The sequence below is a fragment of the Barbus barbus genome (assembly GCF_936440315.1).
Source record: "Barbus barbus genome assembly, chromosome: 15".
In the NCBI taxonomy this organism is placed as follows: Eukaryota; Metazoa; Chordata; class Actinopteri; order Cypriniformes; family Cyprinidae; genus Barbus; species Barbus barbus.
In genome coordinates, this window is record NC_136743.1 from 960001 (window position 1) to 1082500 (window position 122500).

At 37.3% G+C, this 122500-nt stretch overlaps 4 protein-coding genes across 7 annotated transcripts in view; all 4 read left to right on the forward strand.

The window, feature by feature from the left end:
- Positions 1-11664: 11664 nt before the first annotated feature.
- On the forward strand, positions 11665-12789 carry tmem200cb (transmembrane protein 200C-b; the record flags this gene model as incomplete). The annotated part of the gene is made up of 1 exon (XM_079434722.1): positions 11665-12789. The coding sequence occupies one exon, from the start codon at positions 11665-11667 to the stop codon at positions 12787-12789; it is 1125 nt and encodes a 374-aa protein (XP_079290848.1).
- A 6596-nt stretch (positions 12790-19385) lies between these two features.
- Positions 19386-74152, forward strand: LOC306881001 (band 4.1-like protein 3). 4 transcript variants are annotated; one of them, XM_079434803.1, is made up of 22 exons: positions 19389-20045; positions 38032-38144; positions 40561-40734; positions 44777-44881; positions 44970-45012; positions 45095-45170; positions 46132-46350; positions 47832-47919; positions 53090-53242; positions 54491-54588; positions 55818-55981; positions 56324-56493; positions 61297-61362; positions 61741-61896; positions 63255-63326; positions 66063-66308; positions 67158-68195; positions 69388-69462; positions 69853-69951; positions 71682-71762; positions 72368-72487; positions 73487-74152. In XM_079434803.1, the coding sequence occupies exons 2-22, from the start codon at positions 38043-38045 to the stop codon at positions 73490-73492; spliced, it is 3351 nt and encodes a 1116-aa protein (XP_079290929.1). In that variant the 5' UTR covers positions 19389-20045; positions 38032-38042; the 3' UTR covers positions 73493-74152. The 4 variants fall into 4 exon arrangements, with proteins under 4 accessions (XP_079290927.1, XP_079290929.1, XP_079290928.1 ...); XM_079434802.1 differs by lacking the exon at positions 19389-20045 and adding an exon at positions 29294-29353; XM_079434801.1 differs by having other exon boundaries at positions 19386-19509; positions 38053-38144; positions 66063-68195.
- On the forward strand, positions 57768-60335 carry LOC306881017 (uncharacterized protein). The gene is made up of 2 exons (XM_079434844.1): positions 57768-60193; positions 60300-60335. The coding sequence occupies exon 1, from the start codon at positions 57795-57797 to the stop codon at positions 58683-58685; it is 891 nt and encodes a 296-aa protein (XP_079290970.1). The 5' UTR covers positions 57768-57794; the 3' UTR covers positions 58686-60193; positions 60300-60335.
- Positions 74153-98169: 24017 nt separating the features above from the next.
- Positions 98170-122500, forward strand: part of LOC306880917 (protein APCDD1) — a gene marked incomplete at its 3' end in the record, with an annotated part of 33575 nt that continues 9244 nt past the window's right edge. Inside the window, exons 1-3 of the mRNA XM_079434723.1 lie at positions 98170-98299; positions 116943-117084; positions 119337-119814. Coding sequence (XP_079290849.1) covers positions 98206-98299; positions 116943-117084; positions 119337-119814 — 714 coding nt within the window. The 5' untranslated portion in view covers positions 98170-98205. The remainder of the gene's footprint in view (positions 98300-116942; positions 117085-119336; positions 119815-122500) is intronic.

Genomic DNA, 122500 nt, shown 5'->3' on the forward strand with positions numbered 1-122500 from the left:
TGTGGTGTCCCCACAAGGAAAAATAAATGATTAAAAATAGTAAATGATGTTTATCTGAAAGTATAAGAATGCAAACAGGTTTTCTGTAAGGCGTAGGGTTAGGGTTAGGGGATAGAAAATATTGTTTGGTCAGAATAAAAGTAATAAAAGTCTATGGAAAGACCCCACAATTCACAGAAACAAATGTGTGTGTGTGTGTGTGTGTGTATCTAGAAACTCTAAATATAGTCTTCACACAGATGCAGAACAGGTAAATAATTAAGAGTAGCTAAACTCTATTTAAATCTGTTGAATTGATGGAAGCGCAGCTCTGGATGCAGGAGATGATGATGATGATGATCATGCTGTGCTGAGGTTTGCCAGATATGACAGCTGCTCAGATTCACACTGAGACGAAGGAGCATGGATCCAGACTGATGATGGGAGACACTGAAGAGCTGAGAGACGCATGATCCTCATGAGACACACGCATCAGAGTTAAACTCACACTGAACGGCTCTGTCTGATTAGATGTTACATGTATTTCATATTAGAAATGTTTTTATATTAAGGAAAGATTTCTCCTTTTCATTTACATTTACATGTAGTTGATGTACTAGCATAACTAAAACTAAACTAAAAATTAATAAAAACTATAATAAAAATGACACAAGCACACAACAAAATAACTAAAACCTTAACTAAAATCATAATGAAAACATACAATCTAAAAAAATTACAACAACTCAAAATTCAAACAATTAATAAAAACTGTATAGACATTAAAAACAAAAACTAATAAAAATTACTAAATTACTAAAACTTTAACTAAAATCGTAATGAAAACATACAATCTAAAAATAAAAAATGGACATTAAAAAATTAATAATAAAATTATCAAAATAAAACTAACTTTAAAAATGTTATCTAACATTAAAACAAAAATATAAAATATAAAAATAAAACTCATAAAATTAACAAAAATTATACAGACATTAAAAAACTAATAAAAAAGACAAAAACACCCAACAAACAAACAAAAACTAAACTAAATGGAAAACATAAAAATAATAATTGATTAAAACAATTAATTAATAGTATCTCAGTGATACTAAAATAATGAGTCTTCATTTGTTTACTCCCACATTGCTCTAAGAGATATTAAATATATGTAACTATTTCATTAATTAATTACTTATCTTTCTTGCTTTCTTTCCTCCCTTTCTTCTGTAGGTCTTTTTTATATATATAAAATACATTTATTTATTTGCTTACTTTTCTTTCTTTCCTTCTATAGATCTTTTTTTTTTATAAAATAGATGTTTGTATTTATTTTCCAGTGCAGCAAAATCAAAAACACACACAGTAAGAATTGTGAAATGAAGGTTAAATGAATCATAATATTGAGTTTTAAACCCATTTGAGACTCTTCAAACACAAATCACTCATTATTTCAATATTCAGATGATCTTCAGCTGGGTTTTTCTGTAAACTGATGTATCAGTGCTGTGAATGACTGTCATGGATCTTCTGCTCTCCACACCGCTCATCCATCATCACAGACACAAATCCACAGAAATATAACATGCTTGTTCTGTCATTAATGCTGCGTCACATGACTGATTCTTAAGGCGAAGGAGGATCTGTGTGATACAGAAGCAGTTCAGTTACTCACGTTTGAGCAGATAAAGTACACAGAAGCGTTCATAATGTGCTAGAAGATCACCAGCTGATCCTACATCGCCCCAGATACTAAAGAATAATCAAATCTAACTTTCTGGCCTGCTTCGATATATGAACTTAATTAGGAGGAACAGGTGTGAAGCATCGCGCCGCCAAACACATTTGCAAAATGTCATGTGAGGGACGCGAGGGACCCGCCGGATCCCAGACCTCATTTCCAGAGCAGAGTCTAGACTTTCACGAGTCTGAGAGGAAACCTGCGAGAAATACACACACACACACACACACACACACACACACGCACACGCACACGCACACACACACACACACACGCACGCACACACACACACGCACACACACACACACACGCACACACACGCACACACACACACACACGCACACACACACACACGCACACACACACGCACACACACACACACACACACACACACACGCACACACACACAGCCACACACACACACACACACACGCACACACACACAGCCACACACACACACACACACACACTGATGATTCCTTCTGCCTACAATACATGCGTTCAGAAGTGATAAGTGTGTACTTAAAATACTGTGTTGAAGTTTCCCATACGGCAAAAAAAATAAAAATAAAAATAAAAATGTTAATAATAATTTTAAAAATATATCAGAATATACAAAAAGTGTCCAAAAGATATATTTGATGAAATATATTTGTGTACTTGTGAAATCTATATTTTAAGAATATTAATATATATATTTGAAAGCATTTAAAAATATATTTGACTCTCTATATATTTCACTCCAAGAAAATATTCGTGTCACATTTGAAGAAAACTCAGCAAGGAACATACAGTACTTTACAATGTAACAAAAAATAAGTAAAAAAAAAAAATATATATATACAGTATATATATACTATTTAACACATTTTCATTTAGCTTAAATACTGCAATATTGTAAATGTATTTTCTTGCTCCTGAAATACATTTTGAAATATGTTTTGGTATGGAATGGTTGAACCTATTTATTTTTTATTTAAAAAATATATTTTATTGAGCTTCACTGTTTACAACATCAATTTAGAATATATTTTAACTATATTTTGGCTTTTTTACTATAAGGGTTGTTACATGTGTTTGGTTTTGGGATTCAGGTCATATGCGGCAGCCATATAAAAATATCTTGTTATATTTATGAGGAAATTCTGGCAGCTCTGCTAAAATATCTCCAGAAAAGCATTTCAGGTTTGACACGATTGACATTTTGGTGCCTGCATATTTTGTACATCATAGCTGTATATTTCTGAATCTGATATACTTGAATATACCGACATAGTGGAGTTAAATAAACCTGCTTTGGATTTTACAAATATGATGGTAAACTCAATAATTATACATAAGCTCATATGATGAATTAACATTAATCAATGTTTATCTATGATCAATGGCAGTGTTCCCCACACATTCACAGATTTATCAGGGTAACATGCATGATCATTTCCATAACTAATCACTTAAATACTTTCGATTTACATAATTAAATCATTTTACTTTTTCTCAACTGAAAATATGAGGTAATGTGGTAATTTTTACTTCTGAAAATGATATTTTGCAGTATTTAAAAACATGAATTACTACAATTTCACTATAAATTGAAACTATAATTTCTTTTATCACAGTATATGATCAAGACTAATGCTAAATAATTCATAAAAACTATATAGACAAAAAACGCACCAAAATTACAAAAAAGTTTAAATAAAATGAAAATGGAAAACAAAAAAAAAGACAAAAAAAATTACTAAAACTTTTTGATGTATAGCATAAATATGAAAATACAAACACTTAATTAATACTATAATAGTAGCTCAGTGATACTAAAACAACACTAGATTACAGATTATGGATCTATTTTTATCTTTTTTTTCAATCAAATAAATTCCAGAGTTTTTTTCTATAGCATGTTTACATTGTCTTTCTGTTGAAACGGCTGAGATGTGTTTGTTTTCAGTGCAGCTTGAGTTCAGCTGTTCTTCTGTCTCTTGGCTCGTTACACAGCATCATTAATTGTTTTGGCAGCAGCTGCAGCGTCTGATGAAGGTCATAGACACACCGGATATGAAATGAGAAAAAGACAGACTCTAAATATATGCTGATGAGCAGGAAAAAACCACTCCAAACACCAGCTTGTGATGTGGGACGTCCCACTACAGATACACTCTCTCTCGAGCGTTTTCTGAGGGTTTCATTCATTTTAAAACTTATTTTAAATATTTATTTAAAAGCACAGGCCTGGTTTTCATGAACTGAGACATTTACCAGGACAGGTGACTGTATTCAGACAAACTCTTCCATACAGGATTCCCAGCACACTGGAAGAGAGTCTGGACTCTGTCACTTTTTATTCAATATAAGCCAGCTTTGTCAAACTGAACTATTCAAAAAGCCATCAGCTGTTTAGAATCACATTCTGTTACTCAAATGACTAAAACACAAACCCAATCTTATTCCTAAATGACAATGATTGAGCTACAGTGTGTCTTTAACCTTTGACATGATAAATCACACAGGCAGATAATCAAATCAAGTCAGATAGAAAGCAGTTCGAGGCTTCAAATACAGATTATATCGTTACATCTTTCCACCAGGTGGAGAAACCCAACTGTCTTTTATTTGAAATGTCATTCGTTCTTTCAACCGATGCATTCAAACACGCAGATTCAATCAGAAACAAACCACACAAAGTCTTAATGAACGAGTCACTGAATCATTCACTCAAACGATTCATTCAAACACGCAGATTCAATCAGAAACAAACCACACAAAGTCTTAATGAACGAGTCACTGAATCATTCACTCAAACGATTCATTCAAACACGCAGATTCAATCATAAACAAACCACACAAAGTCTTAATGAACGAGTCACTGAATCATTCACTCAACCGATTCATTCAAACACGCAGATTCAATCATAAACAAACCACACAAAGTTTTAATGAACGAGTCACTGAATCATTCACTCAAACGATTCATTCAAACACGCAGATTCAATCAGAAACAAACCACACAAAGTCTTAATGAACGAGTCACTGAATCATTCACTCAAACGATTCATTCAAACACGCAGATTCAATCAGAAACTAACGGTGCATTCCAAATGGGATATATCGCCCTCCGGGTGAAAACAATCATGGCCGCCATATTGACGTGTCGTTCCAAACCAAAGTGCTCAAAATTAGCCACTTCAAAGGGCCCTTGGGAATGAAGGATTTTGAAGGGTTCAACTGATGGACACTTCGGGCTCCCATGATCCTTTGCATGATGACGGCACCTCTGTATGATGATGCAGAAGGACACTTCAAGAAACAGTTGTTTGGTCCCCTACGCCCTTCAACCCTTCGAAGCTCCGTCTCCGGTGTGTAAACCCTTTGAAGGGATTAGGGCATCGGGATGAGCCCTCCCGAACGGAGCGTAGGGCCAGAAATCAAATAAGCGAGTCATTGAATCATTCACTAATACAATTTGTGGTAACACTTTAGAATAGGGAACACTTATTCACTATTAACTACGACTTTTCCCTCAATCAATTCCTATTTTGATGCTTATTAATAGTTAGTAGGTAGTTGTTAAGTTTAGGTATTGGGTAGGATTAGGGATGTAGAATAAGGCATTAATATGTGCTTAATTAGTACTAATAAATGGCTAATATTCTAGTAATATGCATGCTAATAAGCAACTAGTTAAGAGACCCTAAAACCACACAAAGTCTTAATAAACGAGTCACTGAATCATTCACTCAAACAATTCATTCAAAAGTGAATTCATACAAATTAAAAACTTTAAAATAAACCATCTTTCCCCCAGTGTCACGTGATAGTTATCACCCAGCTATGTTACATTGTAAACATTTATTGTATATTTTTCCACTTATGCAGCCTATTTTATGCTTTGATTAAACAAACTTATACTTTTTGCTTATTGAAGCAAGGATAGCGATGATTGTCAAAACTTAAATAAATGATTTTGCTTAATAGTCCAATATATTGATTTTGTAAATCATTGAAATCCCCCCCACCTGAGTTTTCAGAAATAGGTAACCAAACAAACATATAAATAAATAAAACAACATGATTCTCAATTTAGAATAGTAGCTCTTTTAAATTAAATGATCTGTCATTCTTTTTTCTGTTATTATTTGTTGCTTTATAGGGCTGCATTTTTTAAATAAGGAAATTATTGTAAATCAGTAACTTGTAAAAATAGCCTTAAAAACATCTAAGATCCTGGATCATGATCCTGGAAAAATATGATCGAGACCCAATATTGCCATCATTTTTTGTTTGTTTGAATATTTTATTAAAAGCTTTTCACATTTTAGTGAACAATCCCTCAAACCCCATGCCAGCAAATCAAAGAAAAATAAATAAATAAACCCACATATAGTAAAATTATATACACATACACCTCCATAAACGCACACCGTTCATGTTGTGTACACATACAGACATCAACACATACAAAATCATTTTAAAAAATCCATTCCAATACCATATAACTAGTAGGCAGTATGCAGTAGGCAGGGAGCAGCACGCAGTATGCAGTAGGCAGGGAGCAGCACGCAGTAGGCAGTATGCAGTAGGCAGGGAGCAGTATGCAGCTCTGGCCAATGGGCGGCGCGACACAATGAAGAGCTCCTCACTCAGATCTGCTTCAGCAACATCAGGATGAAGATGACAGAGATCCTCAGACATGGACGAGAGTGATGCAGACGAGCTCTGTCTGATGGACGAACACAGTTTCGGTGAGAACATCCAGCTTCCACACACACTGATGTCTTTGACTTCAGTTAAACACTTGTTAAATCATCCTGATGTCGCTGTTTGAGAGGAAATAATCGCGTTCAAATGAAAATCAGTGACAAACAAACGGAGAATCAATTGTGTGAAAGTGATTGTTCTCGATTGGCATTTTGCTTCATATGGGCAGAATTGTTAAATTTTGTTGCATTGTTAACTCGTGGTTCTGTTATAATTTTTCATACCTATTTTTAATGCATGTTTGAATTGTTTTGCACGTGCTGCTTCGCATTTTTGTCCGCTTGCATGCTTTACTCTATTAGACGAATCTCTACAAAAACAATAGAAAGACCGATTAATGTGAATCAAAACACAAACTGAATGAAAAATACATTATATTATGTCAGTTCAGCAGTTTTAGAAACCATAGTGAACCTTAATATGAACATTTCAGAACCAATAGATGATCCAAAAGATCAAAAGAGTTAATGGCATAAGTACTTATTGTTAAGTTTATTATTATTGTGTTAACTAATAAAAAGAAGAAGAATGAAATCTGTCAAGGTGACCTTAAAGTTGGGCGTTAACTCAAATCAGCACATACTCTCAGATTTAGGTAATGCTGAAGTGTTGGATAAATGAGCTGCAAACTGTAAAATAAGAGCCAGATAGGATTATTAATATAGTATTCGTCTGTCAATAATCTGGATTTTATCGTCATGTAAATGATTTTGTGATCCATGCATCTGAATTTGGGAGACGAAAGCACCTCTCAAGCTATTAAACCATGGATGAAATTAATAATTATGCAAGTTAGTAAACACTGCTGATGTATATTTCTTAATCATATCCAGGGACCTAACTGTTGATTCTGGAAGTCTGGATTGTTTTCATGTTTATTAATGTAATGCAGGGATTCCCAAACATTTTTGTCAACCAAACCCCTTTGAAATTAAATATTTGCTTGCAATATCTCTGAGGAAATTAATATTTCAATAATTTAACCACATGTTTACAGTTCTCTGATGTGGGTTAACGGTCACATTGACATGCAGGTAAACAGATGAAATATATCTATATTTAGTGTTCAAGTATTTTATTTAGATTGTTTTTATTTTAAAATAATTTATTCTTTTTTAACATTTTAAGATGTAATTATTAGCTTTTCATCAACTCATAAGCCAACTGCAGTTCTTACATTAAGCCCAGTTTGGGTAACCCTGGTTTAATGTAAAGTTTAATGATGATTATATCAAATAATGCAATGTATTTTCCTTCTCTTTGCTTTTTTATAGCAATATGGTACACTTAATGGTAAGTTTAAAACAAGATATGTAAAAAAAAAGTCATCTAAAATCATCAGAATACCTAAAATGAGTAACCAATTATCAGTAAGCAGTAATTGATGACCATTTGTAAGTAATCTACCCAGCGCTGTTCACCACTACAGCAGAAAAGATGAGCCAAATTCTGTCATTATTTACTCGCCGTTTTTGGTCTGAACGATTCCTCACAGGTTAAGGTCATGTGAACTATATCAGCTCATCTCCGAATGCATGTGGATCGTGTTGAAGTCTGAGATGTTTGACGTTGTCTTTGAGCTCAGAGTCTGTGAGGTGAAGTGAAGAAGCGTCTAAAAATGCCTGGCCTCATGAAGGCGTCTCAGCCGAGGGTTGATGGATTGTTTGGTGTGTTTGGCGCTGACATTAAAGCTGTATGGATCGGCGGTATGGCAGGTTGAGTGGAGTGTGTGGGAGTGTGTGCTCGTTGTTCTGCTGCTGATAAACACAGACGAGCTCAGGCAGATCAGGACACGCTGTGTAAAGACAGAGCAGCGGAGACAGATCAGTGTCAGCTTCATGACTGTTTGCTGATCAAGGCATTCAACCTTTTCATTATTTTAAGACAAGCATTGTGTTTGTTCTTCCTCAGTCCAGCATTTATGGACATAAATCCTAAGATTCTTACTAAAAGTCCAATGCAAGGCTGCTGCAGTGTGAGTGTGTTTCATCTGCTTCAGCTGCAGTGAGTTCATGATTCATGTCTCTTTGATTTCCCTCCATGCAAAACTCACTGCCATGATGCCAGGCCGTTGATATGTAGTTGCTAAGGTGTTGCTACTGTAAATGGTTGTTGGGATGTTTTGGGTGGTTACCAGGGTGTTGCTATGCAGTTGCTAAGGTGTTGCTACTGTAAATGGTTGTTGGGATGTTCTGGGTGGTTACCAAGGTGTTGCTATGCAGTTGCTAAGGTGTTGCTACTGTAAATGGTTGTTGGGATGTTCTGGGTGGTTACCAAGGTGTTGCTAAGGTGTTGCTACTGTAAATGGTTGTTGGGATGTTCTGGATGGTTACCAGGGTGTTGCTATGCAGTTGCTAAGTTGTTGCTACTGTAAATGGTTGTTGGGATGTTCTGGGTTCTTACCAGGGCATTGCTATGCAGTTGCCAAGGCGTTCTGAGTGTTGCTACCGTAAATGGTTGATGGTATGTTCTGGGTGGTTACCAAGGTGTTGCTATGCAGTTGCTAAGGTGTTGCTACTGTAAATGGTTGTTGGGATGTTCTGGGTGGTTACCAAGGTGTTGCTAAGGTGTTGCTACTGTAAATGGTTGTTGGGATGTTCTGGATGGTTACCAGGGTGTTGCTATGCAGTTGCTAAGTTGTTGCTACTGTAAATGGTTGATGGTATGTTCTGGGTGGTTACCAGGGCATTGCTATGCAGTTGCTAAGACGCTCTGAGAGTTGCTAGTGTAAATGGTTGTTGGGAAGTTCTTGGTGGTTTCCAGGATGTTATGCAGTTTCTAAGGTGCTATGAGTGTTGCTACTGTAAATGGTTGTTGAGATGTTCTGGGTGGTTACCAGGGCATTGCTATGCAGTTGCTAAGACGCTCTGAGAGTTGCTAGTGTAAATGGTTGTTGGGAAGTTCTTGGTGGTTTCCAGGATGTTATGCAGTTTCTAAGGTGCTATGAGTGTTGCTACTGTAAATGGTTGTTGAGATGTTCTGGGTGGTTACCAGGGCGTTGCTATGCAGTTGCTAAGGCACTCTGAGGTTTGCTATTGTAAATGATTGTTGAGATGTTCTGGGTGGTCACCAGGGTGTTGCTATGCAATTGCTTCGGCATTCTGAGTGTTGCTACTGTAATGTTCTGGGTGGTTACCAGGGCGTTGCTATGCAATTGCTCAGGCGTTCTAAGTGTTGCTAATGTAAATGGTTGTTGGGATGTTCTGGGTGGTTGCCAAGGCATTGCTATACAGTTGGTTTGGTGTTCTGTGTATTTCCCTTTAGTCTGGCACAAGTCTGGTCTCTACATATGATATTTAACATGCATTTTGCATTTTACAATGCAGTTCTCCATATTTAATGTGGCTGATTTGGTTTCATTTCCCACAGGTTATTGTTTTTTTTATTATTGTCATTTTGCTGCGGTATGGAGATGTTGAAAGCGTCTGTGAAGTGTCACGACCCCCGTCGGCCCTCATTGACGTTCTCTGAAGGGGGTCTGACTCACGTCTGTCATCCATAGACGCTGACATTTCCACCAGCCATGTGTCATGACGGTTTTACTGAAGACTTTTCACACCATGAATTATTCAAAACATCAAACATCACTTATGCAAACATCACTGTACAGCACGCATGATTCTGAAGTATTGGGCAAATTGAAATCCTGCTGGCAAAGGTGAATTATGCATTAGTCAGTGCAATTAGGCAATGTCATCTGCCTCTGTAATTGATTATTTGATTGGAATGAATAAGTGGGTTCGTCAGGCGGTGCATGTGAAATCTCAGAATTTAAAGATGATGTTTAATTGAAATGGGATGGATTATGAGAGCAAGGATGCTGGTGATGCCGAGATATTAGAGAGAAACAGATGCAATCCAATGATATCTGCCGTAGGCTGTCAGAAACAGGAAATTGTTATATCTGTTATTTCAGATGTTGAGTGTTTTGTATCCATCTGTCTGCATGAAGCATCTGCTTCCATCATTGATGAACATTGAATGGAATCATCTGAATATGATAAACAAATAAGAATAACTTCATGTGTTCATAAAAACAGATGCAGTGTTAATAAAAGATCATAATTAAAAAAGCAACATGTTGAACAAAAATAAGTCAGCTTTGCTTCATTAAGTGCTGGCTGTTTTGCCAGAAGATGTTATTTCTCAGAGGTTGCTCTTTTAAATCTCAAGGGATGTAATGGAGCTCTATGTTATGTTTCAGTTCAGTTTTTAAGCTCATCTTTATTTTATAAGTTTCTCTTGAAAAAGTAATATTAATAACAACTGATGATATGAGTCTCTAGTTTTCATCCAGTAGGAATATAGGACTATAATATGAACGTGGAAAGCAGTTTATTTATTATTTATCATTTACTTGAGAAGCACAATGACTTTTAGTTAAAAGTCAGAAATGAAACATGCATAGAAAAAAAAAAAATATATATATATATATCTGTCAGTGGGGTCAGAAAAATAATCTTGTTTTGTCTTTGAATAAACTTCATTATTCTGCCCCCCCTCCCCTTTTTAACCATGAACTTATTTCATTTTGATTAATTTTTCAGAAAGAAAAAAAAACTAAAACTAAAAGTCATTGTGCATCTCAAGTAAATGTATCTTGATTTAAGAATGATTAGATATTTGTACTGGACAATCTAGATGAGATTTTAAGTCTTGTTTTCTAAAAAAAAAAAAAAAAAAAAAAAAAAAAAAAAAAATCAATATATATATATACACAATTTTGATGAAGACAAAATCTTAAGTTATTTTCCCTGTCAAGTAAATGCATCTTGATTAAAGAATGTTTAGATATTTGTACTACAAAACAAGACAAAAATACTAAGTATGAAAATCATTTTTGCAGTGTTCGGATCAACTTAAATCGAGGAATAACAGCCACAACCGCATGCTCTTCCCTGCTACAGCTTTCAGATGATGTATAAATCTCAATTAAAAAAAAAGACCCTTATGACTGGTTTTGTGGTCCAGGGTCACATATAAGGACCCAACAACAATATATGCAGTACTTAACCTTTAACAGATGGGGGCATTTAACTGCAACTTTTATTAGTCGAAATGCAGAATGTTTGAATAGAACAGCACAGTTTGTGTATTCAATATGTATATATATTGTGATGTGTATTCTGTCCTTCTTTCCGTCCCGCCCACAGGATGATTGACAGCTTCGGGACCCAATAGACAGGATGATCGCTACCGGTGGGCTGCTGAGGATTTCCCGGCGCCAGGACTCGCTGCGAACCAAGAACCGTGCAGAGAACAAGAAGAAACGGAAAGTCAAGAAGAAGCGCAAGAACGACGTGGTGGTGGTGAAGGGCAAAGTGAAGCTGTGCTCCGTCTCTGGGCTGGTGGCAGCGCTAGGGGTTTTCATCCTGCTAATCGGCATCGCCATGGCCGTACTGGGATACTGGCCCAGAGAAAACAATGAGAAATTCATCGGACCCGTGCGACGAATAAAAGAGGAGAACCTCATAAGCAATAACAAGTTAGTGATGTCAAACCAGCTGGATGGTGCAAACTCCTCAGCCGGCTTCTTCGAAAGCCTGTTTGGGAGTTATTTGTACTCGGATAACCTCAAAGTCTTCGGACCGTTAGTGATGGGCATCGGGATTTTCCTGTTCATCTGCGCCAACGCAGTTCTCCACGAGGATCGCGATAAGAAAACCAAAATCATCAATCTGCGAGACATTTACTCCACAGTTATCGACATTCACAGTTTGCGCGCAAAAGACTGTGTTCCTTTCAACGGCCTCATCAGCTACATGCAATCGAAGAGCGATAAACCCGCATCTCCGCGAAACTACAGACACCCATCGTGTGCGAGAAAATACAGCTTGTTTGCGAAGCGCCAGTCGTTCGCCGACACGATTTCTAGCATATATCAAGGAAACGAGGAGGCGTGCGAGTGGGAAACGCGCTCCATCGTCACGTCGTCGGTGAATGCATTCACACTCCCCATCATCAAACTCAACAACTGCGAAGTGCAGGAGAACGAACCTTCGCGGCGCAGGAGTTGCGTCACGACGCTGGAAACCAAAGCGGACGTCTCAAAGACGCGGATGTCGCTTTCGCACCTGTCTCTGAACGCGTTGACGGATCCGGGCGCTAGGTGTTTGGACGAGAAGTCGCGCAGGTTCAGCTGTCCCAGATTGGAGCGATCGGGCAGTAAAGGCTACATTAAACTGGCCGATCTCAGCGGAGATTCGTTCGAGACGCCTGACGCAGAAAGAGAGGAGAAAGAGACGCAAGCACTTGCTATGAACTCAGATACACGTCTGCATAAACACACTGCGTCACTGTCCGATTTGTAAACGATGATTGCACATGATCTAGGGCCCTAATCGCGGAATCCAGTCATAAAAACAGAATTTACAGTTTAACGCAGAATGTCAAAGTTTGGATGAATTAATCAAAAGTAGGTCACTTAAATCAAAACATGATGTGGACTAGTATCTGTGAATATTAAGCCGCAAAAATACTATTTAAATATGAATCCTGCATTTCTGCGTGTCTCTGTGTGAATAAACGGCGCAGACGCTCAGTTTTGTTTTCTACTTGTACTAAAGCGCATGTGACGCTCGCCGTGATTTCTGTGTCTGACGTCTCACTAAATGAGGACATAAGTACTCGGGATGCACGATATTGGATTTATGCCGATATTTTTCGACTCATTTTGGCCGATAACCGATACCGATATATTTCCTTTTGTTTGGAAACAACACCAAGTCTCTCCTGTGCAGAAATTATAAGCAAATTATTCTTAATTTTGGTTAGCTTTTAACAAGAAATTATTTGTTAGAATTAAATAAACAATAATGAAGTTATTTTATAATGACAGTACATTGAAGATTTGAAAATAACTATAAATAAACTATATTCAATCGCTGCATTTTTTTTTTTCTGAAAGATGCAGTGGTAACCTTAACATTTTATTTTAAGATTTAACGTTTGTAAATGTTCTAAAGCAAAAGAGTTGTAAAAATTCAGAAAATCTTTTAGAGCTCATAATTTGTTTAAAAAAATCATATTACACATTAATGAATAAATCAGTATATATAAAATTGTTTAATTTAAGTGTCATGTTTATGATTTTTTGTTTTGTTTATGTAAGCTATAGTTTCTGACCTTTAAATCAAAACATACTCATAACTTTATGGCATTGATTACTTTATTTAATCAGAAACACAGTCTAAATATTATTTGTGTATTTTGCTTTCCTTTAATTAGAAGTAGGCCAACAGCGCCCCCTACGGAATTAAAACTCCTTACCGAGCAGGCATTAGGACCCGGGGTGTTTACTCTATCATCTCAGTTTAAATGCAGCGATCCAAAACAGTGAATCTAATCATAATTCAGGCAAAACTTTGCTTCAAGAATGAGCCACGCTGTTGTCGTGATCTAATCACTAGCACACCCTGAGCACATGTGAGTTAATGTATTCCTCTTATCGGCAAGACATATCGGCATCATTTTTCATATCGGGCTAATGCCGATATTTACATTTAAAGCCATTATCGGCCAATTCCGATATCAGTCCGATAATATCGTGCATCCCTAATAAATTTAATTTGAGTAAAAATAGCATCATATCATATACACACAGAAATTTTATGTATTCACGGCAACCCTTCAAAATAAAAGTTTGGTTTAACTTGAAGACGTTGTGCCAGAAATATATTACTTTTATTTAGTAGAATGTACAAAACTACTACTACTACTGTTGAAAATTTAATAAACCTTTATTTTTAAAGGAATAATCACAAATAATAAAATTTTAATTGTAAATCTCCTTTATTTGCCAAAAAACTCAAATTTGTTTAATTTTCATTCATTAAAAGATAAATTCAATTAATGTTTTGTGCCTTTACTTGATAACCAGAAAAATTTAAATACACAACACAGCATTTCTGGTTCATAAGGCTATTGTTTTTATGCATTCAAATAATTAGACATCCTCAGAAGATGTGAGATGTTTTGGAGGCTTGTGAAGATCATTCCTCCGCTGAGGAACAGAGAAAGTGAAGCTTCTGGAAACAAACGCTCCTGTAAAGATCCTGATGATCAGATTTGAGACGCACTGATTTTTCTAGAAAATGATTGATGGAGAATAAAGTAAAGCTGAGCTGCTTCAGTCCAGTAAGAGTTCGTCTGGAGATATGACTGCAGTTATTCTGACCTTTACTTGATCAAAATCAGTCACATGTACAATTACACTACAAGAGCTTTTACTGGATAAAACACTCTGAACTCAATCAGAGACAGAAGACATGCTGGAGATCGAGTGTGAAACAGTTTACTCATGTTTATCACCTTTTTGTGTATCAAATATGTTTCAGTAGCTTCATAGGGTTAAATGTCTGAGTGTTTCTGCAAATGAAGGTGTTTTGCTGATTTTTGTGGGTATATGAAGTCAGTTCAACTCAAGTTCACACAGGTGTAAATAATCACATTAACTAGCAACATCATCCACTAACTAACACCAGGGACGGACTGGGAGTAAAAAACGGCCCTGGGTTTTCTCCCAAATAGGCCCACCGCAAGTACAGTACAAACAGTCGCTATATCTCACAATATTACAGCAATCCTGTCGCATTTATGGCAAATAACATCACAAAACCCATGATGACCCTGCTGACAAAAACAATAGAAACCATCACAGAAATTCTAATGATTTCCACTACAAATACCATTACAAACATTACAAACTATCAACTTTTAACCATTAAAACAATTAAATAATGGTTTCCTGTAGTGTGTTTTGGGACATATTACATTAGGATTTAGTGTTTTGTTTTGTTTTTTACGACCAATTACCAGTAGAGACCAACAGGCACCATTACAGTTCCATTAAAACCAATGCAATTCTCATTATAACCAGTAAAACCATTACAAATTATGTGCATATGTTCAGAATGGGATTGAAATAAATACATATTGTTGTATAAACTAAAATACTTGAAATATACATAAAAAGAGCAGAACGCAAAATGTATAATATGACAATGATAAACATAAACCTAGAATATAGAAACCTGAAACGACAGAATTCTTGAATTTGAGTATATGTCTCTGTGTGTGATGTTAATCAGACTGATCACCTTATAGGCGACTTCATTTACTGTATTTCTAACTCAATATCTCCCATGTAACCCAGTGTAGAATCACTTAAGGCAGCGGCTATTAGCACTAAGTGAAAATAACATTTTCTTAGCGATAGATGCTATATATACTAAGTACAAATAGCTATTTTATTTACTCTAATAGCATCTATTAATACAACTTATTGCAAATAGTGGCAATTATCTGCACCTCAGTATTGCAATACATTATAAAACAGTATGCAATAATAACTTAATGTGTAAATTTAATTTTAATTCAAATTATTAAATGAATGCCACATTTTTGGGACGATAAAGCCCTCCCTACAGCTACACTAACCCTACCCGATACATTATTTTCAACTTTTTGATTATTTCCTTCATTTTTATAAAAAAAAAAAAAAAAAAAAGCTTTTCTGATGTGAGTTGAAATTTGAAAAGGGAAGGGAAAAGTTCACCAAAAGGTGGATTCGAACCTGGGTCAATCGCGTCAGAAGGATCATAACATATGCTTTAACATATAATATATACGCATATGAATCCGTAATAGCAGTCCTGTGTAATCTTGACTTCTCCAGAACATCCAGATGGCCAGTCCGCCCCTGACTAACACTAGACTGACTTCATCTTCAACTCCAGATCTTTTGGTTTACCAGTCAACTGTCTGTCAGATGTGTGTTTAGAGCTAAATCACATTTGCTGTGGTATTTCGCAAGAAATGAACACTTTTATTCAGCAAGGATGCATTAAATTGATCAAAAGTGAAAGTAAAGACATTTCAAGATTTCTATTTCAGATCATTTTTATTCATCTGTGAATCCTGAAATATCAAATACATCACGGTTTCCACAAAAATATTGAGCAGCACAACTGTTTTCAACATTGATAATAATCAGAAATGTTTGTTGAGCAGTAAATCAGTATATTATTATGATTTCTGAAGATCATGAGACACTGAAGACTGCAGTAATGATGCTGAAAATACAGCTGCAGATCACAGAAATACATTACAGTTTAACACATATTCACATAGAAAACAGCTGATTTACATTAGAATAATATTTCACAATTTTTACTTTTTAAGTACTTTTTTTTTTTTTTTTAGCTATAATGTAGCAAATTAAGATTTTCAAACTGAAAATGCTTCACCGTTAACTTTTTTTTCTTTCCTTTTTTCTTTTATTCTTTCTTTATCTTTCTTTCATTCATTATTTTTTTCCTTTGGTTTTCTTTTTTTATTGTTTTCTTACATGCAATTCTTTTTATTTTTCTTTCACAACTTTTATCCTTTCTTTTTTCTCTGCTTTATTATGAATTCTTGAATTCTTTATTGTTTTCTTTCTTTTTCTTTCACATCTTTTTTATTCTCCATTTCTTTATAATTGTTTTTTTTGTTTTCTGTTTCTTTTGTCTTTTTCTTTTTATATTTTTCCTTTATTTATTTATTAATTTTTCTTTTAACCCCATTGCATGTGTAATGTACTGTACTGTATGTCAGTAGCATGTCATTTTTAATTGATCATTCACACGAATCCCTTCATTAGTTGTTAGTCATTAACATTAATAATTATTCCTGATGCCTTTTGACAAGCTGTTTTGTGTCACTCTGATACTGTTGTGTATATTTAGACTTCACAGTTCACTGTATATCTGTTCAAATGTTTTATATGTTTATTATACGATGACATCCACGTTTGCCGTAATCACGACTAGATCCTGAGACTGGAGTTCAAGTGTTTAGTCCACATGTTTCAGTTGTGATAAACACACATAGCTCACATTATGCAACTGTTTTGTGCTTTCCCTCGTGTTAGTGAGCAGATGTTGATGTACCAAAGGCAATAAGTGATAGCTGAGGACTCTGTTTTAGACACTTTGTGAGAGTTTGTTCTGATTCTGGGTCTGTAGTTTTAGCTGCTACATCAAAATAAAGTTCTTTGAGATAATATTGTCCTGCATTGATCTTCTCTGTGCTATAAATGGATTTATCCTGACATCTAGTGGAGAATTACAGTCAATCTGAGGAGAAACTGTATTCAAAAATATATTGTTTGGCGTACTAATATATTTATTTACTTTCTTATTTCATAACAGATGAATAGTTTGTGTGAAGCTGTTAATCACAGAGATTCCCGTTAGAGTAGATTATAAACACATGATATCTTAATGATTGAAAAGAAACACATTGATCTGTGTTTGACTCTTATCTCAGCCTGTTTTCCTGATCTAATGACTGTAATCATGAACTTTGACCTTTGCTTTACTGTGTGAAGTACGTGGCATCAGGTCAACAACAAAGAGCGCTATGATCGTCTCTTATCTTATACATATTACTACAGAATATAATAAACATTAACATCCACGCAGAGCTTTATGGGGAAATTGGCCTTTAATTGTTGTATCTTAAGTTTTTATTGTTTAAAAGGCGGCAAACTCTAAAACAAACCCTTCTGAACCTTGTGTGCAAAATCTAGCTATATTTTTAAGATAATTTTATAATATAAACATAATATTTATGTGATAAATGGTAAAATAATAATATATAATACAATAATCAGCTATATACACACAAATATAAAATACAATAAAAATTGTAAACATTAAAATAGGTTAAAATAAAGCACACTATATATATATATATATAACAAAATACATGTCAAATAAACACATATGGTTTAGTATCTGAGCTCTGAGTTGATGAGGAGTCTGTATTATTATTATTATTATTTTATTATTAAGAACAGGGAAACGAGACATGAGTATATTTCTACAAAGAACAGTCATAAAAATAAGGGCAGAAAGCAAATATTCTGGATTTGTGTAAGTCAAATTATGGTATCTATACAGAAAAGTACAACAATAAAATGACATCATTTCAGAAAAGCTGTCATAATGCATCAAACAATTTGGCTCTCATTTGATTATTTGCAAACAAGAGAATCAAGTTCAGCAAGAAAAAGGAGATTTAAGCCATTTTTGCTTATTAATGAAGAATTTTGCATTCAATATAAGAAAATTAACAACATATTCAGCAGATAATAGCTTTGGATTTTCATAATAAGATGAAGGTCACATTTATAAGAAACATATTTGTGCTTAAGTCAAGCCGTTGTGATGAGGAGTCTTTTATTTATATGACATACTTTTATTTGTATTGCATTTTGTTTAATGCTTTATTAATTCAATGCCACAAGAACAAGAGGTATTACATATTCATGTCAAATTAACATTAGCTGCCAGAGAAAAAAGAAGAAAATAAAAGAAAGGAATCAAATACATTTAAATGCGTTCAGTGCTTTTTTTGTTTTTTGCTTGTTCCAAGAAATCATTTATAAAATGGGAACAATTTGGTCTACATTGAGCCCACTTTAAGAGTCACTTACAGTTTTGTTTCAGTTTAAGCATTGTTCAATACTGAATGTTCACAACTGTTCATACAGACTGCATCACCAACATAAATCTTGACCAAACAGTTGATCTCATCTCCAAAACTCACTCAGACCAACAAAACATGCCATATATGTCTCAAAATAAGCTTGTTTCACCATAACACTGGGAACAATTCTCATTCAGACATAACACACTGATTAACTTTTATCTTTGAAGTTTGAATGATTTGTCACATAGACTTCTGTATCTGTGGTTTCAGTATTGAACAATGCTTGTTAGCACCTGAACAAAACTGTAACACTCTAGTTATGACGCCAGGGAGGAGGGGATTACAGTCGGGGCGTGGTTAAGACGACAGCGAACCAATAGCAAGTGTTGGGGGCGTGGCCTTCCCGCAAACAGTCTCCGCCCCCAGATCTTGTGAGTGTGAGCGCAGCTCTGCAGGTAAAGCGCTCTTCTGTGTTTGGAGCTCAAACTGGATCAGATGTTGCTCTGTGAGCACTCAAGCTGTTACAGGATCATCTGAGAGCCACTCTGTGTCAGGTGATGTGTTTCCAGATTTAGTTGTGACATCCGAAACTCAGTAGTGCTTTTGTTCTACAATACAGGAAATATTGACTTCTGGAAAAGTGCATGATTTATGTTTTTAAACATGTTAGCACACGCATTTGCATTACAAAATTGACAGGTGACTGATTAATTTGACATAAAAATCAACTTTCAGATTTGTAATGACCTTGTTGACTTCACTAGGTGGTCACGTGGTGTGATAAATTAATTTTAGTAGTAAATTATTTCTTTATTTTTTTATGTAGTCTGAATTCATATGAGCCCTTAACAGCAGTGTTATGAAAGAATTGTTAAAAATGTTGTTTTTGATGCAATATTTTATGTCAGATTGCTGGAGATGTCAGATAGATGTCTAATTGTTCATCAGTTTGAGTTCTTGATCATTTAATATCGATGTTGACTGTGTTTCTCCTCTTTGTTTCTGGGATATGTGCGGATATGGATGTGCATCTGGATGTCTGCCGCTGGGTGAGTCACTTTCCCAAAGAAACACGCTTCACTTTCCTGTGGTCAGTGGATATCTTTGACATCTGGGGCTTTTCCAAAACGTCTCTTCTGATGTATTTCTAGCACAGGAAACCCCCAAATCTGCCCAATTATTCTGCAGGAGCTCTTTCAGATTCACTTTTAGCAGGAAAAGCACAGCTATGGGTTTAAACGGCCCTTGCTGAAGAAATACTGTATAGAAATACTCTAGTGTTGTTGAACCATACAATAGTAAAGTGTATTATACTGTATATATTATAGTATTTATCACACTTTGTTAATGAATGCTGCAGCGTACTGTATAGTGAACTGATCAACTGTAATAAATACTGTAGTACACTGTAGTTTTTACTGCAGTAAACTGTAGTGTATTGTAGTATAGTTGTAGAAAACATAGTACAGTCAATGCTTCATGAGATTGTAGTTATTAAAGTCGTTAAGCTATACTTTTTTTGCTTGGGATCAAAGTTAGAGTGGTTGTGATTCTTGCTTTGATTCACGGTGTATAGTGCTCACGGAGAAGATGCTTGTGCGGTGAAAGCTGTCGTCTTGGTGTGACGTGTGTGTGTGTGCTGAGTGTGTGTTTTTAACGCTGCGTGTGTGTTTGAGTCATTCCTGTGTGACTGCAGACTTCAGAAAGAGGAAGTGATTGTCTTTTCATTTCCTCTTGGATTTCCTCAGTTTTTGCTGATGTGTGATTGGATTTTTGGCTTCTGACAGACGTTATTAGTAGAGAAATGCATGTGAGATTAGTAATCTATGAGAAGCTGTGCTGAAGTGCTTCACAGCGGATCTATGGAGCGTTTCCTCATGTCCGCCGCTGATCGCGTAGCTGAGGAGATTGATTTGCAGTCGTCTGGAGGTTTTCGTCTCTGTTGCAGTGTTTGTGTCTGATGATAAACCTGCAGATATGGGAATAATGTGAAGAATCTCAGTGGGAAGTTAATTTCCTCACGTTTCTACAGTAGATGTGCACTTGTTTTATACAGACATCAGTGCCTCTAATCAATACTGACTTTCAAATATTACATTATTTATGTATTATTTTTAATGATATTATTAACTTGACCTTTGATCTCCAAATAATAATCAGTAAAGTACTGTAAAAATGCTGTGGTAATGGGTTAACAGTAAGTTCCCTCACTCTATTAAAATACAGTAAATCTAACAGGACATCGAATGCAATTTTACAGGAAAATGCTGTTAAATTTACAGTTTTTGGTTGTGAAAATAAGTCATTAACTTCACATTCGATGGTTGTTCAATTAAATAATTATGTTTTGTTCACAATTAAACGCTAGTTTTTAATTTAGGACTACGTGAAAATTATTTCCCCTAAATTTAGTGTTTTATTTATTTATTTGGATTCTGTGTTTTATGATTTAATACAAATTTTAATACAAATTTATCATCAAAACTGGTGTCTAATGAAATGAATAGATAAATTAATTAATCGCGATTAACTGCATCCAAATTAAAAGTTTTTGTTTACATAATATGTGTGTGTGTACTGTGTATATTTATTATGTATATAAAAACACACACATGCATTTATATATTTCAGAGAAATATGTTATTTTTATATATTAAATGTATTTATTTATAATATAAATTATATGAATATAAATATAGACATGTAAATATTTTCAAAGTATATACTGTATGTGTGTGTGTTTATATATGCATAATAAATATACACTGTATATATATATTATATAAACAAACTTTTATTTTGGATGCGATTAATCGTTTGACAGCACTAAATAAAACATTAACAACTTATTGAATTTCTAAAAAATGTAATCAAATGAAAATCTAACTATTAATTTACGACAACAAAAACACGGCATTTTATTTTGTATCAAATGAGCTGTATAAATTACAACATGAATGAAAACTATCTTTGTTGTATGATTTGTATTATTATTATTATTACTTTAAGAAGTACTTTTTAGTATACAATATATAATATAATAGTATAATACATATTATTTGTTTGAGGTGGCTGTGAGTTCTTGACATTGACTTATATAATCATAAACAAAATGTTGGTGTAAATGGAAACAAAGCAGTTTTTCTGGCTTCTTGAGGATGTTCTGCTGGAGGTCTCTCGGGGTCAGAGGTCACGTGGGCGTGGGCGTGGCTCAGCTCATTCCTGGCTGTTTATTGGCTGATAAGGAGCGGCTCAAAGGTCCGAGCTCCTCAGGCTGTTTCAGCTGAGTCTGCACCGCTGGCCTCGTAGACTTTGCTCACACTTATTCATGCTCGTTTTGCACTTTTTCAATCCGAGTTCTTGAATCCTGGTCCACGTGAGCGTAATGTGAAGCTCAGCAGAAGTGCGACGGCGCTCCAGATAACGCCAGAGACCTTGTGTTCAGTCGAAGGTCTGATAAGACGCCTCAGATTGGCTTGTGTCATAGACAACGCTTCTTTTGCCCATATAAAGACATGCAGCCTATCGAGGGGTATTTATAGTGTCACACGGATGCGTCTTAAAACACCGTCAGACTGATTTCTGACGAGTCTGTGATCTGCTGCTGGCCATGATGGTGTTTAATATCACACAATATTACATGCTTTCACACGCTGACCTAACGATTTCACTCCTGAGAAACCTGCATCTGCAGAAATCATAATTGGGATTTTCACACTTTGTAGTAGTTATCTTTTGAGAGTACCCTGGGGAGAAAACTGGGTGTAAAACATCTTCACTCATTTAAATAAACCTGAAATTTTGTTACTGTAATTGTAATTGCAAATTGTATGACATTTAGAAGCACATAAATATTTATTTTTAGTTTTGCTTTATATGTATATAAATTATTTTTTATTTTATATATAAGAAATTATATTTTGTAAAATATTTTTTTTACAGTATATGAAATTTATAAGCATATATTTGTTAGTTTTGCTGTATATAATAAAAAAGCTCAACTAAAATGACTAAAATTTAACTACATAAACCAATATATTATATATGAAAGAAATTATATTTTGGATTCTTTAGGATTTTATTGCATCTTCATCAAAATATTCCCATTAATATGTCTGTTTTCCTTTAGATTTAAAAAAAAATCAAATAGGCTTTGTTTTCTTTATGCAAATGTATAAGGATTTGTGTGAAAATGACCTTGAGATGTTCTTGACAGATTATTTTGGTCCAATAGCATGAGATAAACCTTAATGGAAATAAGCTTGTAATGATCAGTCGGCTTGTGGATTTAATGCTGATTTACACCTGCTGTTTGATGCTTCCTGAGGCTTTATATAGTAGAAGTTTATTCAAGATTTTTGACCTAGTCAGTAAGTGTCTGACTACTGTGTGTTATTTTTTGCTTATGCAACATCTAAAAGCGCTTGTCCTGCAATATGAAGAGCATGCAATGCGGTCATCTGCGGTCACTGTGCTTCTGAAAACCGGTTTAGGATAGAGACTCAGAGGACTGAGGGAGTGCTGACGGTGTGTCCTGAGACTGATATAACCCGTCATGCAGATTCAGTCGTAATGTCAGCGTCACGCCTAATAAATAATACATGTTCACACACTGGACTTTGTGTGTCATTCAGAGATTGAGAAACTACTTTGATTCCAGTTTGAGCTGCTCATGATTCACTAGCTACTAACTAACTGACTCTAACTACTGAAGGAGTCTGTAACTACAATATATCCTTTATTTTAATTCAATATGAGACACATTTTCTGGCACAAAAGTTCCTTTCAGGGACGTCAGCACAGAGATTTATTTTATTGCTTAATTTGCATGCATGTTTCATTAGAATGAACTGGATCTGTGATTGTGATATTGCTTTAATATCAATGAAGGATGAACAAATCATTACATTTGCATTAGAATAATGTGCATTGACGAATTGTTCACAATAAGACCTGAACATGAATTTCATTTATGCATTTAGCAGATACTTTTATCCAAAGTGACTTACAAAAGATAAATAAAAACTATTTGTCAAAGAGCCAACAATATTTGTAGCATACAGTGGCAGGTTTATTAGACAACTGAATTAGGAAGCAATTCTAGAATGAATTAAAATGTATGACGTTAATAGTCATTTTTCATGATGACTTAAGAGAAACCTTAGTGGTTCTTTCCCAAAGAAACCGAGAAGGGAAATGAAAGAGAGAAACTCTAACTGTCCTCCAGCTCAAGGCAAGGGAGGAATCGAGACCAGCGAGTGTAGACTCGTCTTTTCTCTGTAATTGGAGAGTGAGTGTGTGTGTGTTCAAGTTCAAGTTTATTTGTATAGCGCTTTTTACGAGACAAATCGTTGCAAAGCAGCTCTACAGGAATTTAAGTTTCCACAATATATTTATATATTGCAGAACCTTAATATATTTGAATGTGGTAATTCTGTATGTTGTCTGAGCGTTGGCATCCTCTGAGGTCCTCTGAGGGGTTGGCATCATCTTTTCTCAGGTGTTCGGTCATCTCAGATCATTTAAGGGTTGGATCCAGACTGAAGCTTCTGTCATTCCTAGTTACCACGGGATGTTAATCAACAGAGAAACAAATAGAGACGTAATTAGCGTAGCTGCTGTTCCATCTAAGCAAAAATGATTTGTTCAACCCAAGCTAAAGAATAATAATAATGTACATTTGATCAGATATAACTGCAGTACAAGATTATAAGATGCATTATGTGAATGGTTGGCTAAAGAGATGTGTCTTTAATCTAGATTTAAACAGAGAGAGTGTGTCTGAACCCCGAACGTTATCAGGAAGGCTATTCCAGAGTTTGGGAGCCAAATGTGAAAAAGCTCTACCTCCTTTAGTGGACTTTGCTATCCTAGGTACTACCAAAAGTCCAGAGTTTTGTGACCTTAGGGAGCGGGTTGGATTGTAGCGTGGTAGAAGACGAGTTAGGTACGCAGGAGCTAAACCATTTAGGGCCTTATAGGCAAGTAATAATATTTTGTAAATGATACAGAACTGAATAGGTAGCCAGCGCAGAGACTGTAAAATTGGGGTAATATGATCATGTTTTCTTGACCTGGTAAGAACTCTAGCCGCTGCATTTTGGACTATCTGTAGCTTGTTTATTGAAGATGCAGGACAACCAGCTAGCAGTGCATTACAATAGTCCAGTCTAGAGGTCATGAATGCATGAACTAGCTTTTCTGCATCAGATACAGGTAGCATGTTTCGAAGCTTGGCAATGTTTCTAAGATGGAAGAATGCTGTTTTTGTAACATGGGAAATATGATTTTTAAAGGACAAGTTGCTGTCTAATATAACACCCAGATTATTTACTTTAGTGGACGTAACAGTGCATCCGTCTAGTTGTAATGTGTACTGTTTTTTGGTCCAATAAGTAATATCTCTGTCTTATCTGAACTTAATATGAGGAAATTATTGGTCATCCAATCTTATACATTTTTTACACAATCTATTAGCTTAGATAGTTGAGAAGTTTCATCTGGTCTTGTTGAGATATGTAGTTGAGTATCATCAGCATAACAATGAAAACTAATCCCGTATTTTCTAATAATATTACCAAGAGGCAACATGTATATTGAAAATAGCAGAGGACCTAGGACAGATCCTTGTGGTACTCCATACTTTACTGGTGATAATTGTGATGACTCCCCATTTAAATGAACAAAGTGGTAGCGATCGGACAGGTAGGATCTAAACCATCTTAAAGCCTGCCCTTGAATACCAGTATAGTTTTGTAATCGATCTATGAGTATATCATGGTCTATAGTGTCGAACGCAGCACTAAGTGTGAATGAGAGTGTGTGTGTGTGTGTGTGTGTGTTTGTTTGTTTGTGTGTGTGTGTGAGAGAGAGAGAGAGAGAGTGTGTGTGTGTGTGAGAGAGAGAGAGTGTGTGTGTGTGTGAGAGAGAGAGAGTTTGTGTGCGTGTGTGAGAGAGTGAGAGTGTGTGTGTGTTTGTGTGAGAGAGTGTGTGTGTGTGTGTGTGTGAGAGAGAGAGAGTGTGTGTGAGTGTGAGTGAGAGAGTGTGTGTGTGAGTGTGTGTGTGTGAGAGAGAGAGAGAGAGAGAGTGTGTGTGTGTGTGTGTGAGTGTGTGTGTGTGAGAGAGAGAGAGAGAGAGAGTGTGTGTGTGTGTGTGTGAGTGTGTGTGTGTGTATGTGTGTGTGTGTGTGTGTGTGTGTATGTATGTGTGTGTGTGTGTGTGTGTGTGCACTTGCAGTGAAGGTGCAGTGACAGTAAATCACTGGAGCAGATGTTCTTTCTGTTTCTGTTCTTGTAAGTCATTATTATTCAGTAGTTTTGAGGAGTGATGAGCTGTTGTCAGTGAGAGCAGATTTACTGGAGTATAAATAAAGACTTTCTGCTACTGAAAGATGCTTGAAGCTCAAAGGTAAAGTTCAGTCAAAAATGAAAATGTGCTTACCTTCAGGCCAGTCGAGATGTAGATGAGTGTGTTTCTTCATCAGGTTTATAGAAATGTGTCTCTGCATCCGTGTCTCAGCAATGGATGCTCTGCAGTGAATGGGTGCCGTCAGAATGAGAGTCTGATAAAAACACCACAATAATCCACACCACTCCAGTCCATCAGTTAACATCTGGAGAAGACAAAAGCTGAAACACATCCAGCATTAAGATGTTTTTAACTAAAATACCATAGAGTCCATAATAACACTTCCTCCAGTGAAAAAGTGTTCTGGTCTGAATCAGGAGAGAAATCTGCAGATCAAGCACCGTTTACAAGACAAAACAGCTCTAAACAAATATGTGGCTGGATTTTGATGCGAGAGACAACAGGAGATGCACTTTTTCACTGGAGGAAGAGTTATTATGGACTCTATGGTATTTTAGTTAAAAGCATCTTAATGCTGGATGTGTTTGATCTTTAGTCTTCTCCAGATGTTAACTGATGGACTGGAGTGGTGTGGATTATTGTGGTGTTTTTATCAGCTGTTTGGACTCTCATTCTGACGGCACCCATTCACTGCAGAGCATCCATTGCTGTCTTTTCAGTATTTATATGTATCAGACACTTAATTTGACTTTCAAAATACAGATCTTCCACATTTGCTCTTCTGCTAACTTCTCCGGTTCATTCAATAATAATTTTTTCACAGCTAATATTTTTGCTTTTCCACGATAAACAGCTTCTTTCTCATTTCTAAAACATCTGATGGATATTTGTAAAAGTTTAATGTCTCTGATTGTTTATAAAAATCGCTCAGATTATAATCTAGTTTCTGATTCAGCTCATATTGTGAGAATATGAAGCTCAATTTTATTCAGAGAGTTTTGGAGGCTTGTGAAGATAAAGCTTCTGGAAACAAACGCTCCTCAGAAGATCCTGATGATCAGATTTGAGACGCACTGATTTATCTAGAAAATGATTGATGGAGAATCAAGTAAAGCTGAGCTGCTTCAGTCCAGTAAGAGTTCATCTGGAGATATGACTGCAGTTATTCTGACGCTTACTTGATCAAAATCAGAGAAGATTTGACAGCAGAAAGACGTTTGTACAATTACACTACAAGAGCTTTTACTGGATAAAACACTCTGAACTCAATCAGAGACAGAAGACATGCAGGAGATCGAGTGTGAAACAGCAAAGTTTGATCATGTTTATCATTTACAGACCTTAGAAATTCAAATCAAATATGAAACAGTAGCTTTAAAGGGTTAAACTCTTTTTCTTGCTATCAATTGTCTTATTAAGAAAACTACAAATAGCCACAGCAATGAGCAAATGCGTCGGTGTCTTCAAGTTTAGCATGTTAATACTTCACAAAATCTTTAGTAGATTTAGTTTAATGCCTTTAAATCTGAAACAGCTCCACCCAGGGAGCCTCCATCTGTTAAAAGCAGAGGAAAAGCTCCACGGTGGAACATAGAGGAACGAAGCCAACGCCACAGACGTGCTCTGTCATTAGAGACACACACACCTCGCTCTATAGGAGCTCGACGCGAGCCGAGGTTTGTGTGAAGCTTTACAGCATGCATTAAACCAGACTTCAAAACACATGCTTTATTTGTGTGTGTGCTTTAGGGTGCATTTAGTGTTGTTGCATGCATATACAGTGACCACAGGATGGATAAATACACTTATAATGTCAAAACTTCATCATTAACAAACAGATCCTTCAGCATTTCAGACACAAATACAGTATATAGACAATGGAGCACAAAAAAAGTTTGTTTTTTTCACTGCAAATACAGTAGAGTAAAAAGTGTGGCAAATAGCTTCATATTGCTTAGATATTTTAATTTGCTCTTTGGCTGTTTGTTCATTTGCATTGAGCATCTATGTATTTATTTTTTTAAATGTAGAATAACAATAAATAATATATTTTAATCATTTTAAAATTGACACAACCCAGAGAATTTACAGATAAACAATACATCCAACAAAAAACTACTATGGAGTTTAGAAAAAATAAAATACAATAATAAATAAATAAATAAGATTAAAATACATTTAAAATAAATTAAATAAAAACAAAATATCAAAAATTAAATTGAGGCAGTATTTCAGGTTTTTACATTTCTATTAACTTGAAATATTTTGCAAATAAAATCTAGATCATCTAGATTTTTATTATCAGTACCTTTTAAAAGAGTTGAGAAACAAACAATTTTGCCATAAAGACATGGTTAAGTCTTAAATAAATAAAACATAATAATAAATAAATAAAATGAGATAAATAAATAAATAAATCAAATAAGATAAATAAAATGAGATAAATAAATAAATAAAATAAGATAAAGAAATAAATAAAATAAGATAAAGAAATAAAATGAGATAAATAAATAAATAAAATGAGATAAATAAATAAATAAAATGAGATAAATAAATAAATAAATAAAATAAGATAAATAAATACATTTCATTAAGTAAATAAATAAGTAAATTAAAATAAATTGAGAACAAACTATATAGAGAGAGAGAGAGAGAGAGAGCATTTCAAGGTTTTACGTTTTAATTAACTTTAAATCTTTAGGTAATAAACAATTCTAGTTCTGTACATTTAAGAGAAGCAAAAAAAAAAATATTCGACCTTAAAACGTGGTTTAGAATACTTTTACATAATAATTGTAGCTATTTTAATTATATAATAATACTATTTTTTTCTCCTTTTGCTTTTGTTGAGTATGTGAAATTTACCCAATAATATAATATGTTTTTGTTTTTCATTGAAAACGTATAAACATCTTTGCGCGTGGTGCACTGGTAGATGTTTTACGTCATTCCTCGCGCCCTCAGCTGTTACGTACAGTGCGTGCGTGCGTGCGGTGACGTGGGTTTGAATCCTCCGCTCGCTGCGCGCGCGCTCCCGCCAGTGCCGACTCGGTGAGGGAGGAACGCAGATCCGGCGGAGCGAAGCTCACGGTAACGTTCCCCGGTTTGTGTTGTTTTCTAACGTTTAGAAACGCGTTTGATTGACATGTTTACCTCCAGATGCACTGAACCTTCTGGATGAAGTAAATCTGTTGGTTTGTTCGGTTCAGTGTTTAAAAGGCGTAGCATCCAGTATTTCAGCGTCGCGAATATTTAATATTACAGATGTTTATGAGGACACTTATTTATAAAGACTGATTTATGCGCTGCCCAACGCGAAACGCTGGATATTTAACCAAAAACGTGGCTGAGGAATACAGAAAGCTTGAGATTTTCATGCCTAACGGTATATATTTTATGATTATTATTATTATTGGCGCGTTTTGTGTTTTTTAAACAGTTTGGATCCGTTTTGATGTCGGTTTGAAATGAAGCATAAATCCGAATTAAGTGTCAAGTTTGCTTCATTTCAGTGACAGTAGTATGCTATTCAGAATTATATTGATTATTTGTCTGTAAATACACTGAAAAAAGGAAATAGCTCAGAAATTGCTAGTAAATTTAACAAATAACCGAGTAATAAGAAACGGTAACACATTGAAATAAACGTTAAGTTTTGATGTAGAAGACTAAAATTATTTTTTTGTTGTGAAACATACTCCAATGAACTTTATTTACAACTTTAATAAAAAATAAATAATAATTTTTTACAGTGTGCTGGACCCGCCCCTCTAAAATTCTCATTGGTCAATCAACATCTTGAGAAAATTTAAACTAAAGGCCCGTTCACACCAAGCACGATAACGATAACGATATAGTTCTACAAATCGTTCTCAGTATTAAAGAATAGCAGCGTCCACAACTATAACGATAAAGGCACAAAGAAACGATATCGTTGGAGTCACTTCCAGAACGATTTTTTCCAGCTGATGAACGATAAAAACACTGACAGCCAATCAGAATCCATCCTGCTGTAATCTGCTGGAGAATTTAAAGCGGCAGACGCACGAGCGCTTAGAATAAACAGATATCGTTCGCTGGTGTGGACGCTAATATCGTTATCTTTATAGATATCGTTCTGATTATTATTATTAAGTTCACTGCAGTTTTGTTGTCTGCCACTTTAAGTAATCAAGCTCTTTAAAGTCAGATTCTGATTGGCTGTCAGTATTTTTATTGTTTATCGGCTGGAAAAAAAAATTGTTCTGAAAATGATTCCAACGATATTGTTCCACATTATACTTTTCACATAGAATTAAAACTTTCTAATAATAATAGATATTGATCTTGGTGTAAATGGTTTGTAGCTTTTGCTGCAACTTTTGGTCACTGAGCGTTGCTTCGCAAAAAATAGTTTTATTTTATTTGTAATTCACTATCCTAATTAAAATCAGTAGTTTGTTGCTTTATTACATCATGCGTTTACTCTGAGAGCAAGGGGCGTAATGCAAATAATGTGACTAGTACAGTAAAATCATCCGGTTCTGCTGATTCCGGTTAGCAGTGCTGCTTCTAGTGTTTCTTGCGTTCCACGAGTCACTTGTAGAATGTAGCTGATTGTTAATCAATATTATGTATTGATCCAGAGACAGAGGACTGTGAATGTGGACAACGTTTGTTCAGAGATTTGTCGTGTAACAAACATGTTTATTGCAGGTTAATGATACTTTATGAATCGAACTTCAACCTTCTGATCACCAGCACAAATCCTTAACCACTAGGCCACAGAAACCTCATACAAGTTAGGTTAGACTGTTCATAAGTTTATCATTTGCTCTGTTCACTCTCGGAGTATTTACGATTTTTATAATGTTTTTGAAAGAAGTGTCTTCTGCTCACAGAGGCTGCAATACAGTACAAATTGTGAAATATTATTACATTTTCAAACAGCTGTTTTCTATTTGAATAGAAATCATTCCTCCAGTCTTTAGTGTCACATGATCTTCAGAAATCATAATAATATACTGATTTACTGCTCAACAAACATTTCTGATTATTATCAATGTTGAACACAGTTGTGCTGCACAATATTTTTGTGGAAACCGTGACACATGAGCATTCAAAAGTTTGGAGTCAGATTTTTTTTAAAACATTTATTAGTCATTAAAGTGACAGAAATATTTGTAACAATATAAAAATCTTTACTATTTCAAATAAATGCTTTTTTTTTAACTTTCTATTCATCTGTGAATCCTGAAAAATAAAATGTATGATGGTTTAAAATACAGATTTGATCACAGAAATAAATGAGAGTTTAACAGATATTCACATAGAAAACAGCTGTTTAAACTGTAATAATATTTAACTATTTTTACAGTATTTTGATCAAATAAATGCAGCCTTGGTGAGTATTTATTATTTGTTTTATTGTATGCAGTCAGTTATTCTTCTGAAGCTCAATGTGAAATTGAATAATAAAGGGATTAACACTAACTTACCCATGAACTCTTCATTATCTGGTCACAGACGGCTCAGACCGCCTCTCAGATGCGTGTTTGATGGGTGGAGGTTTAAGCCTTTAAGAGGGTTTAACCCATCTGTGCTTAGTTAATGGGTTTCAGGTCAGGACGGGTCGTATGTCTCCAGGATCTTCTGTTTGGACAGGGTTTGCACAGACTCGTTGTTAAGAGGATTTGGTATTTGTTTTATTTATGAATGTGCATATTTTACAGCTCAGTGTGTTTCTGATTGGAGATATGGATGTACTTTATTGATCCCTGAAGGGAAATTCCCGAAATATTCCAGAAAGTGAGTGAACTGTAGCTGCCTTTATGAATTTATGAAAAGAGATGCTGTTTTATTACGAGAGCAATAGAAGTGATTGTGTAATAATTTATGTGAAAGCAATCACATTGAAAGCAATGTGAACCAAATAAGTCAAGATGAGTAAGAACTCTTTATTTACGTTCAATATTATTAATGTTGCTGTTTATTTTTGTCCCTTTAATGCATTCAGTCCCTTTAGTTCTGTCTCTTGCGTTTCTTAAATTCAAATCCATTCATTTTTAAGTCAGCATGTGCTCGTTTGTTTGTCTGTTAATGTTTTTCTTCAGTGCTGCAGCTATTTTTAGCCACCTGTGTTCAAGTGCACATCATTTCATTGTAATTGCTGTCAGAATCACAGCACAGCCGCTGTAGCTCATCATCATCATTGATGAGTATTTCATCTGTTTCTCAGAGAATAGAAACATCAGCTTCCCTGTCCTCGGCTGACTTCTCTGCTCTCGTTCTGTGATATTGAGCGGATCTGGAGGGCCGTTCGCTGCGGTTCAGTTTGACCTACATTTCTGCAGCAGGCTGTTAAAGTTCAGGGATTCAGTCTGACAGAATGCAGTTTTCCACTGCTGCTCTCCAGAATCCACTGATGGTTTCCATCACTGTCACACCTCTGAAGAGAGATTATAAAACACTCTCACTGAAGCAGCGCTGAACGGTTGCTAAGGTGTTCTGAGTGGTTGCTAGGGCTGGGCGGTATATTGAGTTTGTACGATATAGCGATATATTTTTTATAAGCGATACAGTATGAGGCAACACATTTATATTAGGGGTGTAACTGTAAACGTATTCGGGTCTTTCGGTTTGTTACGCACGTGTACCGAACAAATCATTACATTTTTTTCAAGAAATTCAGACAATAAAATGAGCAATTTGTTCAGTTTTTACTTCTTTTTCTTTTAAGTCATAATCATACCGACCCGTGACATCAAAACCGAGGTATGTACAGAACCGTTTGTGTACCGTTACACCCCTAGTTTATATAGATATACAGTAGTTTATTATGAGCGCATCTGAAAAATATAACAGGACAGAGTGAGCTGCTGTGGAGGAAGTGCGTGATCCAGTTTGATCTAAACATGAGACATGCTTTAAAAAACTTGTAGGATACAGTATAGTTTATAGTTTGGTATAGTATAAAGCATCGCTGACAGAGTTTAATGTGTCTGAGATGTGCTGTTTTCCTTACGTTTCACAGGTATATCCTCCATCTGTAAATGTTACAAACAAGTCATAGAAATATTTCCATTTTGTTGTCAGAAGTGCATGAGCCTTCTGCTTTGCGATCCTCCACTAAACTTCACAGACTTCATCGAAAGAGCGCCGATTATGACTAAAATATACATTTCGCTGAAATATTTGTAGTTGGACAATAAATGTGGCATATGTAGAATTTTAAACCTGCAATACGTGCATTTTATGATGGCACTAACTGTAATGGGGTAATCCAAAATTGTCTGTAAAACACAATTAGTCTGAGATTCACAATTAGTGAATTTTTTAAAGATTGCCATGTTGCAATGTTATAATGTAATGTGATATTAAATGTCCACTGAAGTGCTTTTAAACATGCAGCGTTATTCTATGTGTTGACGTCATTTCCAGCAGTTGTTGGATATATGCTCCAAGTATGGGGTTGCGTTTGATGTACAGTACAATGCAAAGAAGAGTTTTGTGTTGGTATGTAGGATCAGAAGGTGCACTTCCCTATGTTTTACCTGTCAGGACATTGTATCTGTGTATCTAACTGTACAAAATATCTTGGGCATATTATTACTGACAAGATGGAAGATGATGCTGACATGCAGGGGTAGACAATAAGGGAAATTTGCCACTGGCCCTCCGGGCCAGTGTCTTTTGAAGTTCACTGGCCCAGGTCAACGCGTCGGGTATTGATCCCAATAATCACGAAAAAGAACAGTTTGCTTGAACAACATGAATAACATTAATTTTTTTTAAGGTAGGTTTAGTGCAAAGTGCAGCAAAACTGTGCAAAAACATGAAACAAGTGCAAATAAACCTATTGCATAGGATTCATTCTCCGTAGTCACACAGCAATTCATTATATTATGTTCATACCATAGGTTTCATACACGTTAACTTTTCTCTAACTTACTTGTCTGCATATGTGGGCATTGATCTGCAGAGCTCACAGTAAACCTCTTTTTTTCTTGATCGTAGCCCAGCTAGGGGTGGGCGATATGGGAAAAATATCATATCACGATTTTTTTTTAGAAATATCACGATTCACGATTTTATCACGATTCTTTGTCATGTTGGTTTTACAAGCTGTCTGAGCATTACAGCCAAACTAGAAAGACAAAGCCTTTCAAGGTAACAAAAAACAAAAAAAAAGACATGGCAGATATTTAGGTCAAAGTGGGCGAAGATAAAAATCTTTGTCATCATTCTATCTTTCTTATTAAAAAATAAGAACAAAGATACACATTACAAATACACATAATATACAAATAAAACAAACTTCTTCATTTTCAGGTACAATAGGTGTATTTAGCAGAGCATTCAATGAAATTGAATGAACAAATATAAAAATAAAACTCTACATAGACTGATTCCTAAAGCAACTGTATTAAAGTTTTTCAGTCAAGAATAGAGTGATTTTTCTCTTTGTGTTTTGTTGTTTTGTTAACGTTAAATGAATAGTTCCCCCACAAATTAATATTCTGTCATCTGTCTGTCAATTCTGTCATAATGTTTTATTTTTATACCATCATTTACTCAAAAGTTGTTTTAAACCTGAATGAGTTTCTTTCTTCTGCTGAACATAAATGCTATTTTGAAGAAGGTGGAAAACCAATCAGTTGCTGGTGCTCAGTGACTTCCATAGGATTTTTCTTTCCTACTATCAAAGTCAATGTAGACCAGCAACTGTTTGGTTTTCCACTGAGTAAATAATGACAGAAATTAAATTTTAGGGTGAGCTATCCCTTTAATGACAGTCGACAGCATGTTTAGTGTCCTGTCCCTTTAAGAGCTGCACGCATCTAATATACAGTACAGGCACGCATCCGTTTCTCTCTTAACTATTTACTTTCATTTTAGAGATAACCAACTCAGTCTGTATGTAAACCTTGTGTGTTTTGACAGTATTAGCGCAGAAGATAAGTTAGTTGAGTAATCAGGCGCTGTTAGACAGGCTTTTTAGCGCGCGTGCTTCAGGTGTATGAGCGCACGTCAGACCAGCGCGTGAATGAAACATTTAACCAGCAAGGCTTGTGTGCAAATAATGTACTTTTGCGATCGCGAATAAGTGCAGTGTCCTGTCAGAGTAACTCTACTGCTGTATGTCGTGTTGTACAGTATATAGAGACCGCGGCGCCAGAACTGTATTTGACATAATGTGTGCTGTAGCACGATACTACCATATTTCTTCAAAAGCAGATCGTGGAGACATTTTTATCGTCCACCCCTAAGCCCAGCCAATTCCAGCGGTCTCGCCACTGGGGCTGAAACTTTCTCTGCCTTTTCTTTTCGTATTCCCTTTCGCTTTCCCTCAATTCCTCTGGTGATTTTCTCTTCCTTGCCTTCTCTTTTTTACCCGGCGTTTGGCCGGGTGATGGGGGTTTCAGAAACATGTAGCCTAGCTTAATAGTAGCTATAGGTAGGTGCTGAGCAGCAGTGTGCAGTTTGCGCGCGTAACCGCGGGAGCGAGCATAAACCCGCTGCATCTGTAAGGCTGTCGGGATCACGTAACCTGCTAGCGGTGGTTACCGAGACGATTTAACAGAAATCAAAACACAGAACCACAGGTAATTAATGTGAAATTAGACTTTTTTTTTAATCGAGGCATTATTTTTACTGGCCCCACCGGGCTAGTGGTTGGAGCGATCTGGTGGCCCTGACGGTTTTAAAAGGTTTTAAAAGTACGTCCGGGCCACCGGGCCAATTATATTGTCGACCCCAGACATGTATAGGCAAAGACGAATGTTGTATATCCAAGCGAACATGTTAGTTAGGAAATTTCACTACTGTTCTGATGATGTGAAAGTGCATTTGTTTCGTGCTTATTGCACCCCTATGTATGCAGCACCATTATGGGTCAACTACAAAAAGGAGACCATGCGTAAACTGCAGGTAGCATATAATGATTGTCTGAGGATATTGTTGAAGAAGCCCAGGAGCAGCAGTGCAAGTAAGCTTTTTTGTGACTTGAGGCTAAGCTGTTTACAGGCCCTTTTGAGGAAACTAATGTTTAAGTTTATGTGTCGACTTGATGAGTCACAAAACGGTATTATAGTAAGGCTCACAAGTCCCAGGTGTAGCTCGGTCCGATATCAATCACATCTATGGAAGCATTGGTATGAGTGCCTTTTAAGACTTTTGTGAAAAATGTGTGTATTTTATAGGTTTATCTAAATGTTTTTTTTTTTGTGTGTGTGTTGTATGTCCTACTATTGGGCCTAGAGCCTGTAATAAAGATTATATATTTCAACTGAAACGGGAAGACAGCGTGGGACATATCAAGCAGTCCCGCCCCCTGTTTTAAATAGCCAATAGCGTTTCGTTTATATCATAGCTTGGGCCAGAACCGTTGATCTCAGTAAAGCTGTATTTGACAGCATATGACAGCCACAGTCTCATCCATATTGCTATAAAATATAGCAGGGCTTAAAGCTCTCTGGCACCGTGCCGGATCTCCGGACATGCAGCATTTGGCTGCGGAAAAAAAAGAAAAAATTCTACATTTAAAAACAACTGGTTGATATCACTTTCAGTCCATGAATTCACCTACCAATGGTATGAGAGGAGCACAGCTTTCACTCGCAACCAAACTAGCATTACTAGCCAATCAGAATGATCTCTTAATGGTAAAGACTGTATGTGTGAAAGGGGCTAAACTCTTCCTCTGCATATGCTGTCAATTTGAATGGTTTAAAGTTCATCTGGGAAAACGGTGTTCATTATCTCATTAGATTCGTAACGTAAATCATTTATAAACCTCTGCCAACACAGGAGAATACATCAACCTATTTCTAAATATGGCATTTATTGTACATCTCGATTTCAAAATAAAAGTTTCTGAGTTTGCATGTGGCCAAATATTAAAATATGATGGATTTAAACATCGTTTAATCACGCTGTAAAGTGAAACGTCACCAGGCCGTTGGCGCCCTCTGCAGGTATTTGTTATAATGCATAATATACTTAAGTTGGTTATGTTCATATTATGTATCATATTACGTTATGTATTTTAACAGTGTTGTCAATAAAACCATGTAATTACTTGGTTTTGATATTTTATTTCAGCCAATTATTATTGCCTCATTGTTAAGTTATATATAAATAGTCATACTAAAGCCTGGTTTCAATTAGGTCTGTTTATGTTACTAAAAAATATCAGATTACTCAATTGTCAAAATAATCAGTAGATTACTTGATTGCCACAATAATCATTAGTTACAGCCTTAGATTAGTTAAAATACTTCAAAGTACTACTGCATTGTTTTACTTTTTGTAATTAAAAGATAAATAATTTGTATTTTGTCTCATCTTGTGATCTAAGTGTATTTGTCACACATCCTAGTGTCAATACCTAGTGATCCTAGTGTCCCTCGTCTGTGATTGGTCAGTCAGATGGCTCGTCTCGTCCTGAACCGTCCGTGTGTCACAGATGAGTGTGTGTTTGAGTGTTGCTGTTTGTTAGTGAATCTTGATGGTCACAGATAAACACAGCAGCGTTGCATTAGCTGGCATGTTGTGTACGGGAACGCGCTCTGAACTGCAGTCTGAATGTCAGCCGTGTGTCCGTCATTCCTGCTGTGATCCTGGAGTACTTGTGCTTTCAGTAATACAGCGTAAACATCCCGCTAAATATAAACTCCTGTGTGTTTCTGTGCTCGGATTCCCACATTAACACACTGCTCATTCCAGTCGAGAAGCAGTCTAGTGCAGTTGTGAAATGTCTAAAGATATATCCGTGTGTGTTGTTTCAGTGTAACTGGCCATGACGACAGATCCAGGCTCGGAATCGGAGCAGCCGTGCACAGAATCCAAACCGCAGAAGACAGGCGACACACAGCGACCGGCATCAGGACACAGCGGCCCGGTGAGAGCTACACATACATCCCATCATCCCAATCCAGCCTGCAGTGCTTCTGTGACCGATCAGTAGCCAATAGTCTGGTTAACTTTATAGCTTAGTCACTACTAGCGATCAGTGTTGGGGAAAGTTACTTTTAAAAGTAATGCATTACAATATTGCGTTACTCCCTAAAAAAATAACTAATTACGTTAATTATTTGAAAAATAAAAAGTAATGCTTTACTAGTTACTTAAAGTAATCTGATTACATAACTCATTTTACTTGTAATGCATTACCCCCAACACTGCTAGGGATAGGTTAAAAATATAAGTTTCTTGATTTTAATAAATTCTCATTTTGATGAACCAGTGTCAGTTCTTAAATCCCAAGAATCGATCCATGCTGCTTTCATCTGATGCATGAACAAAACTTAATGAAACCGTATTTGTAGTGCGTCTCATCCAATAAATCAGAATAATCTTTGTGCTTTACTTTTGATATGAAACAAAGTCTCAGCTTTCAAATTCTGTCAGTTTTATTATGAAATTCAAACAGTAAATGTGCTTTTGTGGCTCTTTAACGTGTGCTGAGAGAAGGCTGTATTGAAGCAATCATCTCTTCCTCTTTACTACTAGTTACAGCAGCAAATAAACATGAATGACCATCAGAAGAACAACTCACTGAAATCAATCATGTAATCCATCAATCAGTGTTTCAACGGCGTAAAGACGTCAATAAAACTGCTTGTGATCAATACGTCACATTTACCTCTGGGAAGGCATTCAAAAACAACAGCATTATGATAAATATATGCACTATATAATCATTATGTTTATTTGTTCATAAATATTTAATGTATGTTTGAACATCCACTATTTAAATGTGTAGAACCTGGAGTAGAAACATAATTATATCATTAAAAAGATATTTTAATAAATATTTATTATATAGTATTTATTATAAAAATGTGCAATTTAAATGTTTACAAATCACTGTAATATAGTAATGTATCGACTGACAGGGTTTAATGTAGTTTACAGGATTAGTTGAGAGATTTTTTCCTTGACAGAAAATGAACATGTACTGAACCTGATTGCCTTTATATTCAAATCAATCAGTATCGAATTATGTTTAAAATTGAATTGATTTGCAAGCTTGTATCGAATCTAGAATGTTATCTAAATACCAGCCTTATTAGTCGTCTTAAGAGCCAAAGATGAACCCGTCTGACTGACATGTAAAGCTATATTCACTTGCTGCTAAATGCTTCAAACTAAACTCTTGCACATTTGCCCTGAAGCTGTCCAATGCACTGACTAGTGCGCTGCAAAACATGCTTTTCTTACTTCAATTTCTGTCGTTTCCAGCCAAGATATCAAAAAAATCTTAAATCAAGAAAGATTTTCTATACAAGTAAAAATTCTTGTTTTCTGAAAAAAAAAACAAGTCAAAATGAAGTGAATTTTTGCTAAGAACAAGCAAAATAATCTTATTTCAAACAGAAAACATGTGGATGTTATGAGGCGTATGTAAGCAGCATTAGTGAGACATCATGATGGATTTTCAGATATAATCCCAGCGAGAGTTTCAGGACCTTTCCAGAAAGTAGGTAACTGAGATTATGTAATGTAATTTAATGATGAAAATCTATTCATGGGAAAGTGCTGAAATAAACCTGCTTGATGAAAATAGCAGCCGTGTCATGAGACAGGCGTCAAGAGCATCTGTTATGAAATTGTTCTCTTCAGGAACACGTCTATATATATATATATATATATATATATATATATATATATATATATATTTTTTTTTATATTATAGATATATTTTTAGATTTACTAAATGTATTTATATTTATACGTGCTTATTAAATCTGTTTGTTTATTTCATATGAAACATTTAAATAAATCTGTTTTTAATGAGACTAACATTTAAATAATACACTTAGATCAGAGTTTTTATAGTTAACCAAAACCATAAAAAATAGCTTGAAATAAAATCATATTTTAAAAACGTATTTTATTTCAACTAGACATATACAAAAAAAAAGAAAGAAATGAATAAAAATATTAAAGCACAACAAATTTACTAAAACGTTCGAAAAACAGGACAAACTTTTATTTATGGACCCAGAAAAATGTACATTTGAAGAATCTTTTATAGAATTGCTTGAATCTTGAGCAATTCTTGAAAAGTCGAGTTTTATAAAATGTTTGTTTTTATTATGCTGTATTTATGACATTGTTGTTGAATGTTTAATTTGCCATGTGATAGCCGATGAAGCTGACATGGCAGTAAATGTAAATACAATCAACCAATTTACAAACTGATTCAAACTCTTAATAAAACTGTAATAGTATCTCAGTGATGCTAAAATAATAAGACTGATTTAGATATTTGGATGCTTGATGAACTCGTTTGCTGTGTCTCGTTTGCACAGGGTCAGTCAGAGGTCAGATCAGCTGGTCAGCAGCAGCAGGAGGACGACTACATTTCCCAGAAGTCTTTGAGCAGCAGGCTCTCCTGGTCAGCGATAGGCAGGACTCAGAGACTGAAGGTCATGGAGTGTAAGGTCAAACTGATGGATGGCACAGACTACACCTGCACCGTGGAGGTGGGTGATGATGATGAGGATGAAAGACAGCTTAATGCAGACAAACAGATCATACTGTCCAGAAATGTGATTTTTATTTTATTTTTTTCTCATCTAAAAATTGAGATTTAAATTGCATTTTAAGCTTGTTTGTATAGCTGCACAATTTGACCATAAAAAAAATCATTATCTTATAATCATATTGATAAATAAACAAAATATATATATATTTTTTTAAATAAAACCGATTTCATAGGGCCCTATAATTATAATTAATAAAAAAAAGTTTTTTTATTTTGTTTTCAATCGCAACAGCCCTACAATAGTATGCCAATATTAATATATTTAGTGTTTTACTTCTTATTTTGTTTCATATTTTTATTGTAGGGCTGTTGCGATTCGTCGATTTTATTAAACTATTCGATTTGTAAATTTTTTTTTTGTTTGTTTTGTTTTTTTAATTGATTTTTAAAAATAATCGACTTGCGTCGACTAACCGGCAAAATACCGGAAGTGGCGCATTTCACGGACGAGAATCCATAAAACATGATATATTAAGCATATGTCATATATTATAATTAAGAATAATTTTTAATTCACAAACGCTACGATTGAATTAAATAATTATATGCGATGCAGTTCTAATACAGTATATGCGCTTTATTTACATGCGTGTAGGTTAAGTTCACAGTAGCTCCACAGAAACTATCATTTACATGAGGAGTGTCTCAAACTCATCTCTGCATGTTGAGTTTGGGTTTATTATAACGTTCATCTGGGAACGTTTCATCAGATTTGTAAGGTAAATCATCTATAAATCTACACAATACATCGTGATTTCAAAATAAAAGCTCAAACCCTCACTCTGAGTTTACACGGTTTGATGTCCACATATTCATTTAATTACAGCGGCTATAGCATTTCTGTCCTAAACAAATGGCCAAATATTAAAGATTAAGTGGCCATTTGAATTAAATGGTGCTTGGTCAATATTAAACACGGATTAGATCACACAGTAATGTGTAAAAACAATCATCAGGCCGTCGGCGCCGCTTTTTTTTTTCTTGCTTTTGATACTTTATTTGAACTAATTATTATTGCCTCATTGCTATGTATTTTAAGTCATTTTAAAGGCTATTGTTCACTTACATCTATTTTTATTACTACAAAAAAATTAATTATAATTACAGGGCCCTATGAAATCCGTTTTATTTCCAAATTCAGTTTTTTCCTTTTTCATTTTTTAATGGTTAAATTAAATTTTATTAATCAAAAAGCCTGTCAAATTAATTGAGTTTTACAGTTTTATCTTTACCAAATTCCGTTTTCCATTCCATTCAATTTTAATAATCAAAAGCATCTCCAATTGATTTTATAAAAAAAAAAAAAAAAAAAAGTTCTTTTTTTTTCAGAAATACTGCACATTTACATTTTTCTCCTAAATAAATTCTGGTAAATAATATTTCTGATAAATAATTTCTAATAATGTTATTATCATTAGACTAGAACACGTGGATATGTTGTCATTCTTACACTATAATACTGAACTTTGAGTTCAGTGATTTGGACTACGCACTTTACTTTTGCTTTAAAAAAAGGATTTCATTTGGTTTAATAAAATATTCTTGAGTAAAATTGTTGATTTTTTTGTGGGAAATTAATCGTTTAGATTAATAAATAAATTAGTCGATAGATTAATCGAAATAAAAATAGTCGTTAGTGACAGCCCTATACTATAGTTCTTATAAATTAAGAAATATATTTAATAATTTTATTTTACACAAAAACTAATATTTTTTTCTTAATATCTTCATTTTCAATACCTTTGTGATTCAATAGACACACTAAACCATATTGTATTTTTATTTATTTATTTATGGAATAATCACTCAGTCCTTATGTGGTTGGAATCAAATTTTGTGAAAAAAAAAAAAAAATGAAATGTTTGTTTACATCAGCAGTCCAGAAATCTCATTGTAGGTGAGAGCTTTAAAACCTGCCATTTTTCTGATTATTATTATTTTAAAATGCTTTAGGAAAGTGCTTTATGTTTTGCTTGTTTGCAGGACTGCACAGTTTGGCCAGAAAAGTCATATTATAATTATATACCAATTTGACTGTAAAATATTATTGGTATTATTAAACAAAACATTTAAATAAGAAATATTATAAAATACAATTGTAATACAATTGTACAATAAAATACAAATAACATTTAGTAATAATAATACAAAATAAAAAACTATAATTTTTTTAGAGTGCAACTGTAAAATGACTACTAATATTTATTGAAATATAGAATTTTGGTGATTGCACGAAGCAAATTCCGATTTTGATTTTATTTTGATGAATCATTCAGAATGAATGTAGTTGTAGATGTCTTCAGTGCATCATGAATCTGATGGAGAGCACAGCTTTAATTGCACAGCGTGTAGTTTGTGAAGAGCAGGGCAGAGGGTTGAAGAGCGCATGCAATCACTCACCAGCTTCTTTATTTTTAGCGTATTCTTATTTTGGCACGAGCAGAAGCGGTTGCATAAAGTACAGCATACCAGAGCTGATTCTCTCTCACACACACACACACACACACACACACACACACAGAGGGAGAAGAACGTGTTTCACACACAAATCAAAGCAGAAAGTCAGCTTTTTGTAGTTATTAACTTTCAGACTTTTGTTCAAATCTAGTTACTTTTCGTTCCTCTGAAGCGTTCATCATATCATAATATTAGTTTGTAAACATGGTTTATCTGCATGAGCGACTCAAGGCTTGATTCTCAGAGGAAAGTATTTCTGAGGAACATAAATAGATGCTTTTGTCTCTTAAATAAACAGAATCCAAGACTGCTTCTGACGGTCTAAACAAGTCACGAGGGTTCAGGGAGAACAGAATGTGGGAAAATCCCAACAGATATTAATTACTAATCCACCATCATTGCTGTGCGTTTACTCGTAATTTACCAAATAAAACGAGAAGTGCATTAAAATTACAAATTAGAACTTGGGGCAAAAACAGAGATTTATTGATTTTATAAAGACTTGAAATTCACAATATCTGAGTTCAGGGAAAAGATTCTTAATCTTTTTTTTTATTTACTATTATTATTATTATTTTGTCAGCCAAACCCATTTGATTTTTTTATTTTTGTTTTTATTGTAATGCCTTTAAATTATTTTATAGATTTATTTATGTTTAGATATATTTATATTTATTTTTACATTTTTAATATTTGAGGTTCCTTGAGATTTGACGTCAATATTTCAATAATTGATCAACATATTTGCATGTTCATGATTCTCTGATGTGGGTTAACGGTCACATGACATGCAGCTATAAAATATTTGTTTTTGGTTAGTGTTTTATTTGGATATGTTATTTTAAAGTGACTTACATATTTAATTTTTACCTATTTGCCATTTATCATTATTAGATTTTCATCAACTCTCATATCGAGTTCATCCAAAAATGAAAGTCTTGTCGTCATTTATTCACCCTCATGTCGTTCCAATCCTGTTGTTTTAGTATCATTGAAACGCTATTATAGTGTCTATTAATATTTTGAATCAGTAATTAGTTTTTGTATCTTTATATTTTTTACCAATTTAATTTTATAGTATTTCATTTTTATTTTTTAAATTATTAATTAATTTTTATTTTTATACATTTTTATTTCATTTGTAGTTGTTTTAGTACATCATTAAATTTAAAGTGGGAATTGTTGAAATAAACATTTAGTAAATTAAAAAAATTAAAATAAGGTATAAAATTTAAAGTTCAAGATTTAAAAAATGACTTTATTTGTTCTGCCGAACATAAAAGATGATACTTTAAAGAATGTTGATAACCAAATAGTTACTGTTTCTGTTGACTTCCATTATATGGACAAAAAATACAATGGAAACTAAAACTATTTGCTTGTTAACATTCTTCAAAATATCTTTTTATTCCACATCCAGTCATACAGGTTTGAGCGACATGAAGCGAGTAAATGATGACCGGATGATGATTTTTGGCTGAACTGTCCTTTAATGTCTCTCTGTGTGTGTTTGTTGTCGACAGAAAAGAGCGAATGGTCAGGCTCTGTTCGATAAGGTTTGTGACCACCTTAATCTTCTGGAGAAGGACTATTTTGGCATTACGTACCGGGATGCTGAAAACCAGAAGGTGTTCGTCAGTCTTCTAACTCTGAACTGATTTAATTTCATGTATCTCAGCCTGTTTTTCAAAGCCGAACCTCCTGCTTTTCCCACAGAACTGGCTGGACGCTTCCAAAGAGATGAAGAAGCAGATCAGCAGTACGTCTTTTCCTAACAGACTCCTCCTTTGTCTCCATGCAAACGTCTTCATGTTCTTACGGGAAGTTCTCCTGTTTTTCAGCTGGTCCCTGGAGCTTTGCCTTCAGCGTGAAGTTTTATCCTCCCGATCCGGCGCAGCTCTCTGAGGACATCACCAGGTCTGCTTGAGTTATACTTCACTAAAACCATAAAAAATAAAGAAATAAATGTCGTGTAATTTAATACATATTTTATTTCAGCTGTTATTTTAGTATCGAGATTAGTGCTCGATTAATCACATCCAAAATAAAAGTTTACATAAATGTGTGTGTAGTGTGTATATTTATGATGTATATATAAATACACACTATTAGTTTAATAGACGGACCTCAGCTGTCTATCTCTCTCTCTTGGTTAAGAGAAACCATTTTTCAATGCTTTCTGGAGTGTATTAGACTTAAACTACTTTTTGTATTATTAGAAAAATTATTTTTTGCTTATTGCTTGCAATTGGTTTCTTATCCTTATTTGTGACCCTGGAGCACAAAACCAGTCATAAGTGTTCATTTTTTCACAATATTTGTCTGAGATACAACTATTTGAAAATCTGGAATCTGAGGGAGCAAAAAAATCTAAATATTGAGAAAATCTCCTTTAAAGTTGTTCAAATGAAGTTCTTAGCAATGCATATTACTAATCAAAAATGAAGTTTTGATATATTTACGGTAGGAAATTTACTAAATATCTTCATGGAACATGATCTTAATATCCTAATGATTTTTGTCATAAAAGAGAAATGTATAATTTTGATCCATACAATGTATTGTTGGCTATTGATACAGATATACCTGTGTTACTCATGACTGCTTTTGTGCTGCAGGGACACATATCATCACTGACTGTTTATTTATCTTCAGTGAGCTTGAGTTTTTTTCCTCTCTTTTTAGGCTTGTGTTAGTTTGATAGACATTGGTGACAAGGATTATGAAAATTCTATGGTATCAAAGATTTCAATATCATAAAAACCCTTTTTAAAAGAAAAAAATAACTACATCGTTTGTTGTGATAATGGTTTGATGTTTTTTTGTTACTGATTTAATAAAAGTATTGGTTAAAAATCAATCTGTCTCTCTGTCTCAGGTATTACCTGTGTCTGCAGCTGAGGGATGACGTGGTTTCTGGCCGTTTGCCGTGTTCTTTCGCCACTCACACGGTGCTGGGCTCCTACACGGTTCAGTCGGAGCTGGGCGACTATGATGCTGAGCTGCAGGGCTCCAGTTACATCAGCGACCTGCGTTTGGCCCCGAACCAGACCAAAGAGCTGGAGGAGAAAGTGCTGGAGCTTCACCGCGGCTACAAGTGAGTTCTGCGTCCTGGCGTAGCATTGAGATGCTATTATAGTTTTTATTCATATTTTTAATCTGTCTTTATTTTTATATTTTTCATTCATTTTAATTTTGCATTTACACTTACATTTAGTCATTTAGCTTTTATCCAAAGCCACTTACAAATGATGACAGTGGAAGCGATCAGAATCAACAAAAGAGCAATGAGATACAAGTCTGTTAGATTAACACACTACACATACCAAGGTTTTATTTAAAGATATATAATAAATAAAAAGAAGACAGATAGAATAGAAAAAGAATGGAGTAAGCTAGTGTTAGAGGCCTTTTTTGCATTTGTTAATTGTATAATAAATAAGAAAACAAATATATAGATTACAAAAATATTAGAGAATCTAGTGTTAGTTGTTTTTTTCTTTTAAGAAATTAAGCCGTTAGTAAATGAATAGAGTGCAAGTCTAAAAGGGGCAAGTTTAGTTTTTTAAGAATAGAATTAGAATAGAGAGTGCTAGAGTTAGAGCGGCAAATAAAGATGGAAGAGATGTGTTTTTAGCTAAAGTTTTAATTATTTTATTAGTTGTGTTTCATTTTTATCATTCATTTAGTATTAGTCTGTTTACACGTCTGTTTATTTTTTATTGTTTAGTGCATTAAAATGATGAATGTTGCCTTGGCATTTAGCTGAAGTATTTATTTTATTTTTTTAATGAATCATTTTATTTTAGTTAACATTTATTTTATTTCCTTTTTATTTGCCAAATGTTTTAGTTTACTGTAATTAACCGGGTTCATAATCACTATCTGGGTTATTTTACCATCGTTTATAGTATTTATTGACATTTTGAATTGAGATTTATTTTTATATTTTATTTTTATTAAAGGTATTTATCGATTTATTTTTATTTCAATTTTAGTACTTCAGCTTTATTTCAGTTAGTTGCCAAGGCAACATTTCAGTTTTTTTATTTATTTTTGAGTTCAAGCTTTTCATGTAATATTTGTATTTTATATTATTTCCGCTTTATTTCAATGAACAAAAGTGATGTTTAGTAGTTGAACGGTTAACGGTAACAGCGCTGGTCGGTGTCAGTCAGTCGTTGATAGAGCTCAGTGTGATTATTGTGCTCGTTAATGATGAAGAGATCAGTGTCAGTCAGTGTTCTGAGCCCGTCTCTACCCACAATGCCCTGCTTTGTTTACTCATACACAGACAAACGCAAGCACAACAGAGAGCGCCGTGTGTGTGTGTGTATCTATAAACATCTAAACATTTGAGAAGCTGAAGTCAGCTGTCATGATTGGTAATTAAGTGTTAAGTAATTAACAAGGATGAGAATGAATGAATTCCTTCATATTCATATAAGGTGATCAAAAGTCCGCTTGCAAACACGCAGCATCTGTTGGTGTGTGTTCACCGGTTCATTAAGCAGTCATCTCGGTATGTGTGTGTGTGTGTGTGTGTGTGTGTGTGTGTGTGTGTGTGTGTGTTTACAGAGGAATGACTCCCGCTGAAGCTGACATGCTGTTCCTGGAAAACGCAAAGAAACTCTCCATGTATGGAGTCGACCTGCATCGTGCCAAGGTAAAAGAGTGTGTGTGTGTGTGTGTGTGTGTGTGTGTCTGCTGTACTAACACTTCTCTCCTCAACCTGCTCGTCTCAAGCTCGTCCTGACATTACAACAATTAATAATCAGTCAATTAAGACAATTGTTTTGTAATACAAGTTTTCTGAAATATCTAAATATGCAAATTGGGCATGATATAATTAAATGTGCACACATTTAAGCAAATAGATAAAGAATGTAATGAAATAAACACTTAAAAGTGCATTTTGGTATAGAATAGAGCAAAACAGATGTTGTTAATCATAATTGAACCCTTCTGTCAACTTATTTTCAAAATAATTGTTTAATAGTGAAATGTGTGGTGGAAACGCTCTATTCAAGTTAAATAATTTGAATAAAGTATATTAGTCCCGCCCACTTTTTCAGCTTCAGATGTGGATTTATCAGTTTATAATAAAGCATTAAGCCCCAAGAAGCCGTGGTTTACCGTGAATTTATAACACGACGTGAAGCGGAGTGCCTAAAACCCCCTTAGCTGTTATAAATTCACTGTAAACCACGGCTTCACGGGGGTTATTGCTTTTAGAAAACGGTTATTACGTAGTAAGGTTTCACAAAATAAAACAGAGCAAATAAGAGTAATGATATTAATAAAAACAGTATTCTTCCACCAAACAATGTAGTTCCTCAGAAACAGTTGTGGTTGGAACAAAGTGGTAATTGACAACGGCTTTGAACGTGGCTCAACCAATCAGAATCAAGGACTGGAACTATCCGTTTCATAATGTTTATTTAAACACTCGTGTAACACAGATTATAAAACGGATAGTTCCGGTCCTTGATTTGTAATGACACTGATCATGAAGTGAAGTGTTACATTGCATAAAAGCATCATCAAATTATCACAAATATTTAATAAACACACAAGCATTTAAAGGCGCAGTAAGCGATTTCTCAGAAACACTGTTGAAGGTGCATCGGACCAAGGGCTAAAACACACTTCTAGCCAATCAGCAGGAAGGGGCGTATCCATTCATGATGGGGGAGGAGCCTACATTGCATACATACTAGGCTTGCAGCGATAGTCTGTTTATAGTGTTACCGGTTACTAGGGCTGCAGGATAAATCGTGATAAATCACTATCGATATTAGGCAAATCTGCGATATTCATGTGCGCATCTTGTCAGTGAAGCACGGTTCTGTGATCAGTAGTAAATCTCCATCCGAAGGCCAGAGAAACTCCAAATATAATGCTGAAAGTAATGCTCTATGAACCATTTATGTTAAATACGGTCTGAGAGGTTTGGAAATTTGAGTCTGGAAAAGTATGGAATTTTGAAATGGAAAATATGTAGGAACCCTGTTACTGTTATCAGAGTCTAATTCTAATATTTAATAAAAGTTCTATTCAAAATCGGGATTCCTCGATTTCTAAAAAATAAAATTGTGGCAAAACATTAAATTCTAATTAATTGATCAAATCTGAAAAATCGCCCAGCCCTAGACGACCCTCAAACTAGGGGGGGGGGGGTCTCACAAGGGTAAATAAAGAACTGAGGCCAGGTGCATAAACTGTTTACACTAGTCTTAAAACGTTTTTGTTTTTCTTCAAGACTGGTCATAACTTTTTAAATTCAGTTATGAAAAGGTAGATTTGTCTTCTTTGTTTTGGTAAAGTAAGACTGATTACCCCTTGGCAACTGCTATTTCATCAAACTAGTTCTTAACATAGTGGCTAAGTTTATGCAGCTGGCCCCTGGTTGTAGGGCTGCACGATTAACCTTTATCGCATCGATATTGAGGTTTTAACTCCCGCAATAACCTAACCTCAGGAGTCTGAGGTTTTTTCCCCCGCCTCTGACATTTGAGTGACAAACCTATTAGCCAATCAAAATGGTCGAATCTCGCGTTCCTGGCTTGCTGGCCAATTAGAAATGGCAATGGAAACAAGGTTGTATGCAGTGCACCGGCTTTCTGTCAGCAGCAAAGCAGCTAACACACAACGTGTACCTCGAATTGTGCCAATAGAAAAAGCTTGTAACTGCGCAGAAATGGCCGAAGGCACTTCTTCGGTGACGGGAGAGGAAGCGGGGGTGCACTTGGTTAACAAGAAGGGTGGTACTTCAGCTGTTTGGACTTATTTTGGATTCTCGAAAAACGACGTGGAGCAAAAGAGTGCTAAATGTAAAATATGTCGACGTGCCGTGGCCAGATCCAGAGGAAACACTACCAATCTATACCAGCATCTTAAAAATCACCACCGACAGCAATATGATGCATGCACAAAAAGTGTGGATGAAGACGAAGCCACGACTAGCCAGTCGTAAAAAACCGTTAATGTAGCACTCTGACACAGTTTCTGATTTTGCACTTTCTTATCTTGCAGAAGGCTGGATAAGGTGTTGTTTTTAATTGTTATTGTCATTTATTTTAAAATGTGTGCAATATAACAGTTTCATGTTCAGTAAATGGCAGTGGACTACAGAATTATTTTGTTTTTCTAATTGTAAATCTAAATCTAATAAGAATTCATTTTCTATTTTTCAGTGTTTAAGATTGTTAAATTTAAAAACAAATGACCAAGTGGTTAAGTTAATTTCCATTATGTCTTCTTATTCTTTGGTATTTAGGTTCAGGTATTTAATAATCACGAAGCATCAAACAATCTCATTACCTCAATCACTATGTATGTAGTTTATTTAACCCTCTGTGTCGTAAAAGTAACAACATATTTTATTCATAATTTTAGGTTTTATGCACTTAAAAGTATCGAACGCAAAAATCGAAAATCGCATCGTAATCGCAATATTTGTCAGAAAAACCGCAATTAGGTTTTTTCTCAAAATCGTGCAGCCCTACCTGGTTGTTTCAATAAGTTTTGTATAGTATTTTGTATAGGGTAATATTTGATGTATTTGAGGTCTGAGATGTGGGAACGGTGAAGAGAGAGAGGGCAAACATTTTACATTTTAGGTCAGCAGCATTGCCGTCTAATCAGCTAATATTGCCTTAAATAGCCTGCATAGCACTTCATCTTTATAACATGGGATTTTGACCAAATATATTCAATCTTGATTTTTTTAAACATGTTGCAACAAGATGTTAAAAAAATGTGTTTGTCTGTGTTTGTTTGTGTGTGTGTGTGTGTGTGTGTTTGTGTTTGTGTGTGTGTGAAAGTAGTTTTGAACATATAAGGTAATAATTATTAATATTTTCTTAAATTCCTTAAAGTAGCTACAAATGAGCATGTAAAGCAAATATCTTGAAAAGATATTGTGTGGAGCATATGCCTCCGATCCACGCAGTTTTCTCTGTTTTCACAAGAAATTCACAAGAAAGCTAAATCTTCAAGCGTCTTTCACTTTATACAGTAAATGTTTGATTTTGTAAAGAAAAATGCAGACACTGCTATTTTTTTGAACAGCCTAATATTCCTTTTTCTTCACTTTCTGTGAATTAATAGCAAATTTGATAATTTTTTTCTTCCTGTTTTGATTTAGAATATAATGTGCAGGGTTCCCAATGCATTTGTGCATTTTTACTCGCTTTTTTAAACACACTGCTATTATTTTGAACACAACTCCAGATGCAGCTTCTGTGTCCTCTGCAGTGCAAAGATGTGCTTACATACGTACTGCACCTTTAAATGACGTCGTTCAGGTTCTGCGCAGCCGTTCATAAGATCATAAATGAGGGTGCTGATGTTAATGCACTTTCACGCTGCTGTTCTGATTGGCTGCTGCAGCCCATCTCTCTCTCTCTCTCTGTCTCTGTCTCTGTCTCTCGCCCCTCCTCCGCTGGCTCAGCTGGTCAGGCGGCTGTTTGAGTGTTTAGCAGCGGTGCAGGAGGAGGTAAGATGCTGTGTTTGTGGATGCATGCGTGTTTGAATGACGTCGTGAAGGTCTTGTGTCTCTGACGGTTGTTGTAGTGTTTTTGTGGCTCTGCATGAGGGGGATGATGAAGGTCTTCGGAGAGCTCAACACGAGCATCTCGCAGCTTGACTTCGTTCTCCATTGTTCAGTCGTTCAGTGTTGTACGTCACGTTCCTGTAAGCACTGATGGTTTTCTCGCTGAGTCACGCTGATGCTGCAGACGCTCGTGTTGAGCTGCATTGGTTTATTGATTCATTTAATTGTGTTTAAAGAGACGCTTCCTCATTCTGAACATTAAATCATTTCTGTGCAACATAAAGGGAAAAATCTTTACATTTTTCAAGACTGCTAAGATCCTAAAGGAACAAAAGCTCCATACATCGTAATTTGGTCCATACCAGGGTTATTATTGTAAACTAAGACCATAAAAAAACATTGTCATTACTTGAAAAACATTAACTGAAATAAAATCATTTTAAGCTTTATGTAATTTTTTAACTTTTGTAATATTTTGTAAACATATTTCTATTCAGTTTTTTTATTTTTTTTTAAACTGTATTGCAGCTGGTTGCCAAGACAACATTTGTCATTTAGTTTAACTTTTAATACTAAAATAATTCAAACTAAATTTGAAATCGAAACTGATAAAAACTATACATTAAAAAAAAGTTTTTAAAATTAACATTTTAAGTTATTTTATATAACATTTTCATTTTAATGTTGAAGTTGTATTTGTCCTCCTTTTTTTTATTTTTATAAATTTAATTTCTTAAAAAGTAAAATATGAAACTAAAAAGTAAAATATAATTTAAAAAAATATTAACAAAAACTATAGTGATTTTATTTATTTTTAGTAATTTCGTAGTTTTTGTCCATTTTAGGTTGTGTGTGTGTGTGTGTGTGTGTGTGTGAGTGTGTGTGTGTGTGTGTGTGTGTGTGTGTGTGATTAACCTGATTACAATTTTTTATCTATCGACAGCTCTACAAAAACAAACCAAATTTTTTTTTTATATATATATATAAAATAATGAAGAAAATATAATCTAGTTTAAATTTAATTTATTAATTTTAATTCAGCTTTTCAACTAAATGAAAAATGTTTTCTTGGCAACTAGCTGAAATAAAATAATTGTAATTTTGTTATGTTTAATTGTTTTGCCAGTAAACGTTTATTTCATGTAATAATAATGGTGTTTTTTAAGTGGTTTTAGTTTGAGTGTTTAAATAACCCTGCTGTAAAGACAGCCGTAATCTCATTTTTTCTCAATTGTGTGTAAAGCGGTTCCTCTGACGGATCTGTGTGTGTTTCTGTCAGGATTCGGAGGCTGTGGAGATCATGCTGGGAGTTTGTTCCAGCGGCCTCCTCATCTACAGAGATAAACTGCGCATCAATCGCTTCGCCTGGCCCAAAATACTCAAGATCTCCTACAAGAGGAACAACTTCTACATCAAGGTCCGGCCGGGAGAGGTGAGCTGGAGTCTCCTGCTCTTCTTCAGATCCACTGCTGTTTATATATCGTCTGATATATATATAAATATATATATATTGTTTTAACGATGTGCGATTTGACATTATCGAGTATTTTGCAAAAAACGTTCAAAACTCCCCTACAGAGAGTACACTTACTTACATGAAGTCTAGACTATTAGTGCGCGTTTAGATTGTGTTGATTCAGTCTAATAAATGCATTTAGAACGATCACAAAATCCAAGATATGAGGACAGAAAATGTTTATATTTATATCATTTCATATAGTTAATCAATATCACACAAAGAGTGCCGTTACTTTCTCCAAAAATGACCATGATTACAAACGTAATATTGATTTTTTACAACAGTTCAATAAACGAGAAGTTAAATAAGAGACTTATGTTTTAGACACTATCCCCTGGTTTCACAGACCAGGCTTAAGCCTAGTCCTAGACTAAAATATAAGTCTGAGCTGTTTCAACTGCAAGAAACTTGCTCTGACTGATCTTAAAATAAATCAGTGCCTTTATTTTGTCTCAGAATGCACACCAGTAACGTTTTTTCTAAGGCACGTTTATAAAAATTGCTTAAATGTCCTAATTGAACTTTGATCTAATCCTGGATTACTCTGAGCCCCGTCTGTGAAACCGGGCCTAAATTGCCTGTTTTTGCTCTATTTCGACTACAAAAATAATTCTGAACACAGTCACATCAACCGTTTAAATGATTCGGTTCAATCGCAATGACTCTTATTAACAGTGACTTGCTGCCACCTGCTGGCGGTTTTAATAGATCATTTAGACTAACCGTATTCAACATTTTATGTTAAATATATCAAACATTATTGATGCATTTGTAACTGCAGGTTAAATGCATTCATGTCCTGCATTAAACAGTGTATAAATCATCTAAACACCTCTTCAGACGCAGCTTCTGTGTTTCCTCTGCATTGCAAAGATGAATTTTATTGATATTGATTTCATTTGATAACAGCCCAAATGTCTTATTATTCTAATTCACTGAAGAATTTGACTCAAAAGATAATGCACACTTTCAGAAAAATGGCTTTATAAAGGTAAAAATGCCCTTTAAAAGGTAAAAATCTATTTATACTTATTGGAAAAGATTCATTTCTATCACTGCCATGAACCAGCACACAGAATATGAAGAATATGAGAAATGTTATGAGTCAGCTGTCCAGATACCAGCACAATAACACACTCTAAACTCTCTGTTTTCTCTCAGCTGGAGCAGTTCGAGAGCACCATCGGATTCAAGCTGCCCAATCACAAAGCAGCAAAGAGACTCTGGAAAGTGTGTGTGGAGCATCACGCCTTCTTCAGGTCAGACACACTCCATGCTTTCCTTTAATTAAATGGTTTTGTTTTATAGTTTACATTTTAATCAGATATACTTTAAATGTTTTTTTGTATTTTAATGGGTTATTTCTATTTTTATTGTTTTGTATTTGATTCTTTCTTGCTTGTAAAGCACTAACTAATGCATTAACTTGTTTGGAAAAGTGCTATATAAATAAACATTTCCTTGCATGCTGTAGTGTTTACTAATATTTATCATTTTTATTTATTTATAATATTTATCATTTCAATTCAAATTAAAAATCAAAAGGGAAGATATAAGAAATAAAATTTCTTATCTTCTCTTTTGATTTTAACTTTAATTGTGTTTTAGTCATTTTTATTAGTTTTTTTAATATATCTATTTAGTTTTTACTAATTTTTTATTTCCGTTTGTCATTTTACTGCTTCAATTTAAATTAAGTTTAGTGTTATTTTAGTATCGAGATACTAATATAGTTTTTATTAATATTTTGAGTTGAAATTGTGTTTTTGTCATTTTATTAGTTTTTTTTTTTTTAATATGTATATTTAGTTTTTATTCATTTTTATTTCAGTTTGTCATTTTAGTACTTCAAACAATAGTTTAGTGTTATTTTAGTATCATTGAGATAATAGTTTTATTAATAATAAAATAGTTTTAATTATTATTTTAAGTTTGCTTTTATTTTTTATTGATATATTTTCTGCTTTAATTTTTATGTTTTAGTAATTTATTGTTTTTCATATGTATATATAGTTTTTATTCATTTTATTTTAAAATATTTTAAAAATTATTATTTTTATTTCAGTTTTAGTTATTTTAGTTCATGAAGTTAAATTAAATGAAAATTAAAAATGTTGCTTTGGCAACTAGCTAAAATAAAATATAATTTTTTTATATTTTATATTTTATTTTGTTTCAGTTAGCATTTTTTATTGCGCTTGCCATAATGTTCTGTAAATATTTTAGTTTCTTCAGTGTTATCATTAACAAAAATAAATAAATAAGAATCTTTCTCCTCTTTGACGTTTCAAAAATAAATAAATTTGTAAACCAAATCACTGTGTTATAAACATAAATGTTGTCATCATGAAAACCAATAATTCATTTTATGTGCTTGAAAAGTGAAAGATGTGTAACTGCCATTAAAAGCATCAGATTATTTTGCGTAAGTGAAGTGTTTAAATGTTAGCGATCACTAACTAGCGGTCTGATTCTTGTGTCCTGATAGGCTGGTTTCTCCTGAAGCTCCTCCCAAGCGCTTCCTGTCGTTGGGCTCAAAGTTCCGCTACAGCGGACGAACACAAGCACAGACGCGCCGCGCAAGCTCTCAGATCGCTCGCGTCGCGCCGCAGTTCCAGCGACGACACACCGTCACAGCCAGCATGGACAGCAGTGCGTAACGCCGCTAACTCACACTAACCTGCTAGTCAAGCTATTGAGGACAAACCTCATTTATAAAGCCGTGCCTGAAATGAGCCTGCAAGTCTATATGCCCTAAATCACAATGAATGTACATTTTGTTATGTTGCGTTATGTTAAACTGCTTTAAATAATTTTTTTCCCACATAAATCTACACCCCACTCACCATGACAAAGCAAAAAATGGATTTATCACATCTGCAGATTTATTAAAAAGTAAACATTTGTGAAGTTTAATATTAAATGTAACCATTTTCTGAATGTGGATTGGCTCTCTCAGTCTCAGTGATCGTAACAATGTATCTGTGTGATCAGCAACGGGTAACCATGACGACGGGAAGAACGCCAAACCCGCTGTCGCTACAGATGACTTCATCGCCACGGAAACGCCGGAGAAGAAAGCAGAGGAGATGAACTCAGTGGAGGAGGAGAATAAAACCAACAGTGACGAATCAGAACAAGCCCCGCCCACCTCCGTCACCAAGGTAACCGTCAAATGAATGACAGTTCAGTACCTGATGGTTTTAATGAGTCACTGATGATCATCAGCAGATCTGTTATGAGGTTTGTTTCAGCGTACATGCTTCTTCTGAACTATTACAAATACTATGACATTATGAAATCAGATTTTTTTTTTCTCCAAATCTGTTATATTTTTTTCTCAAATTTTTACATTTCTATGAATTTTTACAGTCAAAAAGGATGTCTAATTTCAGTTTAATTCAGAAAACTTTTACGATTTGATAATATATCATTTTAACAATTTATTTTAACAATCTTATTTTTTCCCAAATTCAGTTTTTTCTGAAATTCCTAAATTTTTTTTTTTATTGTTTGTAATCAAAAAGGATGTCTAGTCAATTTAATTCATAAAACTTTTACATTTGAAAATGTAGTAAAATGTTAACAACAATAATGCCTTACAAAATGTTCACATTTTTTCTGTACATTTTATAATAAAAAGAATGTCTCATCAATTTAATTGATAAATCCTTTGCAATTTAATAACTTTTTTACAATTTCTCAAATTCTGTGTTTTTCTTAAAAAAATTTCTTGATTCTATTTTAATAGTTTAATTAAATGTTAATAATAAAATAAAATGATGTGTAATCGGTTGATTTCATAAAACTTTAACAATATAATAATAATTTATTTTAGTTTTAATAATAATTGTGAAAAGTTTTATTTTTACCACAAATTCTGTTTCCATTTTCATTTTACTGAATGTTTCCATTTTAATGATTTAATTACATTTTTTTTTCTAATCATAAAGGATGTCAAATCAATTGAATTGATAAAAAATTATAAATTCATAAAAATTTTTAACAATAATAGTGCCCTAACAATGTTTTATTTTTTTGCAAGTTCAATTTAAATTTTTTCTGAAATTCTGTGTTTTCTTCTGGATTCTGTTTTAATATTTTAATTAAATGTTAGTAATCTAAAAAGGATATGTAATCAATTGAATTCATCAAGCTTTAACAATATAATAATTTATTAAAGTTTCAATAATAATTGTTTTTGTTTTATTTTTCTTGCACTTCTCTTGACCACACATTTTTGTTTCAAACATGCATTTTTATTTTATTTTATGCATGCATGTTTTCCCTACGCCGTTTTCTCCCGGACAAACGTGTAGAATTGCATTTTTAGGCGAGTGCAGGAGCAGTTCTGATCAGTGATGTTTATCAAACTGTTGTTTTCTGTCCTTAACTTGTCCTAACCAGCTTTCTTGCTCTTCTCTTGACCACACATTTTTTGTTTCAAACATCCATACTTTTTTCCATGCATGCATACGACACTCATTTTCCCCACGCCGTTTTCTCCCTCCATCATCATCAGTCATGTCTGTATTCCTCGGATCCGTTGGGATCTGAGCTCTCCCTCCCGTCTTCTCCCGTCTCGTCCACCAAAGTGCGCCGGAGACGCAGGGAAAGCATCCGCAAGCGTGCCGCCTCCGTCAGTCCGGCCAAAACCACGGCGGGCTGCCGGCACCGTCAGGCCCAAGCGGACCGTAAAGCGGCTCTGCTGGAGGAGCAAGCGCTGCTTCTGTCCGCACGCAAGCAGAGACTGAACCAGAGCCGAGGAGGAACGCTGTTCTCCTTCTCGCTGCACCTGCCCGATCTGCCCTCGCTGCTGGATGAGGACGGTTACCTGAGCTTCCCCGACCTCACCGAGCTGCGCTTTCTGCCCGAGAGCCTGCATCACTTCATGCCCATCAAATCTCCCTCGCTCATCCCCTGCTTCCTCTTCATCTTCTTCTTCTTGCTCTCCACCTCGTTCTCGGTGCCGTACGCCCTCACGCTCTCCTTCCCACTGGCGCTGTGTCTCTGCTATCTGGAGCCCAGGGCGGCGTCGCTCAGCTCGTCTCTGGCGCAGGGCTTCCAGGACAGTTCAGACGACGAGGTGTGTGTGTGCACGCTTGATCCGGCGCCGTGTTTAAACTTTCATCAGTCTATTGAGCTTAGAGAGTGTGTTTCATCTGTTCGTTCTCATTCACCACATCCCGTGGCGTTATTGTTTGGAAAATGCTTAAGATCTAATTTCCACAGACGCCTTCCACAACTAAGGTGTAACGGTACACGTACTGTATTTGTACTGAAACTTTTCGCTACAGGTTTTTCGGTTCGTTACACATATGTACCGAACAAATCGTTTAATTTTTTCAGACAATAAATGCCGTTTGATGTGGCTCGACAGATCTCTGTATAATAACCCCTTAATCTTTATTACTAGTTTTAACGCAAAATAAACATGAATGAACATCTCCCCCCTCACGTTAATCACTCAATTAGTGTTTCAGCCACAGAAACCGCTTGTAAACAAAACATCACGTAGCATTTCATTTACTTCAGGCAAGTCATCAGTGTCCACAGCTCGTTATTTGCTCGAGAAATTAAGTCTAGAGAAGAGCATTTTGTGAAATATTAGACTATATTTACTTTAACTGTTAGTGATGTCTTCTTTATTTAATGTATATGTTTTAATAAATATTTTATGAAACAAGTTGATTTTGTAAAGTATTATATTTCAACAACGAATAGAAATTGAATAATTTAGAAGTTGTTTTAAAATCATGTTAAATGCTTGCATACAATGTTTTTTTTATTTGAGTGTTGATTATAGTTTAGTGCTGTCAGACTATTAATCGCGATATATACGTGCATGTGTGTGTATTTATATATACATAATAAATATACACGGTACACACACATATGTGTGACCCTGCAGCACAAAAGCAGTCATGAGTAACACAGGTATATCTGTAGCAATAGACAACAATACATTGTATGGATCAAAATTATACATTTCTCTTTTATGACAAAAATCATTAGGATATTAAGATCATGTTCCATGAAGATATTTAGTAAATTTCCTACCTTAAATATATCAAAACGTAAAACTTAATTGTTAGTCCTATCCTAACAAACCATACATCAATGGAAAGATTATTTATTCAGCTTCAGATGATGTATAAAACTCAATTTCACAAAACTGACCCTTATGACTGGTTTTGTGGTCCAGGGTCACATATATAAAGTAAACAAATGGTTTTTTATTTTGAATGCGATTAATCGCGATTAATCGTTTGACAGCACTATTATAGTTACAAATAAATAGTAATTGGATTTATGTTAATGGGACACTATAGCGCCACCTGTCTGTGGAAAGTGCCTGTTGTTGTTTGTGCAACTCGTTAGGTTGTTAGAATATTTATCTGTGTCTGGATGACACTTGGTTCATTTGCTCTTGTCTGATGCATGTTTTTCATCATGCATAAAGCATCCGGTCACACCTCCATCTGTGGAAAATGCCTGTTATAGTCCAAAAAACGTTCAGCGTTTGTCTTCTGTAAATGTCATCCGTGTCTGATGCATGTTGAAGAACCGCCATCAGGATTATGTGATCTTCTACATGCTCTTCTCATGCATCTCGGTCAGGTTCATGTTCTCATCATCTGTGTTGCATCATGAAAAGCAGACCTTCCTTCATGTTGAGTCGCATCCTCATATGATCTTCATGGGGAACCATCTACCTCTCGTCTAAAATGATCTGAATTACACAAAGTCTGATCGGGGAATCTTTTCCTTTATTGCTGCGATCTGTCGGGACGTTCTTTGCTTAAACAGACAGACAGCGATCAAACCAACTTCACTTGTGATGACGACACGTCGGCCACTGAGGTGTGTAGTTTAGTGCACTATTATTCTCAATAGCTTGTGTTTTTGTGCTTTTAATGAGTGTATAACATGTCTCACGTCCTCTCTTTCAACTTATTACTCATTATAGTCTGACTTTGAGGACAACTTTGACATGAGGACACAGGTATCGAGAATCTATGTTGTTTTGAGAAGGCAGAAACCACTTTAAGGTGGTTTGGTGGTCTTATATGGGTTTTATTTTGAGCTGGTCAGGCTGAGAAACAAACTAAACCAGCAAAGACCAGCAAACCTCCATAGGCTGGTGTGAAGCCAACAATCATCCATCATCATCATCATGTTTTTGCGTTTGTTTTCAGTTTTTACTCGTAAAACGTTGTAACCAGTAGCAGAAACCGATCTGTTGTGGATTTGGTTGCTGAAAGGGTTTAAATTTTTTATCTAATTAATTACATGATGTGCTGAATAATTAATTGCAAAAATTATCACATGATTTTGACTGAGAAATTACCTTCCAAAAGATTATCTAAAATCTTTCTGTTAAATGAAAAAAGCATTGAATTGACATTACAAAAATACTCTAAATATGAGGTGAGGTGGCAGCAAGTCACTGCCTTAATGAGTGAGTCACTGAATCATTGACTCAACCGATTCATTCAAACGGCTGATTCATTCAGAAACGAAGCAAGTCACTGCCTTAATGAGTGAGCCACTGAATCATTGACTCAACCGATTCATTCAAACGGCTGATTCATTCAGAAACGAAGCAAGTCACTGCCTTAATGAGTGAGTCACTGAATCATTCACTCAACCGATTCATTCAAACAGCTGATTCATTCAGAAACAAAGCAAGTGACTGTCTTAATGAGTGAGTCACTGAATCATTCACTCAACCGATTCATTCAAACAGCTGATTCATTCAGAAACAAAGCAAGTGACTGTCTTAATGAGTGAGTCACTTAATCATTCACTCAACCGATTCATTCAAACGGCTGATTCATTCAGAAACAAACCAAGTGACTGCCTTAATGAGTGAGTCACTGAATCATTGACTCACTCGATTTGTTCAAAACTGAATAAATTGACAGTCCTAGTTTTTTTTTTTCCCTATATTTCTCTTTCTCTAGTATAGCTTCATAAAACGGATTAAAGGAGAGAATGTGTTTGTCAAGCACAGTAATCTCATGTTGGAGGTTTGTGAAGCATGAGATGACGTGTGTTTAGGGTTAATTACTCATATGATCAGCATATGAGCCGGTTAATATTTAGAACTGCTGTGAATCTAACAACACATGATTCGCTTTTAAATCAATTCAAGTTTCACCGAAATTCAAGTTTTAAGCGGCTTCACAGAAAATGCTTGTTTCGGAGTTACAGTTAACATAGCTTTTATTCTTATTTTGTTCTTAGTGTTTCAAACCCTTGCATGAATTAAACCAGTTGATATTTCCAGATTGTGTTTGTGTTTAACAAAACATTAATGCAGCAAGGAAAAGTCAATGACATTAGTTTGGAGTTGTCTTATGCCCCGCCCCACTTGATCCCTCCCTGTGCTGTGATTGGTGGGTCAGGAGACAGACACGCCCACAGAGCTAATGCAGCATCATCTGAGCGTCAGTGAGCTGAAGAGGTCGTTTCTGGAGATGCGTTGTGAAGCGTCTGGAGTGAACGAGTGGGACAGGAGACTGTCCTCATCTCCTCTGATTAAACCTGTACACTCACAGGAAGTAAGACGTGTGCTTTAGACCGGCCTGTTCATGAGATTTGAGTGACACAGATGTTCACTTAACAACAGAAATAGATAAACCTGCACGTTCACCCTCTGGTGTTGTTTGGTCATTTTTGACTGAAAAAAAATTGTTTTGGTTTTAAAAAATGTTTACTTTATCAGAATGGTACGAAACTTGGTAAAGCTTTTGGTACTTGCTTTGTGAACACACACACAAACATGGACAGGGTTTATAAAGAGTCACACTTGGATTGTTTGCGGTCAAAAATTCTAATTAATTGAAGCTAATTTTATTAGGTAGAAACATTTGGTACTGCGCATTTTTGTGATATCAACTTAAAATTTGGAACACAACTTCACGGCTTTGATTTTCTTGTAGCTGAAGAGTAAAATGTTTAAAAAATATGTATTTCAGATTACATTTTAAAATAGCATTTTTGTATGATTTCATGATAATAACTTAAACATCTATAACTTTAAATTTTTTCACTTCAGCAATAATCTGCTAAATCTCTTCTTTAAAAAAAAAGAAGACAAAACTTAAGTCTGCTCTCCAAAGCTTTCAATATTTACAACTGTATGATTTTTAGGTCTATTCTCAAAAATCGGTTAGCAGGTAATAAATGGATCATAACTATTCCATAAATATAATTTAGTAACATAAAATCCCCTAAAAATACTAAATATTAAATAAAAAAAACATGATCAAACTAAACTATAGTACATTAATTTAATTAAAATAAATAAATCTGTCCTTTTTGACCGCTACTCAAACAGCACCAGAGGCTTAAAGGGATAGTTAACCAGGAAATACATTCTGTCGTCATTTACTCGCCTTCATGATGATGTTTATCTGTGGAACACAAATGGAAATTGTTGAAGGATCTTCATTCGGCTCTTTTCAATAGTAAAACACTATCATAACGGTTCCTGCTGCTTGTGTTATGATACCGTGATGCTGATTTGTGTCCTTGTTTGAGTCTGTTTTAGATGGTTTTAAAATGACATGAGGGCGAGTAAATCTCATCAGATTTAGTTCACTTGAGTAACTGAGCAGTGTTTTGAAGACTAACTCGACCGGCTTGTGTTACGCTTGTTGTTCATTATGGAGTGTTATGCTGTTTAACCCAATGAAACAATCTCCTGAATCTTGGATATGAAGCGTTTGTTAGATTCCTAAGCCGTTTACTTCTCTTGAGTGTGTTTTTATTTATTTAGTTTACGGTCATCCTGTGTGTTTACATGATTATTCTGCATGATCGCTCGTTTTGTGATTTATTTGACGCCACCAGCCCCTGACACAGTTAACTTTTTTAACTAACGCTTCTCTCTGATGTGTATCTGTTGTGTCTGTAGATGTCGGAGGAGGTTAAAGCCGAAGCTGAAGATGTTCCAGTAAAGCCGGATCATGTGGCTGATGCTGTGGAGGTTAGACATCTTACACGTGTTTACTGCTTGTTTAAGGCTGTTCATTACAACAACATTATTATTATTATTATTATAAGAATAAGAATTACAAGTGTACTCAGAATGCAAGAAACCCTAGAACAAACACATCATATTGGTGCTCATATGTAGGGCCCTATGATATTTGCGACATGGAAAACAGAGAATATAAAAACACAATTTACTGTATAACGCAGAATGTCATGGAATTTGACAATTTTTGGGCGGATAAACCAGAAGTAGGTCAGTGCACCTGAATCAAAATGTGATGTGGTCTACTGTCTGTGAACATTAAGCTGCAAAAATACTATTTAAACAGAATCCTGTATGTTCTGTGTGTCTCTGTGTGAATGAAGTGTGCAGTTTCGTTTACTAAACGCATACTGAAGGTGTTTTCAGCCTCTGCTGTCTCAATATATGAGGACATGAACATAATCTCTACAACTGCTCTGAGAGTCACTTCATGAGCATTGTACCGTTTCTTTTGAGAAAAACTAGTCATATATAAAATCTGAATCTTCAAGGTCTTCACAGCAACCCGTCAAAATAAAGGTTCGGTTAACTTGAAGAAACTGAGACAAATAAATGACTTAATGTAATTATAGTATTACTGCTAATAATAAAATTATTATTTAAGGAATATGTTCCAGGGTGTATTTGGTATTTCATAGGGCCTTAAAAATAAAATTTTTGTTAAACTTTTAATGAATTTCTGTTAATTGTGTAAGTTTCATGGTTTCAATTACTTAGGCATGCTTTTGATTTAATAAAAAATATATTTTCTTATTAAAACAGTCTAGAAAAATTAAAACGGAAAAAACGTAATTTGGAAAAAACAAAATGCAATTTGGGAAAAAATAAGATTGATTTCTTAGGGCCCTACATATGCTTAGTTTTCTCTGTGGAAAAAATGTGTTTTTGTTTCTTTTTTTGGATTTTGAGGTGTAATATAACCTGAATCACCCTAAATGTACTGAATTCAAACCTCTTTATTTTTCTGTCTGGAAAAATGAAACTGATTTAGTCAGACATGGTGTAGCTTTAAGCTTATTTACCGGGGTGCCAGAGAATCGTGGGAACTTCTGCAGGAATCCAACTTCTGCCATAATCTGGAAAGCCCTGGACTCTGTCCTTCACAGTAAACGTGTTTCCCACCGCGAGCTTTACGAAACCCTCCGTGTCTTCATTGAGCAAACTCAGAAGAGGAGATTCCCGTCTGACTTCAGGATCGCTTTAATCTGTCTGGGAAACATCTCAGAGATTAAGAAAATGAAATCCAACATAGCACGTATCTCCTGTTGCTGTGAGAGCTTTGGATCTGCTGATCCTCTGTGTATTTTCTGCTGTTGGATCGACTCTTTTATCTCTTTCTGAAAGAACATCTGCTGCTGGTTTATGATTGTCAGTGTTTGTGATGTTTTTATAAACGATCCATTAGAGGCTGATTTAGGACTTTGACTCTTTTTCCAGAGTGAACGGTCGTTTGATTTGTTGATTTATTTGACGTTCTCTCATCATAGGTCATATTACCGCTGTCGTTTCTTCTAGTAAATCTACAGATTTATGTTGTTTTCTCAAGCTTGAAATAGCAGCTGTGAGTCACTGAATTATGAAAGAAAAACACACAAGGGTCGTATATCTCACAGCCGCTGGACAGAGATGGAGATCAGATCATGCAGTAGAGAGGCTTCTGGAATCAAACTAAAACTGGATTATAAGTATCTTGTAAAGACAAGCCAGAGAAACATGGAGCGTTTGTCCATCAGATACGGCAGCTTAGCTAAAGTTTAGATTCACATGCAGGTAGTGTGAATAAATCAACGGGCGGATTAACCCGTGTGAGAGAGAGCTCATGCTCACATTTATATTGCATGGATTTCCAGTGAGCTTTTTATTACTGTAGTACAGTAGAGAGATGCTGGAAAGGGAGAATCGGATCAGGACGGGACACAGGACTCAAACCTGTCCCTTAAGACAGCAGCTTTTGACAAAAACACAACAAAATTAAGTACTAAAACTTCAAATGAAAACAAAATATTAAATCAAATTCAAAGTATTCATAAAAACTGTAATAGTATAGAAATGGCATAGTATAAAATTGTGTTTAAATACTAAAATAGCACTGAAATCTACTATATTTTAGGTCAGAATTTTTTTCTGTAATATTTTGCATTTTAAGCCGATTTCATAGTACTAAACTAAAATTACTAATAATATTCAAGTTTGCAGCTAAATAGAGCAATTTCTCAGACATTTTATAGGTTCTCTATTTGATTTGGTTATATATTTAGACATTATCAAAGACTACTACTAAGCATGTATTTTGAAGTGCAAATTTGCTAAAAATTGTCACACTAGTTTGTATATATGTATATAAATATATTTTGGGGATAAATTTGTATCCAGAAGTTGTTTAAATCTGACAAAATATCCCAAAACCTCCTTTTAGGGACATCCCTACAATAAATTAAATAAAGCTTTGAGGCTGATTTGTAAGTGTTATAAAAAGATGGTGCATTTTTCATATTTCCAGTTCATTTCCTATTGGCAGTCATGTTTGACTGCTAGAAACATGAGTGTGACTTTATTGTTTTTAGGACCACTTTGCCTTTTTGAATTGTGTTCATGATTATTTTGTGTTCACGTAGCCAGAGCGACAAAAGTCACCAAGTTTAATGCCATTCTGACACAGGCAGGTGGTTTTTCTTTTTGTCCCAGAGTTCAGTTGCTCCGCAGGTACAGGTGCGCTGCGAGACAGTGCTGGAGAGACCAGAAGAGCACTCTACTGGTGAAAAAGAGAAGTATATGAAGGCCCTGAATGAGGCCATTGCGATGGGGAGACGCTCCACATGGGCTTCAAGTGGAGAAGGAGAAACATTGGACAGCAGAAGCCACGAAGGTGTGCAAGATGCTGCGAATGAAGGCCTGCTACAAATCTGGGATCAGAAACACCAAAGTGTTGAGGCTGAAAATGAAATCAAGGACTCTGCAATGGAAACTCCATCTGAAAGAGAAGAAACCAGCTCACAAACCCAAGAGATTCCTGCTGGAAACCAAGAAGAGGAAGACGTTCTCCAAATCTGGGATCTGAAACACCAAAATATTGAGGTTGCAGAAGAAATCAAGGAACCTGCAATGGAAGAAACAACCTCAGGAACCCTAGAGATTCCTGCTGGAACCCAAGAAGTGATGTGCCATGAAGAAGATAAAGACATGCTCCAAATCTTGGTTCAGAAACACCAAAATATTGAGGTTGAAGATGAAATCAAGGAACCTGCATTGGAAATGACATCTGAAGGAGAGGAAACCAACTTAGAAACCCAAGGAAATCAAGAAGATCAAGACATGCTTCAAATCTGGGATCAGAAACGCCATAATGATGAGATTGGAAATAAAATCAAGGAACCTGCAATGGAAACTCCATCTGAAGGAGAAGAAACCAGCTCACAAACCCAAGAGATTCCTGCTGGAAACCAAGAAGATGATGTTCTCCAAATCTGGGATCAGAAACACCAAAGTGTTGAGGCTGAAAATGAAATCAAGGACTCTGCAATGGAAACTCCATCTGAAAGAGAAGAAACCAGCTCACAAACCCAAGAGATTCCTGCTGGAAACCAAGAAGAGGAAGACGTTCTCCAAATCTGGGATCAGAAACACCAAAATATTGAGGTTGCAGAAGAAATCAAGGAACTTGCAATGGAAGAAACAACCTCAGAAACCCTAGAGATTTCTGCTGGAACCCAAGAAGTGATGTGCCATGAAGAAGATAAAGACATGCTCCAAATCTTGGTTCAGAAACACCAAAATATTGAGGTTGAAGATGAAATCAAGGAACCTGCATTGGAAATGACATCTGAAGGAGAGGAAACCAACTTAGAAACCCAAGGAAATCAAGAAGATCAAGACATGCTCCAAATCTGGGATCAGAAACCCCATAATGATGAGATTGGAAATAAAATCAAGGAACCTGCAATGGAAACTCCATCTGAAGGAGAAGAAACCAACTTAGAAAACCAAGAGCTTCCTGCTGGAAACCAAGAAGATGAAGACGTTTTCCAAATCTGGGATCAGAAATACCAAAGTATTGAGGTTGAAGATGAAATCAAGGAATCTGCATTGGAAGAAAACACCTCAGAAACCCAAGATATTCCTGCTGGGACCAAAGAAGTGATGTACGATGAAGATGGTGATGGTGATGAAGATGAAGATGTGCTCCAAATCTGGGATCAGAAACAGCAAAGTATTGAGGTTGAAGATGAAATCAAGGAACCTGCATTGGAAACTCCATCTGAAGGAGAAGAAACCAACTTAGAAACCCAAGAGATTCCTGCTGGAAACCAAGAAGTGATGTGCCATGAAGAAGATGAAGACATGCTCCAAATGTTGGATGAGAAACACCAAAATATTGAGTTTAAAGATAAAAACAAGGATCCTGCGATGGAAGAAACCACCTCAGAAACCCAACAGCAGGAGAACCTGATGTTAGTGTCGTTCCATAACAACATTGAGAGTTTTGATCAAGAACATGTTGAAGAAGTGTTTGCAGACTCGTTTGAACGTTCTCAGCTCTTGTTCTTCAAGGAACCTGCACAGGTATCCATCAACATCCAACCTTACGGAGAACGTCCATCAACTGAGCAGAACCAGATGGAAGACCAGCCTCAAGAGAAGATGATCAACATTAAAGATGAAGCAGGTTCTTCATGTTCCCATTTGAACGAGCCGCTAAGGTTTCAAACATCAGTCCTTATAGAAACAAAAGTGCATGAGCTGGATCCTGGACCAAACGAGGAGAAGGAAGTAGCACAGGAAGTGCATGCACACAGTGCTTCTACAGCACCTCATATGGAGGTAACCAATCCCAGTGTGCACTGGGGTCACCGTGTGACAGCAGCACTGACTAATGATGGAAGCTCTCTCTTTCTTCTTGCTTCACGATTGGAAGTGTTTGAGTCACTGATTAATTACACGACGTCTTCATCTGAACGCTGCATGATCACTGATTCGTTGTTTAACACACTCTATTCATCACATCTGCATGTCTTTATTCATGAGCAGCTGGACATTTCCATTTGTTGAGTATGTTTTGCCTGATTTTGACTTCGACAAATGGTTGAATGAGAAACTGATTGTCAAGTCATTCATTTCTTCAGCGCTTTATACAATACAGATCGTTTCAAAGCAGCTTTACATTAAGAAACAGGAAGATGTCATCAATAATGAAGCAAATCCTTTCAGCTGTACAGAAGACAATAGAGTTGTTATTCAGATCACTTCAGTTCTAGTTGTGAGATTTAATAGTGTCAGTGCAGATAAGGTGATAGTATTACTGAATATTGATTGTCTTCTAAATCCCTGCTTTTAATTTTAGAGTGAATATCACATGCATCATAGAAGTGCATGAAAATAATCGGTCTTTTTCCTGTTGCGTATCCTAAAATGTGTCAGATTTAGAAGCCAAATGGGTTGCAACTGAAATATAAACAGTGTTAGTGTTTGCTGTGGGCGTCCCTCGTGATTTAAAATGAGTAGTTATCTCTATAATGAACTGAAATAAACATTATTGTAACAATCATTAATGTAAAATTTTAAATAAATTAGGTCATTAATTGATTTGATATCCATTTTTATTCATTAAATTTCAATAAACCTTTAAAATGGAATCCTGAAAAAGTAAAAAAAAATAAATAAAGTTTAATAAAACAAATAAAAAAAACATTTCATAAGACAATAAAAATGGGAAAAAGTGTTAAAAAAACAATTGCCACATGTAGCAACATATGAATGCATGATGTTGCATTCAAAAAATCTGTTGGTTGTGTCTTGAATATATTCTAAAATATGTCAGATTACAGAAGTCAGATAGGTTGGGACTGCAGTTTCTTGCTGAAATATAAAGACTTTAGTGTTTGCTGTGGGTCCCTTATCATTTCAAATGAGTAGTTGTCTTTATAATGCACTGAAATATCAATATGCCATCATAAAACGGTTATTCGAGCAGTTCTGAAGTGTTTTCGAGTGAGTTTCTGTGTTTGTGAATCAGCAGTCGGAGGAAGCGGTTCAAGACGTTCCTGTGGTTCACACTGAGACCAAGACCATCACATACGAGTCTTCAGAGGTAATGCTCTCTCAACACTGTTTATCGTTTATAGGCCCGGTTTCACAGACAGGCCTTAGACTAAACCAGGATTAGGCCATAGTTCAATTAGGACATTTAAGTCATTTTTATAAACATGCTTAGAAAAAAACATTACTGGTGTGCATCTTGAGACAAAACAACGGCACTTATATGTTTTAAGATCAGTCAGTGCAAGTTTCTTTCAGTTGAAACTTATATTTTAGTCAAGGATTAGGCTTAAGCCTTGTCTGTGAAACCGGGGGATAGTGTTTCTAGTGTGCTGGCGTGTGTGTAACACGTGTGTGTGTGTGTGTGTGTGTGCGTGTGTGTGTGTGTGCGTGTGTGTGTGTGTGCGTGTGTGTGTGTGTGTGTGCGTGTGTGTGTGTGCAGGTCGATGCCAATGGCGACTCGGATGCAGGCGTCTTCATGAGCGCTCAGACCATCACATCAGAGAACAGCAGCAGCAGCACCACCACACACATCACCAAGGTCAGACGCTCACTGCTCCAGGCATCTGCCTTCTGTCTGAGGCTTTTCTCCTCATCATTTATTTACTCTGTTTCTCTACCCCTGGGTTTCCCTGTCTCAAACCCCTTAGACATAAAGTATTTCCCAGTGACATTTTAAGTTTTTATTTATATTTCAATAATTTGGCATAGTCATGTAACACACACACACACACACACATTTTCATTTAGCACAGTGGTCTCAAACTCCATTCCTGGAGGGTCAGAGTTTAGCTCCAAATCACATCTGTTTGGAAGCTGAAGAGCTTGATTATCTGGATCAGCTGTGTTTGATTAGGGCTGGAGCTAAACTGTGCAGAGCTGTGGCCCTCCAGGAACTGAGTTTGAGACCAATGCTTTAGCAGACGCTTTTATCCAAAGCCACTTACAAATGAGGACAATGGAAGCAATCAGAATCAACAAAAGAGCAACGAGATACAAGTGATATAACAAGTCTCAGTTAGCTTAACACACTACACATACCAAGGTTTTTTTTATTATTATTTTTTTTATTATATAATAAATAAAAAGAAAACAGAATGCAAAAAAGAAGTAGACAAGCTAGTGTTAGTTTTTCTTTTGTTTTTATAAATGTTATGTTCCCCTCCTGTAGGGGTTTGAGAGGGGAAGTAGCCAAAAGAAAAAAAGCATACATTTTATTTTAAAAATAAAATAGTGTCAAGAACACACTTCAGTCCTCTGTCCAAGAGTGAAGATGACACCCATTCAGATGAATACAAAAGTGGAGGTTTATTTACAAAAAAAGGCCAATAAGTTTAACTCCCAGCTAAATACAAACAACAGAATTCAAAAGAACATAAGATCTTGTACTTATCTTTAGCTTATATATATATATATCTTATAAATATCTTTAACAACATGCTTGACAAAATCACTTTCAGACTTTTACATTAACTGTTCCATATTGACTAATATATATATATTAGTGCTGTCAAATTATTAATCGCATCCAAAATAAAAGCTTTTGTTTACATAATAACATATGTATTTGTACTGTATATATTTATTTTGTATATACAAATACACACACATACAGTATATATTTTGAAAATATTTACATATACATTTATATATTTATATTCTTATATTATAAATATATTTCACATTTTTCTTAAATATATACATGCATGTGTTTTTATTTATATATACATAATAAATATACACAGTATACTCATATATTATGTAAACAAGAATTTTTATTTTGGATGCGATTAATAATTTGACAGCACTAATATATATATATATATATATATATATATATATATATATATATATATATATATATATATATATATATATATATATATTCTTTTTTTATATTTCTTAAAAAAAGTTTCATTAACTTGACTGTATAAAGGTATTAAGGTTACATCATTTAAATAATTATATGATGCTTCATAAGCACTTTGTAGCATTATTGTTATTATTATCATTATTACTATTATTATTAGTTTAACTTTAATTATGGAAAATGGAGACAAATACATTACTGTTGTAAATTACAATCGTACTTTGAAATGGAAAAAATGAATATGATAATATTGCAGGTTATAATACTAGTAATTATATTTTAAATTCTTCACTTTCAAATGTTCAAACCCTCGAGCTTTTAACATTTTAATATTTAAGGTCTTTGGTGGAATATTTTGTCCACAAATATGTTGTAAATAGTGTTTGATTGTGTTTTGTCAGACGGTGAAGGACGGTATTTCAGAGACTCGCATCGAGAAGAGGATCGTCATCACAGGAGACGCAGACATGGACCACGATCAGGTGCAGAAACACACACATACTCATTACTGTTCAACATTAACATGCAAATATATTCAGTTATTATTCAATCATAGACACATTTTACAATACTTCTAAAAAGACTGCATGTATGTTAATCAACCATAAAAATAAAAAAATATTCCAAAAAAACCTGCATTAATTATTTTAAAGTTTGTCAAGGATAAATATCCTTTAAAATTATTTATAAAACAATAATAATAATTGCATTAAGGTTCAAACATTTTTAAAAGATTAAAAAAAAACTGAATTAGCTTTATTAAGGTTTGTCAAGCATTACTTCCCTCCATCTTTTTAAATAGACACTTTTTCTATTATTTATAAAAACTTGTTAATTTTTCTTGAATTATTTCTTTAAATTGTGTTATATGATGATGACTGATTCTTCAGACTATAATCAAATCTAATAATCATTCAGCAGATCTTTATGTATTTAATGCACTTTATGATTGCATGACAGTCTTGGGTCTTTTACTGTCTATTGATTGATTGATTGATTGATTGATTGATTGATTGATTGATTGATTGATTGATTGACGGATGGATCTGTGGTCTCTGTCTCCCTCTGCTGGTGGATTGTGGGTCAGGCTCTGGCTCAGGCCATTAAAGAGGCCAAAGAGCAGCACCCAGACATGTCTGTCACTAAAGTAGTGGTTCATAAAGAGACAGAGATCCCTGCTGCTGATGGTGACGCGTCAATCTCGCAGGTAAGAGGGTTCGAGCTCTGCTTGCAACCACCGCCGCTCTCCAGTTTCATCATCAGCCTCCTCAAACCACTGCCTGTTCCCAGAATGCCTTTCAGTGCTGACCTCTGACCTCACGCTGTGTCTTGTGTGACGCTTGCAGCTTCATAACCGCATCAGTGACGTGTGTTCGGTGCGTGTGAAGCATGATGGGAAGGTTTTTGAGCTCATTGATGTTGCATGTGTTGCTGTATGATGCGGTGTTTCTCTGCTTTTGTTCACAGTAAATATAACTTTTTCTGTGTCGCACAAAACCAGTCACACGTCTGGGTCATATTTTTCACATTAAAATCAAAACAAAACTTTACATTTTATTTCAAGTAACACCTTTTTTTTTCATGAACCTTAAATTCTGATCACTGTAGTGAAAATATATTATTTATAAAAAAATTATTATATATATATATATACATACAGACACAAACACTAGTTATATCAACTTGCACTAACATTTAATTACTTAATATGCAAAAAAAGAAGCTTTTATTTATCAAGGACACATTAAATGACTCAAGTGCCAGTAAAATAATTTATAATGTTACAAAAGATCTCTGTTTCAAATAAATGCTGTTCTTCTAAAGTTTCTATTCATCTGTGAATCCTGAAAATAACATTTTATAAATAAATATATCTTATTTAAAATATTTGTGTTTCTGATTACAAAATCAGAATGAAGCATTACAAAAAAAAAGAGAATTAGGTTGTTGTTGTTTTTTTACATTTCAATGATATTTTTGGGTTAAATGTGTTTAATTGCCGTGAACAATATCACAATGCAAAAATAAAGAATAATCCTCATAATAGGCTTCATTTGCTAATAATATTTTTAATTGTAGTTAATAATTTTACTTATATTTCTGTTTTGCCTGAGGTGGAATATGATCCAGACATGTTTTGCGTGAAAATCTTCCAGCAGCTTCCATCGTTCCAAAGCTCACTTCTCCTTGTGTTTGTGTTGTTCAGGAATAAGATCTCATCAGCTGAGAACCAGCACTCGACCTCTGACCTTTGACCTCTGACGACACACCAGATCTCCGTCCTCAAACCAAACCCGCGCTGAGATGGACTCAAAAAAGGGGAACAAAAGGGGAAAATGACATTTCCAGGAAAATACATCTTTGCCTTAAAATATCTGATTTCTTCAAATGATTGAAAACATTAATTTATGCCACTCTGGTTTATTTATAGTGTAGCGTGAATCTCACAGAAACACATCCAGGTCAAAATAAATGGATTTTTGCCGTGAAATTTCAAGCTTCAGAAAACAAACCCGGCTGATTTGAAACTGGTTTCTCCTCGAATCATAAGTGTATTTTTATTGCAATGGTTATTGTTGTTGTTTATTCTGGCGCTAACTGATTCTGCATTATTTATGCAAAACGGCAAAAAATGAGTAAAGAGAAAAAAAGTTGTCCACTATTTTAAGGGCTTTTGGAAACTTTGTAAAACAGCGGTTTGGTTCCATACTGAAACTCCCACAGAAATCCCTCCGCCTGACCTTTGACCTTTTCCTATATTTGTTTTTAGAGCATAATGGGACAGGATTGAACCAGCGAGAGAGAGAGAGACATGCAATCGATGTGATTTTGTTTTGAGTTTTATTTTGGAATAAAATATTGTTGAAATCGATGTGTTTGTGGTCATTTGAGAATCAATAGTGAGATATCAAAAATAATGTGTCTTTATAATGAGAGCGAGACGGCTAGAGTTCATTAATGTGATTATGCTCATAATTAGTGTCTAATCACAGTAAATACAGCTAGTTTCAGCTGTTACTTATTACTTTTGCTGCAGTAATAAAGCTGCTCATTAAACTTTTTATTTACAGAAACTAGGAGAGGCAATGTATTAATTCAATATTTTAAATAAATTGTGATTTTCCAAAACTCTGAAGAATGCATCTCAATGAATTTAAATGATTTTTCCAGTTGTTTATTATTAGAGGATACGTTTGTTGTTTGTTAAAAAACACTAATTTCTTATCAATTTCTACCTGATTAAATATTTTAGATCCTGGTGAAACTATAAAAATCCATATTCATTATAGAAATGATGCATTTCCATGGCACGTCTATAAATACGTCATACTTTTAAATGTTTAAATTCTCTGATATATTCATGTTTTCCAAGAGCGTGAGCGTCCTGTTTCTGAAATAAGGATTTCTTGAAATGAAATATGTCAGTTTCTTCAGTCTTTTCAAGTGTTTGGTCTTGTTTTAAACTGTTTTAAGGATTCTTGTCTTCTTGTTGTTTTAGTATCATTGTGATATTATTATGGTTTTTAATTTTTGCATTTACAAGTTAAATTTAAATGTTTTAGTAATTTTGTTGTTTTTGTCATTATTGTTTTAATAGGCCTATATACATTATTAATTTTCATTTCAGTTTTAGTTTTTTTGGCAATTTGCTAAAATAAGTTGTTATAATAAATTGTTTATTTCAAGTAATAACTTCTAGTTCCCTATAATAACCTGCTGCTTCTGTTACTTTTCACTATGAAGGGACAACAGTTAAACTTGATTGAGGGCCAAAGGCAAATGTTGCATTATATCCAAATGTATTAAAATATGAATTTATTTTTAAATCAACTTAACTTCCAGTATATTCTCTAAATTCCGATGCAAGAAGAAACCGAATAAAAAGTGAAGTTAATGAGGATATTTGTGGGCTGGCTGCAGTTGCACTGAGTGTCCAGTAGAGGTCCTTCTGATGTGATTATGATCTGCTGCTGATTCACAGACTTTCTGAGCTTTTACTCTTGTTTTTTGGCAGACTCAGTCTCTGATTAATGTCATGATGGGTTGTTTTGTTCAAATGCAGAAATGTGTTTTAGCTCTTTTGTTGCTGTACCTGTGTGTGTGTGTGTGTGTGTGTGTGTGTGTGTGTGTGTGTGTGTGTGTGTGTGTGTCATAAAATACTGAGAATACTTTTTTCATCAAGCATGCATTAAATTGTTCAAAAGTGAGTAAAAACAATGTGACAAACGATTTCAAATAAATGCTGTTCTTTTGAACTTTCTATTGATCTGTAAAATATTGTGCAGCACAACTGTGTTCAACATTGATGATAATCAGAAGTATTTCTTGAGCAGCAAATCAGCATATTCAAGAGTTGTTTTTCAATTTGTATTTTTTAAGTCTCTTCTGCTCAGTAATGCTGCTTTTATTTGATCAAAAATACAGTAAAAAAATAGTGAAATATGATTACATTTTCAAACAGCTGTTTTCTATGTGAATAGAAATTATTCCTCCAGTCTTCAGGGTCACATGATCTTCAGAAATCATAATAATATACTGATTTGCTGCTCAATAAACATTTCTGATTATTATCAATGTTGAAAACAGCTGTGCTGCACAATATTTTTGTGAAAACAGATGCATTTTATTTTTCAGGATTCACAGATGAATAGAAAGTTCAAAAGAACAGCATTTTTTTTTTACGTTATACATGCCTTTACCTTTAAACCATAAAGTATTAATTTGTTTCAAATAAAAAGTGATCTGAAAGGGTTGTACAGTGGTGTAGAGCATCTGTATGATCTGATAGCAGTGATTGTGGCTGATGTCCATCATAAAGCGATCCGGTTCATCAGAAGAGCAGCAGCAGGAGGTTTAATGTGTTCGTCTCTGTTCCTGTCCTCTGTCTGTAATCAGAGCTGAACTCACTGTGTCTCATACGGAGCACAAACACATGATGAAGGCTTTCAGACTCGTCTGTTCAGCTTTGATGATGAGGATGATGATGATGTTTTAATGAGATTTTCCCTGCAGGAGCTGGTCTGTGTTTTATATTAAAGCTCTGCGCTGTGATTGGATCAGAACGGCTCGCTTGTGTAAACAAGTTCATGTAGACTAAACTACACTGAAAAAGATTTAGTGTGGAATTTACTTATTGCATAAAGTAGTATCAAAATAGTGTGTTTTTGTTGTTGTTGGAGAACTTTTATTAGAAATGTCTTTTTCCTATTTAAAAATAGTGATGCTCAGCTCGGTTTGTAACAAATTAGACCTTTTGAAGGGTTACTGCAAGCTCCCTTAACAGAACGAGCAGCTGAAGTTTCTGCATTTGTCACGTCCGACAACATCCTTAGTTATACAGTAATGCCTTTTGGATTTCGGAACGCTCCAGCAACCTTGCAACGCTTAATGAACATCATATTAGGCGAAGCTGCAAATTTTAAGGCTTATATCAACGAGGAAACGTTCGTGACTGGGCTCGAGTAACCACACATGCAGGGAACACAGTTAAATCTGCCGCCCCTTCTTAGCTTGAAGCAGAGATCACTCCAAGCGGATTCTCAATGACTTCAGGAACAGGAAGTACTTTTCCACCTGCTAAATCATTCCCAACGATCATTATAACCCCTCTTTCTGATTCTGATTCATAGGTAACTGTGTTCGCACAGCAACTTTTACAAAACCAGTTATCAAATAGGAACAAACATGCAATTTATGCAAGGGAGCCTTCACAAGTCCCATCTCAATTCCCTGCCCCAACACATCTGAGCCACAATACGCTTCCTTCGAGAATGGCAGTGCTTTCTAAAATGAAGGACTGAGCCGTCCCGGTGTCACGCAGCCAAGTAACAGGGACCTGGACTAACCCTAACCCTAACCACTTATAGAAATCATGACCAGTAAAAGGTTCAAAAACTGAATAAATTTCGTACGATTCCCTACCAACAGTTTGTATAAAACCAACACTCTTTGTGTGTCTAAACCCAGTTTTCTTTTTCAAAGCAGGACATACCGCAATCAAATGACCAGTCTCGTGACAATAAAAACATTCACGAACGTCAGAGGATCCTATACAATTTCGTTAACTTAGATGTTTTAGGTTTAGCAGAATTAGCAGAAAACGGCAATTCTACAAACGTGCTAAAAACACGTTTTTGTGCATTAATACAAATTCATCAGCGCTCACGGCGGCCTCGGCGAGAGTGGAAACTTTTAAGTACACCGCTATTCTGTCTGGCAACGAATTCTTAAAATCCTCAATTAAAACGAGTTCCCGAAGCTGCTCAACATTAATCGTTTTGCTGGACTGGCACCACTTATCAAAGAGAACACACTTTTCACGAGCATACTCCACGAATGTTTGATTGGCAGCTTTCACATGCGAGCAAAACGTCTGGCGATAAGCTTCGGGGACAAGCTCATACGCTCTCAACACTGCAGACTTCACTTTTTCATAATCTAAACAATCATTAATAGACAAGGCAGAACAGACTTCCTGGGCCTTACCAATCAAACGACATTGCAACAAAACAGGCCACACTTCTTTTGGCCATCGCAAAGCTCAAAAGCCCCGAAATACGAATCCACCTCGGCCTGACAGGAGGCATAGCCGGCAAATAATGATCAGTATTAGTATTAGTTCACTTGGACACTTGGTATTAGTTCAAGTGTACTTGGGTTGTAAGGATTTATAGGGAATTTCCGTTTAGGTCAACTAAATGTTGTTCGACCAGCCTAAATAGGGTGAGCCTAACCTCTGTTTATTGTAATATTACTCAAGCTAAGGGAAACCATGACATTACTATACCAAAGCTACTATCAGGGAAAGTAATGTTGCTTTATTCAAGTGTGTAGAAATCTATGGGGGCTTAAATAAAAGTACTTTTAGTATAAGCAAATATCGGAGCGGCCGTCTAAAGGATAAGTTACCTCCGTCTAATAACCAAGACTTGAGAGAATGTGACCGTAAGATACGCTAACAACGGCTGAAGCGGTATCTTTGAGCAACATACTGAACGAGTACATTAATAATTAAAGAATAATCAGATGTTTAAATAAATTATCTTATAAATTATGTGTTTCTAACAACATGCACTTAAGATTTTGACAGTATTGTTGACAATAAGAGCTGGAACTTGAGTTACAGAAGATTTGATTGTTGGTCTAAACCTGAGTTTGGGTTCATATGAGCTCTGTTTCTGTTGTTTGAGAGCCTATTGTTAATGTTTCACTGTAAGAGCCATCAGTGACTGATGTTTTCTGAGGAACAGATGCAGCACATTAACTCTCTGCTCTCCAGATCAGCCTGTGTTTGAAGTCCACGGTCCTGTTCTGTGTGGTTTGGCTGTAGTGTGTAACCCGAGAGCTGATGTGGGTGGTCCGGCTCCGTTTGCCAGTCAGACGACGTGACCTTTATCTGAGAGACCCGTGAAGGACGAGATTATGAGCACAGCATCTTATGAAGCACATGCAGTGATCATATGAAGCAGTGAATATGAACCTGGATTCACTGAAGCTATATAATGTTTTGCTATATGAAAGTTGAAACTAAATATATTTCAAACATGTTTTCACTGTATATTAGATTTATACATGTTATGTATATATATATCTACATCCTATATATGGTCACATACATATACACAAACAATCACTTGAAAAACAAATATATAGGATGTGACTGAATAACTGTTTTGAGTTTCTGAGAGATGATGTGTTTGTGTGAGAATGAACGAATGGTTTCTCGGAGATGATTCATGCTTGTTCTGGATGAAGCCGAGAGCAGCTGGATTCATCATATCATCATTAAAACAGATAAAAGAGCTTCAGGAAACATTTCAAACGATTCTGTTCCCTTTGAACAAATCTAAACAGTGATTTTCCCACAAAGACAACAGATTAGAAACAAAGCAGCTGACGGGATCTTACAAACGATTGAGCGTTCAGATATGCAATATAACACATGAATCATGAGACAAGAGCACTTACACTTTATATTTTTATTTTTTTGGTTAATGTAGATTGCATGCACCGGCTAAACATTCACATCTTAAAAGAAGAGTTCAACCACAAACTAAAATGTGCTCATCCTCAGATCATCTGAGATTAGGATGAGTTAGTTTCTTCATCAGGTTTGTAGAAATGTGTCTCTGCATCAGTGTCTCAGCAATGGATGCTCTGCAGTGAATGGGTGCCGTCAGAATGAGAGTCTGATAAAAACATCACAATAATCCACACCACTCCAGTCCATCAGTGAACATCTGGAGAAGACAACTTCTTCACTTGTGTTTTTTTGGAAATTCTGTACAGAAGCTGTGTACGAGCACCTCCTACCGTATAACAATCAAAACACAGATTCTAGGAGCACAAGTATAGCTCAAATATATTTAGACTTTTTCCAAGTAGAAGTCAAGTATACTTAAATGTCATTTTAACTATATTCTGAGAAGTACATAAAAAGTTGACTAGAAGTATACTACTAGCACACTTGAATAAACTTCTTTTTCGTAAGGGTTAAGACATTTTTAACTAAAATACAATCCATAATAACTCTTCCTCCAGTGAAAAAGTGTTCTGGTCTGAATCAGGAGAGAAATCTGCACAGATCAAGCAGCGTTTACAAGACAAAACAGCGCTAAACTAATATGTGGCTGTATTTTGATGAGAGAGACAACAGGAGATGCACTTTATCACTGGAGGAAGCGTTATTATGGATTATAGATTGTATTTTAGTTAAAAGCATCTTAATGCTGGATTAGTTTCAGCTTTTGTCTTCTCCAGATGTTAACTGATGGACTGGAGTGGTGTGGATTATTGTGATGTTTTTATCAGCTGTTTGGACTCTCATTCTGACGGCACCCATTCACTGCAGAGCATCCATTGCTGAGACACTGATGCAGAGACACATTTCTACAAACCTGATGAAGAAACACTCATCCTGATCTCAAGTGTGAGCACATTTACAGCAAATTTTCATTTCTGGCTTTAACTGAGTGAACCTGTGCTGCCTTAAATGCAGTCTGCATAGGCAGCTCACTAGGGTTCGATTCCTAGGGAAAGCAAACTAATAACATATTCCTTGAATGCAATGTAAGTCACTTCAGATAAAAGCTAAATCTTCTGAATGCATGCATATAAATGTAAATGAAACACATTTTTGGTCCCTATAATGACCTCCACACACACACTTTCTGAGTCTCATATCATATAAAGCCCTTCATTTCTCAGTCCTGCTTCATGGCACACGCCTCTGAAATATGACATGTTTAATCTGAGCAGTGTGGTATTAAATATCTGTGATATGAGCTGAGCTTCTGAGAGCACAGAGAAGCCCTTCAGACTCCAGCAGATACCATCAGTGTCCTGTCAGCAGCAGCCCAATACTAAACACAGCGAGGAGAAACTCCCTTCAGTTCAACTCAAGTCACCTTTATTTATATAGCGCTTATAACAAAACAGATTCGGTCAAAGCAGCTTTACCGTATATAATAGTTCAGTTCACCACATTCACCATGTTTCGGCTAATTAGTGCTGTTGGTGAAGTAATACATGTCAAGTATTAAACATCAGAGAAAATGCGCTGATATAAATGATCAAACTTAATTATTTCCTTTGTCTCGGAACACTAACTGCATAGCAACACCCTGGCAACCAACCAAAACACACTAGCACTATAGCAGTGAGTTTCACAATCAAACACCACTTACACATTCTACAGAAGAAACTATATCTAGTTTAAAATGTGAAATTAGTTTAATTTTCTGATTGAACACAGACTGAATCTGATTCTACACGCGTCTGTTTAGAGTTTAAATTCAGTGCATGAATTCTACAGTCATTCTCAGAATCTTATGTGACATTTAGAATTGTGAAAATGTTACAATTTCTACTGAATATCAAATGAACATAGTTTATAAAATTGCAACTTTTTTATATTCTTGTAAAATAATATTTTTGTAATTTTGGATATGTGGGATATAGTAATGTTATTGTTATTATAATTATCTTAATTTCTAGATTAAAAGCATAGACACACTGAAAATAAATAATTGAATTTACTAAAAAAACATTAAGTGGTTGCAATCAATTTATTTTAGCTACATTTAAATAAACATTTAGTTGACTGACTTTCCCCCAAAATATTTTTATATATATTTGTTTTACATGTAGCTAAAATAAATTGTTTGCAACCACTTACCTTAAAAAAAAAAAAAAAAAAAAAATATATATATATATATATATATATATATATATATATATATATATATATATACTGTAAAAGTATTCATATAAATATTGTGTGCTTTTTTGTGATCAAATTATTTAAGAATTTAAGCATATATGAAAATCGAGAATCATATATCAGAAGAACTAATTACTAACAGATACCATGAAAACTGTCCACCTTCAAATAAAGATTTTGAATTATTTATGGTTTAGTTGTATGATTTTGTGTTTTATATGATCCCTCCAAACCTTGATTTTGAAGTTTAACCCTCCGGTGGCATGAGAAATGTCACCTTTAATGAGGTTATTATTGAATTAAGAGCACAAACAGTTGATGTGAGCGTCACGCGGTTCTGTCAGTAAAGCCTCAGCGTGAGTCTCGTATCTCTGTCTCTGAACACAGTTCTGAGGAACATCTGCCAGTGATAATGTTTGATTTGAGGTCACTTTACTGAATCTCTCTCTCTCTCTCAACCGCTTTTGACTGAAGAACTGATTTCTGTGATGATTCACCTGAGCAAAATATAAAATGATCAGTGGAACATCTTGAGCAGTGGCAGGTCCATAGTGGGTTATTCCACATGTTGTCATTTAAAAACAGGGAAACTGAGAAACAGAACATTTCTGCCAGACAGACAAAGATAAATGTGCCCAAATCTGGTGGGAAAAGAGCATAAATGTGCAGAATCGCAGCTCATCAGTTACTCAGTGTTTGAACATTTCTCCCTTCGACTTAATGCTTTATTTTTGACTCGTCAGGAAAGTTTATCACATGCATGTGTCTTAAACCGTTCAAGCGCAAGAAGATGCCAAAGCTTGTGAAAATGATGTGAAACTTTTTCAATGTGGTACGTTTTGTAGAGAATCCTCTTAAACACAGTCTTAACTGAGTTCAAATAAGAAGTCTTAATGGATGTAAACAGTTGGGAGAAAATGTGATGTGTGTCAGATCCGTGCATTTGGTCTTAAAGTGACAACAGCTGTTGCTGTAGTTTCTAGTGCTTCCTGGGTGGTTGCTAGGGTGTTGTGGGTGGTTGCTAGGGAATCACTGGGTGGTTTCTCTGGTGTTATGGTTATTATGTGGCTGTTTAAGTGTTCCAAGGGGTAATTATGTGTTGCTGTGTAGTTTCCTGGGTGGTTTATAGGGTGTTGCTATGTAGTTGACAGTGGTTGCTATGTAATTGTTTACTAGGTGATTGCTAGGGAATCACTGGGTGGTTTCAAGAATGTTATGAAATTTATGTGGCAAATTTTGAGTAATAACTATTTTTCTATGTTGTTTCTAGTGCATTTTGGGTGGTTGCTAGGGCGTTGCTGTGTAGCTTCTGGTGTTTCTTGGGAGGTTGCTCAGGTGCAGTGGGTGGTTTCTAGGGTGTTATGGTTATTATGTGGCTGCTTAGGTGTTCTGGGTGGTTTCTATGTAGATTCTTGTGGTTGCTAGGGCATTTTGAGTGGTTGCTAGGGTGTTAACGGGTAGATCTTTGCTGATTAAATGTTCTCGCTGGTTATTATGTGTTGCTAGGGAGTTGCTATGTAGTTTACAGTGGTTGCTAGGGTGTTGCTATGTAGTTTATAGTGTTTCCTGGGTGGTTGCTAGGGCATTACTGGGTAGTTCCTAGGATGTTATAAGAGTTATGTGCTTAAGTGTTTTGAGTGGTAATTATGTATTGCTAGGGATTTGCTAGGTCGTTTACAATGGTTGCTAGGGTGATTGCTGGGTGGTTTATAGGGAGTTTCTATGTAGCATCTTGTGTTTGCTGTGTGGTTGCTAGGGTATTTTGAGTGGTTACTAGGGTGTTAACAGGTGGTTTCTAGGGTGTTTACCAGAGTTCTTGGCTGTTTAAGTGTAGTTATTATGTGTTGTTATGTAGTTTCTAGGGGCTTCTGGTTGGTTGCTAGGTGGTTGCTGATCAGCCCAAGTCAAATGGTGCACAAGCAGTGCTGCTTTAACACTCGGGGTTTGTTGAGAATGATTTCAGAGATATTCTTCATACTTAATGCGCTACAGCTGATATCTTGATTTAATAAGCTGTTTGTTTCTCCTCCCCTGATGAGTTTATAAAATAGTCCTAATAAATCACAGATCTGGTGTTTCTCCGTTGGGCCCCGGGGCTCCTCCAGCACACTGTTCATATTCCAGCAGATGTCTGAGATTGACGAGCGTCGCCGCGTCGAGGAAGAGCAGAGACAGACGGGCGACGGGTGAAGCTTTGGGTGGAACTTCATTCCAGACGTCATTAAACTCTAACAAAAGTACATCTTTAAAATGACTTATGCTCATTTCTCCAGATCCGAGCTCATAATAACTTACAGAGCTGCTTTATTACAAACACGCCTCGCTGAATCTAAAATATTGAAATGTTTTTACTTTCATTTTGGACCGGTAACTTTATGCAATCTTTCGGGTTCATCTTAAGTTTATCTCAATAAACATCATTTGAACATCATGAACATCAACTGTAAATGTGTCTAAATCACATTTTCACTGTTCTAGATTGATAAACGTCTAGTTAAGTTGAAGTTCAGTAAGTGATTCAGTTTCTCTCACGTTGATGTTTCTTCAGCAGCAAGCACTTCTGTCTCCCAGTGACTGGTTTTTATGAAAACTAACAGATTTTAACATTTTCTTTTTGCTATATGAAGGCCTTATTAAAACTTTTCACCATGCTTTCATCATTTCTGTTTACTACTGTTCAAACGTTGATGTTTTATGATGTATATATTGTTTTCCTTGCAAAATACAAATCACAGTAAATATTTTTATTGTGTCATTTCTTACCAAGCTGTAATATTTTACAACTTTGCATATGTTGCATGCAATAAGCAGCTATTTCTAAGTTATATATTGCATGATGATTGATTGAATGTTCATGACTTTCAGAAAACTGACAGTGTTAAAAAATATACATAGTAAGATGATTGACATTCCTGAACCTTTGCTTAGATCTTCATTTTAAAATGCGATGAAATGACACTCAGATGTGAATGAACAAAATTGACACAAATGACTCATTTGAGCCTAAATATCCTCTTTTAGACACTTTTGCTAGTATGTTTTATAATGTTATGATGCATTGTTTTACCATGTTTTCTTTGCATGAACAAAAACAAATACAAACCAGCGTAAATATCCATAACATTTTTATTGCATCATTTCATATCAAGCTGCAATACTGCATATAACTGTATATTTTGCATGCAACAGCTATTGATATATTATATATTGCATGATGCAATGAAAACTGACAGTATATCCTCCTAAATGTATAGATCTCCATTTGAAAAAATGTGACGGAAACAACACTCAGATGTGAATGAAAAAAACTGTCCAAAATGACTCATTTGATCCTAAATATCCACTTTTGGACATCGTTGTTAGCAGATAAATAAACTAGAGAGAGTGTGTTTTAAGATGTTTTGTTTTCCCTTTCCAAAAAGAAGTTTATTCAAGTGTGCTAGTAGTATACTTCATTTAAACTATAAAATAGGAAAGTATACTTTGTCTACTTTTTATGTACTTCTCAGAAATATACTTAAAATGACATTTAAGTATACTTGACTTCAACTTGGAAAAAGTCTAAGTCTATACGGTATGAGGTGCTAGTTTTTATTTATGAAACTTACCTACATTCAAGTGTTTAAAAATAGAATGCATGAAGCTAGAATTAAATGTTTTTGTTTACAAGCAGATACTCTGTTCTTTCTTTTGATATTTTGTATGTTCAGATATTCATAGAATAAAATATATACAAATTAATACCTAAATAGGGACATAGTAGTACTTAAAGTATGATGTAAAGTTCACTTAAAGAAAACTTACAAGTATACTTGTAGTATAAAACTAGTAGTTTACTGAGACTATACTTCAAAGTGTACTAAAAATGCTACTACAAGTATTTAATTAGTAAACTATCAGGATACCTATAAGTGCACTTTTAGTTGCAGTACAAGCTAAAAACATTGATGTATACTAGTACTCAACGTTTACTACTGTTATACTTAAAATATATACTTTTATATACTAGAAAGTGGGCCAATTTAGCCCAAATGAATATTGAAATACTTACAAGTACACTGATATTTGTACACTTACTACATAAAGTATACTTAAACTTTACTTATGTGTACTTGATCATAGGGGTGTGCGATATGACGATTTTTGATCGTGGACGATAAAAATGTCTCCACGATCTGCTTTTGAAGAAATATCGTAGTATCGCGCTACCGCGCACATTGTCAAATACAGTTCTGGCCTCCGTCTCTATATACTGTTACAACACGACATACAGCAGTAGAGTTACTCAGACAGGACACTGCACTTATTCGCGATCGCAAAAGTACATTATTTGCATACAAGCCTTGCTGGTTAAATGTTTAATTCGCGCGCTGGTCTGACGTGCGCTTGTTCTGAGCGCATACACCTGAAGCACGCGCACTAAAACGCCTGTCTAACAGCGCCTGATTACTCAACTAAGTTATATTTTGCGCTAATACTGTCAAAACACACAAGGTTTACATACAGACTCAGTTGGTTATCTCTAAAATGAAAGTAAATAGTTAAGAGAGAAACAGATGCGTGTCTGTATATTAGATGCGTGCAGCTCTTAAAGGGACAGGACACTAAACATGCTGTCGACTGTCATTAAAGGGATAGTTCACCCTAAAATTTAATTTCTGTCATTATTTACTCAGTGGAAAACCAAACAGTTGCTGGTCTACATTGCCTTTGATAGTAGGAAAGAAAAATCCTATGGAAGTCACTGAGGACCAGCAACTGTTTGGTTTTCCACCTTCTTCAAAATATCATTTATAAATGTTCAGCACAAGAAAGAAACTCATTCCGGTTTAAAACAACTTTTGAGTAAATGATGATATAAAAATACAACATTATGACAGAATTGACAGACAGATGACAGAATATTAATTTGTGGGGGAACTATTCATTTAACGTTAACAAAACAACAAAACACAAAGAGAAAAATCACTCACTATTCTTGACTGAAAAACTTTAATACAGTTGCTTTAGGAATCAGTCTATCTAGTGTTTTATTTTTATATTTGTTCATTCAATTTCATTGAATGCTCTGCTAAATACACCTATTGTACCTGGAAATAAAGCACTGTTTGTTTTATTTGTATATTATGTGTATTTGTAATGTGTATCTTTGTTCTTATTTTTTAATAAGAAAAATAAAATAATGACAAAGATTTTTTATCTTCACCCACTTTGGCCTAAATATCTGCCATGCATCTTTGTCTTTCTAGTTTGGCTGTAATGCTCAGACAACTTGTAAAACCAAAATAGTAAAACTAACAAAGAATCGGGATAAAAATCGTGAATCGTGATATTTCTATAAAAAATCGTGATATGATATTTTTCCCATACCGCCCACCCCTACTTGATCATATAAACTTGAAGTATAGTACATTTTGGTAAGGATTCCTAAAGATCCACTGGCTCAAATATACCCATGTATAACGGTCAGCTTTAATGTTCACTTCTCAACCTGATGTGATTCAGTCAGGATAAGTTTGCAAACACACATCGAGTCGGTGTGGATCTCGTTCCCAATGTGACCCAAATGCGCCACAATTACTTCCATGAGTGCTGTCGGATTGTGGTCGTTGGGTGAAGGGGAATTTCTCCCAGATTTTTCAGCCTGAAGGAGCATTTGTGACGTCTCCAGCTGGTCTGGCTTGCGGTGGAAGATTGTAGCCTTCATATATAAATAAAAAACTTCCCTCATCCAGCAGTTTACTGTAATGCTTTAGTGTGTGTGTGTGTGTGTGTGTGTGTGTTTCCCTCCACAAACCCCCATCCCTAAGCCCCTGTTGTCATGGAAACGCAGTGTTTTCAACATAAAGCAATTATTATCATAAACCTGACTTTCCAGGAATCTGATGTGAAACAGACACACGTGGTGAGTTTGGTGTTTACCAGTCAGACACAAATCACTATATCATAGCCTATTAATCACATTATTGCCTTTTTAAATGAAATTAAATGATGAATTATTAATGCTATAGCCAATCAAGTCAAACGTTTTGAAATGCTTTCATCAATGTGAGATCATTTATTAGCTTGCAAATTTGATATGAAACACTTTACAGGTCAGTTTTGAATGGATAATCCTATATTTTGGTTAAATATTCAGGTTGAATTAGAAATATGCCCGATTATGGAAGTAAAATGATGTTTCATGATCGTGAGCAGTCCATCATTAAATCTCACAAGTGTTTGGTTTATGGCCGTTTTATAGCATAAATGGGAAATAACAGTGTTATTGTCAGTCAATTATGAAACTTCAACTTAAGCAGCTCTATAGAAGACAGTCCGTGTAATCATAACGATCATAATCAGTTACTAATAAAATAGTTAATTCTCCATCATTCTGTGCTGAGTCTTCAGTTCGGTTTTTAGAAATCATAACAGTTATAATGTGATATACATTTTTGTTATATAGTTGTGTACAGTGTTATGAATGTGTCCCATGGGATTCATTTTAATTAAAGCAAACTAATTTTAAATTTTTTTTTTTACAATGCCATCATCATTGTATGATGTGTAGATGTTTTTGGTCTACAGTCCATTAGCTAACATGAACAAACAGTGAAAATACTGCTAAAGCATTTATTAATATTAGTTCATGTTAATAATTTCAACATTGTTGTATTGATTATAACTAATAGGATCCTATTGTAAAGTGGTAGACTTTCTTTTTGTTTTTTTTATTTATTTATTTTTGTGTGTGTGAAGAAAAATTCAAATCAGGGCAAATATCTACAAAATTTATGTGTTACGGGGCTGACGAGACGTGAGACATGCGGATCCATATGCAAGGCTTTATTAAAAAACATGGTCAGAAACAGGCAGGGTCAGACATCGGCAAACAGGTATGGCAAGGGCAAGACAGAGCAATCCGTGGAGCAAGCGTGGGTCAACGATGAGCGAACAGTATCCAAAGGGGCAAGGCAGAGAGATAATCCAGAGTCGAAGCAATAATCCAAACGGGGAGCAAACAGAGTCCAAACGGCAAAGCGAAGGGTTAATCCAGGAAACACGGGCAGGGTCAGACACGGCAGGAAAACAAGGCAAGACTAGGACTAGGATGATGGCTCTGTAGAGTTGCTATCGCTTGGGGAGTGATATACGCTAACAAAACAGAAACACGGAATGGCACGGTAAAGCAGCTAGCGCTAGGTGAGCGCTAAACGCAGATCAATACTCGGCCCAGAGCAAGAGGAAGTCCCAGGTTAAATAGTGAGTGCGTGATTGTGAAACGAGCATCAGGTGTGTGTGATGAGTGAATGGTGACAGCTGTGATCTGTGCAATGCATTGTGGGAAATGGAGTCCAATGTGCTGTGAGTGTAAAAGTCACTGTGGTGAACGGGTGACCTCTAGTGGTGGTTGACAGGGAGAGCATGGACCAGATTCGTGACATAGCCCCCCCCCAAGGAGCGGCTTCCAGACGCTCCTACACAATCCACGAGGGCGGTGGAGCGGAGGCGGAACAGGGGGAGGGACGGAGGGCCAGGTCCTTGAGGAAGTGGGAAGACCGGGGATTGGGGCAGAGCAAGACATCCAGCCAGAACCGGAGACCAGGACAGAGCAAGAGCCCACCAGGGCGGAGCAGACGGACCAGGAGCCCACCAGACCCGAGCAGAAGACCACCAAACCCGAGCAGAAGACCAGCACGGCGGAGCAGACGACCACCAGTCCAGAGTAGAAGACCACCACGGCGGGGCAGACAACCACCAGACCCGAGCAGAAGACCACCACGGCGAAGCAGACGACCACCAGACCCGAGCAGAAGACCCCCATGGCGGAGCAGACGACCACCAGACCCGAGCAGAAGACCCTAGCCAGGAAGCAGACTGGGCAGGAAACCATGGCAGAGTCTGAGATCTGGGAGAAACAGAGACAGACAACACCGGGAGAGCAGAGACAGACAATACAGGGAGAGCATGCATGATCACAGAGGGCGTGGCAGGGCAGGACGAGGATTCATAGACGGCGTTTTTAGCCGTGAATGGACAGGGCGAGGGTACACAGACGGCCTCTTTAGCCGTGACAGGACAGAGCGAGAGCTCACAGACGGCCTCTTTAGCCGTGACAGGACAGGGCGAGGGTTCACAGACGGCCTCTTTAGCCGTGACAGGACAGGGCGAGAGCTCACAGACGGCCTCTTTAGCCGTGACAGGACAGGGCGAGAGCTCACAGACGGCCTCTTGAGCCGTGACAGAACAGGGCGTGAGCTCACGGACGGTCTCTTTGGCCGTGACAGGACAGACAGTGAGTTCAGGGACGACCTCCGTGGCCATGACAGGGTAGACCGTGAGTTCAGGAACAGCCTCCGTGGCCGTGACAGGGCAGACCGTGAGTTCAGGAACGGCCTCCGTGGCCGTGACAAGGCAGACAGCGAGTACAGGAACGGCCTCTGTGGCCGTGACAGGGCAAACAGCGAGTTCAGGGACGGCCTCCGTGGCCATGACAGGGCAAACAGTGAGTTCAGAAACGGCCTCCGTGGCCGTGACAGGGCAGACAGTGAATTCAGGAACGGTCTCCATGGCCGTGACAGGGCAGACCATGAGGTCAGGAACGGCCTCCGTGGCCGTGACCGGGCAAACAGTGAGTACAGGAGTGGGCGCCACCACCTCGGGAGGTTCTGCAGCGGAAGCTGCCACCTCTGGTGGCTCTGCAGTGGACGCCGCCTCCTCTGGAAGTTCTGGGGCAGACTCGTGGACTGAAGAGGCCTCAGGAGCAGACTCGTGGACAGGAGAGGCCTCAGGAGCACAGTGTGCAGCCCACACACTCAAAATGGCAACCGCCATAACGGGAAGTACTGAGGTCAGGGGAACAGTCTCTGTAACAGACAGAGTTGAGGCCCTGGGAATGCCAGCTACTCGCACTGACATCAGTGGTGGGTCCATCACACTGGATATCAGACAGGGAACTTGAAGGACTGACCTTAAATCCTTGGGTGTGACAGACTCTGGCTGGAGCACTGTGACGTGGTGTGACTCTGGCTTGACAGCGACGACGTGAGCAGACTCTGGCTTGACAGCGACGACGTGAGCAGACTCTGGCTTGACAGCGACGACGTGAGCAGACTCTGGCTTGACAGCGACGACGTGAGCAGACTCTGGCTTGGCAGGCATGACGTGAGCAGACTCTGGCTTGGCAGGCATGACGTGAGCAGACTCTGGCTTGGCAGGCATGACGTGAGCAGACTCTGGCTTGGTAGGCTTGACGTGAGCAGACTCTGGCTTGACGGCGACGACGTGAAGGGGTGCTGTTGCTGCCGCCATTTTTTGAGTGAGTGAGGTGTCGTGTTCCTCCGCGACACCCACAGTAAAAGAGGAGCCCACACACAGTAAAGCATAGTCCATAAATTGACTGAGTGACGCACGGGGACCCTCACGGATTAACTGTCGTTTGAGCGGCTGATTGATGCCCTCACAAAAAAAGTCTATTAGTGCATAGTCCGGCAGATCAGAAAAATAGGCGAGATCTAAGTACTCCTGTATGTATTCCTCGAGCGGTCTCAAACCCTGCTCGAGGGTTAACAACAGTCGTGCAGTGTCCATACCTGGCCAATGTCCTCTGGAAAAGCCGCTGGATCCTTGTGTGGCCGAGTATTCTGTTACGGGGCTGACGAGACGTGAGACATGCGGATCCATATGCAAGGCTTTATTAAAAAACATGGTCAGAAACAGGCAGGGTCAGACATCGGCAAACAGGTATGGCAAGGGCAAGACAGAGCAATCCGTGGAGCAAGCGTGGGTCAACGATGAGCGAACAGTATCCAAAGGGGCAAGGCAGAGAGATAATCCAGAGTCGAAGCAATAATCCAAACGGGGAGCAAACAGAGTCCAAACGGCAAAGCGAAGGGTTAATCCAGGAAACACGGGCAGGGTCAGACACGGCAGGAAAACAAGGCAAGACTAGGACTAGGATGATGGCTCTGTAGAGTTGCTATCACTTGGGGAGTGATATACGCTAACAAAACAGAAACACGGAATGGCACGGTAAAGCAGCTAGCGCTAGGTGAGCGCTAAACGCAGATCAATACTCGGCCCAGAGCAAGAGGAAGTCCCAGGTTAAATAGTGAGTGCGTGATTGTGAAACGAGCATCAGGTGTGTGTGATGAGTGAATGGTGACAGCTGTGATCTGTGCAATGCATTGTGGGAAATGGAGTCCAATGTGCTGTGAGTGTAAAAGTCACTGTGGTGAACGGGTGACCTCTAGTGGTGGTTGACAGGGAGAGCATGGACCAGATTCGTGACATTATGTAATATTTTTATTGTGTTATTTCTTATCAAATTGTAATATTTGTTCAATCACTGTAATGTGCCTGAAATAAAATATATGGAATGTTATGCGATTATGGCCTTAGACTTAATCAGAAATGTATAAATTTTCAGTGTGATGTAAATGATATCTATGGAAGCTTGTTCCCACCACGGGGTAATTTTTTTTTAAAATTTTAAAAGCTAATTGAGACTTTTTATTTCATAATTCTGTCATTTTCCATGCAATTTAAAGATATTGACTTGAATTATGAGATAAAAATTTGCAATTATCTTTTTTTTTAAAAAGAAAGCATTCTGAGAAAAGTTACAATTGCAAGATATAAATTCAGAATTATGAGAAAAAAAAGTTACATTAATAAATAGCTATATAGATTATTGTATTGCATGATGACTGATGAATGTTAATGACTCTCAGAAAACTGATCTAAATTAGAGCGTTAAAAGCATATTAATGGATTTCTCCTGAAACTCTCTGTCGGTGTTTGGTTCTCAGAAACCACTGACCAGCTTCAGTCACTCTCAACTGAACTGAATTGAATGTATCGAAGCATTTCAGTCACTGTGTCTCTGTTCTTTTAGGGTCGCAGAGGCCTGAAATCAAACATCAGAGACTGAAAGGCATTGTGGGATACGCTGGAGAGACAAGAAAGAGACTTTCCTTCTCGTTATAATGAAGTACGATATAAACGAGTGAAAGAGAGGTAACGTGAGGTTAATGACATTTAACCACATAGCTGCTAATTAACTGAAGCTACGTCTCATTGAAATAAATGCATCTTTATGAGTACGATTGATGAGAGTAATCAGCGCTGTGAATTACTGCCTGTATTTCAGCATTTTAATGATGAACAGATATAGACAGGCGGCAAAACACAAAATTACACACATAAAAAACCAGCTGAATCATCAAAAACATTCATTAAAAACAGAAAGATGAACCTCGGCGGAGTGGAGGAATGTTTGGGGACCGTCGTCAGTGAGGGGCATTAATTAATAACAACAGACATGTAAACGCTGACAAGCTTTTAATTTGGACTTTTTATCTCATAATTCTGTCATTTTTCTCGCAATTTTGTTGACTCAAATTGTGAGATAAAAAAGTTGCAATTACCTTTTGTAAATAGTTTTATTCTGTGGCAAAAACAAAAAAGAATTCTGAGAAATGTTACAATGGCAAGATATAAATTCAAAACTATGAGAAAAGTTACAATTGTGAGATTTAACCTCAGAATTCTGAGAAAAGTTTAAATTATGAGACTTAAACTCAAAATTCAGACAAAAAAGTTACAATTACGAGATTTTAACTCAGAATTATGAGGAAAAAAGTTTCAATATGAGACTTAAACTCAGAATCCCGAGAAAAAAGTCAGAATTACGAGATTCTTTTTTAATATTTTTATTCTGTGGTGGAAACAAGCTCACATCAGTCATAACTTCCCAGTAACTGTAATGATTTCCAGTCAATCCGTTGTTTTACAATCACTGCACCGCTTCTAACTGTATTGTTTCATGGCCATTTTTGTCCCTCTGTAAGAAGGCAGCATGTCTGGAGCACAGCTCTGATGTCTGGGAGGCTTTGATCACTGAAGAGAAGAGAGAAGGTAAACACACATGAAGAGCTTTGATGGGTAATCCTCCTCTGCTCTCCAGGAGTGCAGTCTGGGAACACAGAGGGACTGAGAGAAGACAGAAGAGGAGACGACAGGAAAAACGAGTGAAAGAGGAGAGAAAGGTTGTGGAGCAGACATCAGCATTAAACACAGCAGAGAGGGAATACCGTGGTAACTCCATGGTAACAGAGCAGAGGTGCTGCTGAGATGCAATCACTCACACATCAGATAACAAGACAGTGTGTCGTAACTTCATGTGCACATTCTCTTACTTTTAAAATACATGCGAGTCAGTAAATATGGATAGTTCTTTATGGACGGTATGAGTAATGCCCCCCCCCCCCCCAAAAAAAATAAATAAATAAATAAAGTCATGCTTCAGTTTGTAAAAAAACAAAACAAAAAGAAAACACATGAACATACATTGAATAAACAATACACAAATAAACTTCTTATACCTGAACAATGAGCACAGAGAGCTGGACTTGATTGGAATATGCATTGTTTTACTCTGTACTGTAAATAGCATGTGGATTCACTTTAAAACACATGTTAATCAGCGAAAGCATTTTTTAAATGACAAGTCTGTCCTCTTTTACTCTATTTTGTGGTGCTTTATTGGCACAACGAATATTTTTTACATTTGCATTGCCAAAGCAAAATAAGTGCAAACTGAAAACAGTGCAAAGCAACATAACATGCATTAAGAATACAAATGACAGCAATATAATAAATTAAATTAAAGAAAAAAGAAAGTAAATACAAGTAATTATGATAATAACATGATGCAGAACCTGTGTGACTCTTCTTCGGAAGACAAAAATCAAAATCAAATGCATGCTATATTGCAAATCTTTTGATGGTGTTTTAAGCTACTCAGACATTCTGCTGAACATCTAGTTTTGTGTTTCACAGAAGAAAGAAAGTCGTACTGGTTTGAGGGTGAGAAAGTGATGACAGAAGTGTCATTTTTAGGTGTCCATCTGCACAAGAGCTGAAGTGAATCCACATGATATTTAGACAGTAAAACGCCTTTGTAACCTGCTCTGGTCATATTTATATTTTACAGACATTTTTATGCAAAGTGACATACATTGCATAGAAACATGTATTTGATCAGTTCATGCATTCTCTGGGAATCGCACCCAAGACCTTGCAAGTGACACACTTTACTGTTTGAGCTACAGGAATGCATTTAGATGATAAAGTCATTGCTTTAAACTGGTTTCATCCACGAAGATTGATTGGACTTCTCTGACAGTCTCTATTATTATTTATTTATGTATTTATTTGTTTGTAATTAGATAACATAAAGTAATACAGAATGACAGAATTATGTTAATAGTATATGCCAGGGAGCTAGAAAATAATATATCTTTTGAAAATATTTATTATCTTATTAGATGAATCAGAAACAAGATACATGCAAATCTTTAAGAAAAAGGCTTATTCATATAAAGTGTATTAATTTGTTTATAATATACAGGTGCATCTCAGAAAATTAGAATATCGTGAAAAAGTTAATTTTTTCTTGTAACATTCATATATTTTATATGCATTGCATGTAAAGTAAAACACTTCAAAAGTTTTTTTTTTTTAATTTTGATGATTAGAGCTCAGAAAGTCAGTATCTCAATATATTAGAATATTTATATTTGAGTTTCAATAAATGACCATCTACAGTATAAATTCAGGGTCTCTATTGTTCTTTGAAACCACAATAATGGAGAAGACTGCTGACTTGGCAATGATCCAGAAGATGAACATTGACGCCCTCCACAAAGAGGGTAAGTCACAGAGGGTCATTACTGAAAGCTGTGGCTGTTTACAGAGTGCTGTATCAAAGCATATTAAATGCAAAGTTGACTGGAAGGAAGAATTTGGGTAGGAAAAGGTGCACAAGCAACAGGGATGACTGCAAGCTTGAGAATACTGTCAAGCAAAGCTGATTCAAACACTTGTGAGAGCTTCACAAGGAGTGGACTGAAGCTGGAGTCAGTGCATCAAGAGTCTCCACGCTCAGACGTCTTCAGGAAAAGGGCTACCAAGCCACTTCTGAACCAGAGACAACGTCAGAAGCATCTTACCTGGGCTGTGGAGGAAAAGAACTGGACTGTTGCTCAGTGGTCCAAAGTACTCTTTTCAGATGAAAGTAAATTTTGCATTTCATTTGGAAATCAAGGTCCCAGAGTCTGGAGGAAGAGTGGAGAGGCACAGAATCCATGTTGCTTGAAGTCCAGTGTGAAGTTTCCACAGTCAGTGATGATTTGGGCTGCATGTCATCTGCTGGTGTTGGTCCACTGTGTTTTCTGAAGTCCACAGTCAACGCAGCCATCTACCAGGAGATTTTAGAGCACTTCATGCTTCCATCCACTGACAAGCTTTATGGAGATGCTGATTTCCTTTTCCAGCAGGACTTTAGCACCTGCCCACACTGCCAACAACACTTCCAAGTGGTTTGCTGACCATGATATTACTGTGCTTGATTGGCCTGCCAACATGCCTGACCTGAACTCCATATGGAATCTATGGGATATTTTCAAGAGAAAGATGAGAAACCGTCGATCCAACAATCCAGACGAGCTGAAGACTCAATAGTGCCTCAGCAGAGCCACAGGCTGATCGCTTCCATGCCATTCCTCACTGATGCTGGAGTTTGTGCTGAAGCAGCCCCGACCAACTATTGAGTGCAGAAATAAACATACTTTAAGCAAATTATTTTTTTGATTGATATTAGGAAATATTCTAATATTTTGAGAGACTGATTTTTGACTTTTATGAGCTGTAAGCTCTAATCATCAAAGTTAAAAGAAATGTTTGAAATGTCTTACTTTACATGTAATCTAAAATATATGAAAGTTTCACTTTTTGAAATAAGTTACAAGAAAAAATGAACTTGTTCACCATATTCTAATTTTCTGAGATGCACCTGTATATATATAAGCCTTGTATATACAAAAACAAATCTAGTGGGAAAAAAATTATATATTTATATATTATTATTTATATAGTTTTAATATTTTGAATTAGTTTTTATTTTTATATCTTCTGTTTTAATTTTAATTTTAGCTAAAGTTTTAGTAGTTCTGTTGTTTTTGTCAATTATTATTATAATTTTTTTACATATATGTCTATATATATATGTTTTTTATATTATTTCAGTTTTAAGTTAAACTAAATTCAAATGAGTTTTTTATATTTTATTTTATTTGAAGTAACAACTATCTACTAAGAAGTAAAATGGTTTTAATGGTTTTAATTTTAGCTTCTGATTAGGTGATAAAACATAAAGAGGCACTGATGACATCAGTTGGGTTTGAGAGCAAGTTAATATTTGTTATGAAGTCAAACATTAATGCATATATAGATACATATGTGTGTGCTACTTATATGTATAGGCCTATTTACACAAGAAAAGTACATGTGACCTTGGACCACAAAACCAGTCACAAAGGTAATTTTTTTTTAAATTTAGATTTATACATCATCTTAAATCTGAATAAATAATCTTCCCATTGATGTATGGTTTGTTATGATCGGACAATATTTGGCTGAGATACAACTATTAGAAAATCTGGAATCTGAGGGAGCAAAAAAATCTAAATATTGATAAAATCTCCTTTAAAGTTGTTCAAATGAAGTTCTTAGCAATGCATATTACTAATCAAAAATGAAGTTTTGATATATTTAAGGTAGGAAATTTACTAAATATCTTCATATGAACATGATCTTTACTTAATATCCTAATGATTTTATAATTTTGACCCATAGAATGTATTGCTGGCTATTGCTACAGATATCACCCAGCGACTTAAGGACTGCTTTTGTGCTCCAAATGTCCTCAACAAAAATAATATTTGCAGGTTGTAACAAGAGGAAGTTTAATAATTCTGAGATCAGGATCTGTTTGATGTTGTCTGGATTTGAGAGTCCTAATAGAAATCAGCTCTGAGTCCAAACCTCTTCGACCCTCCCTCCTCTCTCTCTCCTCTCTCTCTCTCCTCTCCCTCCTCTCTCTTTCTCTCTCTGCCTCTCTCTCTGTCTCTCTCTCTCTCTCTCCCTCCTCTCTCTCTCTCTCTCTCTCTCCCTCCTCTCTCTCTCTCTCTCTCCCCCTCTTCTCTCTCTCTCTCTCTCTCTCTCTCTCTCCTCTCTCCCCCTCTTCTCCCTCCTCTCTCTCTCTCTCCTCTCTCTCCCTCCTCTCTCTCTCTCTCTCCCCCTCTTCTCTCTCTCTCTCTCTCTCTCCTCTCTCTCTCTCTCTCTCCCCCTCTTCTCTCTCTCTCTCTCTCTCTCTCTCTCTCCCTCTCTCCCCCTCTTCTCCCTCCTCTCTCTCTCTCTCTCTCTCTCCCTCCTCTCTCTCTCTCTCTCTCCCCCTCTTCTCTCTCTCTCTCTCTCTCTCCCCCTCTTCTCTCTCTCTCTCTCCCTCTCTCTCTCTCTCTCTCTCTCTCCCTCTCTCTCTCTCTCCCTCCTCTCTCTCTCTCTCTCTCTCTCTCCTCTCCCTCCTCTCTCTTTCTCTCTCCCCCTCTTCTCCCTCCTCTCTCTTTCTCTCTCTCTCTCTGCCTCTCTCTCTGTCTCATATTTCTCAGCGCTGGATTCTCCTGAGATCTCGGTCATGGTTTTCCGTGGATTGCTCCATGATCTCCTGTGAGAGCAGTAACTCCTGCTCTTATATGAATCTGCTGCAGAAGCACGACTGTTTCAGATGTTTCTCCAGCGCCAATGGATTTCGTCGGACTACAATCTTAAAGTTGTGGATAAAAGAGAAACTTCACGTGTGATTAATCTAAGGAAGGAAGATGCTGAAGGAAAATCGCTTGCATTCTTTGGGAATAATGTCTGTGTGTCTTCTGCTGCTGCTGATGATGATGATGATGATGATGATGCTGTTTGGTGAGTGTTTCTGCTCATCTTTGTTCATTGTTAGAGATTTCATAAGAATGTGAAAATAAATACAATGAATCTGCGAATAGAATATAGCCGAAATATCGTCATTTCAGGGTCAGTTTCAATTTAAAGGTTAAAAACGTTTATATTAGTTACAACTTTAACTTTAAACAATTGTAGTTGTCGCTTTAACTTATTCAAAATGTATTAACTAAAATACTTTACCTTTAAAAACAGGTTTTCATCTCAATTCAGCGGCATTTGAATGTTTTATCAAATTAAAGATTAAATTTGAATAGATCAGACTTCATGTTAATGGAAACCCACATGAAAAAATACTATAGTAATTTATAGTAAATACTACAGTGTTTTTGTACCATACTATAGTAAAGTACTTCAATTAACTATATAGTTGCTGTGGTAATATAACAACTATAGTAATATAAACTAATGACTTTACCCAATACGGTACTATGTTTTCTACAACTATACTACAATACACTACAGTTTACTGCAGTAAAAACTACAGTGTACTACAGTATTTATTACAGTTGATCAGTTCACTATACAGTACGCTGCAGCATTCATTAACAAAGTGTTGTAAATACTATAATATATACAGTATAATACACTTTACTATAGTATGGTTCAACAACACTATAGTATTTAAGTGTTAAATCAAACTCATAAAATGTTAAAAACTGTTATAGAGTTTGATCTGTAGCGAGAATCAACATCAGCAGACCTGAAAGATTGTCAGAACACTTCAATAAAATATCATTCAGATTCTGTAGAAAGTTAATTAAGTTCAGTTTTATGGACATTAATTGATGAACTCTTAATAAGAAATATCTGCCTCCTGGAATTGATTTTCAGGGTCATTTCTGTGCTTCATATTAGTCTCTGGAGGCAATAAAGTCTAGAAAAGAATGTTATGAAATACATGATGTTGGATAACAGCTATAAAAACAGAGCAACTCACTGCTTTGCTCTAAAATAGTGAATATACGGTGTATTTTTGTCACTTCTGGTTAATTTCTGACTGATGAACAGATTAACAGAGATTGAGCTAGTAGGAATATAGTCAGAAGTCAGAAAGAGCTTTATTGCCAAGTATGTTTGCACGCACAAGGAATTAGTTTCAGTGTCACAAGCTTCCAGTGCACAGAGACAACAACCACAACAACACAATCAGATGAGAATAAAAATACACCTATGTAAATATAAAAAAACAAAAAATTAAATTAAAAATTAATTAAAAAACAAAATTGTATGTACACAGAAATATAACATAAAAAGCCGTTTCTTTGGTCTGAAGATCACACAAAGTCTCTCTGGACTGCAGTTGACCCCTTTCATCAGCTGGAAATGTTTGGCAACCGCTTCAAATGGAGCCCAGAGATAAAACAGATATTTTCATGCGTGCTTGATTCTCTCCAGTGTGTTCAAGAGAATCTAACGTTCAATTAAGTGGCACATTATAGCAGCCGTATAACCCCGCGTCAGGCCAGATTAGAGCCGGCTGTACATTTATAAGGGGAAAACCCTCAGGATCGGGTCAAAGACGAGCCAGAACAACAACATTAGTCGACTGGCTCTTGAAGTTTGTAAGATATTATAGTGAATGTTATCTGAGCTCGACCAGAACCACACTTGATTGCATACAGAGAATGAGCAGAATATCTTAAAGGGACATTTCACTCAAAAATATCACCTTTTTACCCTCATATTTTGAAAAATGTATTTTCGTGTCCATATAATGAAAGTCAATGAAATCCAATGTCATTTAGACCCCAGTGATCTTCAAAATATCTTGTTTTGTGTCTCACAGAAGAAAGTCATCCAGGTTTGAATGATATAATGATGATGAGTAAATGATGACATAAATGACATCTTTAATTAAACTAAACTGCAGAAGCGACTCATTTTTTACTTGCATTTATTGATTTAGCAGACACTTTTATCCAAAGTGACTTACAAATGAGAAATACAACAAACTTGTACTGCTACTTTCTGTAGAATTGGCTTAAAAAATGGCTAAAAGTTTATAACATAATCTGTGAAAAATAAATAATAATAAAAAAAAATGACCCCTTTAAGATGAGTTTGAAACAGTTAATTAAGTTCAGCTTTGTGTATATAGTTTTACAGAAATTTACATTTCTTAATAAGTGTCAATATTTGTCTGCTGAATTGGTTTTCAGGGTTTTATACCATAAATACTTTATACTAGTGTCTGTAAATTGAAAAAAAACTATCTAAAAATAAATGTAAACAAAAGTGTGATGTGAGCCCTTTAAGATGACATAATTACGCAGTTTAAAACAGTCAGTCGGTTTTGTGTGTTATGTAACATCAGAGTCTTATTAACTACAAAGTGTCTGTAAATTGGCTAAAATGATACAAAATCTGGGAAAAGTGGAGGATCTTCTGCACCAAACTGCTGGAGAGAAAATAATCACTGAGCTCTTCTAAATGCATGTGCTGTAATCTCCTGTTCCAGTCTATTCTTATCCACATCAAACCCTTTCCTCCGTTGAATCATGCCTCCATTAAAACGTCTACAAGCTCATAAACTTGTATATATAATCAGAATTAACGAGAGGGCAGTTGAAGCGTGTGGTAAAGTGCTTTGAGATGGAGTGGTGTTTGTCTGTGAGCTCAAGGGCTTCGTCCAGCTGGAAATGTTCTCCAGAGCGCTGCGGACGCTTTGATTGAGATACAGGAGAAAAGCAGCGCTGCATGGGAACCAAACACACTCCACGTTTGGCTTCAGCATTAACGACGGAAGCATAGAAATACTCATGAATTAGTGTGAGAAACAAGTCAGTTCATTGATCTCACTCTAAAATATGAAAACCAAAACTACTTTTAGTGACTTCAGACGACTACACTAAACGTTTGGAGCTTGATGATTTTGAAACTGATGCTCACTGATCAAAAATAGAGTAAAAACAGTAAAATTGTGAAATATTATTAGAATTTAAAACAGCTGTTTTCTGTGTGAATATCTGTTAAACTGTCATTTATTTCTGTGATGCGCAGCTGAATGTCAATTTAATGCATCCTTGATGAATAAAACTATTAATTTCTTTCAAGAAACGGTAGTGTATTTATTCATTTAGCGAGTAGAGATTAATTCACAGAACAGTTAAAGCAGTTTAAATGGCACATCAAACCAGATCTCAGCGGTTTAGTATCTTAAGAAGGACTTAAACCTTCTCTAGATGGGTTTAACTGTAACGACTGCTGAGAAATTCAGATTTGGTCAAAGGAATAAATTACATTTTACTATGTCTTCACATTGAAAACAGCTTTGTTTATATAGTAGTAATATTTCACATTTTTTTCAAGCTTGATGTTTTTCTTTTCTTTTATACTGTGTGAAACTGTATTCACAAACACAAATGCGTACAGTAAAAAAAGTTTGGTTTCGATCTTGCTTTTGTGTTTACTGTAATTTTGTCAACATCTCTCTGATGAAAGAAGAGCTTTAGGTTTTGATATATAATATTATGGCAAAGGTGTTTGCAACGTAAGACAAATGTTTGCTTTTAAGATGTGTTTGTGATATTTTGAATACAGTGCTTTATTTTGCAAGAGATGTGAGGCATTTTGCATCTTGTGCAATTCTTGGATTTGTGTGTAAAGTTTAAAAAAAAAAGAGGCAAAGTTTTGAAAACGTGTGTAAGCAGCTGAAAAAAACTGTAAACCTTTGTATAAATCATATCGTAACATTCAAATCTGCGCTTGCGCTGCCGCTGACAAAGAGAGCAACTACACAGTTTTATTTCTGTCTTAAAGTCATTCATATTATCACAGAAATACTGGGGTAAAAGTTCATAGTTCAGATATAAACACTGATGTCTAGCGATCAAAATAGAGCAAATTTTCTGTTGAAAGTAACTGGCGCTTACTAACGTTTAGTGACTGTTATTATTGTTTGTATTACATGGAAGTTTGTTTCTGCCATGGGATAATGCCTACAGAGCAAACAGGTCTGTGGATGATGCAGTTAACATGGGACTGCACTTCATCCTGCAGCATCTGGACAGACCAGGGACTTATGTGAGGATCCTCTTCGTAGACTTCAGCTCCACTTTTAACATCATATGTTATGCCATGTTATGCCATCATATGTTATCATATGCCATATCACCCTGCAGCCCAAGACCGGTTGCCCACTGAAGCTAAGCAGGGTTGAGCCTGGTCAGTACCTGGATGGGAGACCTCCGGTGAAAACTGGGTTGCTGTTGGAAGAGGTGTTAGTGAGGCCAGCAGGGGGTGCTCACCCTGTGGTCTGTGTGGGTCCTAACGCCCCGGTATAGTGATGGGGACACTATACTGTCAAAAAGCACCGTCTTTCGGATGAGACGTTAAACCGAGGTCCTGACTCTCTGTGGTCATTAAAAAAATCCCATGGCACTTCTCGTAAAGAGTAGGGGTGTAACCCCGGTGTCCTGGCCAAATTCCCTCTACTGGCCCTTGTCTATTATGGCCTCCTAATAATCCCCATACACTTGATTGGCTCTATCACTCTCTCCTCTCCACCTGTAGCTGGTGTGTGGTGAGCGCACTGGCGCCGTTGTCCTGTGGCTGCCGTCGCATCATCCAAGTGGATGCTGCACACTGGTGGTGGTTGAGGAGAGACCCCCCCCCACATGATTGTAAAGCGCTTTGGGTGTACAGCAATACACAATAAAGCGCTATATAAATGCATCATTCATTCATTCATCATCATAATGGACACCCTTCAGAATAAACTGACACAGCTCTCCGTCCCCACCTCCGTCTGCCAGTGGATCACCAGCTTCCTGACAGACAGACAGCAGTAGTAAAGCTTGGCAAATTCACATCCAGCACCCGCACCATCAGCATGGTTCTCCTCAGGGTTGTGTTCTCTCCCCACTGCTCTTCTCCCTCTACACCAACGACTGCACCTCTAAAGACCCCTCTGTCAAGCTCCTGAAGTTTGCAGATGACAACACACTAATCGGCCTCATCCAGGACGGTGACGAGTCTGATTACAGACAGGAGGTTAAAGGCCCCGATATACTTCAAATGAAATCGAAGAACGAACTGATATGACGTAATTTCAAACAAAATCAGGCTAAAACGAAGTTCGTTTTGAGTTCGTTTCGGCGTTCGATACAGCTCACCAAAGCGAACTTTCTGGGGAGTTTGTTTTGGCTCCTAAACACCTTTGATCTACCATTGGTCTGTGGCGTTTACGAAATCGGTGGGTGTGTTCTGGAACTCCACCTTCTTTGACGTGCAATTTTTCCCCCCCCCGGTTCGTTTCTCATTCAACAAAGGTCAGGACACTAGCAACATAAATACATTGTGTCGAATAGCTGAGCTGTCACAAATATATCCACACCTGTAAAATTACTCGCGGGGAGTCTTTAAAGATTCAGAGAAAGCATTTAATTCCTAGAAAGAAATCGCAACGAAGCTTGGTGTCGACGACCTGGAGTTATGCAAAAAGCGACGTAGAGAAATATCAGATGCAAGTTTTCCATGAAAATAATGAAATGAAAGAGTAAAGATATAAAGTAGCAAGTACCAAATACATGTGTTTCAAATAAATGTTACACCATACTGCTGCTGTTGCTGCTGTTGTTCTTTCAATAAGCAAATTTAAAAGGTATACCGTAAATGAAATGCCATAACATACAATAAAAAACCTTTGTTTTTATCAAATTATGACAACACATTAAATATAAAAACGTGTAACAGTTATCCAGTTTAATAAAAGACCTAGAAACACCTTCATTGCATCCTTGTTGTGTTTAGGGCATACGCGCAAGCGTCGCAACACATGCTTACATTAATCTAACGTTAAACCCCGTCTCCAGCAGCGCGGGGGTGTTCGAATGTTCGAAAACAGTATACCGTCGCTCAGTCTTTTCTAACTTCTTTTTGCCCCCAAACGAAGAACAAAAACGAACTTCGTTTGAAGTATATCAGGGCCTTAAGGAGCTGGCTGTCTGGTGCAGTCTAAACAACCTGGAGCTTAACACGCTCAAAACTGTGGAGATGATCGTGGACTTCAGGAGAAACCCCCCTGCTCTCCCCCCACTCACCATCATGAACAGCACTGTGACTGCAGTGGAGTCATTCAGATTCCTGGGTAGCACCATCTCTCAGGACCTGAAGTGGGATATTCACATTGACTCTATTGTGAAAAAGGCCCAGCAGAGGTTGTATTTTCTTCTCCAGCTGAGGAAGTTCAACCTGCCACAGGACTTACTGAAACAGTTCTACTCCGCCATCATTGAATCCATCCTCTGCACTTCAATAACTGTCTGGTTCAGCTCAGCTACCAAATCTGACCTCAGAAGACTACGGAGGGTAGTCCGGACTGCTGAGCGAATCATTGGTACAACCCTCCCCACTCTCCAAGAACTGTACTTATCCAGAGTGAGCAAAAGGGCTGGTAAAATCACTCTGGACCCCTCACATCCAGCACACTCCCTCTTTGAACTGTTACCGTCTGGTCGACGCTACAGAGCTCTGAGCACCAGAACGACCAGACACAGGAACAGTTTCTTCCCTCAGGCAATCCATCTCATGAACACTTTACACTAAACGTGGAACACACAACTCTAATATACATTATTTATTCATCACACATACTTATTTTTTCATTTCAAATTTGCACATATCAGACCTGTACACACATAATTATTTATATTATATATAGTGTTTTTGCTGTTTTGTACATTGCCTATTTGTATAATTGTATATTAGTGAAGTGAAGTGACATTCAGCCAAGTATGGTGACCCATACTCGGAATTCGTGCTCTGCATTTAACCCATCACGCGTGCACACACACACCGTGAACATACACCCGGAGCAGTGGGCAGCCATTTTATGCTGCAGCGCCCGGGGAGCAGTTGGGGGTTCGGTGCCTTGCTCAAGGGCACCTCAGTCGTGGTATTGAGGGTGGAGAGAGCGCTGGACATTCACTCCCCCCACCTACAATTCCTGCCGGCCGGAGACTCGAACCCGCAACCTTTGGATCACGAGTCCAACTCTCTAACCATTAGGCCACGACTTCCCCTATTATTATTCTTTTACTATCTGTGTCCTGTCCTGTTGCTGTCTCTCTGTTGCACTGTGGAGCTTCTGTTGCTACAACAAATTCCTTGTATGTGTAAACATACCTGGCCAATAAAGCTCATTCTGATTCTGATTATTTTGTGCTCCAGGGTCACAAATGGTCATTTCAGCTCTATTTCATGGTTGAAATACTTTACTGCTGTTATTGTGGAGTGTGAAATGCTGGCAGTAATGCAGATCTTGCGTTGGTGTGGAAGCTCGTGGAGGTTTTTCTGCTTTCATCTGTGGGCCTCATGCAGCTCCTGATCGCCGGCCAGAAATGTGTTTGCTGTTATCCAGCCATCAGCTTTATTTGCTCCAAGTGTCATTATATGAAATCTGAAAATTAATTATAATAGCTGATCTCAGTCCAGCAGCGGCTCGTTCCCACATTCATTAAAGCACTTTCTATCCTCTAATGTTCATCTGTTTCTGCACTTATTTCTACGCTCTTAAAAATAAAGGTGCTTAAAAGGCTCTTCACAGCGATGCCATTGAAGAACCATTTTTGGTTCTACAAAGAACCATTCAGTCAAAGAACCATCTCTTTCTTACCTTTTTATAATCTGAAGAACCTTCGTTCACAACAAAGTACCTTTTGTGAACCTTTATGGAACCATTTAGACAAAAAGGGTTCTTCTATGGCATCGTGAAGCACCTTTATTTTTAAGAGTGTATCATTTCTATCATTGAATTGTGATCATGTGATCTAAACATTGTGTAGAAATCTTTAAAACCGGGTATCATTACAGTGTTTATGTGCAGATCTTTTGACATTCATGTCAAATCAATGGTGTGAGAGACTGGATGCTTTCAACTGACCGAGAATCATTCGGTGTTGGTTCGTGAATCTTTTTTTTCTTTTTTTAAACTACAAAACATGAAACCATTAAGGCAGTGGTTAAAAAAACAAAAACAACAACCATGGTTTTATTATAGTAAAAGTGTAGTAACCTTTTTGTTTGTATAACTATGGTTAAACTGTGGTTAGAGTAGCAAAAGCGTGGTTAATTTGTGGTTACCATGTTTTTGTTTTCATCTTAAGAGACACACAGGATGAATATAGAGATGCAGTTTTCACTGCTTTAGGATCAACAGAACTTCCATGAACTCATCTAGATCAACTCTGAATAAAGAAAAGAGAGGTTTAGAGCCAGATTTAATGCGTCTCTGTGTGAAATGTAGCTGGCAGGAAACACAAACTCATTACAATTCATCAAATTCATAATTTGTCTATATTCTCTTTTGAGTAGTCAAATAATCCGAAGGAAACATCTTTAAAAGGAAAAAAAGACACGTACAAAATGAGATTCAATAAATCTGAGCAAAATGTCTCTGTGTACAAAACAAGTGAATGAATCTTCCTTAGAAAAGACAAAAACAGCAACTACTTCAATGTCTGACTTGTATTATAATCACGTCCATAAGCTTTTTGTGAAATTTGGAGTATCTCATCAATATGTTGTTTGATCTCTTCATATTTAAAGGTGACCTATTATGCCCCTTTTTACATAAGTCTCTGATGTCCCCAGAGCGTATGTGTGAAATTTTAGCTCAATATACCCCACAGATACATTTTTATAGCATGTTAAAATTGCCACTTTTAGGGTATGAGCCCAAACGAGCTGATTTTGAGTGTGTTGCTTTAAATGCAAATGAGCTGTTGCTCCCAGAGAAGAGGGCGGAGCTTCAAGAGTTCAAACTGCAGCATTAGCAGACAGTGCTGGCCTTTGCAAATAAACATTCCCCTATTAATACAAGCCTGTTACCTTTACAGAAAATAGACTCTGTTTCAAAGTCAGTCATCTGATTATACTTTGCATAATAAATTTGCGTTTATGAATTAGACAGACGGGGAGCACGGCGGGATAAAAATAACAACATAGCTGGTCTCATGCTATCACAAACATTATAAGTCCCACTTCTGATTATGAGCTTGACAACTTCAAGCGATCGACTCACATTGCTTTCATATGCAACTTTTAACTACCACATTCCTATTCATGATCATTCTGGCAGCACGTGAAGGCAGCAGCAGTGAAAACAGGCAGAGACAATGATAGCTTTAGCAATTAGCCTTACAGAGTGCCAAGAAGCTCGTTCAGAAAGGCAATTTGGAAAACAAACACATGATACTTACTTTGTCTGGAGCTGACGTTTGCGCACAAAGCGTTGATATTGATTCCTAAACATTTAGGGGACTTTACCGATTTTTTCTGGGATATTTCCTTTGAAAATGAAATTTAACCACAGTGTCCTCGGCTCAGATGGGGGAGATTATGGAGACTCCTATGTTCATTAGTGCATCCCAAAACACAACACTTGTAAAGCCTCTTTGGTGCTGATATTGTATATATCTCCAGTAATGGCGGACCGCAGCTTCTCACTCAGGGCTGTGTTTATGCCAATAGAGCAGAGAGCGTCACAAATGGCCAGGACTTTTTCCCCTCGGTGACGTGAACAGAGGGAGAATCTGAAACAGCTCGTTTGGAGAGACAATTTATGATTTATTGGTTTTATAAAAAAATTAGTTGGTGGATTTTTAACATTATAGGCTGGTTGTTTTCACACACTGCGGCCACACAATTGTGTTCAAACACATAAAAGTGATTTTTGCATAATAGGTCCCCTTTAAGGAGAGAACTACAGTCTCCATCGCTTGTTATGATTCTCAAGGGTGTAGAGTTTAGTAGAGACGCTGTGACACCAATATCAGACACTACTATGAGTACCCATAAAAGTGCTATATAAATGTAACAAATTATTATTATTACTACTAAATTATCCCAAGCAATAATTTTGATCAAACAATTAAGTGTCTGTTGTCTGCTGTTACATTCCCACCAATGCCAAAATCAAACCTGCACCCTTGGCTTCTTGGGGGTTTTAAATGTTGTGAAGATGTTAATTAAATTGCAGTTACTTATGAAAATGTTAACGATTACAAAGAAGGTTACATCTGAATATATTTTCACACACACACACATATATAGATTCAATTTAATTTCTTTCATAAATTGCATTGACTGTCTGCTCTAAAATATGAGACACCAGTGTTTCAGGAGTTTAGGACACATGCTTATTCCATAACTATTTTATTCCCTATTTGGGTGTATGTATATGCTTAATTTTTAAGATTACATTTAATTTAAAATTAATTTTTAAAGGGATCCCTGGGTATTAAGACTTTTATGGCTTAATATAATGTCAATGATGTCTCTTACTGAAATATGTAGTAGAAAACCCATTAAAGATTTATGTTATTTTAAAAAATCACATCATTTTATACATATTTTAGACTATGGGGTGCGCCATTATTCTGATGATGTAAAATGGTTGCCCTCGGTGAGCTACTAGCTCTACCCGCTGCTATTTTTACCACAACACAACTCAGAATAGACAATTCGGAAAATAAAATACTGATATGATGACCACAGCTACTGAAAGAGCTTACAGGTGGCGATGGATATAAGCATAGGTTTAAACCAAATGCCGTACCATCGATTGTTCCCCACAAGGAGTCTAAACGCCCCGGATATCGAGGGAAATCGGCGCTGAGAAACTCCTCTAGCGGCCGCGCTTCATGATTAGCGTCGGCATGTTTACATCCTAACAGATGGCATCTAGCGTTTCTTGTCTCAGCCGTTTGAAAGTTCTGTCAGTAGCTGTGGTCTACTAAAAGACTCAAAGGCATCAGGACTAAAGTGGAGAGAAAAAAGAAGCCGGTCTTTAGGAAGTTCTATTCGTCCACAGGCATCTTTTCTCCTCCTATTATCGCTAGGAAAGCAGTGAAGTCTAACATTGCTTCTGTTGTTGCCCTTCGACTGAAAATTACAACCAAAAGTCTCACAATGTGGTATTGCATCAGTATTTTATTTTCTGAGTTGTGTTGCCAGTAGCTCACAGAGTGCAATTTGACGTCATCGTTGCAGAATGTTCTGTGCAGTGTGCACATAAAATAATGGTGCCCCCTATAGTCCAAAAATGAAGACGATTTTTTTAAATAACATACATTTTCATGGGTTTTCTACTTCATATTTAAATAAGAGACATCATTTACGTCGTATTAAGCTATACGTGTCTTAATACCTGGGGATCCCTTTAAGACTGTTTCTCCAAAGCAATGTTAGATTCGTCTCGGTTACGTACGTAACCCTCGTTCCCTGATGGAGGGAACGGAGACGTTATGTCGTGACGACATTAGGGGATTTACTTGAGAGCCCCGACTGCCTCTGATAAGAGAAAACGCCAATGAAATTTGGCTAGTGGATTTTGCATACCTGAGCCACTCCCCGTGCATACGGGTATAAAAGGGCGACAGGTGCATCCACTCATCAGGTTTTCCGCTGAGGAGCCGAGAACGTGTCCCTGGCAACCAGCGATGGTTCAAGATTGTGGCATGGGGACATAACGTCTCCGTTCCCTCCATCAGGGAACGAGGGTTACGTACGTAACCGAGACGTTCCCTATCTGTCGGTCACTACGAGTTATGTCGTGACGACATTAGGGGTCTATGGAAAGCGCCACAACCTGAACCCCGTCACGACCTTGTGACATGCAGATGTTGACAAGCTAGCGCGTGACAGACAAATGCGATGCGAAGGTCGCAACCTTCCCGTCGCCCCAGCGCAAATTCGCTAACCTTGGTGCCCGCAGGGACCACTGAGTACATTGCTGCTGGAGATAGCCAAGCCGCTGTTCCTTTCCCCAGAAATCGGAAGGGATTTCGACCTTCTATGAAAGACTGCTTCAAGTCTTTCCTGTTTGTTGCTACAGCCCGGCAGTAACGACGGGGAAGCGAGCCTTCCGGAGAAGGGCGCTACGGAGGCCACACCCTGCCCGAAGGGAGGTAACGTGTGGAGACACTGGTATGGACTGGCCCAAGCCTGGGGCAGTGCTACATACGCCTGGACCCTGGGGCAGATCCTACCTAGGAGAAGGGAGGAAGGCTGCCAGCAGGGTCTGACAGAGCTCTGTCAAAGGGAAGACACGGGTTTACCGTGAGGGAAACCGTACCGTGGATGAATACACATGTGGGATCACCCGAAGGGAATCAGGCCACACGGGCACCTAGCCGAGTACAGGGGCTGACCGGAGACCCGGGCAAGCTAACACCGGTACTGGGCCTGGCGTCAGACTGCTCCGCCCAGCCTGACTGCCGGGGGTGCTGGAGGAACTCCGCCAGGGTTCGCCGTCCGGGGAACTAACTGGAGGAGAGAATAGGCGCTCGTATCCCCGGGTAAGGGGGAATGGCGCAGCAAGCGTGACACCGGCCAACTCTTCCCGCCACTTACCTGTTACCCAACACACGGGAAGAGACTGGCTCAACGCGGAGACTGTAAAATCTCGCGAAGGTGTTCGGTGTCGCCCAGCCCGCAGCTCTACAGATGTCTGCCAAAGAGGCGCCGTGCGCCAACGCATAGGAGGAGGCAACACTCCGTGTGGAGTGAGCCCTCACCCCGAGGGGGCACGGCTCGCCTTGGGATTGGTACGTCAAGGCGATGGCATCCACTATCCAGTGGGCCAACCTCTGCTTGGAGACAGCCTTCCCTTTCTGCTGACCTCCGTGGCAGACAAAGAGCTGCTCAGAGCTTCTGAAGCTCCGGGTGCGGTCCACGTATATGCGCAGCGCTCTTACGGGACACAGCAACGCCAAGGCTGGGTCTGCCTCCTCCGAGGGCAGTGCTTGCAGGTTCACCACCTGATCGCGGAAAGGCGTGGTGGGAACCTTAGGCACGTATCCAGGCCGGGGTCTCAGGACAACGTGAGAGTAGGCCGGCCCAAACACAAGGCACTCTTCGCTTACCGAAAATGCTTGAAGGTCCCCGACCCTCTTGATGGAAGTGAGCGCGGTCAGGAGCGCTGTCTTGGCCGACAGGAATTTCAGCTCGACTGAGTCCAGCGGCTCAAAGGGACCTCTCTGAAGTCCAGCCAGGACAATAGAGAGATCCCAGGAGGGCATCAGGGGTGGCCTAGGAGGATTTAACCTTCTGGCACCCCTCAGGAACCTCACGATGAGATCGTGCTTCCCCAGGGACCGGCCGTCCACTGCATCGTGATGGGCCGCAATAGCAGCCACGTACACTTTCAAGGTGGAGGGCGACAGCCCGCGCTCCAACCTCTCTTGCAGGAAAGAAAGCACCACTCCAATCGTGCATCTTCGGGGGTCCTCCCGCCGAGAAGAACACCAGTCCGCGAACAGACTCCACTTCAGCCTGTGGCAGGCCACTCAAGTCTGCCGCGTCCCATCCAGGAGCCGCACATGGCGGTTCCACAGAGCCGGACGCGGGTGCCGTATGGTGCCGAGCCCCTGAGAAAGAAGGTCCTTCCTCAGAGGGATGCGCCAGGGAGGGGCTGTCGCGAGGAGGGTGAGTTCCGGAAATCAGGTCCGGGTGGGCCAATATGGCGCAACCAACAAGACCTGCTCCTCGTCCTCCCTGACCTTGCACAGTGTCTGTGCGATCAGGCTCACTGGGGGAAACGCATACTTGCGCAGAGCCCGAGGCCAGCTGTGTGCCAGTGCGTCCGTGCCGGGGGGGGGGCCTCGGCCAGGGGGAATACAGCTGGCAGTGGGAGGACTTGCGGGAAGCAAACAGGTCTACCTGAGCTTCCCCGAATCGACTCCAAATCAGCCGGATCGTCTCGGGATGGAGTCGCCATTCTCCGGGGAAGTGAGCTGTCGTGAGAGCGCGTCGGCTGCACGATTGAGCTCCCCCGGAATGTGGACGGCGCGCAGCGATTTGAGCTGTGACTGACTCCAGAGGAGGAGATGGCGGGCGAGCTGTGACATGCGGCGTGATCGTAGACCTCCCTGCCGGTTGATGTACGAAACAGCCGCAGTGTTGTCCGTGCGGACCAACACGTGCTGGCCTAGGAGCAGTGGCCGGAACTGCTTTAAGGCCAGATGCACTGCCAACAGCTCTAGGCAGTTGAAGTGCCAAAGCAGTCGAGGCCCCATCCAGAGCCCCGAGGCTGCCTGCCCGTTGCATATAGCGCCCCAGCCCATGCTGGAGGCATCTGTTGTGACAACAACATGCCGGGACACTTGTCCTAAGGGCACCCCGGCCCGTAGGAAGGCAAGGTCCGACCAGGGGCTGAAAGAGCGGCGACACGATAGCGTGATGGTGACACGACGTGTCCCGCGGCGCCATGCCCATCTCGGGACCCGTGAGTGTAACCAGTGCTGAAGTGGTCTCATATGAAGCAACCCGAGCGGCGTGACTGCGGCTACGGATGCCATATGCCCCAGGAGCTGCTGAAACTGTTTCAGCGGAACCACTGTCCTGCCTCTGAAGGAACTCAGGCAGTTCAGCACTGATTGGGCACGCTCGTCCGAGAGACGTGCCATCATACTCACAGAGTCTAACTCCACACCGAGAAAAGAGATTCTCTGCACAGGGGAGAGCTTGCTCTTTTCCCAGTTGACCCGAAGCCCCAACTGGCTGAGGTGCCGGAGCACCAGGTCCCTGTGACCACCCAACTGTTCTCGTGATCGGGCCAGGATGAGCCAATCATCGAGATAGTTGAGGATCCTGACGCCCACTTCCCGTAACGGGGCAAGGGCGCCCTCCGCCACCTTCGTGAAGGCACGGGGAGACAGGGAGAGCCCGAAGGGGAGGACCCTGTACTGCCATGCCCGCCCCTCGAACGCAAACCGTAGGAACGGCCTGTGTCGAGGGCGAATCGAGACATGAGAGTAAGCGTCCTTCAGGTCGATCGCTGCAAACCAATCCACGGAGTGAACTCATCTGCGTCAACATCTTGAACGGGAGCTTGTGTAGGGCCCGATTCAAGACTCGCAGGTCCAGGATTGGCCGAAGGCCACCGTCTTTCTTGGGCACGATGAAGTAGGGGCTGTAAAACCCCTGCCTCATCTCGGCTGGAGGGACCGGCTCGATTGCACCCTTTGCCAGAAGGACAGCAATCTCCTCGCGCAGGACAGGTGCATCTCGGACTGCCACCGAAGTCTCGAGGATGCCGCTGAACCTGGGCGGCCGCCTGGCGAACTGAATCGCATAGCCGAGTCGAACTGTGCGAATGAGCCAGTGAGACGGGCTGGGTAGCGCAAGCCACGCCCCCAGATACCGTGCAAGCGGCACCAAAGGCCCAATCGACGTGCCCGCAGTGGTGCAGCGAGGGGGAGTAAGGTTGGATGGAACAGAAGGCAGTGCGTTCTGACTCATCCCCACAAAACTCCCTAAGTCCCCGGGGGGACTGGCTAGAGGTGCGCGGGGAGGCATCGCGTCCCCAGACCGCACTCTCTTGGCCACTGGCAATATGGGTCTCGGGTGAGAGTGAGGAGGCATTGCGTCGCACACTGTCAGCCCGCAGACCTGGGAACCCGGAGGGAAGGGAAATTGCTCTTTCTTTGACAATGTGGGTACCACTGGCCCTTGAGCCAGTGGCGGAACAGAAAGAAAAGAAAACACAGGATTCTCCACCCGGCCCTCCTCCGGGGGAAGGAGCGACGCCAGCCTCGTCGTCTCCTGGGAAAGAGCAAATTCCTCCATCTCCGGGTTGTGCGCGTCAGGGCCGCTTTGTCGTCTTCCTGGAGGACTTGGCGGCCGGCTGAGGCGCAGGGGGCGCCGCACTCCTGCGAGAGGCTCGACGCACCGGCCTAGGTGACGACTCAGCACGGGGCGGAGCAGCTCTGGAGGACGCAGGAGGGCGCCCACGGCGACCAGCAGACTGGGGCCTGGCCCTTGGGCCAGCGGTGGCAGCTGGAGCATCCCGCCGTTTAGGGAGGATGTGCTGAATTGCCTCCGTCTGCTTTTGTACTGCCGAGAATTGCTGGGCAAAACCCTCGACAGTGTCGCCAAATAGCCCTGTCTGGGAGATGGAGGCGTCGAGAAAGCGTACTTTGTCGACGTCCTTCATCTCGGCCAGATTGAGCCAGAGATGGCGCTCTTGGACCACTAACGTGGACATCGCCTTCCCGAGGGACCGCGCCGTGACTTTCGTCGCCCGGAGAGCGAAGTCAGTCGCCGTGCGCAGCTCCTGCATCAACCCCGGGTCGGGACTACCCTCGTGCATTTGTTTTAGTGCCTTGGCCTGGTGAACTTGCAGGATGGCCATGGCATGCAGGGCAGAGGCGGCCTGGCCCGCAGCGCTGTAGGCCTTGGCGGCGAGTGCGGCCGTCAGCTTACAGGCTTTGGACGGGAGACGCGGACGATTCCTCCAGGTGGCGGCGTTTTGCGGGCACAGGTGCACCGCAACCGCTCTCTCCACCTGGGGAATATCCACGTACCCCCTGGCCGCCCCGCCATCGAGGGTAGTGAGGACGGAGGAGGGAGACGAGCGGCTTCTGGCCGAGAAAGGGGCCGTCCACGACTTCGTCAGCTCCTCATGCACCTCCGGGAAGAAAGGCACCGGGGCAAAGTGCGGCCGCTGGTCGCGTTTTGCGCCGATGAACCAATCATCCAGCCGCGAGGGCTCGGGACTGGGCGGTCTGTTGACCTCCAGCCCGATACTCACGGCTGCCCGGGCAAGCATGGCCGTCAGCTCTGGGTCCGGATCGGCAGTGGCGACAACACCCGAGGGGGGCAGCCCCGCCGATCGTTCATCCTCAGAGGACGAAAGCCCATCCCCCGATGCCGCGATCGACATCTGATCCTCGGGCGGCGCACCGAATGAAATGCTGGCGGCCCCGTGAGGCGAACCAGCGAAATCACTCGGGAACCGGACGGAACAAGCGCTGCGGGAGGAGTAAGAGGTCCGCGGGGACGTGCCCGGCGGAGAAGCTCTTACCGTCACCCTCAGATCTCCCAGAGCGCCAGCCGGCGGTCCTCTGCTCGAGCCAGAGAGACCGGGACGGGTGGCGGCAGAGGGTGCCAATCCTTTCAGAAAGGAAAGGCGAGAACGCAGCGTTGCCATGTTCATACGCCCACAACAGGCGCATGACTCATCCACAAACGCATCTTCAGCGTGCTGGATGCCCAGACACTGAAGACAACGCTCGTGACCGTCATCCGAGGACAGGAAGCGACCGCAACCAAGAGAACACGGACGGAACGGCATCTTTAAAAAGACGCGAACCGCCCAGTGTTTTAGAAATTTGCTCTTTCAGGTGAAGTGCCCAGGGGAATCGCTGCTGCAGGGACACCGCTGTCTGCACCGTAACGCCACCCAGGAACAAACTTCGAGGCAGACGGCTTTGTGGAGATCTGATCTGTTTTGAAGATTTCTCATCCACTCGGCTCCGAAGCAAAAATCTGATGAGTGGATGCACCTGTCGCCCTTTTATACCCGTATGCACGGGGAGTGGCTCAGGTATGCAAAATCCACTAGCCAAATTTCATTGGCGTTTTCTCTTATCAGAGGCAGTCGGGGCTCTCAAGTAAATCCCCTAATGTCGTCACGACATAACTCGTAGTGACCGACAGATAGGGAACCAGTGTTTCCTGTCATAGCTACACTCTTCAAAAATGAAGGTTCTTTATTGGCATACAGTAAATGGTTCTATGAAGAACCTTGAACATCCATGGAACCTTTCAAATGCAGAAAAGGTTCTTTATAGTAAAAAAAGATTTTTAAAATGTTCTTCAAAATGGTTCTTTTAGGAACTGTTCACTGAACGGTTCTTATGGCAACCAAAAAATATTCTTCTATGGCATCGCTGCAAAAACACCCTTTTAGAACCTTTATTTTCAGGAGTGTATGCAAGATTTGATTTCAAAAACAGTATCATAGCTATTAAACTGTGATGAATTTAAATCTGTATTTAACCTCAGAATGATCTCAAAGTAAGTCTGATTTTGTGGCAGCTGATCTTAATTCAAGGGATGAAGGATTCTGTGTTGAGTTCTACTGTAAGGTTAACGCTGCCTGCTTTACATGTTTCAAAATGATTAATAGTTGAAAACATTTTAGAAAAGTAATCAAATGTAAAATAAAGTAATTGAAATAGTTACACTACTTATTACATTTTAGACAGGGTAACTTGTAATATGTAACCTATTTAATTTCCAAAGTAACCTTCCTAGCACTGTGTAGCAGTGTGGAGTCCCACAAGGCTCAGTTCTTGCACCGCTCTTGTTTAGCCTACATATGCTCCCACTAAGTCAAATAATGAGAAGGAACCAAATTGCCTATCACAGCTATGCAGATGACACCCAGATTTACTTAGCCTTATCTCCAAATAACTTTAGCCCCATTGACTCCCTCTGCCAATGCATTGATGAAATTAACAGTTGGATGTGCCAGAACTTTCTTCAGTTAAACAAGGAGAAAACTGAAGTCATTGCATTTGGAAACAAAGATGAAGTTCTCAAGGTGAATGCATACCTTGACTCTAGGGGTCAAACAACTAAAAATTACAATTGCACTGCATTTTATGTATTTAAACTCATTTTAAATACATTTTTAAATCCTTGTTTTATTGTTGTGATTATTTTTTTAAATAATTATTTTACTTCCTTTTTATGTAAAGCACTTTAAATTACCATTGTGCATGAAATGTGCTATATAAATAAACTTGCCTTGCCTTGTGTAGAGTAATGAATGAGCAGCTGTTAACCCTGTGTTTGCTGTGTCTGATCTGGTCAGGTTGTGTGAAGGCCTCGTCTCTGGAGAAGAGTCTTGTGTGGCCGTCCAAAGACACACAGTGTGTGCACCTGCTCAAACACCTGCAGAACGGCATCACTGTCCAGATGCCACCCAACATCCAGGGCCACTGGGTGTCCACCAGGTGAGGGAGAGAGCGATTATTATTTATTTATTTATTTAAAGTGCCCCTATTATGAGTAATGAAAGGTTCATATTTTGGTTTTGGGAGTCCCCAACAACAGGTTGACATGCATGCAAGGTCAAAAAACACTTTCATTTTCTTATATGCATTTATTTTTTACCTTATTTGCTCAACGACTCCCAAATAATTCCCTCAATGATTCATTTTTCCAAACAACTCCAAAAGCGGCACCTAGTGGCAAATAATGAATTTGCATTTTCATTCAGACCAACTTGAAAAGACCAACAAGTGGGCGGGCAATATGCTAATATGCTAATGTTTCATGTTGACATCAAAATGAAACGCTTGGGATTCATTTTAAAAACGACTCGTTTCAATGATTCAGAGTCGACTCTTTCTTTTGAGAGACAATAACTTTATACACAGTGCACTTTCAGATTTAAAACTTTGCAGGATGTTTTCATTCACTTAGAGCTGTTACACACTGCATGAAAGCTCATTTTCAAAAATACAGAATAGGGACACTTTAAAAAAAATTATATAACCTATAGAAAATAAACCTATAGAATAAAGTTCTATAGATGTTTACATATTTTTACTTAAGAATTTTGAATTTTTTTAATTAGATGATTTTTACATGCTGTGTTAATTTCCCCAATTAAAAAATTCAAAAGCATGTAAAATTTGTAAATGCAAAATCCACTAATTCCACTAATTGTAATCTGATGAAAAACAACAAGAATTCAATTTCTTTAAGGCAGGGAAAAAGTCATATGGGTTTGGAATGAGAGTGAAATATTGTTTATTTTATAACTATTATTTTAAATTATTATTCTATAAAATATTTAGTATTATTTAACATCACAATTTTATAAATATTGTTTAATTTGTCATATTTAATATTATATAATGAATATGATTTAAAGTCTTATTTATTGTTTTATAAATCTTGTTTAATATTTTTATTAGTGTTCGATAAAATATTGTTTGAGATTTGGGGAATGACTGATTGGTGTTTTTGGGTGAATGATTAATTATTTTGTATTATTTTATACAATATTATTTAATCTAATTATTTTATAAATATTTTGCATTATTTTATAAAATATTTAATATGACTTATTATGCTTATTTATTGTTTTATAAATCTTGTTTAATATTGAATTATTTTTAAAAATATATACCATTTAATTATTTTATAAAATATTATTTGGTAGTTGTCAGGTGTGGGTGAGGGGATAGAGCAATTGCACTCAATTGCAGGAGGCAAAAAGGCTTTTTTAATACAAAAATTAAATAAACGACAAAAACTACCCCGTAGGGGAAAACAGACTGGCAAGGCAAGGCAAGGCTTCACACAGGATAACATCGACAAAGAACCGGCACAGGACTGCAAACACAAGGAGATTATAAAGGGAGCAAATGAGGAGGGTAACCAGATAACAGGTGGGGCAAATTAACCAATAACAAGGAAACAAGGTGGGTGGGGTCAAGACAATTGACATGAGAGCACATGGCACATCGAACCAAACAAGACCAGCAATGTGCTCAAACAAAACAAAAACACAAGCACATGGCCAGCAAAACAAATCACTAGCCATGTGCAAAACAGGACATGAACACACAGCTAATGAGGAGAATCATAAGCCGCATGCTCACCAAAAACAAACGAACATGAAAGCACGCATCCAGTGAAAAAACAAGCTGTGTGCAACACAGAGCAAAACAAAACAAGAAAAAGCACGCGGCCGAAACCGAACCGCGTGCCGAACAAAACACACACACACACAGAGAGGACAGAGGAGCGAAATCGCCCGCTCCCGCAGCAAGAACAAACCTGGAGCGTGAGTGTCCGAACACTGACACGAAACCAGAACCGAGTCTGAACAAGACAGGAGTGCCGGGATCCGAACACCACACCCCGACATGAACCAGAGCACGCAGACGAGAGCGCTCCGTCACAAAACCATGAATAAACTACACCGAAGTGACAGAACCCTGACAGTAGTACTTATAAATATAAACATATTATATAACTAACTATAATATTATTATATACGTTTAAAATAATTTATAAAGATTATTTACTTTTTTATTATTTTATAAACTATTATTTTAAACTATACTTTTTATTGTTTTATAAATCCTATTTAATATTTTAATATTTTGACTTGATATTTGATGAGTTAATGATGACTGATCTGTGTTCTGAAGACACCAGCAGTAATAAATGAGTGTATTTTCTATGGCAGCTGTGAGGTGCGTCCAGGGCCGGAGTTCCTCACTCGCTCGTACCGTTTCTTCCACAACAACACGTTTAAGGCGCTTCAGTTCTACTACGCAGACAACCAGTGCTCCACACCGAGCTACAGTCTGCAGGTGCGGGGCCGTCTGCGTCTGCGCCAGCCGTCCTGGATCGTCCGAGGCGGCACCGAGGCCGACTATCAGATCCACAGCACGCGTCTGGTGTGTCACTCAGCGTCTGCGGCCCGAGAGCTCGGCTGCGCTTCGTGGCAGCCCAACATCAGCTACGAGCTGTGGAGCGACTGCGGCTGCGCACTGAACTTCTCCATGCATGAGCTACAGCTGCTGCGGCTGGAGAAGCAGTATCTGCATCACAGCCTGGATCAGCTGCTGGAGGAGCTTTACCTGGGAGACATTCACACCGAAGCGACGCAGAGGATGCTCTACAGACCCTCCAGCTACCAGCCAGCGCTGCAGAACGCACAGGTGAGAGCAGAGCTTCTTACACACCATTCAGACTGGAAACAGCCTGCAGGTAGACTGTTATATTAACCCTCAAGCATCCTTTGTGTAGCAGCTCTTAGTTTGTCCTTCGTGGAGAAATTTGAGCACAAAGTTCTCAGGTGTGATCCCAATTTGTTTTTTTTTTACATGAATGTCATATCACTGTATTCGATAAAATATAATCTATCAATTTATGCTTTATATACGGTGGCCGAGAGAGCTCAACGCGCTGCAACTTCAGAAAACATGCAAATAGACAAAACACCAGCAAATCAAGAAAACATCTTCATCATTTTGACAACACATGCGCTGCAAATGCTCACAACACATGCAAATTAATAAACGCTGCAAATGCTCACAACACATGCAAATTGAGAAACGCTGCAAATGCTCACAACACATGCAAATTGAGAAACGCTGCAAATCCTCACAACACATGCAAATTGAGAAACACTGCAAATGCTCACAACACATGCAAATTAAGAAACACTGCAAATGCTCACAACACATGCAAATTAAGAAACACTGCAAATGCTCACAACACATGCAAATTAAGAAACACTGCAAATGCTCACAACACATGCAAATTAAGAAACACTGCAAATGCTCACAACACATGCAAATTGAGAAACGCTGCAAATGCTCACAACACATGCAAATTAAGAAACACTGCAAATCCTCACAACACATGCAAATTAAGAAACACTGCAAATGCTCACAACACATGCAAATTGAGAAACGCTGCAAATGCTCACAACACATGCAAATTAAGAAACACTGCAAATCCTCACAACACATGCAAATTAAGAAACACTGCAAATCCTCACAACACATGCAAATTAAGAAACACTGCAAATCCTCTCAACACATGCAAATTGAGAAACGCTGCAAATGCTCACAACACATGCAAATTAAGAAACGCTGCAAATGCTCACAACACATGCAAATTAAGAAACACTGCAAATCCTCACAACACATGCAAATTAAGAAACACTGCAAATGCTCACAACACATGCAAATTAAGAAACACTGCAAATCCTCACAACACATGCTAATGTCCTTTCTTTCATTAGCCTACTAAAAGAGCCTGAATACATTTTTAAATATTATTCTTACTGACATTTTTATTTTGACCTGGTTTTAACAATTAATGAAGCTTTGCAAATTTATTTTCATTAACCTTGAAATTATATTTAGTTGAGGATAAGTTAGCCATCTTACATAATAACGTTAATCGTGTTATTTGTCATTATTAATCTAATAATATCCAAAAGACAAAGAAATCATGCAATCAGGGTGTTAAAATAAACAACAACAACAAAAAAACACTCACCTTTCAGTTCACCAACAACTCAACCAATAGCCACTGCACAATAAGCAAATCCCAGCTGGTCCGTCACTTTTTTTGGGTCCCCTTGAAACATTTCCATTGTGGCCCATGCAGCACGTTTTTGTGAGGATTTGCAGCGTTTCTCAATTTGCAGCGCATGTGTTGTGAGCATTTGCAGCGCATGTGTTGTCAAAATGATGAAGATGTTTTCTTGATTTGCTGGTGTTTTGTCTATTTGCATGTGTTTTCTGAAGTTGCAGCGCGTTGAGCTCTCACGGCCACCGTATTTATATTAGGTTATATTTACCTCTAAAAGTACCATATTTTTATGTAAAATATGCTTATTTATGTTATATTTAATATTTCTTATGTTTCAGTAAAAAAAAAAAAACTACAATTTTGGTGACTTTGGTGACATATGATGGCATAAAAATATAAAAATATCATAAATATCAATAACCACTATATGGCTGTAGTACTCTATGGCTGCATATAGGCTGAAATCTATAAACCATTGTTGTAGCGAACTTAACCTCTTAAGTTTTAGATTTTATCACAAGTTAAAACTAGAATGAACGCACAGGTGAGAGCATCACAATCACGCAGCTTTGATTTCCTGAGCCTTGTTTGAAACCAGACATGACCCTGGAGCACAAAACCAGTCATAAGGGTAAAGAATTAAACATTTATAGCTTTCCATTGATGTCTGGTTTGTTAGGATCGGACAATATTTGAAAATCTGGAATCTGAGGGAGCAAAAAAATCTAAATATTGAGAAAATCTCCTTTAAAGTTGTTCAAATGAAGTTCTTATCAATGCATATTAATAATCAAAAATGAAGAATTTATATATTTACAGTAGAACATTTACAAAATATCTTCATGGAACATGATCTTAATATCCTAATGATTTTTGTCATAAAAGAGAAATGTATAATTTTGATCCATACAATGTATTGTTGGTTATTGCTACAGATATACCTGTGTTACTGATGACTGCTTTTGTGCTGCAGGGACACATATGAAGTTGTAATGCATTTGGACTGTTTTAAGTGATATGGGATATATTATAGATATATTAACATCCATTAAAGAAGGTTCTTTAGATTATTAAAATGCTCATAACACTAAGAAAAAATGATTATTTTAAGAACTGTTCACTGAAAGATTCTTTGGGGAACCAGAAATGGTTCTTCTATGGCATTGTTACAAAAACCCACTTTTGGAACCTTTCTTTATATTATATTGTGTTAAATAATATTATTTAATATAAATGTTTTGCATTATTTTAGAAATATTATTTAATATTAGTATTATTTATTCTTGTATAAACCGTATT

Bases quoted from the DNA above. Each gene is read 5' to 3' on its own strand.
- LOC306881001 (XM_079434800.1), top strand. From the start codon at position 38,043: ATGACGACAGATCCAGGCTCGGAATCGGAGCAGCCGTGCACAGAATCC. The intron at 45,013-45,094 runs GTACGTCTTTTC...CCTGTTTTTCAG, and splicing joins GATGAAGAAGCAGATCAGCA to CTGGTCCCTGGAGCTTTGCC. The intron at 61,363-61,740 runs GTTTGTGAAGCA...TTGGTGGGTCAG, and splicing joins ACAGTAATCTCATGTTGGAG to GAGACAGACACGCCCACAGA.
- LOC306881017 (XM_079434844.1), top strand. From the start codon at position 57,795: ATGCATGCATACGACACTCATTTTCCCCACGCCGTTTTCTCCCTCCAT.